This window comes from Rhipicephalus sanguineus, chromosome 8 (genome assembly GCF_013339695.2).
Source record: "Rhipicephalus sanguineus isolate Rsan-2018 chromosome 8, BIME_Rsan_1.4, whole genome shotgun sequence".
In the NCBI taxonomy this organism is placed as follows: Eukaryota; Metazoa; Arthropoda; class Arachnida; order Ixodida; family Ixodidae; genus Rhipicephalus; species Rhipicephalus sanguineus.
Genome location: NC_051183.1, coordinates 144822175 through 144966353, shown reverse-complemented (window position 1 = coordinate 144966353; position 144179 = coordinate 144822175). Strand labels below are relative to the sequence as shown.

The 144179-nt window shown below is 46.8% G+C and overlaps 1 protein-coding gene and 3 long non-coding RNA genes across 8 annotated transcripts in view; 3 read left to right on the top strand and 1 right to left on the bottom strand.

Annotated features, from left to right (window-relative positions):
* Nucleotides 1-3861, top strand: part of LOC125759409 (uncharacterized) — a 9044-nt gene extending 5183 nt beyond the window's left edge. Inside the window, exon 2 of the long non-coding RNA XR_007417075.1 lies at nucleotides 3519-3861. This is a non-coding gene — a long non-coding RNA (uncharacterized LOC125759409). The remainder of the gene's footprint in view (nucleotides 1-3518) is intronic.
* Nucleotides 3862-28419: 24558 nt separating this feature from the next.
* LOC119402377 (arginine and glutamate-rich protein 1-B) lies at nucleotides 28420-143799 on the top strand. 4 transcript variants are annotated; one of them, XM_037669511.2, is made up of 8 exons: nucleotides 28420-29261; nucleotides 101314-101392; nucleotides 102811-102846; nucleotides 103574-103609; nucleotides 107378-107413; nucleotides 117663-117701; nucleotides 130091-130222; nucleotides 143092-143799. In XM_037669511.2, the coding sequence occupies exons 1-7, from the start codon at nucleotides 28495-28497 to the stop codon at nucleotides 130172-130174; spliced, it is 1077 nt and encodes a 358-aa protein (XP_037525439.1). In that variant the 5' UTR covers nucleotides 28420-28494; the 3' UTR covers nucleotides 130175-130222; nucleotides 143092-143799. The 4 variants fall into 4 exon arrangements, 3 of the variants coding, with proteins under 3 accessions (XP_037525439.1, XP_037525440.1, XP_037525437.1); XM_037669512.2 differs by lacking the exon at nucleotides 28420-29261 and adding an exon at nucleotides 83556-84419; XR_005185777.2 differs by lacking the exon at nucleotides 28420-29261 and adding an exon at nucleotides 95286-96246 and having other exon boundaries at nucleotides 130091-130226.
* Nucleotides 51472-83248, bottom strand: LOC119402378 (uncharacterized). 2 transcript variants are annotated; one of them, XR_007417242.1, is made up of 3 exons: nucleotides 83198-83248; nucleotides 75074-75333; nucleotides 51472-51627 (listed from the first exon to the last, which is right to left on the bottom strand). It is a non-coding gene; the product is annotated as an uncharacterized LOC119402378 (long non-coding RNA). The 2 variants fall into 2 exon arrangements; XR_005185778.2 differs by lacking the exon at nucleotides 51472-51627 and adding an exon at nucleotides 72533-73176.
* Nucleotides 122537-126362, top strand: LOC125759612 (uncharacterized). The gene is made up of 3 exons (XR_007417243.1): nucleotides 122537-122810; nucleotides 122895-122978; nucleotides 123516-126362. It is a non-coding gene; the product is annotated as an uncharacterized LOC125759612 (long non-coding RNA).
* Nucleotides 143800-144179: the final 380 nt, after the last annotated feature.

The following is a 144179-nucleotide window of genomic DNA, read 5'->3' as shown; positions in this document are numbered from 1 at the left end:
GTGTCGCAGCTTCGCCATCTGCACACGGGTCGCCGTTCTGGTGCTCGTCGGGTCCAGCAGGTGCCTGAGGATCTTCCAGGTCCGTCCTGCGCTCATGTTCCCGTCCATCGTATCGCACAGCTCCTGCCATTCCTGTTCGCACAGCCGAGCGCAGTGCGGTTAATCTCGGCGATCTTCTTGCGTATCTTTCGGTTGAGTTTCTGCTTACTCGATCTCCGTTGCATGGATTTCTTGGCCGCTACGAGATGTGCCAGCCGGCTGTCCACTCTGGTTGGTTCGGGAACGCCATCGTCGACGCCTCCGCGGGACCTGTCTCCGCCTTCTCTGGAAGGTCGTTGTCGCCAGTCTGTCAATTCGATTTCTTCTGTAGCTCTCTCTACGTCCGCGAGTAGTCTTCTGCACCATTCTCCGATATCCTCGATAGGACCATCCTGCTTCTCTCGTTCTCTGGTCTCTCGGAACTTGTCCCAGTCCACGACTCTGGCCTTTCGGCAGACGTCCACCTCGCTTTCGTCCTCTCCCACAGTCACGCACAGTACCCTGTGGTCGCTCCCCAGGTCCTCGAAGGAGTTCGACCAGGCGATCGCGCCCGCGTCCGACCAGATGGAGAGGTCGGGGGACGTGTCGCGGCACGCGCCCTGTCCGATCCTTGTGTGCGACGCCGGTTCATTGCGTAAAATCAGGCCGAGCTCGTCCATCAATCCGGCTAGCCTCTTCCCTTTCGGCGAGTCGGCTCCATATACCCATTGCGTGTGCGGCGCGTTGAAGTCTCCGCAGATTAGAAGGGGACTGGAGGCGGCCTTGGCCATCGCTTTGCGAAAGAGGGCGCCGAAGTTGTGCTTGAGGCCTCTTTTTGAGGGGGTGCTGTATACGTTAAGCACGAATAGGCCGGTCTTCATTGCCCCTTTGCAGGGCACGACTTCGATAAGGACGTGGTCTATGTCCGACTCTTCGCTGATATCAAGTGCATGTTCGATGAAGGCCGTCCCTCTCTTAACCAGGGTACACACCCTAATGTCCTTCCCCGTGCATTCGCAAGGGGGACCGCACGTGACATAGCCCGGTAGCTGAGCCCGGTCGAAAGGTTCTTGCAAAGCAATCACATCGGGAAGTTTGTTTTTCGAGAGCGCTTTCATGTATTGCATCATCGTTGCTTTTTTGTTTTTGAAGCCCCTACAGTTCCACTGCCAGACTATGCGTCTGCCGTCGGACTTGCGGGACGCAGCCATGGTGGTTATTCAAAGGTGTTAGGGGGGGAGGCGACTATCCGTGCGTCCCTCCTGTCATTGTGGGTGGCGTTAGCGTTGTGACCTCTGTTGAGAATGGTCGGAACGTTGACTACTTGTGATAACGGTAACCCGGCTCCTGCGGGCTCGTGGCGTTCTTGTTGCTGTTGCTGCAGCTGCACGGTCCCGCGTTCCAGATCTTCAATTCGTTTATTCACGGCCGCGAGTTGGGTGTTGACCGCGGCATATTGCGCGTTCCGTTCCGCGTTGGATTCGTTCAGCCTCGTCAGGAGCGTCTCAAACATTCGCTCCGTATTGTTCGTCAGTTTGTTCACCATCTCTTCCATCGCGTCTATCTTTCGGCCTCCGGGTCTGGGTCGCTTAGGCTCTTGTGCGTGATTATCCGCGTCTTTCGAAGGCTGGACATCGCTCGGGCTCTTGCGTTTGGATCCCACCGCCGCCGGTGCTTCATCTTCGCCGCCGCAGCACATGTCCTTCTCTCCTTCTCCTGTGGCAGTCGCATCGCCTCGCTCGGCAGCCCCGCGGGGAGCGGAAGTGCAGGAGGATGGAATTCCTCCGGAGGATTCTCCCATGCACCTAAGCAGTTCGTTCAGCGTCTGTTGTAGCTCTTCGATTTTCCTCAGTGATTTTTCGTTCTGCTTTCTTGCCCTGGTCAGCTCTTCTCTAAGTTCTTTATTCTCTTTCTCCATGTTCTCCATCCTCGCCGCCAGGTCGCGGTCGGGCGCTGCCCTCGGGCTGCCAGAGAGAGGGGGGCTCTGGACAGAGTCACCGTCTCTTTTCGCGACTATGTCAGACCAGGTGAGCCTACGTGGCCCTCTCTGTTTCCCGCCAGGTGTGGACCGCACTCCGTCTTGTGAGGGGTAGTTCCGTTTCTGGCTGTGGCTTCTGCTCCGACTCCGGCTTCGACTTCTGCTCTTACTTCGACTACGACTTCGGCTTTGGCTTTTTTGGCTTCTTACCGGCGTGGGGGATCCGGACCTGGGTGGACCGCCAATGCCCCGTCGGGAGTGGGATCTCGATCTCGAGCGACTTCGGCGTTTTCCTTCCGCCGCACTATCACTGCACCCTGATGGTGATGGGGTACGCTCTTGTAAGCTTCTGCACCTTGCCCGCCACCTTCTCTGCTTCACTATGTGCGGCACCTTGTATTTGGCTTTGCACGTTCGGTCGGCCGTAGGGTGGGCTTCACCACAGATTTGGCACTTGGGTGTACACTCGTATTCGCTGCTGGGGTTCTTTGATCCGCAGATCGGGCATAGTTTGATCTCTGGTCTTGGGCACACGTCAGGTCGGTGGCCGAGCCTGCCGCATTCTGAGCTAGCTATTTTTAGGTCAAGCATTGCTAGTTAAAGCCATTACAATATGGACACTTGCAATGTCTTGTTCTGCAACAGCACGCATTTCCTCATCTTCATAACTGTGACTTGGACCCTGTAGATAATCACATGCACTTTTAGATGCGAAGTATCTTAAGGCGGAGCTCAATCCGGTGGTGGTGGTGGTGGTGGTGGTGGTGGTGGTGGTGGTGGTGTGCGTTCTGACCACCCTTACTGCGCATGCGCATACCCTCTCCACACACCTCCTCTCCCCTCCCCTCTCCACACCTCCTCTTCCCCTCCCCTCTCCACTTTCCCTCTCCCCTTCTCCTCTCCACTTCCCCTTCTCCCCTCCCCCTTTCCACTCTTCCTCTGAAACGCGGGCTAGACATGCCGAAATTCTCTCCTGCTCAACGCCGCGATGAGCTCGAGCGCATGCGCGTCCCCTCCCCTTCTCTCTCCTCTCCTACGCTGCCCCCCTCTCGCCCGCCTGTAGGCCGCGTTCCCCGCTCGCCCTGTGAGAATTAACGGCCAGGCTAGATGGAAGATACGACGCGCGTAGCGTCCCTCTTCGCGTTCCACGACGCGAGGTCGGTAGCATGCCCAACGAACGCCAACGGAACGCGATCGTGCAAGTGCTCCGGCTTCGCATCGCCTCATGGTCCCCTTTAGCGGGAGATGGTGTAATTTTTTCTTGTATCACTGGGCCTCAGCTATTGCGGGATAATACTGTTAAGATTCACCCCTTCTGCAAGCATAACAAAGTGAGGCAATAGCTGTACGTGAAGGATTTACCCAACCTTTGCCCCATTGTGCTCATGTGGTGTCACAAAATGAAAGGACTTCAAGTTGCTTATGACTCATCACTGTCTGAAATGCTGTGAAGCGTAGTATAATGAAACGTTGCGAAGCGTGGTAGTCTAAAGTTGATGTCGGTGTCTCCCTATGTATGCAGAGGTCCACAGAGTTCAAGGAAGAACCAGTTTTTTGGTCGTTGACAGGCTGTTATTCCTTGGATTTTGCAACAAAAAAAAGATGCACAGCTGCTCCAGCCAGGCGGCATGCTGTGCACTACCCCTGCCACACAGTGAGCTGGCTCTGCAGAGGACAGAAAATCTATCGCGTGACTACTGCGGCTAATCAGAAATTACTGGATGCCTTTCTCTTGTTAATAGTTTGAAGCCAACTCTTTTTGTACTGTTGAGCCATCTTAAGCGACAGCAGTGTACATCTGCGAGATCTACAATCCTCTTCTCACTTTTTCTTTAAAAGATGTCAAATAAAGCATGTGTGACCACCTTTTGTTTCGTTTCTGCTTAATCACCTTGGTCGTCCGCTACTCATGGTGCGCCAAGCCCGGCCAGGTACTGCTGCTTATCATCAGATGGCTAGCTGAAGACATGGAAGGGAAGTGTTGGAATGCGATTCAGTGGTCGATTTTGAGGTTTAGAAATTTATTATATGCCAGACAAGGGAAAGGGAATACACGAGGTGCCAGAAACAGCATGTTGTCTTGAGACCTTTTGCTTGCCTGTGCAGGTAAGGCTCCCGTTTGGCTGTATTAGGTTTTGTTGTATGCTACGTCATCTTGAGAAATAAGGTGAAAGCCTTAGATCCATCATCAAATGCGAAAAGTGACTGTCGGCATCCGGCGGCGTCAACACGAGTGATGCATAAATACTCGTGATGACGTGACCCCATAATGTCATAATGGCACATGTTGCCAAAATTTGTGCCATCACTATGATGTTATATGATGACATCATCACACAACATTGTTGTTTGTTCAAAGGTGTGCTGATCCCACAGGCAATGCGTGTCAATGCAAGGTGGAGATACAATCCCGGATTCGGTGCTAAACCACGTCAGCTGCTTTCAAGAAGGGGGGGGGAGGGTACAATAGAATGGAAGGAGAAGAACTAGAAGTAGATGGATTTTGCCTTTGAGTTGTCTTAGGCAAATGAATAAGGAACCCCGAGACTTTTTATCATTATAGATATCCTAGAACTACTCGGATGTGTTCTAGCCATGGGCGAATAAATTTTTTAGCACAGTGCCTCATTTTGCTTGCTTAGCAGCCTTATATAAACAAAACACTGTAAAGGCTTTGCTGCGTCCATTATTCATGCTAAAGTATATCGGCTCCTGCGCATTAACCTGTGCTGGCCATTATATCCTCCTCTTTATGCGTTCTGCACTGCACTGGGGAAGTGTAAAATGGCACAAGGTTTTCAATGTACAAAAAGATGGACACAGGACCAGGCACAACTCGAAGTTTCGAGTTAGCACATGATTAGGAACCTTCCTACTAGAATGAGAACAAGCAGCCAAGCACTGTGCATATGTTATGCTATGCAATGTGGGCACTTCGTACCTCTCGCACTGGCATGTATACGAATGAGTGCAACAGATTCAGAGTTCTGACGGCAGCCCTCTAAGGATGTTCTGCCACACACTACAGAATCTGAAAATATTCATAATCTATTGCATAACATAACTCCATTTCACAAATAACCATAAACGTTGGCATCATGAGGGAATGTGGTGGCTCATCCTTGAATCCCTGGCGGAGGGAGATCAGCTGGTGCTTTAAGTTTCACTGCTTTGCAAGCAGCACATGTAGCCTAACATATCTCACTTGAAATTATGGCGAAATCAAGGTCGCAGCTTCACTTCCCTGTTATGGCAGCCTCATTCTGATGGGAGCGGAATGCAATAGCACTAGTATACTTGGATTTAGATGCACATTAGATAAACCCAAGTAGTCAAGAATAATTCAAAATCCCACACTAAGGCTTGTCTGACAACTGTATCCTGTATTCGGCATGTAAAACCCCAGAAATCATTCCAGTTGAACCTTTTAAATGTAAACATATTTGACAGAGATCTGTCTGGCTGGGTGAAAATTCATACGAAAAATAATAAACTCTCCAGCCACTTATAGTCCAAAGTTGCTAAAGTTAAACTTTAAAAACTATAAACTGACCAGTTGAACCTTGTTATAACAAACACTGATATAAAAGAATTGTTGGTTACAGCGAAGTAAATACAAACATTGGTTGGGCATGCTTTATTTCAGTGGCATTTATTCCTTTTACAGCGAAAAAAAAATGCAAGAGCCATCGTGGTATCGGATATAATGGAGAAATATATGTGCTTCGCGCGATGCTTGAAAATCGAAAGCCAGCAAGAAAAGATTATTGCAAGACAATTCACAATCACATTATTTTACTGATTCTGGTTGTGAATTGCTGATGAAAGTCACCAGATGGATCACATCTCTCTTGAGTAAATGTGAACTCAGGCTTGTTTTGTTAAACAGAATTACTGCACCTTCTCATGTTCCGGTTCATTTAGTTCAAACTGCCTCCTAGAGACTGCCAAGAATTACCTTGTTTATACTAGGTTTGAAGCCTAGAATAAAGCATTTTGCATGCAGGTTTATTGCGCAAGGCAGACTGCCGGTATATTAGAGCCAATTTTGTTACAACGAATATCGGATACAAAGAACGAATGCATAGTCCCGATGCTACTTCGGTATAATGAGGGTCGACTGTATTATTAACAGTGAGCTGTTCTAGGTCGGCGTAATATGTCTGTGGTGACCCAAAATTATCACCGTCATAAACCGGCCCGCGCTCTCTTCGTCCTCTTCTGCTTCGCTCCCAGAACACGTGCGCCGATTTGTCCAGCGTATTGGGGCGAGAGAAAGAAAGAAAGAAAGAAAAAGAGAAAATCTTGGCGAAAATCAATTCCTGACAAGGTGGTGGCATTTGAACCCACATACCCACGATTCGTAAGCAAGTGTCTTAAAAACCGCTCGACTATCCAGCCACAGAACAAAGCATGGCATTGTATAGTATCACATAGCAAGGGGGTAGGAAAGGGAAGTTAGGGCGAGGAGGAGAGATGAGGCGGTGAGGAGGAGGGAAAGGAGGAGGGGAGAGAGTAAAGCATAGCATATGAGGAATGAGAATGAGAGAAATAGAAAGAAAGAAATTGAGAAAGAGAACGAGGGAAAATCAAAGAAAGAGAAAGAAAGAAATAGAGAGTGAGGAAAAAAAGATAGAAAGAGGAAGCAAGCGAGAAATAGAGAGAATGTGACAAAGGAAGGAAAGAAAAAGAGAAATAAATAAAAAGAGACAAGAAAGACAGAAAAAACAGATAGAGAAAGAAAGAGAGGGAGAAAGAAAAAGAAAACCGAAGAGAAACAAAGAAGGCTGCCCAGTTCCGCACTTCTTTCAGGCTTGGCACCACTATATAGTACGAAGCTGCCCATCATGCAACTCCGCAGAAATTTAGCCTTGCGCCTCCATGCAAGTTACGCTATTTTTTTTATTAAAAGTACGGTTAAGAGCGCTGAAATACTCGAACAAAATTCGCTGATGACATTGCAGAATGCACGTGATGATAGATTTTCGTGAAACTGTTTCATTTGAGTCGTGCGGGTCGTGCGCCTTGCGACTGCAATTCATCTTTATTGCATTGCAACTGCAGTTAAATATGTAATTCAAAATAGATATTGCGTGGCAATGCGTACCTCGAACCGTGTCGACAATTATTAAATGAAAGAGCGTTTTCATGTGAATAAAATGTGCGTGCATAGCTTCAGTCGATTTTATCCCAATGCGCAAGTTTTGCGCATTTCGCGTCGTCTGCTTTGCGCGTCGTCTGCTTCTTTCGGGAACTGCCTTTAAACATGCTTTAAACCATGCAGACGCGCATTACGGTACACAGCAAAGCGTGTGCCGGAGTCACCCCCCCCCCTTTTTTTTTTCCGGGCTTGTGCGCGGCGGCATAGCGATAATGTGATAACCGTACCGAACTATGCTAGCTTCAAGGCAGAACTTGCGCGCGCCGCCGCGTTCGAGGCGTGCCCGCTAGGTGGCCAGCACGGAGGCGCGAAATTTAGCAGACGAAATCGACAGACGAACGGGCACAGCTGAGACGTACAGGTGTAAGCAATGCCGTGAAGAAGTGCGTCTACTCTGTCTATGCCATGAAGTGCTGCGTATTAGGGTGCAGGAACCGTACCGACACGGCTGCTTCATCTGTTTCGTTTCATCGGTAAGTAACTTGTCGGTTCATTAAACGCGCGTGTTGTATGGGCGACAAGCAGACTTTTTTGTTTGTTTGTTTTGGCAGTGCCCGTTGATACTTGGTATTGTGAAATAAAACAGCACAAGTAAAGCAAGCAAATAAATTGAAAGATGCCTTCTTCGTATCTCACTGCATTATTTCTGCTTCGACTGCATTATTTCTGCTTTCTGCAGTGTACTCGGTGGGCTGCAAGTTTCCGAAACATTGTATTGTTTTCTCTTTCCACTTTTAGATTTCCGAAAAGTGCTCGCCTGAGAGAAATTTGGATTAAGGCATTAGGTCGTCAAAAGGGCTGGTGTCCGTCCAAATGGAGTGTCATCTGCTGTCGACACTTCAGTCCTGAAGAAGTCAGGCGAACGAAAGCAGGGATACGCAAGCTCGGCAAATTTGCACTCCCAAGACTGTCTGACAGCGAGGTAGGTTCACTGCGTGTGTGTGTTTGTTATGCTCTTGCCAAAAACAGTAACTGCCCTTAATTTGTAATTGTCAATCTATAAAACTGTAAAGAAGGTAACGCGCAATTAATGTACGTACCTTATATATGTGTGTACTTGTGCGCGCGCGTGCATGCATAAACGTACGTTGAATGCAAGGCTAACATGAAAAATATGAAGCATTTTCTGACAATTAAAGGGGTCATGAACCACTTTTCCAAGTAATGATCTAATGGCCTCAGTATCGGAGTGTACTGCCTCCCGAATCGATTGCCGCAAAAATTTCTCGAATCCGTCAAGAATCAGCGGAGTTACGGGGGTTTGGCGCACGCTCCCAGCGCTTTCTCTCTTTTCTCGTGCCGACGAGCGCGCTGGAAGCTAGACAGGGAGGGATGGCATGAGGGAAAGAAGTTACGCCCAAGGAGGTTTAAAAAAAAAAAATCACAGCATATCCACGGAGTGAATGATGATGAGTGGGCGAAGCTGCGGAGGTTCATCGGTAAACCGTGAATCTTCCGTGAATTCTGCCCAGTACATCATCACCGACGTGAGATCGGGCGCGTTTATACTAAAGGTTCGATGAGTTATGACGACTTGCAGCTCACTTTAATTTTACATGTACGCTGTGAATTTTCATTGTTTAGAAAACCATTGCTTTAGAAAACACCTTGCGTCTTTCGTTAAGCAGCTGGCGTCTTTTTCGTTTTGCTTTAGAAACATCTGGCGTTCTTTCGTTTTGTTTTTACAAAACATCTGGCGTCTTTCGTTGGTTTATTTCATCAATCAACGGCGTTTTGAACAAAATTTTTATTGTTTAATCACGCACAGGAGAAATCTCACCAGGCACTACCTTGGAGGTAAACAATGGCTGCTAATGGGAATGAGAGACAGAAGAAGTCGGCTTTTAGCTAACACTTACACTTCTACAGAGACAGAAGAATTCGGCTTTTAGTTAACGCGCACGCTGCGAATTTTTTATTGTTCAACAACGCACAGGAGAAATCTCCCACCGGCACCACCTTGGAGGTCAAAGGGTAAGACTTGTTACTCACTACTACGAGCACGACGAGGGACGAACGGGTGCCGCCTTAAGGAGCTTCGCCCCTAAAACTTCTGGAGTGGAGCCGGCGCGCCGCCGCTGAAGCCGACGACCGCCATATTGCTCCGGGCAGAAAACGTGTGGGTGGTCGCTTGGGCCCGCGCGGAAGTTCCACAGATGGCGAATTTCTCCTCTTCTCTGGCGACAAGCGAGTGTTGCAGATGTTTAGACCCATGTCAAACGCTCCTGGACGCGATGGTGAGCTCATGCGCTGCCTTCGGCTGCACGAATCGTGTGAAGAAAAAGCCAGGAATCACTTTTCATGTGTAAGTATGCATCAAAGATCCTTCAGTTTCTCGTCTGCTGCAGCGCACTCTCACTCGACCAGTGCGTTTCCAACCTAAAGGTCTCATTAATTACCTATTTAGCTGGCGAATATGGGTTGAAGCAAGTTTTTTTTCCATGTGTCACAGTTTCCCTAAAGACAAGACGCTGCGTGACGCATGGCAGCGCGCTGTTCGCCGAGACGGCTGGACGCCTAAGGATGCGGACGTTCTTTGCTCGGAGCATTTTGAAGCTGGTTGCTTTGATAGGACGGGCCAAACTACAAGGCTTCGACAGGGCAGCATTCCCACAGTTTTTCCAGCGTTTCCCGTGCATCTGCAGAAACCAGTGAGTACCACAAGAAATGTTTGAACGTTTGTATTATCGTTGCCACTCTAAACAGCTCATGAAGTTACGCATGCGTGGAGGCAGTTTCTCACTTCTTTCATATCTTTCCGTTTGAAATAGCGAACGTGTCACTTGCTTGTCAGACGTTAACCGACTCTTCATATGCGTGCATATAAATGGCCACTCGAAATTTGCACACCAAAACCACAAAAACAATTCCTTAAACTGACCTGTACTCTTTCTTCCCAGTCACATATCGCATGGGCAACAACTTTCTGTTCCTGTGTAGCCAATGTTATGTGAACTCAGCGTAATTTAATTAAGGTGTAATCATGACTGACCTTTTCATGTCACGCTGTCGTTGCTGTTCCTTGCTGCCTAAAATTCCATACGCGTCAAACGTTCATGCAATTAATTCTGTGCTATGATTGGGATCATAGTCTGTACGTGAGGGGATACATATCTTAAGCATGGGACATTAAACACTTTCTTTAAAACACCTGCAATTTTATTTATCTGTCGGGTTTTTTTTGTTTTTTTTTTGGTGCAGTCAAAAAGAAAGCGAGACGCTCCTAAGTGCCGAAGTGCGCTGTCACCTGCCGTCAGTGCTGAACCAGTTGTTGAAATGCCCTCTGAGCCTTCTTCGCCAACGAAAGAGTGGTACCGACTAAAGGTAGAAAAGTCAGCAGAAGAGGTACTCCAACTGAAGAAAAAAGTTAAGACCCTGCAGCAGTCCAAAAGAAGACTAAGCAAGCGGTGTGATGCGTCAGAAAATTTGATGAAGGAGCTGAAGGAGAAAAATCTGCTGTCAGAAAAGGGCCTTGAGGTTTTTGAAGCTTCCTTTTCTCCTGAAATTCAGCAGCTTCTTACCCGAGCTCATGAAAAAACGAACAAGATGTACCCCCCAGAGTTACGTGCATTCGCACTCACACTGCACTACTACTCCACTGCAGCGTACGAGTATGTACGGTTTAAATTTAATAATGCTTTGCCTTCGCAACGTACGTTGCGCGAATGGTACAAATCTGTGAACGGTGATCCGGGTTTTACCTCTGAGGCCATTGATTTTCTTAGGAATATAGCCAGAAGCCAGGACAAGCCCTTGATTGCAGCAGTCATGATGGATGACATGGCGATCAAAAAACATGTTCAGCTTGTTGGTAAGAAAGTAGTCGGCTATATCGATCTTGGTACAGAAATGTCTGCTGATAGCCTGCCCGAAGCGACTAATGTCTGCGTTTTTATGCTGGTCGGCATGAATATGAGGCTAAAGATACCTCTAGGGTATTTCTTTATTAACTCTCTTTCTGGGGCTGAAAGAGCGGCATTAACGCAAGAATGCCTGTCGAAACTCACATCAATAGGTGTTGAAGTAGCATCGCTGACATTTGATGGTGCCGCCTCGAACTTTACAATGGCTAAGTGTCTCGGTGCTGATCTTAAGTATACATCACCTACGTTTAGCACTAGCTTGAACTTCACAACTGACGAAACAGAATGTTCAAACAAGGTATTCGTCATTCTTGATGCATGTCATATGATAAAGCTTATCCGGAACTGCTTAGGATCTGTCGGCCACCTAGTCGACGTGAATGGATCAGAAGTCAGGTGGTCCTTTATTGAAGCATAGAGACGTTGCAGCGGGATGAGGGACTGCACCTCGGGAACAGGATGACAAGGGCTCATATCCAGTGGGCAAAGCAAAAGATGAAAGTTCGTTTTGCTGTCCAGACACTCAGCTCGTCTGTGGCAGACGCACTCGACTTCTGCGAATTCACTTTAAAGCTTCCGCAATTTAAAGGTGCACATGCCACAGCTGAATTCATAAGGATTTTTGACCGCCTTTTTGATGTCTTGAATTCAAGAAATCCCTTTGGCAGATCGTATAAAGCGCCCATGAGAAAGGCGAATGAAGCCTCAATGAGGCCTCTTTTTGAAAAGGTTAAATTGTATGTAACTGGGCTGAAGGATGCGAATGGAAGACCACTGATTGAGGGCCTCAAGAAAACCGGCTTTGTGGGGCTCCTTATCTGCATGCACAGTGTCACAGCAATTTTTGATAGACTTGTGGCAACAGGAAAGATGCAGTATTTGCTCACCCACAAAATGTCTCAAGACCACCTGGAAACATTTTTTGGTTGCGTAAGAGGAAAGGGGGGGGTATAACAACAACCCTACTGCATGCCAGTTTACAGAAGCGCCTTCTTATTAGGACAGAAGTTGCATCGTCAGAGGCTGGAAACTGCTCTCGCGATATTGTGACTGTTCTCTGCCCCTCAAGTGATGTAAACCTCGTTGAGTCACCAACATCTTTCGCTTCATTAAGAAGATCGTCTTTGCTGCAGCCATTGGATGACGATACCGATCACACCCATCGGTTGGATTGCCCGAAAAGCCTTTCATCTGTTGTCGGCGCAGTAGTGCCATATATAGCAGGTTTTGTGGCACGAAAAGTGTATGCTTGCACATCCTGCGATGAATGCTGCGCTGCGCTGCTGTCCGATGAGCTGCCAGCACTCACAGCTGTAAAAACCAACGGCGGCCTTGTGGCGCCGTCGAGGGATGTGCTGAAGATTTGTCACATTGTAGAGAAAGAGCTTCGTGCTCTACAGATTCAATGTAAGGACTTAAAATCGTTGCATGCAAACAGTGAGCGCATAATGGTAGATGTATTGACAGTGGTTTTTGAACAAGCCTTATTTGCTCAGCTCGAGCCTCATTTGTTGGACTGCGATCCACTCGACAACCACATTTATAATTTGTCGAAGAAGATTGCCAACCTATACATAAAAATCAGGTTACACCACATCTCAAAAGAAATCAACCGGAAGAACTCCCAGAGTGGAGTACGAACACGGCTGACAAGGACTGTTATTTTTAAAAATCTGTAAACGAGCGTAAACAAGATCTGCAGCAAGCTGGCCAACTAGTCTACTTTTGTATCGTTTCTTTTGCTGTGTTTTGTTTATAAGGGCGCGCATTTCGTATGTTTAGTTTCGTGATTTTCTGCATTATTCGTAAACAAGAGCGGCAGCAAGCTGGTCAACTAGTCTGCTTTTGTATCTTTTTTCTTTTGCTGTGTTTTGTTTTTAAGGGCGCGTATTTCATATGTTTAGTTTTGTGCTTTTCTGAATTATGCGTAAACAAGAGCAGCAGCCAGCTGGTCAACTAGTCTGCCTTTGTGTGTTTTTAAATTTTTAAGGGAGGCGTATTTCATATGTTTAGTTCTGTGATTGTCTTCATTATGATGCGTTTTGAAGTTCTTGTGAGATTGGTTGCTTTTCCGATTCATGTTTTAACCACATGTGTATATGTTTCTTTTTTTTTCTTTTGAAATTGTGTAAATGCCGAGGCTGAATAAAATATTATGTACCACTTATCGGCTCCACCATGCGCTTCATTTCGCGAATGCTGCAAGCGTATTGTGCGCGTTATCAGGCACGCTTCAGCCCTGTATTATGGCATAAGAAACTGCTTTCTTCAATCTTGCAGGAAAAAAAAGCTAAGTAACACTAACCGTCCCGTACTCATGCTGGAACGCCCCCGCGGAAGCTCACAATTACGCTGGCCACGCTCGAGCTGCGCTCTCTCTTGCCCGGAGCAAAATGGCCGCCAACCGGTTTCCCAGGCTTCACCCGCTTATTCGCCGCGAGGTCGGGCTACAGGTGGCAGCACCGTCCCGCGCTAGTGTGGATAGGCGGTTCTCGGCGCGTATACAAACGCACACAACAGCGCTTCGTTGTGAGCGATTTGACACGATTTCCGGCAAACAAAATGCCTTCACTGCAGCTTTCTGGTAATTGTGCGCTCTTCATTTCCGAATTATTGCACGAAGCGCTCCGAACCTCACTATTACATCTGAGAAAAGCGCATTCTGCCAACGAACGGTTGCTCGCCTTCGGCAACAGTCGGCGTTTTCGCAATGGATGACATTTTCTTGTTGTTTTATTTGTACATGTTTAGCTTGTGTTCCACATACTACGCACTGCTGTAGAGCGACTGAATTAAGCATTTACTTCTTGTTCATCTGGATAATCCCCAACAAAAAGAAAGCCCGTATTCCTGCACGATGAGTTCAAATAGCACTATGTGCACTGCATGCTCAAATATTTATCTGAATTTCTTATTCAGTTCTCCATGAAATGTAGGACAGTTGATTGGTTTTCTGAGGAAAGCTACGTGGCTGACAGCGCTTCAGCGCTACTGAGACGTTTAACACGCACACGCTTGTTTTTATTCCAGCAACAGTACGCAAAGGTAACTGTACAGCACGGAACTTTCTTCGATTGATTACTTGCACGACAGTGATGGTACAAAGGCCCGGTTATTTCACGGGACCGAAGTACGTTTTTTCATGCGAATAATGTCCGCTGCCTTCCGTCATTCTACTATAACAACGCAACACAAACGCTAAGATAATGCAAAGAAAAAAAAAGATGTGGTTTCGCGTGAAATTACTACGACTTAATTGTAAAGTCCGCCGTTTGGGTTAATTTTGACCATCAGGACTCTTTAACGCGTACCATGATCTAAGTACACGGGTGTCTTTGTATACATTCCGCCACAAGTTATATTTGCGCAAGGAAACCCAGTTTTGCGATTTCCGTGTCATTCCATTTTCTGTTTTGTTTAGGGGACAATTTAAGTACCGAATTGTCAGACGTGACTTGACAGAAATATTTCTCTGTACTAAGACCAGGACCGTACACAACTAAAGCTTGTCACATAACCTATAAACGACAGTCCCGAAGTTACACACCTAACCACAACGGGCAAGTGCATGAGAGCTTTTTTTTTTACCACCGAGCCTCTAAAAGGCTATATTCACATGAGATTTAATACTTCTCATCCTTAGGACAACGCCAAGTGCACTTTGCAATGCGCTTGAGCCACAGAGCGGCACCTACGCTGATATGACTCTCGTGGACAGAGGGTACAACCACACACAGCACTCTCGACAAGTGCACTCACTGATCTTACAACAGTACATATACAGCCGATCAAGGCCAAATGCCTTTTACATCGTGTTAGGCATACGTACGAGCGGTTAAAGTTGCACTAACGCAACGGAAGAAACCGCCTTTTGAAGGCCTGCATGACGTACGCGCACATGCAAACACAACGTGGCTAGCAGACGACGCATGGAGCAATCCACACTAGGCGCGGTTCAGCCAGAAGCCGCCAGGCGGCGACTCCGCTCGATCTCGCGGCCAATGGGAGACCAGCGCTGGATAGGTGGCGCGCCGAAAAAATGCGCCTGGCGGGAAGTCGCGGCATAAGTCCGCCGCTCGATCCGACGACATTGGTTGCAGCTCGCATATGTTTCGGCTGTGCGCGTCGTTTCGCTTCGGTTCAAGCTTCTGAGAGAGAGAAAATAAAAGATTAACAAAGTTCTGCGAATGCTCATTCAGCTAGCGCCATCAAGCGAAAGAATACTGAAGAAAATTTCCAAAGCTTTATATGTTTTTCGCAGTGTGCCGCGGCGAGCGCGCCTGCGTAAACCCGCTAGCGTGGTTCCCGGGTTCGCGGTCCCGTGCTTGTTTAAGTTGTCGACAGCTATGGCGCCAGTTGTGCTCCGCTATGGTTTTAGTAAAATAACATGGCCTGAGGACCACTTCTGCAGAAAGGCACTTGAAAACGGGGCGAAGCTGTGCAAGGCGAAATACGTGTACGATGTGGAAGAGACGGTGTCGTGCCGTGACAGCGATTTTCAAGTTGCAGCGAAATGCCACTCGCAAGTACACCAAGCCAGCTACGATGTCACACTTCATGTAAGCGAGCATTTGATGCTAGCTCGGTTATTACCGCGTGTTCCTGTCCTGTTTCTTTACGGCGCGTGTAGTTGTGTAAAATAAGCGCGAAGCTGTACGCAGTAAATCGCACAGTTGGTTTAATCGTACAGCGAGTTGACTTCCGTGCGTGATCGCAACGCTGGCACTACATGTTTTCATTTCGAACGAAAACTTGTGCACGTTTACTTAATGCAGTTTTTATGAGTTCGCCTCTCGTCTCAGCGCCTGATAAGTGGGGCCACCTGTTCCTGCAAGGCCGGCAGCGACGGCGCCTGCAAGCACGTCGCAGCGGTAGCACTCGAGCTCAATAACTTAGCCGATGCAACGTCGTCAACTGACGTGCCTCAAGTGCTCCCATAGCTGGCCGTCTTCACTGTTGTATAAAACAATGAAACACGCGAAATTCGCTTTAGACCCCAGCTCGACGCCGCCAGAGAGGACCGAACTTACCCCGCTCGCCTGACAGCTTGTATCTAACGTTGCCTCCATTCTTGCTCGTATGGTTTCGCAGGAAAGACGTAGAAAGATATATCACCTCTCATTCCTACGTAGTTATGACACTTATATACGCTGCAGTAACCGTCGGCCTCCTTTTTTTTGTTCGGCGTTCAGTGCCCGCACCGCCTTCGCTAGTAGCCATCCTTGTGCGTGTCGTCCGCGGGAGCGGCTGAGAAGTGCGCGCTTTGACCGCCAGGGCGGCACAGAAACTCCAGCGCTGGTTCCCTATAGGGGACCTCCACTCCAGAAGTTTTTTTTAAACCTCCTTGGCGCAAATGAATATTGTGGCGCCATCTAGCCAAGCGGTCTGCAAACTCACCTTGCCATACCACGGCCGGGCTAGACCGCACGCGCGCGCTCGCTTCTTACGGCCTTCGCATCGGGTGTAGTACATGCCTCTCGCCGCTGCTTTGAGGGGGGCGCTGCGACCCTGACCCTCCTCCGCCGCTCCGTGCAGCGCGCGCAACGCCGGAACATGAGTTCGGGCGCGCTTCTTCACTCACCGCGCGTTGAAAAACAAGTTGCCTAATCGTTGAAGACGCACAAATGGTTTATTTTGACTTCTTATATGCGCAACGTGCATCGAGCTTAAGCTTATCGAAAAACGTATAAATGCAAGAGCCGGGAGTACAGCTCTCCGCCATCAAACGTGTAGACATTCTGAGGTTTAGAAATAAATATTTATTGCTCGTAAGCACTCGCAAATAGTTGAACCCTTTCAAGTGAAAACTTTGCCGGACTTCACAAATGTCTCGTTCACAACCTAAAATGCTTCCTAGTCGGCTTGTGTGCGTAGGTGGAAGGTTTGTCGTTTGCGTCAGTCAGTTGGTTTAAGTGATTGACGAGGAAAAATCTTAGGAATTTTTCGGCTATGAGATCTGCGGATCGTCGGGAGTGGCTGTCGTCAACGCCTTCAGGGCAGCATAAGATGGGAGCGCGTTGCAAGTAGGGCTGGACTGCTGTTTCCAAAACTTCTAGCACATTCCTGCGTGGCAGGCGTTCAGAGGCCTTATCGAAAAAAGACCACTATCTTGACCAAAAGAGCTAGAAACTCAGGCCTCGGGTTGTGTAGTTCGTTCCTGTCTTGTGCTCGCAGCTTGTACAGCTGATGCTGCCTGTTGTTGGTCGTCAGTAGCGCAGCGCAAGAGTCACATCCGAGGTCTGTAATAATAATAAGCGACGAGGAGAGTCTGAAAAGTGCGAGCGATTTGAGCGGTTGTGCGTTTGAGCGGTGCGATTAGAGCGGTTGTGCGTTGTACGTTAGTAGTGCGATTTGAGCGAATATGCGTATGCGACTTTGTGTTATGAGTTTTGCGTTGTAACCAAGTTGTTGAGAATTAAATGTAAACTTCTTTTTCCCTTTTAACTGTGCGTCGTGCGTTGCGTTTTCTATTGTGTCTTATTTCACGGCCCAGCCACCCTGACGCTAACAAAAGGAACGCGAAAGAGCTCGGGGTCCCAGGAATTAATGTTTCCAGGTGGTGTTAACACCTTGACAATGCACACCACCACTCTCGGGGCGTGCCGTCCGAAGGGGTTACTCAGCAGCAAGAGTCCTCTCTTGTTTTTTTTTACTTTCTTTCTCCCTATACGCAGTTATTTTCAACCATTAGATATACAAGAGCTGTCAAGCTGCAGACCGCAGCTTTTAGCCCTGAAAACCACTCCAAATATATTTGGAAAAATAAAGAAATAGAAAATAGCTAGCAAGGGGAAGGCGTGCTCGTCATTTATGTAAGCGACCTCTCTTAATTGCGGCCTCGTTGTCCAACGAGACCAAGCGCCAAAGGTATTTGGTGCTCTCTGCTTGCAGAACAGGTGCAGCGTTGTTTATCTCTCTCTCTGATCGTTGCCAGTGCTTCATGCCTCCTGCGTTATGCCTCATGATGGTTATAGCGCAAACGCAACACGGACGTAAAGAAGAAAAATCGACGACACAAGCGCTATCTAACAACTGAATGTTTATTGGAAAAATCATAAATATATATGTCTAAGAAAGAGAACTGCGTGAGCTGCCCTTCTATCGCTTTGATTGATGAGGAAGTGTCTTTCCTAGAAAAGGCGTAGTTTTGTTAGCATACACGTTTTTATCTGTCAATTATCTTTGGCGCATGTGCGGGTTTGTTGTTTTTTCTCTTTCTTTTACATATATATTTGTGATTTTTCCAATAAACATTCAGTTGTTAGATAGCGCTTGTGTCGTCGTTTTTTCTTCTTTTCGTCCGTGTTGCGTTTGCGCTAAACATCATGAGCAATTTCCAACTCGCCCAATTCGCTACCCTCCTGCATTATGCCTCGTTAGCCGATTCTTCCACAGTTTTACTGAGTTTAAGCCCACGGGCACATGCATACCTACATTATGCGGCGAGCCATTAGTTTTTTTTTTTTTTTTTTTTTAAGAGACGATCCTCCCTCTACCCCCGACTTCCTGAATAATCCCCCTCTCCCCTCTCCGTCGAGAACCCCCATTCCGCGGTTTCACATCGAGCAACGCTCTTGTGCCGTGTGCGCGGCGCAGGAGATGCACGGTCTAGGGTGCCTTGATGCCCGCGCGCTCCGCTGAGGGTGAGGACAGGCGCGTCGTCTGCTACGACGGCCGCCATTGCGAATCCCGCCGCAGTTCGGCAGCATGCGAAACGCGCTACACAAAGCGCTTGCGGTGCGCGGATACGTCCGGAAATAAGTGCACGCTAGTCAGCTTTCTCTTTTTCTTTCCTTTTTTGAAGCTTGGGCAGCTTTTATTGCGGTTGTTGTCTAAATGTTTATTAAGAAAGCATGTAATTCATGTAAGCTGAGGGCCTGTGCATGTGTTATGCGCTAGAGGTAGACGTAGACTCTGTTATGTTGAAAACGGATCCTCTTCCTTACGCCGGAAACGACAAAGTCTAAAGCCTTACTTAATTTTCTCGTAAGCTCTGCATTCCAAATACACAAATAATCGTTTAAAGTATTTGTATACATGTCAGCAGCAGCATGCAGTATATGTATCTGAACTAGTGATGCGGAACTATCGGTACATTGACTATCGATAGTATCGATAGTTTCTTTGAAACTATCGATAGTGCTACTATCGACAAACTATCGATAGTGCAATCGGTAGTACCATCGTTAATATTACTATAGCAATATTACTGCCACGCGTGTTCATTGCTTTGTTTTGACGTATTCGGGTGTCACCCACAAAGACTGTTAGCAACGTTTGACGCAGACCGCGCCGTAATCTTTGAGAAGCTTCACAATTGCTTGAGATCATTCTTTGAAGATTACGCGCCGGACGCGAATAGTTAAGTTTATTGGAGAGCTTACGCGAGCACCAGCGATAGCGCTGAAAGGTTTGATGACTGATGTGTAAAGAACAACGCGTTCCATCGATGATCAGATTACTCAACGGCTGACGACTGCTCCCGCCGCTATCAGTGCGCAGCATGTATCGCTTGTATTTTGAGTTTTGATTTTCTGGGCACAAGTTCGCCCAAATAAAGATTTCCTTACTTCCCAGTCTTGCTGCAGCATTTTTAACCGTCACAATCACGTGACAATACTTTCGATAGTGGTGTGAATAATGATGCGGTTGCTGGCCGGCTATATTGCCAAAATAGTTGCCATAGCCTACTAGCAGCTTCGCTTAATTTATGAGCATTTTTTGGCAGAGAAATTAATTAGTTTCGCAGTGAAATTGGCGGAAAATATCCATCAATAAATTCGTATCCGAAAGCAACCAGTTACACCTTACAATTAACTTCTTGATATTTTTCTTATATTGAAATCCTAAAATGCAATATCAATTTGAAGCCGCGCAGTCCCACCAAATGTAACGTCTTCCTATCCGCTACAGCTGAGCAGTTTTACTTTATGATCATGTGTCCGCAAAGCACTCTGGTGAAGAACACAAGCATGTCAACTTTCTTACTCTTCAGCCTGCTCCTCCGGCTCCACTGTGTACCACGCACGCGGGGAACCAAGTTCATTCTGCAGTGAGTCCGCGCTGTTGATTTTATACTATCGATAGTACCATCGAATTTTTTACTATCGATAGCGCTATCGATAGTATCTTTTACCATCGATAGTTCGATAGTGAGTCAGCAATCGATAGTATCGATAGTACCATCGATAGTTCTGCATCGCTAATCTGAACACACAATTTAGTGTTGAGAAGCTACCTAAGCGCGATTAAGGTGGCTCATTTTGCTAAATTTGCAAACAATTTACTCGTTTATTATAAATGGCATCATACATATTGTACACAGAATAAAGGGCCGAGGGGCAGTATGGTGCGAATATCCTGCTAAAATGAAACGAAAGCTTCTTTATCATTATTATTGCTGACATTTCTTGCTTACAATCTGTAGCCGCTATTGTATCGGCACTGGAGTTGCACCTCGAGTCCTTATCAAAACGAGAATACGTTGTTGAGTAGTATGCCGTAAAACTTTGCATGCGCGCTGTATCAGTGCGTTTTTCCTTCTTCTTTTTGTATCTGCAGTTTCTTTATCTGTATCTGCAAGTTTTCCCGCATGCCCAATTGCATGCGCATTTTATTGAGTGTTTCCAATACTGTTTTACACTTTGTGCGGCAGATGCAGGGCGTCGTTTATTTGTCTCTTTTATTAATAATAATATCTGGGGTTTTACTTGCCAGAACCATGATATGATTATGAGGCACGCCGTAGTGGAGGGCTCCATGAATTTTGACCATCTGGTGTTCTTTAACCTGCACTGAAATCGCACAGTACACGGGCCTCTAGCATTTCGCCTCCTCCTAAATGCGACCGCCGCGGCCGGGACCGAAGCCGTGACTTTCGGGTCAGCAGCCGAGCTCTGTCACCACTATACCACCGTGGCGGACGTATTTTTTTAGGCGAAAGCCATAAATGCCTCATCAAACGCGAAATTTGACCGTCGGCGTCCCGCGTCTACGGCGTCAGCGTACCGCGACGTTGGGGACGAGGGATGCAAAAAATCGTCAAGCGATGACGTCACCATATGACGTCATCATGGCTTCACAAATTTTGACGTGTCGTCATATGATGCCGTTATCACATGACATCGCAGCTTGATCAAAAGTGGGCAGATCACGGAGGCAGTGCAAAACCAAGTGAGGTGCCTCCGATCTTGGAGGCAATGCAAAACCGCGCTTTGTGCGCAAAAAACTGAGAAGAAGAAGATGGCTTTCGCTTTTGAGCCGTAAGCGAACGCATAAGGGAGCCTGTGAGTTTTTATTTCATTAACTGGTTTCCATGACGTATTCATTGTACAACTTGACTTTGTTTCTTGTATTTTTTTACTTACATACCGTGTCTACTGTACACAATGCTTCCCCGTCTTGTTGTTTTCATGCGTCTTCTTTGTATAGACGCTTCGCGAGGACTGTTTGTATGCGCCTTCCTGTATGAACCTTCAGGGCTTACATTATTAATAAATAAATTATGCTTGCTCAAATAAATGAAATACTGAATGTGTGTGTGTGTGTGTGTGTGTGTGTGTGTGTGTGTGTGTGTGTGTGTGTGTGTGTGTGTGTGTGTGTGTGTGTGTGTGTGTGTGTGTGTGTGTGTGCGCGCGCGCGCGCGCGCGCGCGCGTTAATATCCAGTGTACAGGCCATTTATATGTGCGCATTAATGCTGCGCTGGCAGAAGCAATTGCACATATAAAACGCAAATTACACAATAAAACACAACTAGCCACTAGTCGATTCACAGTGATCGTAAATGATTAAAAAACAGGAACGGCGTAATTATTTAAGACAGGACGAAAATGTAACCTTGAAACACAGAAACAGGGAAGGATAAAAAACATTTACCTGCACACATACATGCACGGGCATCAGACCAGCACAGAAGGCGTACTTGAAACCTTGAAACACGGAAGCGAATATAAAAAACAAGAACCCGCCGTGGTTTTAGTTATGGTGCTTGACTGGTGACCCGAAGGTTGCGGGATCGAATCCCTGACGCAGCGGCCCCATTTCGATGGAGGTGAAATGACAGAGGCCCGCGTACTTAGATTTAGGTGTACGTTAAAGATCAACAGATGGTCAAAATTTCGGGAGCCTTCCACTATATACGGCGCCTCTCATAATCATATCGGGGTTCTTGGGGCGTAAATTCTGACAAATAATTATTATTAGGAAAAAAGAAGGATCTGCAGACAAACACGCATAATATATTCCATGATACATTTCAAATCACAAAAATAGCGAAAGCAAAAATCAACGGCAGATACAGGACCAACCAAGTGCAGTAAAGAATGTTTGCGAAGAAAAATGCAGGATTCATGCACACGTGAACCAAAGCATTTTAAGCCTGTAGCTGATATCAGTGTGTCCATTTATTACGCGAGGTTAACACGGGCAGAAGTTATCATTGCATGTGCATTCGAAATACTGGCCGGAAACTTATGGTGCAACTGCATAATGTGTTCTTCGGATGCCGCTTGTCACGTTTAATTTTTACTGTCCAAAGAAACCTCGTATCTTCTAAAACGATACAGCTCCCAGCGTTTCTGGAATGATTGGTGCACTGCGGCACGCAACACCCGGCCATGGTGACGGTAGCGACCGCATAAAAGTGGAGGGAAACGAGCACCGATATAAAAACAGCACGCGCGCCACGCACAAGTGACCGGGCGGGGGATTCAAAATGGCGACCACGCTGCCGGCAAGGCCGAGGAGGCGGCACCTGCCCTTTCAAGAGCTGACACCACTCTAAGCGGGGGCGCGCGCATCGAGGCACTCTAGCACGGTCTAGAGTTACTGTATATGCTACCTTTAGGTAGCATATACAGTTACTGTATATGCTACCTTTAGGTAGCAGAGTTGCGCATAGGTCCGCCATCTTGCCCGCCGTGGCATCCACGCTAAGCAGGAAAGCCGCCTCTCTGGAATGTAGGAGCCGACGCGGCTGCTGTTGTTGCTGCTGTCCTCTCGGCCCAGCGGCTCCGTGCACCTTCTCGTTCGTTCATAACGCGCCGCTGGCGCAATGACTTTCGATTCGAAGAAAAAAAAAAGAATGGAAAGCTCAAAGAAACAATAATTTGAGATGGAACAGGTGGAGATGGAACACTATCGTAATATTTTTGTTTTAAATGGCAGTTAGAGAAAGTGCGACGGTCACGATTCTGGACCAATTAAATTCAGCCTAATTATTCGTTTCACGTAGTTTTTGATGCAGCACTTCAAAAGATTAAGTGAATAGCTCGAGAAAACAAATAGCGCAAGCTAACGAGAATTTCGCGTACGTCTACGTAGATGTGGCATATAATAAACAATAAGCATATAATAAACTTTTATGCCGCACAGCGGTCGGAATGAATCATGCTGTTTTGATAGATCAGTAAGGTTCATATTCACACACATCGCCTCGTTCACACAGTCACTCGCGCATATTTTTACCGTTTTGTCCCGTTTTGTCCTGTTCGATTTTTAGTCAACCTTTGACCAGTGAGAGAGAAGCGATATATATCCTCTTCGTTATCGCCGGCTTCTGACGTCTCATGCGCGGCAGCCACTTGAGAAGGCGACGGACGACGGAGACAGACTTGCCACATGAAATCGAGAAGAAGGCCTTTCCGTGCTCTTGTCGGTTCGTGCAGTGGGGAGCGCAGCATCCTCTCATTGTCGCAACTTCGCAACACTGAGTCAGGGCGCTGCGCCGCGCAGACGTTCGCAAAAACGGACAGCAGAAGACACAACCACAACAACGACAAACAATCCGAACTCAGCTGGACCGTCTTGCGCTTCGCCGGACGGCTTGATTTGGCTTGATACAACGGTGGTGGCGCGGCGATCGCCAGCACCCGCGCGGCCATGAAGTTGGCTTTCCCTAAAACGGATGCTTTTTGCGCACGTGAGCGCGCTGGGCGAATGGTGGCGCGAGCGGCGAGTTCTATCAGAGGCGCAACTCTGCTACCTAAAGGTAGCATATACAGTAACTCTAGCACGGTCAGGGTCGCAGCGCCCCTACCGCCGACGGGCGGCGAAACACAACGTTACTAGAACAAACTCAGTTTCAAAGCTCCATATCTCCGCCAGCGGAGGAGGGTGGTCCGAACGGCGGTCGCGAGAACTAGCGGCGCTGCAGTTCCGTCTTGCGCCACTATCGGCGCGTCGTCTGCTGCCACGGCATAACGCTGCGGTCCGCCGCGCAGTTGCTCGCGGCAACTGCGCGGCAACTTTCTTATTGTACTGTTAGGTGGATACTTAGATGGATATGCATAAGGTCGTCTGTATGCATTGGCCCGCGTGCGTTCTTCATTGATTGGCTAAGAATCGATGTTCGGTCTATATTGCCACGGCCACTTCTTGTTTACTTTGATGTATTCGGGTTTGACCAGCAAGGACGGTTATCAATGCTCGACGCTGTCCGCGAAGCAGTGTTCGAGAAGCTTCGCGATTGTAGTAGATCGTTTTGGTAAGATTGCGCGCCGCACGCGAATGTTCCAGCTTTGTCGAGAGATAGCGCCGCCACCACGGATATCGCTGGAAAGTTCGATAGTGCCTGTATAAAAGCCAGGGGCGTAGCCAAGGGGGGGGGGTTGGGGGGGTTCAAACCCCCCCCCGAAATTTTTCCGTTTTGCTTGCGTATATATACACGCACACATACAAACGCACGCACGAACGAACATAAAGTATGGTTGAACCCCCCCCCCCCCCCGAAAAAAATTTCGCTACGCCCCTGATAAAAGCCGACGCACTTTATCGCTTGTCAGTTGATCGACGGTCGGCGCTTGTTCACCGCTATCAGTGTATTGCTGTAATTTGACTTTCAGTTTCCCGGCCACAAGTTCGGCCAAATAAAGAGTGTCATCTCGGACCTGCTGACTGCTGCGTTCGTCGACGTCACAAACCCGTGACATCTGATGAAAAAGCATCGGGACGATGCTTTTTCAGAGCGGGGCAATGCCACGCCCACTTCTTGTTTTATTTTGATGTATTCGGCTTTGACCAGCAAGGACGGTTATCAACGCTCGGCGCTGTCCGCGAAGCAGTGTTCGAGAAGCTGCGCGAATGTAGTAGATCGTTTTGGTAAGATCGCACGCCGCACGCGAATGTTCCAGCTTTGTCGAGAGATAACGCAGCCACCAGGGATATCGCTGGAAAGTTCGATAGCGCCTGTATAAAAGCCGACGCACTTGACCGCTTGTCAGTTGATCGACGGTCGACGCTTGTTCACCGCTATCAGTGTATTGCTGTAGTTTGACTTTCAGTTTCCCGGCCACTAGTTCGGCCAAATAAAGTTTCATCTCGGACCTGCTGACTGCTGCCTTCGTCGACGTCACGACCCTGTGACAATATTTGAGCTGTCTACATTGCGCTTAACTTCCAAGCATAGGAGTTTCTAAGCGAATGAGGGTTTTCAGCGCATTTTTATAACTACCACTACAATTTTAGCCGCTGCCGTCTTATCTAGACTAAGAACAACACAACACGCTTGTAAAAGCTTTAAAGTGTACAAAGAAGCGTACTTACTCGAGATACAAAAACGTTCTAGAAAAACTGTACTCATGTTGTCTACAATTTATTGAAAAACACTTTCTCGAAAAACATCGCCAATGCTTTACAATGTTTACAAGACACGTTTTCGCGATGGTTAAAGGGATACTGACCCAAGAGAGAGAGAGCAACTTTATTTTTAAAAAGAAAAAAAAAAGGTCCGGCGAGTTCTTCGGGGATTTGGGCTAATATCCACACCTAGGCGTCGGCCACGAGCCCTTGAGCTCTGGCGGCTGCCTCGGCCCGCTGGACGGCCCAGAGTTGGTCCTCGAGGGCGAAGCTGAGCAGTGCAGTCTCCCAGCGCGTTCGGTTCGAGGCTGCGTCTCCGTCTGGTACCCCACCTCTGTCACACTCCCATAACATGTGTTCCAGGGTAGCCCTGGCCTCGCAAAACTTGCATCTTGCCGAATAAAGCTCTGGGTAACAGAGATTCAAGATCGCTGGGTTCGGAAACGTTCTGGTCTGCAGCTGTCGCCACGTGACCGCCTGCTTCTTGTTCAGTTTTTGGTGTGGTGGCGGAAATTTGCACCTGGCCAATCTGTAATGTTGTGTAATTTCTCGAAAACTAGTGAGGCGATCCTCCCACTCCCACTCCCCGCCCGACGTCGCGGCCGAGGCGGCGGCGGTGTTGACGGTGGCGGCGCGGTCCGTAAGCCCTCGAGCCGCCCCGTGCGCCGCCTCATTGCCGGCGAGCGAAGTGGTGTGTGCGGGTGCCCATAAGATGTAAACGTCCCTATTCTCGGTTTTGCCCGCAAGCAGAATTCGTAACGCCTCGGGGGAGACGCGGCCGTTGGCAAAGTTGCGGACTGCGGTCTGGGAGTCGCTAATTACCACTTCGGCCGTGGTGGTGGCCACAGCGAGCGCGATAGCCACTTCCTCCGTTGTCTCCACGTGCTCAGTGCGTACCGTGACGCTTGTCTTGCAAGCGTTCTCATGATCTATTACTGCGGCCACGAAGCCGCGCCTGTGAAAATCGAAAAATTTTACGAGAAATCGGTAAATCAAATCTCAGTGTGCGATTACATCGAATAGATGTCGTCTCTGAGCAATTTTTTCAGCGGATAGTTGTATTTTCGGTGTCTCATCTTTCTACGTCGCATTCTTATACGGTGCCTTAAACAATTCGAAAATATCGGCCGTGATGTGAGCACCGAGCAGTTATTCGCGCGTACTTTGTCGCTAGAAGAGTCGTCAGTATTCAACATCAGTTTTTCAACTTCACCGAGCAGATGTTCCATGCCCGCAGCACTGTACGACAGCCGTTTACGTTTCGTGCTGTAGCCGTTCATTACGCCAACTGCTCGTCAACTACAATTATCTTTTGCACAAGTAAGTCCCCGTTCCCGAAGCAAAGTGTGGGATTGGGCTAGTTGGTATTCCATTATTAAACTCCTCAGCGCAAAAATTTGACACGGTACACATAGAAAAGACGAGGACCAGCGCTGGTCCTCATCTTTTCTATGTGTACCGTGTCAAATTTTTGCGCTGAGCAGCCCGTTCCCGAGCCGGCGAGTGTAAAATATTCCGCACATCTTGTTCGATACCTCGTCGTAAAACCTCTCGAAAATCCACTGCTTTGAAGGCATAGCGAGAGCTGACAACTGATCGAATGTCAGTGTGATGCAACTCTCAGTCTCGGTAGCGTATATAGGTAATCGCCTGCCTTTCGTTTTGCTGTTCTATTTCTGGCGGCTCCTCCAAACTGGGCACTGGGCTTTCGCGGGACGCCGTGCGGTTTGGGGGGGGGGGGGGGGGGGGGGATTTGCGCCTAAACCCCGAATATTTTGGCTTTGAAAAGTGGGGTGGAAGTGCTGGGAACAAGCGCGGCAGGGCAACGGGCGCGAGTTAACCACTTTCCACGTGGGATCAAAACTTCTTGTCCCGCAACGACACGACGATAGTGCTTTACGATGTCGTCACTCTCAAAATGAACGCCACAGACCTTGCATTTCGCAGTAACCTTCCTATCTTTGCGATGCAAAGCTTGAATGGCGTAGGGTCTTTTGGAGGTCCGAAGAAGTGTCGTGAAGCGGAGTCGTCGTTGCGGTAGCCGATCTTGCAGACCGGCGCAAAGCAAGTCGGCATACCGCACCGTGAATCTGTTCGCCCTCGTTACGCTTCGTACATCATGCACGTGTCTTTGTACCAGACGCTAAGCCTGGTCAAGAACAGTCGCAAAAATGACGAGCGAACAAAACGCAGACGTCGCTGTAACCCACGTGCGCGCGTACATCGGCGGCGCCGATCACAACAAGCGCCAGCCGCGGGAGCTAGACTAAAGTCCCTGGATAAGCTAGACCAGCTAGACGTGACTGCAGCGCCACTAGTTCTCACGACCGCCACGCGGACCGCCTCTCCGGCGGAGCTTTTAAACTGAGTTTGTTCTAGTAACGTTGGCGAAACATACTGAGAAACTCTCCCATTGCTTTCGCGGCGGGTGAGAAGGCCGTGAAAAAAGAAGCGCGCGTGCGGTCTAGCCCGGCCGTGGCCATACGCAATAAATTGTAGAAATAGCCATAATATAGCCGTCACAGTCTGCACGAAATTATTCAAAACAAATAAAAAAGCTCCCAGCATTTCGTACTTCTGTATATGTTTATGTAACGACAACAAGAGTAACATGGCGAGTAGTAGTAGTGATACGTGTGGTTATCTTTAGCAGTTACCAAAATAGGTATGCTAGAAACAATGATGCGTTGTTAAATGGCGACGTCCATGCTGTCAACGTCTGTTTTCGGCCAGCTTTCCGTCTAGATATAGTGCCTAGAATATAGTTGGCAAACTCCATCTCTCTATGGGGTAAAGCTCAGACAGTTCAAATTCCACGCCACCACGCCCGCGTTATCACAAAATCTCCAAAGCTGCAGAACTTGTCGCCCTGTTGTGGTCGCTGCACTTGCTGAGTCGTATGGACATGGGGCGGCGGCGTGTAGTGAGAACACCGTCGGAGGAGCGTGAGTTCCAGCTTAGACGCAAGGAAATGAGGCGGGCCCGCATACGTAACCAGACCGAGGAACAGCGTGCCATCGTGCGCTCTATGAACGCCGCAGCGCAACGCCGCAGGCGCCAAGACGCCGCTCTTCGGGAACGCGAGAAAGAGGCAAGACGGAGACTCCGAGCGGACCCCGAAATTCGGCAGCTCGAAGCGGCGAAACATCGTGAACGGCGTAGAGACTTACAAGTGCGCCTACGAGAGGCTCAGGCGAGATGGAGGCGCCGTCAGAACCCCGAAATTCGGCAGCTTGAGGCGGCGAAACATCGCGCCCGCCGCGAAGATTTGGCTGTGCGCCTACGAGAGGCAGAGGACAGACGGAGGCGCCATCAAAACCAGCGAGAGGTCATAGACGGTGTACACTGTGAAGAGGAGGCATCGCAGGCACAAGAGGCGGACTGGCAGTCGCGGCTGAGGCAACGAGCGCAACTTTCCAAAGAACAGAATGAGTGTTGTGACGTTTGCTTTTGTCCGGCCTTCGAAGAAGAACTTTCGCCCATTGACACCACTTACGTGTCTTTGCTTGCCGTCGAATTTCCGAACGAAGACGTCGACTCCTTCGTGCTGTGCTCCTTGTGTCACGCCGCAGTTAGAGCGGGTGCAACTCCTGCGCTTCTTGGGAGCAACATCTACGCACATCCCGCTAATACCACAGGCTTACGTGAGGATCACTTCCTATGCAGGTAAGAGGGAGCGCCACGATTGTTTCAAACGTTTTCACAGGTCTGACATGACCATCACGTAGACTGTTGCATGCGACAGCGCAACACTTGTCTGCTGAGTTGATCACATCGGGAACAAATGCGGACCAGTGCAGATATCATTTGCTAATCGGCTCATCACCTTTCGAGCTTTGCCAGCTGTCAATGATATCGTACTTCGTGTACTGTCTCAAATCTCAGGAGTCGCAACTTCTGTGAAGCAAGACTGTGTCCGTTCTCGCATCAGACGTGAGAGCTTCTGAAAAGAGTACTGACACAAAATTTTGAAGGAGGGGGGATAGATTTTGTGAGATAGATTTGTGTGGACACACACGCTACACGAATGTCAGTGGCTAGCATAGCCTAGAGCATATTTAAAATGATTTTGAAAGCACGTGTCACGTAACTGCACGTGAGATGCACCACCTCACTACATCGACACACAATTGTTTGGAATGTAAACAACCAACAATTACCCGCATCATTTCCTGGCCATGCTCCTTGTCAGCATTCTCTCCTAGCAGAGCTTTTCAACGGAGAGAGGGTGCAGCTTCTTTATGGACTTGCACGGGAGTACAAAGGCTCCGCAGTGCATTTTTGGGGGTTTCACACATATTTGCAACATCCAAGAGGGGATTATAACAGTTCCCAGGGAACCTGCATTGAAAAGAGTTGTCAGCACGATGCTGATGTGTACGCGTTTTTGTTATAATATGTGGGGTTTTATTTCCCGAAAGCACGATATGACTATGAGGGACGCCATAGAGTAGGGGCTCGGGAAATTTCTACCATCTGGCATTCTTTAACATGCACTGACATTGCACAGTACATGGGCCTGTACCATTTCGCCTCCACCGAAATGTGACCACCGCAGCCGGGATTGAAGCCGCGACCTTCGGGTCAGCAGCCGAGCACGGTAACCACGGATCCACCATGGCAGACCATGCAGTTTTGTGTACTCGCATAGTCAAGTATGTTGACATGGAAACTTCACCGGGTCCTGCCTCTCTCAACACTTTCTGAAACCGAAACTGCAACTGGGCGCTATTAATACATCTCCGAATAACTAACCATCGCGTGCTTGAGCAAACAAAGTTTCCAGCTGTGATGAGTGGGTCGTTAGCTACTTATTGCAACAGAAAAAACAGGATGAAAAATTTTTACATCAAGATTCCTTGAACCACGTTATTCCTGGAAGCCACCAACCGCTAGCCGCCAAAATTGATGTCGTGAACTGTTCTAGGTAGAATACGTTTTTACCATTTTCAAGGCACCTTTGAGAGCATCAACTTCAAGCTTTTCAAGGCAGTGAGCTTTGCCCCATTTAAATAGACATCTTGGTTGCTGCGTTGAAGGCTTTCTAAATCAGAGTAACACAACGTTGAGCTAGTTCCTTAAGATTCGTCGTGCAAGAATGTTAGGCATGCAAACATGGATAGAAGAGTAGAGAAGACTGCACAAACCCCGACTGTCGTCTGAACGGTCGCACTGCTGTGGAACTGAACGTACACTCAAGTTCTTATATGCACATGCGCATGTATGTTTGTGCCACCTGTTAAAAGGGGTCATGAACCACTTTTCTAAGTTGTCATCGAATGACCTCAGAATTGCAGTTTATTGCCTCACGAATCGATTGTCGCGAAAATTTGTCAAATCCGTCAAGAATGAGCAGACTTACAGGAGTTTCTTGCGCGCTTTGGGCGCTTTATCTCGTCTCGACGAGCACGCTGGCAGCTACATAGGGAAGGATGGCTGAGGCAAAGATGTTATATCAGTGTGCGTCATCTCCTTGAGTGTGCATGATGAAACACAATCGCTTTCTCCCGTTGTGATTCCTGCATGCGATTCATGGGCCAAGCGTGGCTCTCTGTGTAATGTTGGACTATGAGCACAGCGCCAGCAGGTAGCAAGAAGCGCATCTGATGAAATACCGCTATTCATTTATGCCAGCTATTGGCTAATAGCATGCTATCCGCTGGTCGACATCAAACAGCGGGTGCCGGCAGCTCCAAAGTGAGTGAGGACGGACCTCTGTAAGAAAAAGGGGCGCCAGAGAAAATGGCAACTTCGCGCTCTGCTTGTAAGCTCTCCTTTGCAGACAGATTCAGTTGAGATGTTCATAGCAGTATCTGCTATCCGCAAGATATGTTTTCTCACCAAGCCCGAGGGGTGGTTCATCATCATCATCAGCCTGTCTGCGCCCACTGCAGGGCAAAGGCCTCTCCCATGTTCCGCCAATCAACCCGGTCCTGTGCTTTCTGCTGCCACGTTGTACCTACAAACTTCTTAATCTCATCTACCTGCCTAATTTTCTGTCTCCCCCTCACGCGTTTGCCATCTCTTGGAATCCAGTCAGTTACCCTTATGACCACCGGTTATCCTGCCGACGTGCTACGTGCCCGGCCCATATCCATTTCTTCTTGATTTCAGCTGTGATATCCCTGACCCACTCTGCTCTCTTCCTGTTTCTTAAGGTTACACCTATCATTTTCCTTTCCATCGCTCGCTGCGTCGTCCTCAATTTAAGTAGAACCCTCTTTGTAAATCTCCAGGTTTCTGCTCTGTAGGTAAGTACCGGTAAGATGCAGCTGTTATATACCTTCCTCTTGAGGGATAGTGGTAGACTACCATTCATGATTTGATAATGCTTGCTGAATGAGCCCCATGCCATCCTTATTCTTCTAGTTATTTCACTCTCATGGTTCGGCTCTGCAGTTACTACCTGTCCTAAGTAGACGTACTCCTTTACAACTTCCAGTGTCTTGCCACCTATCGCAAAGCGCTGTTCTCTGCCAAGATTGTTCTACATTACTTTAGTTTTATGCACATTAATTTTCAGACCTACTCTTCTACTTTCCGTATCCAGTTCAGTAATCATGAGCTGTAATTCGTCTCCCGCGTTACTCATCAATGCAATGTCATCAGCGAATCGCAGGTTACTGAGATACTCTCCATTAACTCTTATTCCTAATTTTTCCCAATCTAGGGCCCTGAAAACCTCCTATAAACACGCGGTGAATAGCATTGAAGAGATCGTGTCTCCCTGCCATACGCCCTTCTTTATTGGGATTCTGTCACTTTCTTTATGGAGGACTATAGTGGCTGTGGATCCGCTGTAGATTTCTTCCATTATGTTTGTATAGGCTTCGTCGATGCCCTGATTCCGCAGTGCCTGCATGACTGCTGACGTCTCCACTGAATCAAATGCCTTCTCGTAATCTATGAAGGCTATGTATAGGGGTTGGTTGTATTCCACGCATCTCTCTATCACCTGATTGATAGTATGAATATGGTCTATTGTTGAGAATCCTGTACGAAATCCTGCCTGGTCCTTTGGTTGATTGAACTCTAATGTCGTATTAATTCTGTTAGCAATTACTTTTGTAAATAGCTTGCAGACAACGGACAGTAAGCTGATGGGCCTGTAATTTTTCAGGTCCTTGACGTCCCATTATGGATCGAGATGATGTTGGCATTCTTCCAAGATGGGGGTGGTTCATGACCCCTTTAATCATGCACACGTGGAGGTCTACCCAAGAGATAACTGCGCAGGCATTTTATTTCTGTGTAAATTAATCGAAGGCTGCCTCACACATGTGATTCCGCTATCACTATGCCATGTCCGAACCATTAGATGCATTTCTTCACTCTTCTGTCTGCGTGACGGTGCACATTCATCTAATGTTGGTGTGAATTTACAACACTCTTGACAACGTAAAGAAAGATGGCGAGCCTCCGGTTAACAACCCCTTATGCTCTGTCAGCCTCTGATTAACATGTTGCCCACCTTCCCTACGTGGAAGCGGCCGCAGATAGAAGGGAACTCGGTATAGCACACCAGTACAGCAACCTGTATGTTTGTTGGTGTGTTCTACGAAACAAATGTGTGCCTGCCTTTCGTTGCTGCCTATTGCTTCATTCTCTGCACGGCAGTGCATGTGTTGCCTAGCTTATTGGTAATCATAAAAATGCTAACGCTGCATCTGCTTCCCACTTTCTTCAGGCTGTGCCATAAGGAATGGATGCATGAAATACCTATGACACGCTTCTTGTTACTGTTATTTTCTGCAACCATAGTGCAGAACTGGACAACCTAATCTCAAAGTGTGCGTAAATTCAGTTTTGTGACTCAAAAAGTCATTCCATGGTGAACACAGCAGTCTTGCATCTGGTAGTACCCGAGAGCTTCATATGTTTAGCTTGGTTGCTTCTCAACATGCTATTTAGCTACCTCTATGGCTCTACTATATCTTTTGCACACTTGCACAAAAGCTTGCAGCACTAAACTTTGCCACAGGTAGCTGATGGTAGACTCGGCATGACCAGTGGGAGAGAAGAGACCACTGATGTCACTGTGCTAACACATGCTGGGTTTTATGTGGTGCTGTCAGTGCAGTTGGGTCTGTACGAACGTCAACCGTCATTTCTTAGTCCTTGCGGTGATGTGGCTTGACAAAGTCTGGCATTGTACTGTCATGCTTTGTTCCCTCTAAGTGGCAAGCATCACCATTTGTTCCTTGTCACACGCTGAATTGTTGCAGCACCATTTGAGAAGTCCAGCTCATCCCCATGGTTTGTGTCCTGTATTGGTGTGGAACGACAGACAAGCCAAGTCCAACATAGTGCTATCGGCGGGGTTTGGGAAAGTGACTGTCCATGTCTGGCTCACATGGAATCGATGAACTACTTAGTGAACTCAGCGCCTTCAGAGTGGATACTGCTGGCCAAATGTGCAGCTTGCAGCACGTGAAGAATCGTAAGCTACCTGGCTGCATCTGTGTCTGCTGGCTCATAGGTAGCTGGTGAAGTCATGGTGAGAAATGAGTGTTTTGGCATAAGGAAATATGCTAATTTCTACATAATAATAATCAACATCAGCCTTTCTTATGTTCATGACCTGCCTAGGCCCATTTTTCTCCTTCTAATACCTGCTAGGGTGTTGGCTACCCCTGTTTTTTCTCTGATCCACTCCGCTGTTTTTCTGTCGCACCTGTCATTTTTCGTTCCATTACGCACTGGTTGGTCCTAAGCTTCGTCTCGAGTTTCTTTTGTTATTCTTCAGCTTTCTGCTCTATATGTTGGAACTGGATAAATCCAATGGCTGCAGACATTCCACTTTAATGATAGTGGTAAGTTAGCAGTCACGAGTTCAGAATGTCTGCTGTGTGCACACCACCCCATCCTTATTCCTTTATTTGGCTGAAATAGACACACTCCTTTACCGATTCAAGGGTCCAGTTGTCTATCGCAACCGCTCGCTCTGTCACTGGACCACCTAGCATTATCTTTGTTTTCTGCATATTCATCTTTAACTCTACTTTGACACTTTCTCAATTTAATTCTTCAGTCATTCTTTTTTTTTGCATTTCATCACTGTCATTGCCAAAGTGTATGATGATGTCTGCTAACCGTAAATTCCTAATATATTCTAATTATCAATCTTTGTTCTTACTTTTTCCCAGTCTAGTCGTTGAAATACTACTCATAGACAAGCAGTCAATAACCATGTAGACAGTGAATCTCATTGATGGACCCCTTATCTGAACGGGATTTTTCTGATTTTCTTGAGGAGAGGAGCAGAGTAGCTGTGGAACTGCTATATATATTGTCTCCTGTCTCCTTAAAACTTCTCTATAAAGCACTAGCCAGGTCTAAACTCAAGTACACCTCTTCAATCTGGGATCCTCGCTCTTGTACACTTATTAACGCACTGGAATCCATACAACACCGTTCAGCTCGTTTTATTGTTGCTAATTGCTCCTGTACTGCCAGCATCACGTCATGCAAAACCTCTCTAGGCCTCCCTAACCTTTCTAATAGAAGGAAGCAAGTCCGCCTGTGCCTCTCTCATAAATTCTACTTTACGAATCCTGCACTAAAACGCTCATTGTTCTCGCCACCTTCTTACGTTTCATCTCGCATGGACCATAACTTCAAAGTCCAAGTACCGTTCTGCCAGTCCAACACATACTTCCACTCCTACTTGCCGAAAACTTCATTTGAATGGAATCACCTCCCTGCCTCCATCGCCAGCAACCCTGATCGTGCATCACTCAAGACTGCCATTTTGAATTTGGACACCACTCCTCTCTGTAATGCCGCAATGGCATTGAGAGCATTTAAATAAATTAACAAGAATAAATAAATCAATAAATTGGCGATAGTATTCACATATGTTTCAAGTGTTCCTTGTCAAAGCAATCCGTCCAGAACTGCTGGTATCTGTACAGAGTTGAATGCCCTTTTGTAATCATTGAAGGGCCATGTAAAGGGGTTACGTATATTCAGCAAATTTTTCGATTACTTGAATAATTGCATAAAGGTGATCCATGGTAGAGTGCCCTTTCCCCGGGTGAAAATGCTTAAGGCCAGTGTGCTTAAATTTAGGTGCACGTTAACCCCTTAAGTGCTTTATTTTTTTGAAAATTTCCCAAGCAAAAGTGCCTATTTTTTTTATTGCTGATTTCGAATCTGATTGTACTAAAAAGTACCTAGTCGATGTTGAAATAATACTTGTACCACATACTTCGTCAAATCAAAACACGGAATAACGCAGGGGGGCCTGCTGCAGCTCTTGCACCAATAGCGAGTTTCATTTCTCAACTTTTTCTCGTTTTCTCCTCGCTTCCGAGAGCAAACGAAGCACATTTGAAGAAACTGCTGAATATATTCCATAAGGCCATCTTGCGATGACAAGTTGAAAGTCTTGCCTGGAACGGACAAGAATGGAAAGCGAGGAGGCTTCACAGGAGGATTGTCCGTATCAAGCAGGATCCACTGGCGAGCACTCGCGATGTTCACTTCCGAGCTGTTTTCATCATCACCGGAGAAAATGCTCAATTCACCGCCATCGCCGTCTTCACTTCCGGACAGAAGATAGATCTGTATCCAAACCATCATCACTCGAACAAGATGACGAAAATGAAAAGCCTCTCTTTCGTGTTGACGAGCCAGCTATGCATGGGTGGGCGCCACCGCAAGCCATCTTTTCATGCAAAAACCGCGCTCTTTCCGCAGGAGAAAAATAAACTGCCAAGTAAATGCTGCCATCTGGTGGATTACACGCAATCTAAGCTGTAGAAGAGCGCCTCTTGTCCTGAACGCTAGAGGGGAGTACCTATTCCGCTAGGACGAGCTCTGCTCGTCCAAAGCAGTTTGGGGATAGTTTGGGCAGGACGAGCTGTGCTCGTCCAAAGCAGTTAAGGGGTTAATAAACCCCAGGTGGTTGAAATTTCCGGAGGCCTCCACTACGGCATCTCACATAACCCCCCTGCATTTCTGCCACGTGCGTTTCTTTATCACTTTTGCTGCATTTGCCCACAAAGACTGTCGACAACGCCCAGCACAAACCGCACCTCATTGTTTGAGAAGCTTCGCGATTATTGTAGACCGTTTTGTTAAGATTGCGCGTAAGACGCAAACACTCGAGCTTATTCTAATATTCGACGACACATGTATAAATGCAGACGCGCTTCACAGCTTGTCAGTTAATCGACGGCCGACGCCCTGTTCGCCTCTATCAGTGTACAGCGTGTATGCTGTAGTTTGAGTTTTCATTTCCCGGCCACAATTTCGGCCAAATAAACAGTTTCATCTTGAACACACCAGCTGCTGTCTTCATCGACGTCAAGACCACGTGACAATATTGCGGTTTCGGGATATTAAATCCCACCAATTATTATTATTACCCTTTCCTGGAGCCAGCTTGTTCTCTCTGTTTATGAAAGACAAGTGTGGCTCTTCTTCAAAATCATCTTCATGAATATTTTGTAAAATGCTGAAAGAAGGCTCCTCCAGGTCTCTTTCTTGGTGTTTTAGTAAAATGCTGGATTTTTCCAAGTCATAATTGCATGATTCCTCTTGAAGTGGGATAGAAAGGAGGGAGAGGAGTGCACGGTAACTTTCTATTCGATGAGGGAAGGGGGGGTGAAATTAAGAACTCGCAAAAGGAGAAGCCACTGTCTTCTGATAAGCAACTTTGGGGTTGGGAAAGAATCTTATTTCTGCTATACAGTAAGCACGTCGCAGAATTCTGGGTGTGGAGTGTTGGATAAATTTTAGAAGAGAGCAGAAAGCAGAGACCACCTTTTCAACATGCATAAGCATCGTACGTCGGCAAAAAAATTAGGGCTCAATTAGACTCGCTCAAGAAGCATATCTTGCTCTTAGGACTCACTCGGACTCAGACTGACCAATATTTTCTTCAACCGGACTCACTCGGACCGAGACTCACTAAACTTTTTCTCAGCCAGACTCACTCAGACTCAAACTCGCCAAGATATTGCTACATGTAGGCTGCCGGAATTCATATGGTCGACGCGCGTGTGCGCCCGACGAAGAGGACGAAGGTCGCTAGCTGCTCGAGCTCGGAGCCGGTCTGGTCAGCGCTGCAGCCGCTCTTGCAAATATATCGTGTGAATAACGACTTGTAAAAGCGACTCGTCACTCACGTAACATATTTGGTGGAGGTGGAACGTTCCCCGTCCTCACCACGCAGCTCCGCAGTGGCCGCGTCATTCAGCGTCTCGCCATGGCTTCCAATGACAACCCGTCCCCATCTCCATCTGCGGCTCCTACGACAACCTTTGTCGCGGTCCCCACCCCCCGCGACCCCGGGACATTCTCCGCGCAACCTGGCCTCGACGTTGACTACTGGCTTCGCCTGTATGAACGGGTCAGTCAAACTCATCGGTGGGACCCTACCATGATGCTCGCTAATGTTCTCTTCTACTTGGACGGAACCCCGCGCATCTGGTACGAAACACATGAGACCGAGCTCACCAGCTGGGACACATTCAAGGAGAAGCTACGTGACATCTTTGGGAACCCGACCGGTCGCCACGCAGCTGCACGACAAGAGCTCGCTACCCGTGTCCAGTCGCCTACTGAGTCGTATGTCTCCTACATACAAGAAGTGCTTGCTCTTTGCCGGAAAGTGGACGAGGCAATGCCCGAAGCTGACAAAGTGGGTCACGTTTTGAAAGGCATCGCGGACGACGCTTTTCATTTGCTGGTCTACACCAACGTCTCGACTATCGACCGCATCATTCAAGAATGCCGCCGTTTCGAAACGGCCAAAAGCCGTCGTGTGCACCCTCAATTTTCTCGGTTGCCAAACACGGCTGCCACGTCCACCTGCTCCGATTCCGCCGCTACACCGCCCTTTGAGCGGTGTGTAACGCGTATAGTTCGACGGGAACTTGAAGCGGCAAGTCCAGCGTCGTTCCAGCCCTCTCCTTTCGACCATGCCACTATACAACCAACCCCCGCGGTCTCCGTTATTCAGGCGGTCGTACGACAAGAATTCGCCAACCTCGGGTTCCCTGTCGCCTGCCCGGTCTCTCGCCCCTCGTCCCGACCAATGCCCATGAATGCATCTCGAAGTGACCCATTCGTTCCTCCACGATCTCGCAACCCAGCGGAATGGCGAACTCCCGACGACAGACCAATCTGCTTCCGGTGCCACCGCGTTGGTCATGTCTCCCGCTACTGCCGCGCCACTTGGACGCCGCCCTATAGGACCCCACTTTTCTCGCCTTCCCGCCCATATGAAGATCTTCGCCGGTATCCTCCCAGCCGTACGGACCCTACTTGTGACACACCTAACAGCCGCCCTCCTGCTCGTTCACCGTCCCCTCAACGCCGTCGTTCCCCGTCGCCCCAACCACGCCGCCACCCCTCGCCGCCCAACTTTGCATCGTACCCAACGGAAAACTAGATCGTGCAGCTCCTGGAGGTAGTGCTGCATCATCTCCTTCTGAACCAAATCCTCCGTTGACGCTTCCTACGAACAAGAACCTCATCGATGTGCATGTGGACGGTATTTCTTTGACGGCTCTAGTCGATACTGGAGCTCACGTGTCCATAATCAGTGCTCGCCTTTGTCGCCGACTGAAGAAAGTCCTCACGCCTGCTACTACAAAAGCTGTACGCGTCGCCGATGGCGGAACTGTTCCTGTCACTGGAATGTGTACAGCTCGCATAAGCATCGCCGACCGTTACGTTCCTGTCCTATTCACGGTGCTCCATAATTGTCCTCATGACCTCATCCTAGGGATGGACTTCCTATCGACCCATTCTGCCCTGATAGACTGTTCCGCTGGTACTCTTTGCTTGGACCTTCCTCTTCAGCCAGATATTCACCCCGACCTTCCACACAGCCTCTGCACCACGGATTTCATCCGCCTACCGCCTAAAGCCCTAACATTCGCCAAATTCACAACGACTTCATCCGTGTTGGATGGGCACTACGTCGTCACGCCGATTACTGATGTACTCCTGGCACGTGACATCACTGTGCCTCACTGCGTCATTACTGTAGCCGCTAACCGGGTACATCTCCCCGTCATAAATTTCGGCTTCACGAAGCAAGTCCTCCCTCAAGGCATCTTAATCGCCACGTTGCGGTCCTTAGCCGATGACTACGTCACCTCTTTTGCAGCAGACGTATGCTCCAATCTTCCTTGTCGCCCACCCGATGCCACAAGCCTCGACATGGCATTACGCCCCATGATTGCCCCAGACCTCCCCCCAGCGCAATCAGCTGCCCTCATCCGCCTTTTGGCTTCTTACCGCGAGATCTTCGACCTTGACAATCGACCACTCGGCCAAACTTCTCTTGTGCAGCACCGTATCAACACAGGTGATGCTGTTCCCATTCACCGTCGACCGTATCGGGTGTCCGTATCGGAGCGCCAGATTATTCAAGAAGAAGTAAACAAGATGTTAGCTAAAGGCATTATTGAGCCCTCATCAAGCCCTTGGGCGTCACCCGTCGTCCTGGTTAAAAAGAAAGACAACACGTGGCGTTTCTGCATCGATTACCGGCATCTAAATCGAATTACGAAAAAGGACGTGTATCCTTTGCACGTCCGAAAAAGGACGAAAAAGGACGTGTAACTTTCATCCAGACGGACCATTTCTGCTGCTTGTTGTACCCAAACACCTCCGCTCGGCTGTACTCCACGAACTTCACGACGTTCCAACTGCCGGTCACCTTGGTGTGTCCCTCACATACGACCGAATCCGCCGTCGCTTCTATTGGCCAGGTCTCGCACGCTCCGTCAGACGATACGTCGCGGCGTGTGAGAAATGCCAACGCCGCAAAACACCGTCGACGCTTCCGGCTGGGTGCCTTCAACCCCTCGACATTTCGTCTGAACCCTTCTTTCGCGTCGGCTTGGACCTACTCGGCCCTTTTCCCCTGTCTTCTGCTGGCAACAGGTGGATAGCTGTGGCCACAGACTACGCCACACGCTACGCCATCACACGAGCTCTTCCAACAAGCTGCGCCACAGATGTCGCCGATTTCCTTCTGCGCGACGTGATCTTGCAACACGGTGCTCCACGCCAGCTGCTCACGGACCGTGGCCGCACATTTCTATCGAGAGTCATAGCGGACATCCTGCGTTCATGTGAAACACGGCACAAGCTCACTACGTCGTACCATCCGCAAACGAATGGCCTCACGGAGCGTCTGAATCGAACCCTAACCGACATGCTTTCAAAGTATGTCTCCTCAGACCACTCCGACTGGGACCTTGCTCTACCGTACGTGACATTTGCCTACAATTCCTCGTGCCATGACACGGCTGGTTACTCCCCATTTTTCCTGCTGTTCGGCCGCAAACCCACATTGTCCCTCGATACAGTCATTCCGTTGCCAGCAGCTCCGACCACTGAATACGCCCTGGACGCCATCAGCCGGGCCGCTCATGCACGCGAAGCCGCTCGTACTCGCCTTCTGACCTCCCAAGAGAACCAACGCCGTCGGTATGATCAACGACACCGCGACGTACACTTTTCGCCCGGTTCTTTGGTTCTGCTGTGGTCTCCGACCCGGCACGTTGGCCTGTCCGACAAACTGCTCTCTCGGTACACAGGGCCATACCGAGTGCTTCGTGCGGTGACTCCCGTCACCTATGAAATCGCTCCTGCTGCCTCGCCGTCTTCATCCACCCCGCATGCCAGCGACATCGTACACGTCGCACGCCTGAAGCAGTACCACTCGCCCAATGACGTTGACGTCTAGATGCGCCGAGACGGCGCCTTTGCCGCCGGGGGTTATGCTACATGTAGGCTGCCGGAATTCATATGGTCGACGCGCGTGTGCGCCTGACGAAGAGGACGAAGGTCGCTAGCTGCTCGAGCTCGGAGCCGGTCTGGTCAGCGCTGCAGCCGCTCTTGCAAATATATCGTGTGAATAACGACTTGTAAAAGCGACTCGTCACTCACGTAACAATATTACTCTCCCAGACTCACTGAGACTCGGAGTCACATCCCGATCTGAGTCTGAGTGAGTCGACTCATGAGTGCTTTAGCGTAAAATTAGCTTTTTTGATCATGCTGCCAATGCCATTTTACTCCAATATCTCCCGTAATCGGTGCTCAAAGTGACATCGTTTGAACTTGTACCTTCAAATACGAGTTATCAATGGTTGCAATCCAGCAAGGACATTTTTATGAAAGACTTGACTCACATGAGACATTTTTATTGGGAACTTCCCGTGAAATAAATATTGCGGTGGCGTATGAACGCTAGTGTGTCGAAATATGTGTGAATAAACTTCTGTATACATGAGTTGATATAAGGCTGAAGATGAATAGATAGGACCATAGGTCGACAAAAAAGTGTGGAGTTCACTCTGACCCATTCAAGAAATATATCTTGCGCTTAGAGCTCACTCGGACTCAGACTCACCAATATTTTCTTTAACCAGATGCACTCGCACTCACTCACTGAAATTTTTCTCAACCGGACTCACTGAGAGTCACGCTCACCAAGACATTACTGTCTCGGGCTCACTCTGACTCAGACTCATGGTCCTATGTGAGTCTGAGTGAGTTTGCCGACCTATGATAAGCATGTGCAGGATTCCTTACATTCTGCTTTGAAAAAGTCCTGCATACACAAATGTCAGGATAGCTTTCGGCAGCAAGTTGATCGACTAACTATTGCTGGGTTCCCTTCACATGTTCTTGTGTCAGCCTCGGAAAGACTAATCAAGAAGTGCAAATCCCGCCAAGTTGCAACCAGTGGACCAGATGATAAGCCCAGGAGATATGCTGTCATGCCTTACGTGCACCGGCTGTCTCATCGATTTAAGAAGATAGCAAAAAGTTTTGACGTCGATGTTCTCTTTTCGTCAAACCAAAAAGTTGGTAAAGCTTGTGCTGCGATTGAAAACAAGGCTAGAGGGACTTCGGGTGTGGGTTGCACGGTGAAGCATCGCAACCCCCCCGATTCATGCTCTGTTGGTGTGATCTGTAGGATCCCCCTCTCCCGCGCAAGGTGTATATAGGCCAGTCGGGTAAATGTGTGAACGAAAGGCTCCGCCAGCACCATAGCACCTTAAGGGGAACGCCGACGTCACACCTTTCGACACATTGTAGGGCGTGTGGACGTAAACCGTTCTTTGACAACACTGTCATCTTGCACAAACATAGAAATAAAAGGGCACGGGAACTCGCGGAAGCACTCTGCATTAAAGATGCCGGAGATGATTGCATATCTGAGCCGTCCGTTTGCCTTTTAGATTGTGAACTACGTAAGCTTAATGAGTTCTTTGACTACAGGTAACTTCTGCGCATGCGTTGTTGGGTTGTGTGGTACTTGAATTTTTTCAATAAACTTCAGTTGTTAGACAGTGCTCGTCTTGTGTCCTCTTCTTTGTGCTCCGTCCCGTTCGCGCTGAAAAGTTTTCAAAGTGCAGGATTCAACCTTAGAGAGAGCGCAGGGGGGGGGGGGCTCAAACTCTCACTGCAGTACCCCTTCCTCCCCCCCTCTTGTTGGTCGAGTCGAGTCCAAAAGCAAACAAGCCTGGCACTAGATGAGTAAAGGCAAATGAAGCAATGACACGCTTCTCATAATGGCCTGCCTTTGGTCCTCGGCTTTCCAGAGGGAAAGTAAGCAGTTTTTCTAATGCAACATCAAGGGTCCTTAGCCATGGCAGCGCCTCCTCTATTTTTCTGTGCCTGGGCGAAGGAGCGGAGCGCAATGGGATCCGTCCGTCGGCGTTAGTGCGGCGGTTAGCCGCCGGGCGCCGCCACCGTAGTAGACAAGCTGTCGCATCGTCGCTCGCGGAAACGAATGCCGTGGCTGCATTCGAAGCTGCTGTATGGTTCAGTTTTCGGCTGTATTCGCGTTGTTTAAAGTATAATGAAAACTTGTAAACTGGAATCAAGAAGCACTTGTCATTCTGGGCAGCCAGCCAATTTCGAAGGCATGTGTCTTTCGCGGTTATTTGATCGAGACGCTCGCGCGTCGTCTGCTAGCCCGATACCAGAAAGCGCATGCCAGTGATGCGCGGAAAATTTGTTTTTTCACCGTTACGTTCGCTTGACTGAGAGGCGGTTTTTGACTGTCTGAAAGTCGATTTTCGAAAGCAGCATTTGCCAAGAGCTAATACTGAAAGCTTGGGCGTTTAAAGTTCTCCGATGCGTGCTACCGTCTACTGGTGTAGCACACTACACGCAAGCTTGGAGTTCATGCGCTAAATAACATGAAATGTCACTAGACTGCTTCCAGAGATATACGTAATTGCCCGTTCCCTTCGTAAAGCTTTTGAGAATTACGTTTGTTGCCACGACAGGAGAAAGCAACAGCTGGTGCCAGAAAAAGAACTATGCCAACTGATTCCACCAATTCAGAGCTTGAACCAGTTAAATCGTGGTGGTGCGAAAAACAAACAAAAACCACTACATAAGCCGCGCGCTTCCTGCAACACTGACCGACGTGTGTGAACAGACGCTGTCGTTCGAGTATAATGTCGTAGTGCCGACTCTCAACTTGAGCCAATCTGAAAGGCGTGAAAAATGGCGCGGCCTGTTGTCAGTTGCTTGAGCTCGTCTTGGTATTTGTCGACGGATTGTTGTAGCCTCACTATCTGTCTCCTCAGCTCTCTTTCTTTTCTCTTCCATTTGGCCTTTTCGGTAGTGAGCAAAGTAGAGGCCGAATGGCTGTCGACCTGGACGCTTTTGTCGCATGGAGCAGCATGCTCAGCCTCGTGCACTCATTTATTGTGACACTGTGCATAATGATTGTCGGTTGTTTCGCCGGTAGCGTATGTGGTGTCCATGGGCTCCAATTCTTCAGCTCGAACCTAATGTCAGCGCTGCATGCACATGGCGGCGATCGCGAGGCAGTGTTGCTACTGGTCTACATGCATTCGTTGACTGTTTGGACGCAACACGGTCACGTTTAGGGATACTTGCCATGCTTGGTTCAGTTGTTACCTTGGGCTACAAATGTGAATGGTAGACTGCAAAGAGTGACACTACTGCATCCTTCTTAAGCCGCCACTTCTTATATTCTATGAAATCTTCGAGTCGTAAACGACGGCTGCATATTCTAGTGTAGTTTGAAGGTGTATTAGGAGACCAATTATCCCACCTAATTACTTCAAGCCACATCTCCTGAATACCAGCGACAGCTAGAATTTCATGGAACGACAGCCGCATAGTGTATTAAGGCAAAAGCCTTATAGATGCCTCATCAAACGCGAAAATTGGCCGTCGCCGGCGTGAACGCGAGTGATGCAAAAAATAATTACGTGATGACATCATATGACGTCACAGATAACAAAATTTTGTGATATCATCGTGACGTCACACAACGTGACGTCGTCATATTACATCTTCGCTTGGTCAAAATGGGCCGATCACGGAGGCAGCACATGCCTCCGCTGATGTGCAGAAAGCTTGCGCTGCCTCCGATCCTTGAGGCTGTAAGAAACCGTGTTAGGCGCAGAAATATCTCGGAGGGAGGCTGGGAATGTTCAATACATTGACTAGAAGAAAAAGGAGATGGCTTTCGCCTTTCAGTCGTCTTAGATGAATGCATAAGGGACTCTGTGGGATTTCTTTATCAATAAAGGGAAATAAAAAAAGGCAATCGTAATTTCTTTCAGTTCCATTTGCAGAGTGGAACACAACAATATGACATACTAAGGCAATGGGGCGGTTGCAATAGCCTGAAATAGAAAATAAAACGCGAATACTATCAAACTCGAGTGCAATTATCGAATCGGCAGCATGGCCTGACAGACTGCCTGCGGAATACGTACAGCAGGGATGGAAAGACACGCGAACATGCGGCATCTGCATTCTTTGCTGTTTCACATCTATTTTCAAGTGGTTATAGCCTGGCTGATTGATGAAAAGACGACGTCATCCATGACACAATAAAAGACCATCTAGCATCTTTTTATTGCCACGACGGTTACAGCGCGATGAAAACAGCGCGCCGCTATGTTCGCGTTTCTTTCCATCCCCTGTACCTGTGAAAGCCTGCAAGAAGCACAAATGGAATTAAATTCGGATGCGAACACGAATTCGTGAGCTTCGTGATACGTGCGGCCGTTCAGCGCCAGCTTCGTGTAGTCTACTTGCACAGCGCCACCACGCGGCAGTGGCGAGCAGACGCGGAGCGCGCGCACGACGACCCGAGGAGAGCGTTCGCCCAGGCACTGAAAAATAGAGGAGGCACTGGCCATGGTTATTGTCGAAAACCTGCCTGACTATAACCTTGCACTTAAAACAATGACGGGACATGTTTGACTGAGTCAAGGTATGGGACAGACATGGGTGTCCCCTCAGGTGATTAGGAGGGGCACCCTGCCCCTGTTCAGGCCTATGTCAGCGTGATTATTCACATTACTATGCACCAGGCTGGGATACCTGTGTCCACGTTGGAAATGACATTGAATGCGGTGCAGCACTGGGAGTTGAACCATTACATTCCACATTGGAAAAGGATGCTCTGCCGCTCCACCAAAACTGCAATCCATCCTAGTGATGTCATTTTACATAGCCCATGGGAGGCGGCTGCCGGGATAAATGTGGTATGAGACTCTCTCAGCTGCCGTGAAAATTCTGCCATTTTATAGCGGCTCAATTGAGTTGAATGCATTTACTTTATTATAAGGCATGAATTTCCTCTTCGTTTCCAGTCATGTGTGCACGCAGCACACACTACATTCGACAAGTTTTGTCAGAAGGTTGGTACACGCCTGCTTTCATCGTTGCATTGTAGAGGGCTTCACACTCTGTGTTAGATGTGGCATGAAAACTCACCGTTGACGCGTCCATGAAATAGCTTCAAGCCCTGTACAATGCGGTGATGAACGAATGCAGCCGTGTATGAACAAAGAACGCTTGCAAGCGTTTGAGTGGCGGCATGAGAAAAAACAACCTGGCAGATTTCACCAGAAACGAAATGCTAAGGCGGCCTACAACTTAACATTTTATCGATTCAGGCAATAATGAAAGAATTGGCTAAGCAAAGTTGATTAATTAATACTTAGTAATGAAAAAATACAGGTTGTAATAATACACACAACTGCCACCAAAATACAGCAGGTACATCTTTCCTAGGGCGCATGGTTTTTTTCAACAGCGGAGCTGTTTAAGCTCAAAGTAAGGCCGGTGTTGAAGAAAATTCGGCGGGTATGTGCCAAGCAGCTCCTAGCATGGCCGTGCATAGTATAGTATAGCAAAGGGATGGGAAAGGGAAACGAGGGTGACCAGGAATGAAAGGAGGGGAAAAGGTAAAGCATAGCATAGCCTTGTACAGTGTATTTTGACAATTATATGGGGAGGGGAAGGAGGACTGATGTAAGGGTGAGGAAGATGGAAAGGAGGAGGTGAGAGGGTAGCCATATGTACAGTATAGCATAGCGAGGGGTGGGAAAGAGAAGGGAAAGGAGGAGAGAGGCAGAAGAAGACAAAGAAGTAGAAAGAGGTAACGTCCCAAAATTACGATGTGATTACGAGGGACGCCGTAGGGGAGGGCTCCGGAAATTTAGACCGCCTGGTGTTCTTTAATGAGTACATTAATCTAAGTACTCGGACCTCTAGCATTTTGCCTCCATCGAAATGCGGCGGCGGCGGCCAAGACTCGATTGCGCGACCTTCGGGTCAGCAGTCGAGCGCCATAACCACTTGATCACTGTGGCAGGTAAAGGAAGAAAGAACTCAATCAGCATTCGCCAGGTGGTGGTGCTGGCTTACCAGCTCTGCCACCTAGCAAAAAAAAGAAAAAGGAAGGCGCGTGTTGCAATTAGTTACATAAACATGAAGGGTGGCAGAAAGAAGGCAAAACGGTTAGAGATTGAGGAGCAGTTGAGGGCGTGTATGTGGTTACAGAAACACACCTTAGAGACTTGGAAGAGCCACCATATATTGAATATTATGTTTGGGAAGGGTGTAACAGGATCATATCGGAAAGGAAAGGTGGCAATGTAGGAATGCTAATTCACCGTGGCACCACATGGGTTATAGTGAAACAGACGTGTTCAGAGCACCTCTGGGTTTCGGGCACAGTAGGTGGAAAGGAAACGAGGATTGGGGTAGCCTACTTCTGGATGGGGAATAACTGGGGAGAAAAGATTCAGGAGATAGTGGATTGGCATGAGTGCGGATATTAAGGAATTTGGTAATGGGTCCGAAATCATCCTTCTAGGGGACATGAATGCCCACATACACGACCTTGACGGATATTCAGACACCAATGGGAAGTTATTACTAGATCTCTGCGAGCAACATAGTCTGGAGATAACACGGGGCCTAAATGTGACGGCCAGATCACGTGGGAAGTCGAAAACAGCCAATCGAACATTGATTATTGTTTCATGACAGAAGGAAATTATGACAAACTGAGAGAAATGAGAATAGACGAGGAAGGGATTCAAAGCTATGGTAGTGATCATAAACGAATAACATTACAAATGGGATACGAAACTGAAAATAAGAGCGTGGAATCAATGTCTCGCAGCTCGTACTTAATGGCAAACAAATAATAGCTAAGCCGCAAGAGTCGAGAAAGAAGTAGGCAAAAATACCAGGCAAGGACTGAGAGCATAGTGAGCTGTTACATCTAATGATGAAAGAGATAGGGAAAGAGAAGAAAAATATTTGCTGGATAGGAAAGAGGAAGCCAAGAAGTTGTTGAAACAAGGAAATCCGGGAAGCGATCAAGAAGCGAAGCGAAGCATCACGGGGGCATAGAAGGGCGAAAAGGAGAAGCGGCCGCAGGGCGTAGTCAAGAAAATATGGGAAATATATTTAGAGAAAAAATCTGTTGTACAGAATTGGTCGAGGCAAAAATTAAAGGCGAAAGTGAACGCTGGATGACAAGAGGTACACGAAAAAAAGGAGGCCGTGCCTAGGATATTTTGGAGCCACATAAAGGCAACAGCTGGTTCATCAGCTGGTTATTAAATAGTACCCCAATGGTGTTCATGTCTACTGATTATGGCACAGTAAAAGTATTTAATTGTCTAAAGCATGCGGCCAGTAAGCACAAAACTATTTCTACGGCGCTTCAAGCAAGTTATGTGCACTTGGTAAAAGCTGAGAGCACCTGATGACAGCATTAAAGGGAGCCTGTCACTATGTGCAGATTTTGTACTTGCATAAGTCTCTGTGCTTGCAGGCCTATGTACAGCGGAGCAGAGCAGTAGGGGCTTAACAGTTGATGACCATTAAGAGCATAATAAAGAATTCGACGTACCTGTCTCGCAGCCATACATTGCAACTTCACAATATGTACACCTCCAACAAATCAGAAGCTTCTCTGGTTACAATTAGTAGAGGAAGTCAAACTATTGTTATCCTTAGATGCTTTCACATCCTCGAGGAGGCTTTGATGGCTAAGTAGAAAATCAAGGCAAGGCTTTTCTTGGCTGTGATTAAAAAAGTGCTTTGCTAATCTTTGGCAATAAGTTCAAACAGCCTTCTACAACATACACAAAGTGCACTGCTTTCCTAGGTCTTGAACATTGTCACTGGCCTCAAGCCCATGTTATCCACTGTACTGCGGTGGTGTAAAGGTCGCAGTTTCAATCCTGGCCGTGGCGGTTGCATTTCGATGAAGGTGAAATGCTAGAGGCCCGTGTACTGTGCAATGTCAGTGCACGTTAGAGAACACCAGATGGTCAATATTTCCGGAGCCCTGATTACGGCATGCCTCATAATCATATTGTGGTTTTGGCCCCATATAACCCCATATATTAGTATTACTAATCCATTTATAACAAACTGCTAAAACCTGAACGTTATATGTCCAGAAATTCAAATGCTTTTGAAGTCAAGATTGTTGCAAGATGTTCAGATCCCCTTTGGTATGTCATAATGGCATCGTAACATATTGAACTTCACTATAATGAATGGAATACTGGCCCTCCACTTGAACAGTTCCTGTTTCAATCACCATGCATTTGGACAGATTATAAAACACATTGCAAATGATGTAATTACAAATGCCTCAAATAAGCAATCACGACAATCATTTCATTCAAATGTGTAGATGTTCTCTAGCACCTCATGAAGGGGATAACATATCAGCTAGTAAAAGCACTGCTGGTGACCTCCGCAGTGATAGAACCCATTAATTGAAATATTAGTATGTAAGGTCCACTTCGTTGCATGTATACGTAGTAGCACCGTATTTATCCTGTTCGAGCCTGTGCATTTCATTAATGATGTTTGAACAACCTGAGAAGTCATATTAATAGTGCCTGTCTTAGTCGTATTTCACTCTGACCTCGTGTTGTGTCCTATGCTGCATGTCCACAACAAATTAACAGGTCACACCTACATTAACCACTAGGAGGTTTCTTTTTATACCGATGTTGAAGACAGTAAACATGAATTAGCATTCAGCATTGGAGCATCTGAGCGTATCTGGTTGTTCCTACAGGACGCTAAACCAATGGTCACAATTACGTGCTTTTCTGGTCTATACATGCGCACATTTTTAAAAACCTGCAGAGTCAGTGTGGCTGTATTTATTTAAATATGAAAGAAAGATGTGCAATTCTTCTCTATCCTGCCACATGAGCAGAGCCAATGGTTGTGCAGCTATCCACGAGGTCACAGGATTGATTCTCAACCAAAACAGCTGCATTATGATGGGTGTAAAATGTAATAAGTGCGCTAGTGCCAATGCATTTCAACAGATTATATAAAACACAGGGAGGTCAAATTAATTTGGGATTCACTTACAGCAGTGCACCTAATAATCAGATTACAGGTTTTGCAACATGGAACTGTAGAACTTAATAATTCTTCTCTAAACCAGCTTTCCTATGCATAGGAAGCACAGTGTTTATTCTACTGTGCACAAACCCTGCTCTTAGTTTTTTTCATGTGGATGTCTGGTTCAACACAGACACAGACTTGATGACATATTAGCAGTGTGGTTTATCTGGGCCTTCCTAATATTTTTTTCGAATTGTGAATCCACAAGACACCAGTGAACATTAACAGCCAAGTAGTGTTAAACTTCATGGGAGGATGTTTGAAAACAGTTGGTTATATGTTCAAGTTAGCCCATATCCATGCTTCTTGCAAATCAAGAATACAACTCCTTAATCTTCATTATGCAAACTAATTCTAAATAATTATGCAGCAGCCATGCAGCTATGCTGTCATCAAAGAAATACATTTTCAGGAAAAATAGAAATGCTTAATGACAGTTAGCTACAGAAGAATACAAAGTTTGCATTTCTTTGAAAAATGGTTGAGATTTACAATGCACCTTGTATACTCCTCAGGACGAATATAAATTGTCTGCAATTAGAGAGAAGTGCAAGTCCAGTGAAAGGGCATCATAAATCCAAACAAGGGAGCAGAATAAACGCAATGCCACTTAGCACCTTGTGGTGTCTACAGAGAGCTCCGCTCTCGGAACACACGGACACCAATTCACACACATTGAGCAAACCAACACTGTACATTTATTAACCTGTTTTTACATACGACGAGCTTGCCAGCCCAATCTAACACATAACTAGTACACGCTAAGCAACCTTCAAACCACCGAGAGACTCGCTGCTGTTTTCTGTATGCCGGTCTACCCTCGCCGACAGGGCGGCGCCTCTGCGCGATTCACAGCGTCGCCTCTCGTTCGGTGGCTGTTAACGCTAACTGTCGGCAAATTCGCGAGACGCACTGTGCGCCATTAGGCGCAAACTACTTTATAGGGGGTGATAGCACCCCGACAACTTTTAATAAATATCCTATTCAAGATCGCAAGAAAATGAGCACCTGCAGACACATGCAGTAGTGGTCGCAACGGAATGCTCAGCTTGAAGTTATGAATTCTAGCCATGGCAGCACATTTTTAATGATGCAGGAAGAATAAAGAACAATAAAAAAAAGGACCAGATGTTTGATAGATGAAGCCAAACAAAATGTTTTATTAGCAGTTTTTAAAATGCTCGATTTGTGGATATTTTCAGTTATGTTCATGGCTTTTAGCTCGTTGTACACCTGCTTGGAGCACAGATTCATTTCCACCATTGTCACCCTTCCTCCCTTTGACGTCCTTGGCGGCAAGTACCCCTACCTGTAACAGACATCTGTGTATTGGTGAATTACTCTACTTCAACACTTCTTTCTGGTACAATTCAAACAGCAGTCTATCTTCCCACTCCCAAAAAAGTGGAGGAGAGTAAGCTGTGCATGTATAAACTTCATTGCATGACTCAGGCTGCAATCCAAAGCTTAAGACTCTGATAAGAAACCGTGTAAATGTGTCCAATTTGTTCAGACTGCAGATTTGAGCAAATGTGTTGAACAAAAAATAGAAAACAAGTGTACTTTTTATTATTGTAAAATGCAGCACAGTAAGTGATTGTACGAAGAGAACACTCGCAAATGGAACAGTTCAATGGGTGGCAAGCGTTTGTTGGTTGAACGGGCAGTTATGCTCAATGGACCTCTTGTGCTGCCCTGTAGACGCTATGAAAAAGCTAATGCTAGTGTCTGCATCGCAGCTTCAGTCCTCAGTGGTAGTACAAAGTGGGAGGTAGTGCTCAGGCCAGTGTGGATTTCTCACTGCATTCCGAGTACTAAGAACCTGTAAAGCTTCCTCTACCCTTGTGTGCTACACAAGCAGAAGAAACTCAGCAAGGCCAATTACGTTTACACTGTTTCAAGTTTTAGTTCAACGTGGTGCAACTCGCATGTACAGATAACATCATTAAATGAGTTCTGGAAATGAGGGCAAGCTGAAGCCATGCGAAGTCTTCGAGTGCATGAGGCCACGCTCTCCCATGTTGCAGTCATATTCAGCATGACTGCACATTCTACATCATATCAAAGTAACAAAGTGCACGAGAGTTTAAATTGAGTTAGTAAATAATGTTAAGGGAGTACTGACACAAAACTTTGACATCTCATTTTTTCTGTTGCAATGAGTGACATAACGATCCAGTATCTTGGCTGCAACCTTATTACCCGAGTGCGTGACGGTTAATTGTTTGAGACGTTTTCATAGTGCCCAATCGCAGTTTCGATTTCAGAGAGCACTGAGGGAGGTGGGATCCAGAGGGGTTAATAAATGAAGCTGGCCATGTTAGCACACAAAACAGGGATGCATCTGGCAGTGTGTGGCATCACGTACACATGAGCACCGTGTTAACAACTCTACAAGAAAGCGTGCACAAGGAGCATAGCAGCCACACAAACCAGCTGATGTCATGATGTCAATATCATGAGATTAAAATTGATTTTAAGTATGTTCTAGGCCATATTTGTAAATGAGGTGTGTGTGCGTGTTGACACAAATTTATCTGCAGGTTAATCTCACCTTCAAAATTTTGCATCAGTACTGAAAAGGGGTCATTGGAGTCCCTCAGGACCACCAATAAAGTTCTTTGTCTGTCTGCCTATCGTCTGTCTGAGTACTCTAACAATCAGGTACTGTAACACTCACTTCGTTGGGGTACCTTGCCACTCCAGTTATATTCTTGCATCTGCGCTCACTTGTGCATTTATTCTTCTATGGATATATCTATGTGCCTTTAGTATGTTATGCTCCCTGTTCGCACTTTGTCATAATGAGCATAAGCCAATTTAACCAACTCGCCAAACTTGGCGTACATATGTTAATTCAGATAACACTGCAGTAATCGAATTAACATGTACGGGACTGTGAGGTTGTGTGTGAAACTACCCGCGCACATCATGACAGAGACATCTGCACCCAGTAATAAATCACTTGTAGACACAACGTGATGTTAACGTTCAACACCCAACGAAGCTGCATTTTCTCTGCTTGTATTATGTGCATATTGTGGCATATTGCCCCTTACAGCTAGCTGAGATGTCATGCGATATAAAAAGGAAAACGCTACGAAATCGCTGTCGAACAACTTCACTACATTCAGCTTCGCTATCACCGTTGTTAACAAGTGGAAAAGCACGAATATGTTTGAAAAAGGTACCTTTTGCCAGAGCCCTTTATCCCTTGCTGCACATCTCACAACAAAGTGAGTGACTGGGTAGATTTCCATTCAGGATATTGAACTTCTCATTGCGTGGAGACCAATGTGGTTGAACATTTGGATGCGACCAGTTTTTTGTGTGTTGATTTATGACACAACCAGTAGCATGAATTATCATGTTTTGTCGCAGAATGCTCCATTATTGCTGTGACGAATACCTGCAAAAATGCGAGTGGAGTAGACGACAGCGCAGCATCCCTCTGGAAGAGAACGGAAAACGAAGGCAGACTTGGAGTCTCGCACAGAGGATGCAAAAAAAAGGAGGGGGGGGGCGTTACGTAGAAAAGAGCTGGATGGAATGCCAGCAAGACTAGGCCAGAAAGCCCACTGCGAACCCACATTTAAGTGAGAGGTTCAAAAGGCCGGGCTCCTGTTTTCAAGCCACCAAGCTACTCAGGCTGTGGCGTGACCTGGCACAAAATGTGGGAGTCCTGCTGCCGTCTTGCAACGACCCGCCGCCGGTTGTCTCTGGGACATCGAGCGTGCTTGAGACCCCGGAGCAGCCGACTGCAACATCTAGCGAGCTGTGGCTGCCTACTGCTTGCACTTCCTTCTGCACTGGGACGTTGGCCTGCGCTCACAAGTGACGGTTGCACCGCAGAGGCGTAACGAACCTCACCTCACAAGGCACTACACTACTGCAGGCTTGTGAGAGTGCATATTTCCTATATTTTTTTTCAGCTGAACTCGCATCACAATGCTACTGCCTATATATTACAGCTTTCCTCCGGTCATGTTAAATTAGATCATCACACGGATGAGGGTTACATGTGATGAGATTTAACACTGTTTAGGATCTACGAACGAAACTGGCAGCAAACATTATTTTTATCACAAATTTTAATATAACTTGTGAAGTATCTAAATCATGCAAATTTCAAATAAGACAACAAAAGTTGGGTTAGCTCATGCTTGGCTAAAGTAGCTGAAGCATTTAACAAGCAGAAAAGATTACGCACAATGACTTAACAGAATATTGGGATTTTCTGGCATTCTTTTGAAATAAGACATGTATATTTACTATGATGCTGGTTGTAACTTTAAGTTTTCTGAAATATTTCTTGTTGAAATTTGCACTGAAGAGAAGCAGTCTATAATGCTAACCTAAATAAAGTTTTCATATTGTAAAATGGTCATTGTCATAATATCGTATGTGCACTGCAAGACGAAACCCTCACCCAATGATCTCCAACCCACCCTGTCCTACGTGAGCCTGTTACATTTCATGCCTTCCAACTTGTTAATTTCATCGCTTAAGCTAACCCTCTGCCATCCTCGACCCTGCTTCCCATTTCTCGGTATCCTTTCTGACACTTTATCAGACCTTCAGTTATCTGTCCTTCTCATGACATGACCTGGCCAGCTCCATCTTTTTCTCTCAATGATGTTTTTTTGCTAGAAAGCTGTGTAAAGCATGCTTGATTGCGGAAGAGGATAGACTGCAGTGCCAGTCCACTAGTGGACCATAATTATAAGTTACATGTGCAGGCCAGGTAGACGGTCACGTGAAGCTATGACAGGCTACCGATATGCGATAATGCAGAGAATTAATGCAGTGATTGTGCAAGCAGACCGAGCGAGAAAGATACCAGGAGATGATCAGTGCTGTCTGTCACATAAACCATGAAATAGCGAAAGCAACCGCCGCCGCCTCTGGCACGTAACAGCACTACGGACTGCCACATTCGTTTTTCTTGTGTGTATGGGTGCGGCATGCAGCCTCGTAAATGTGATAGCGTTAGAGCGCAAGCTCGAAGAAAAATTCGTCATAGTCAAAATTAGAAGGAAATCACCGCTTTTTTACTCTTTAAAACTTCTTTAAATTGGGTTTGGTGGCCAAATTAGTGTGTTGAATCGGAAAGAGGTCAACATTGAACCCTATAGGTACTTCGGCCGTTGCCTGGAAGATATTGTCACCCAGGTGATGGAAATTGCAGTAAAGGAAGAGCGCCCCCTCCTGTTTGCCTTCCTCGACATATCTCAGGCTTACGACAGCACTGAGCAGGCCAGACTGTGACAGATATTGCAGGTGCTTGATACGCCAGAGAGGAGTGGCGCAACCTGCTACAGTGCTTATGCCCGACAGTGAGTCAGTGGTTTCGAGGGGCAACTTGACCACTCGACGAATTAAGGTATCTGAGGGACTTGGGCAGGACTGGCCAATGTCACCGCTGCTCTTTATGCTGTATGTGGCCGGAATGGAGAGGAATCTGTCAAGAGTCTGGACTGGGGTTCAATTTGAGCTACCTTGAGGAGGGTATACAGAGGAGATAGAGGGAGCTGTGGAAGGGTGTTGCGGTCCCAGCTCCGACTTTCCCGGCAGGCACTCGAGGTTTCTCGGCAGGCACTCGAAGCAGGTCGGACAGCCCTGGCGGTGCACAGCTTCATTCCAAATGAGGCAGTGCAGGGCGACCTTGGGTGGTCAAAGATTAGGGAGGCAGTCACCCAAACTCGCGTACGAGAAGGTGCCTCAGCAGCCTGACAGATGGCGTTGGGCCCGGGAGGTGTACAAGTACGTACACCTCTTGTTGGCACGGATGAAATGGGTCGCCCGAACCTGTTGGCTGTCGGAGTGGTACAGGGTGGAAGCAATCTGGCTGACGGCCCCCCTCCAGTGCTACATAAGGAAAAAGGTGCAGGAGTCGGTTAGAGGGGTGGAGACCGGAGAGGTGGAGGGAGTCAGGCCAAATGAAGAGGGCCTAGCATTGTATCGAGAGGCAAAGAGCGATATGCCAAGGAGGTGTTTTAGGACAACTCCAGAGGCAGTGGACTGCTGGTGCGAAGCTCCAAGTGGTGTGTTTAGGATGTGGTCGCTGCGAGCCAGGTTCACTGTCAAGCTGGACAAAACATGCCCCTTGTGCCAGGATGCAGAAGAGACACTCCGGCACATCGTGCTAGAGTGTACTGGCCTGCACCCAGTGGTACCTCGTGCTCAGGACTCCCGACACCTAACCGCAAAACGCGCCTGGCATGACAAACACGACAACAGCGCGCTGTCAGGGGCTCTCGAATTTTGTGGAACAGCGAACCGCCCAGCTGGCAAGCTGTGTAGGTGCAGAAGTGGCAGCTCGAGCACTGGTGAAAAAGACAGGTCAAGCAAACACAAACGCCGCGGCGGTAACGACAGTTGTGATGCACCGAGGGTGCATTCGAAAGGACTCATATTTCTCTCTTTTCCCCTTTTTCCTTCCACTTTTTAAAAATTTCTTCTAAACTTAACCTTCCCTCCTTCCTTTCTTTTTCTTTCGCCTGATCTGGCTTAGCCCGTTGATCTCCCGCTTCTGAAGGAAGAGGCAGCAGACGTCATTATCATCATCATGCTGGGGAATGGAAATTGGGTCGTTAGATTGGAACTTCGTAAAAATCTAGTTTTGCAAGATCGAGTTTTAACAGTAATTGATTATTTGTAAAACATTGTGGGGGCCAGATGCCTAGTATGGAAAGTTTAAGGAATTTTGTTCAATGTTACGAGAGCTTTATCATAGTGACTATGTTAACAATGAGGTTGTTTATAATAGAAAGGAGCAGAGAAATGTAGCTGTGGGACTATTTAATATTTCAAACATGCACCAACATACACTGAAAACTTGGAACGTTTACTGATTGCTAAGCATGCCACACACGTGCCCATCTGACAGTGAACTAAACGTCGTGTCCTTTCGCTAAAAAAAAAAATGTACAGGAAAATCTCCAACTTCCTATACGCAAAACGACATTGCACTCCTTCAAGAACGAAAAGTCCTTGAATTTCCCTTGTGATACTTAATTTTGCATCAGGTTCTGTTTAGTGTCGCAGAAGTCTGTTGCCAGACTGAGAAGGGCGAAGCGGCTCGTGGTTACGTGCGCCCCAGTGACGCGGGGATACCACGGACTTCTGCGACACCAAACAGAACCCTGCCAATTTTGCAAAAGCAAACGTGTACATGTGCAAGTTTGCAGACGTCCAATTATTCTAGTGAGTTGCCTAGTAGGATGCACCTTTTCTGCATAATTTTGATACAATAAACTTTGTATATGTAGTAGACTGCTTTTTGCTGCATTGTCATGTACTGACGCAACCAGCAACAGGAACAAAAGAGGTAGAGGCCATAAGGCGCACAAAACTGATGGTTTGAGTTGATATCATCATTCGCGTATAATCATCGACCTAGAAGGGATATCGCAGTCACAATTGTTTTTTCCTCTATGTTACTTGGACTAACCGTGCGACTAGTGGAAACAACGCGACATTCATACCAGTGTCACACGGGCACTTTTGATCGCGATCAGGGCTGATACGGATCAGCTGCTGCTACACGGTCACATTAATTGCGATCAGGCCCAATCGGGATCAAGACGATCGCGACCTGCGCATTGCGATCTGGCTGACGTATTCGCCAAACTCGATCCGGATTATGCTGTACTGTGTGGCAGCGACAAATTTGTTGACCGTGATCAAGAAGTACGATCCAGATCGGCCCTCACAGCGATCAAAAGTGTTCGTGTGACACCGGTATTAATCGCTACTGCACGGTCTAAACTAATGCGGATCGAATACCGTGCAGCCGTCAGTCAAATTGTGACCAGACCGCAATCGGGCCTGATCGCAGGGGCGTAGCCAAGGGGGGTTGGGGGGTTCAACCCCCCCCCCCCAAAATTTTTCAGTTGTGCTTGCGTATATAGGCACGCACACATACAAACGCACGCACGAACATGCATAAAGTATGGTTGAACCCCCCCGAAAGAAATTTCTGGCTACGCCCCTGCCTGATCGCACTTAAAGGAGTACTGACACGAATTTTAAAAATTTTGGATTGTAGCTCTAAATAAAAATACTGGTGTCGAGAAACCTAAAACGAGTATTGTGGTGCCTGGGAATGCATCGTATATATTTTAATTACCGCTACCTTAAAAGACACTTTCAGTTTCGATATCAAGGGGGCGGCTTCTCAGTGATGTTTCATGTCAGTATGACGTCGCGGGATACAGAAACTCGCGACGAACTAGTGGCAAATCCATCATCTGCTCGTGGTGCACATAAACAACGATGAGTCAACTGTCGTCCAGTCTCTTTCTTGGTGTTTTAGTAAAATGCTGGATTTTTCCAAGTCATAATTGCATGATTCCTCTTGAAGTGGGATAGAAAGGAGGGAGAGGAGTGCACGGTAACTTTCTATTCGATGAGGAAGGGGGGGTGAAATTAAGAACTCGCAAAAGGAGAAGCCACTGTCTTCTGATAAGCAACTTTGGGGTTGGGAAAGAATCTTATTTCTGCTATACAGTAAGCACGTCGCAGAATTCTGGGTGTGGAGTGTTGGATAAATTTTAGAAGAGAGCAGAAAGCAGAGACCACCTTTTCAACATGCATAAGCATCGTACGTCGGCAAAAAATTAGGGCTCAATTAGACTCGCTCAAGAAGCATATCTTGCTCTTAGGACTCACTCGGACTCAGACTGACCAATATTTTCTTCAACCGGACTCACTCGGACCGAGACTCACTAAACTTTTTCTCAGCCAGACTCACTCAGACTCAAACTCGCCAAGATATTGCTACATGTAGGCTGCCGGAATTCATATGGTCGACGCGCGTGTGCGCCCGACGAAGAGGACGAAGGTCGCTAGCTGCTCGAGCTCGGAGCCGGTCTGGTCAGCGCTGCAGCCGCTCTTGCAAATATATCGTGTGAATAACGACTTGTAAAAGCGACTCGTCACTCACGTAACATATTTGGTGGAGGTGGAACGTTCCCCGTCCTCACCACGCAGCTCCGCAGTGGCCGCGTCATTCAGCGTCTCGCCATGGCTTCCAATGACAACCCGTCCCCATCTCCATCTGCGGCTCCTACGACAACCTTTGTCGCGGTCCCCACCCCCCGCGACCCCGGGACATTCTCCGCGCAACCTGGCCTCGACGTTGACTACTGGCTTCGCCTGTATGAACGGGTCAGTCAAACTCATCGGTGGGACCCTACCATGATGCTCGCTAATGTTCTCTTCTACTTGGACGGAACCCCGCCGCATCTGGTACGAAACACATGAGACCGAGCTCACCACTGGACACATTCAAGGAGAAGCTACGTGACATCTTTGGAACCCGACCGGTCGCCATGCAGCTGCACGACAAGAGCTCGGCTACACGCTGTCCAGTCGCCTACTGAGCGTATGTCTCCTACATACAAGAAGTGCTTGCTCTTTGCCGGAAGTGGACGAGGCAATGCCCGAAGCTGACAAAGTGGGTCACGTTTGAAAGCATCGCGGACGACGCTTTTCATTGCTGGTCTACACCAACGTCTCGACTATCGACCGCATCATTCAAGAATGCCGCCGTTTCGAAACGGCCAAAAAGCCGTCGTGTGCACCCTCAATTTTCTCGGTTGCCAAACACGGCTGCCACGTCCACCTGCTCCGATTCCGCCGCTTACACCGCCCTTGAGCGGTGTGTAACGCGTATAGTTCGACGGGAACTTGAAGCGGCAAGTCCGAGCGTCGTTCCAGCCCTCTCCTTTCGACCATGCCACTATACAACCAACCCCCGCGGTCTCCGTTATTCAGGCGGTCGTACGACAAGAATTCGCCAACCTCGGGTTCCTGTCGCCTGCCCGGTCTCTCGCCCCTCGTCCCGACCAATGCCCATGAATGCATCTCGAAGTGACCCATTCGTTCCTCCACGATCTCGCAACCCAGCGGAATGGCGAACTCCCGACGACAGACCAATCTGCTTCCGGTGCCACCGCGTTGGTCATGTCTCCCGCTACTGCCGCGCCACTTGGACGCCGCCCTATAGGACCCCAACTTTTCTCGCCTTCCCGCCCATATGAAGATCTTCGCCGGGTATCCTCCAAGCCGTACGGACCCTACTTGTGACACACCTAACAGCCGCCCTCCTGCTCGTTCACCGTCCCCTCAACGCCGTCGTTTCCCCGTCGCCCCAAACCACGCCGCCACCCCTCGCCGCCCAACTTTGCATCGTACCCACGGAAAACTAGATTGTGCAGCTCCTGGAGGTAGTGCTGCATCATCTCCTTCTGAACCAAATCCTCCGTTGACGCTTCCTACGAACAAGAACCTCATCGATGTGCATGTGGACGGTATTTCGTTTGACGGCTCTAGTCGATACTGGAGCTCACGTGTCCATAATCAGTGCTCGCCTTTGTCGCCGGACTGAAGAAAGTCCTCACGCCTGCTACTACAAAAGCTGTACGCGTCGCCGATGGCGGAACTGTTCCTGTCACTGGAATGTGTACAGCTCGCATAAGCATCGCCGACCGTTACGTTCCTGTCCTATTCACGGTGCTCCATAATTGTCCTCATGACCTCATCCTAGGGATGGACTTCCTATCGACCCATTCTGCCCTGATAGACTGTTCCGCTGGTACTTCTTGCTTGGACCTTCCTCTTCAGCCAGATATTCACCCCGACCTTCCACACAGCCTCTGCACCACGGATTTCATCCGCCCTACCGCCTAAAGCCCTAATCATTCGCCAAATTCACAACGACTTCATCCGTGTTGGATGGGCACTACGTCGTCACGCCGATTACTGGATGTACTCCTGGCACGGGACATCACGTGCTCACTGCGTCATTACTGTAGCCGCTAAACCGGGTACATCCCCGTCATAAATTTCGGCTTAACGAAGCAAGTCCCTCCCTCAAGGCATCTTAATCGCCACGTTGCGGTCCTTAGCCGATGACTACGTCACCTCTTTTGCAGCAGACGTATGCTCCAATCTTCCTTGTCGCCCACCCGATGCCACAAGCCTCGACATGGCATTACGCCCCATGATTGCCCCAGGACCTCCCCCCAGCGCAATCAGCTGCCCTCATCCGCCCTTTTGGCTTCTTACCGCGAGATCTTCGACCTTGACAATCGACCACTCGGCCAAACTTCTCTTGTGCAGCACCGTATCAACACAGGTGATGCTGTTCCCATTCACCGTCGACCGTATCGGGTGTCCGTATCGGAGCGCCAGATTATTCAAGAAGAAGTAAACAAGATGTTAGCTAAAGGCATTATTGAGCCCTCATCAAGCCCTTGGGCGTCACCCGTCGTCCTGGTTAAAAAGAAAGGACAACACGTGGCGGTTTCTGCATCGATTACCGGCATCTAAATCGAATTACGAAAAAGGACGTGTATCCTTTGCACGTCCGAAAAAGGACGAAAAAGGACGTGTAACTTTCATCCAGACGGACCATTTCTGCTGCTTGTTGTACCCAAACACCTCCGCTCGGCTGTACTCCACGAACTTCACGACGTTCCAACTGCCGGTCACCTTGGTGTGTCCCGCACATACGACCGGAATCCGCCGTCGATTCTATGGCCAGGTCTCGCACGCTCCGTCAGACGATACGTCGCGGCGTGTGGAGAAATGCCAACGCCGCAAAACACCGTCGACGCTTCCGGCTGGGTGCCTTCAACCCCTCGACATTTCGTCTGAACCCTTCTTTCGCGTCGGCTTGGACCTACTCGGCCCTTTTCCCCTGTCTTCTGCTGGCAACAGGTGGATAGCTGTGGCCACAGACTACGCCACAACGCTACGCCATCACACGAGCTCTTCCACAAGCTGCGCCACAGATGTCGCCGATTTCCTTCTTGCGCGACGTGATCTTGCAACACGGTGCTCCACGCCAGCTGCTCACGGACCGTGGCCGCACATTTCTATCGAGAGTCATAGCGGACATCCTGCGTTCATGTGAAACACGGCACAAGCTCACTACGTCGTACCATCCGCAAACGAATGGCCTCACGGAGCGTCTGAATCGAACCCTAACCGACATGCTTTCAAAGTATGTCTCCTCAGACCACTCCGACTGGGACCTTGCTCTACCGTACGTGACATTTGCCTACAATTCCTCGTGCCATGACACGGCTGGTTACTCCCCATTTTTCCTGCTGTTCGGCCGCAAAACCCACATTGCCCCTCGATACAGTCATTCCGTTGCCAGCAGCTCCGACCACTGAATACGCCCTGGACGCCATCAGCCGGGCCGCTCATGCACGCGAAGCCGCTCGTACTCGCCTTCTGACCTCCCAAGAGAACCAACGCCGTCGGTATGATCAACGACACCGCGACGTACACTTTTCGCCGGTTCTTTGGTTCTGCTGTGGTCTCCGACCCGGCACGTTGGCCTGTCCGACAAACTGCTCTCTCGGTACACAGGGCCATACCGAGTGCTTCGTGCGGTGACATCCCGTCACCTATGAAATCGCTCCTGCTGCCTCGCCGTCTTCATCCACCCCGCATGCCAGCGACATCGTACACGTCGCACGCCTGAAGCAGTACCACTCGCCCATGACGTTGACGTCTAGATGCGCCGAGACGGCGCCTTTGCCGCCGGGGGTTATGCTACATGTAGGCTGCCGGAATTCATATGGTCGACGCGCGTGTGCGCCTGACGAAGAGGACGAAGGTCGCTAGCTGCTCGAGCTCGGAGCCGGTCTGGTCAGCGCTGCAGCCGCTCTTGCAAATATATCGTGTGAATAACGACTGTAAAGCGACTCGTCACTCACGTAACAATATTACTCTCCCAGACTCACTGAGACTCGGAGTCACATCCCGATCTGAGTCTGAGTGAGTCGACTCATGAGTGCTTTAGCGTAAAATTAGCTTTTTTGATCATGCTGCCAATGCCATTTTACTCCAATATCTCCCGTAATCGGTGCTCAAAGTGACATCGTTTGAACTTGTACCTTCAAATACGAGTTATCAATGGTTGCAATCCAGCAAGGACATTTTTATGAAAGACTTGACTCACATGAGACATTTTATTGGGAACTTCCCGTGAAATAAATATTGCGGTGGCGTATGAACGCTAGTGTGTCGAAATATGTGTGAATAAACTTCTGTATACATGAGTTGATATAAGGCTGAAGATGAATAGATAGGACCATAGGTCGACAAAAAAGTGTGGAGTTCACTCTGACCCATTCAAGAAATATATCTTGCGCTTAGAGCTCACTCGGACTCAGACTCACCAATATTTTCTTTAACCAGATGCACTCGCACTCACTCACTGAAATTTTTCTCAACCGGACTCACTGAGAGTCACGCTCACCAAGACATTACTGTCTCGGGCTCACTCTGACTCAGACTCATGGTCCTATGTGAGTCTGAGTGAGTTTGCCGACCTATGATAAGCATGTGCAGGATTCCTTACATTCTGCTTTGAAAAAGTCCTGCATACACAAATGTCAGGATAGCTTTCGGCAGCAAGTTGATCGACTAACTATTGCTGGGTTCCCTTCACATGTTCTTGTGTCAGCCTCGGAAAGACTAATCAAGAAGTGCAAATCCGCCAAGTTGCAACCAGTGGACCAGATGATAAGCCCAGGAGATATGCTGTCATGCCTTACGTGCACCGGCTGTCTCATCGATTTAAGAAGATAGCAAAAAGTTTTGACGTCGATGTTCTCTTTTCGTCAAACCAAAAAGTTGGTAAAGCTTGTGCTGCGATTGAAAACAAGGCTAGAGGGACTTCGGGTGTGGGTTGCACGGTGAAGCATCGCAACCCCCCCGATTCATGCTCTGTTGGTGTGATCTGTAGGATCCCCCTCTCCCGCGCAAGGTGTATATAGGCCAGTCGGGTAAATGTGTGAACGAAAGGCTCCGCCAGCACCATAGCACCTTAAGGGGAACGCCGACGTCACACCTTTCGACACATTGTAGGGCGTGTGGACGTAAACCGTTCTTTGACAACACTGTCATCTTGCACAAACATAGAAATAAAAGGGCACGGGAACTCGCGGAAGCACTCTGCATTAAAGATGCCGGAGATGATTGCATATCTGAGCCGTCCGTTTGCCTTTTAGATTGTGAACTACGTAAGCTTAATGAGTTCTTTGACTACAGGTAACTTCTGCGCATGCGTTGTTGGGTTGTGTGGTACTTGAATTTTTTCAATAAACTTCAGTTGTTAGACAGTGCTCGTCTTGTGTCCTCTTCTTTGTGCTCCGTCCCGTTCGCGCTGAAAAGTTTTCAAAGTGCAGGATTCAACCTTAGAGAGAGCGCAGGGGGGGGGGGGGGGCCCAAACTCTCACTGCAGTACCCCTTCCTCCCCCCTCTTGTTGGTCGAGTCGAGTCCAAAAGCAAACAAGCCTGGCACTAGATGAGTAAAGGCAAATGAAGCAATGACACGCTTCTCATAATGGCCTGCCTTTGGTCCTCGGCTTTCCAGAGGGAAAGTAAGCAGTTTTTCTAATGCAACATCAAGGGTCCTTAGCCATGGCAGCGCCTCCTCTATTTTTCTGTGCCTGGGCGAAGGAGCGGAGCGCAATGGGATCCGTCCGTCGGCGTTAGTGCGGCGGTTAGCCGCCGGGCGCCGCCACCGTAGTAGACAAGCTGTCGCATCGTCGCTCGCGGAAACGAATGCCGTGGCTGCATTCGAAGCTGCTGTATGGTTCAGTTTTCGGCTGTATTCGCGTTGTTTAAAGTATAATGAAAACTTGTAAACTGGAATCAAGAAGCACTTGTCATTCTGGGCAGCCAGCCAATTTCGAAGGCATGTGTCTTTCGCGGTTATTTGATCGAGACGCTCGCGCGTCGTCTGCTAGCCCGATACCAGAAAGCGCATGCCAGTGATGCGCGGAAAATTTGTTTTTTCACCGTTACGTTCGCTTGACTGAGAGGCGGTTTTTGACTGTCTGAAAGTCGATTTTCGAAAGCAGCATTTGCCAAGAGCTAATACTGAAAGCTTGGGCGTTTAAAGTTCTCCGATGCGTGCTACCGTCTACTGGTGTAGCACACTACACGCAAGCTTGGAGTTCATGCGCTAAATAACATGAAATGTCACTAGACTGCTTCCAGAGATATACGTAATTGCCCGTTCCCTTCGTAAAGCTTTTGAGAATTACGTTTGTTGCCACGACAGGAGAAAGCAACAGCTGGTGCCAGAAAAAGAACTATGCCAACTGATTCCACCAATTCAGAGCTTGAACCAGTTAAATCGTGGTGGTGCGAAAAACAAACAAAAACCACTACATAAGCCGCGCGCTTCCTGCAACACTGACCGACGTGTGTGAACAGACGCTGTCGTTCGAGTATAATGTCGTAGTGCCGACTCTCAACTTGAGCCAATCTGAAAGGCGTGAAAAATGGCGCGGCCTGTTGTCAGTTGCTTGAGCTCGTCTTGGTATTTGTCGACGGATTGTTGTAGCCTCACTATCTGTCTCCTCAGCTCTCTTTCTTTTCTCTTCCATTTGGCCTTTTCGGTAGTGAGCAAAGTAGAGGCCGAATGGCTGTCGACCTGGACGCTTTTGTCGCATGGAGCAGCATGCTCAGCCTCGTGCACTCATTTATTGTGACACTGTGCATAATGATTGTCGGTTGTTTCGCCGGTAGCGTATGTGGTGTCCATGGGCTCCAATTCTTCAGCTCGAACCTAATGTCAGCGCTGCATGCACATGGCGGCGATCGCGAGGCAGTGTTGCTACTGGTCTACATGCATTCGTTGACTGTTTGGACGCAACACGGTCACGTTTAGGGATACTTGCCATGCTTGGTTCAGTTGTTACCTTGGGCTACAAATGTGAATGGTAGACTGCAAAGAGTGACACTACTGCATCCTTCTTAAGCCGCCACTTCTTATATTCTATGAAATCTTCGAGTCGTAAACGACGGCTGCATATTCTAGTGTAGTTTGAAGGTGTATTAGGAGACCAATTATCCCACCTAATTACTTCAAGCCACATCTCCTGAATACCAGCGACAGCTAGAATTTCATGGAACGACAGCCGCATAGTGTATTAAGGCAAAAGCCTTATAGATGCCTCATCAAACGCGAAAATTGGCCGTCGCCGGCGTGAACGCGAGTGATGCAAAAAATAATTACGTGATGACATCATATGACGTCACAGATAACAAAATTTTGTGATATCATCGTGACGTCACACAACGTGACGTCGTCATATTACATCTTCGCTTGGTCAAAATGGGCCGATCACGGAGGCAGCACATGCCTCCGCTGATGTGCAGAAAGCTTGCGCTGCCTCCGATCCTTGAGGCTGTAAGAAAACCGTGTTAGGCGCAGAAATATCTCGGAGGGAGGCTGGGAATGTTCAATACATTGACTAGAAGAAAAAGAAGATGGCTTTCGCCTTTCAGTCGTCTTAGATGAATGCATAAGGGACTCTGTGGGATTTCTTTATCAATAAAGGGAAATAAAAAAAGGCAATCGTAATTTCTTTCAGTTCCATTTGCAGAGTGGAACACAACAATATGACATACTAAGGCAATGGGGCGGTTGCAATAGCCTGAAATAGAAAATAAAACGCGAATACTATCAAACTCGAGTGCAAGTATTGAATCGGCAGCATGGCCTGACAGACTGCCTGCGGAATACGTACAGCAGGGATGGAAAGACACGCAAACATGCGGCATCTGCATTCTTTGCTGTTTCACATCTATTTTCAAGTGGTTATAGCCTGGCTGATTGATGAAAAGACGACGTCATCCATGACACAATAAAAGACCATCTAGCATCTTTTTATTGCCACGACGGTTACAGCGCGATGAAAACAGCGCGCCGCTATGTTCGCGTTTCTTTCCATCCCCCTGTACCTGTGAAAGCCTGCAAGAAGCACAAATGGAATTAAATTCGGATGCGAACACGAATTCGTGAGCTTCGTGATACGTGCGGCCGTTCAGCGCCAGCTTCGTGTAGTCTACTTGCACAGCGCCACCACGCGGCAGTGGCGAGCAGACGCGGAGCGCGCGCACGACGACCCGAGGAGAGCGTTCGCCCAGGCACTGAAAAATAGAGGAGGCACTGGCCATGGTTATTGTCGAAAACCTGCCTGACTATAACCTTGCACTTAAAACAATGACGGGACATGTTTGACTGAGTCAAGGTATGGGACAGACATGGGTGTCCCCTCAGGTGATTAGGAGGGGCACCCTGCCCCTGTTCAGGCCTATGTCAGCGTGATTATTCACATTACTATGCACCAGGCTGGGATACCTGTGTCCACGTTGGAAATGACATTGAATGCGGTGCAGCACTGGGAGTTGAACCATTACATTCCACATTGGAAAAGGATGCTCTGCCGCTCCACCAAAACTGCAATCCATCCTAGTGATGTCATTTTACATAGCCCATGGGAGGCGGCTGCCGGGATAAATGTGGTATGAGACTCTCTCAGCTGCCGTGAAAATTCTGCCATTTTATAGCGGCTCAATTGAGTTGAATGCATTTACTTTATTATAAGGCATGAATTTCCTCTTCGTTTCCAGTCATGTGTGCACGCAGCACACACTACATTGACAAGTTTTGTCAGAAGGTTGGTACACGCCTGCTTTCATCGTTGCATTGTAGAGGGCTTCACACTCTGTGTTAGATGTGGCATGAAAACTCACCGTTGACGCGTCCATGAAATAGCTTCAAGCCCTGTACAATGCGGTGATGAACGAATGCAGCCGTGTATGAACAAAGAACGCTTGCAAGCGTTTGAGTGGCGGCATGAGAAAAAACAACCTGGCAGATTTCACCAGAAACGAAATGCTAAGGCGGCCTACAACTTAACATTTTATCGATTCAGGCAATAATGAAAGAATTGGCTAATCAAAGTTGATTAATTAATACTTAGTAATGAAAAAATACAGGTTGTAATAATACACACACAACTGCCACCAAAATACAGCAGGTACATCTTTCCTAGGGCGCATGGTTTTTTTCAACAGCGGAGCTGTTTAAGCTCAAAGTAAGGCCGGTGTTGAAGAAAATTCGGCGGGTATGTGCCAAGCAGCTCCTAGCATGGCCGTGCATAGTATAGTATAGCAAAGGGATGGGAAAGGGAAACGAGGGTGACCAGGAATGAAAGGAGGGGAAAAGGTAAAGCATAGCATAGCCTTGTACAGTGTATTTTGACAATTATATGGGGAGGGGAAGGAGGACTGATGTAAGGGTGAGGAAGATGGAAAGGAGGAGGTGAGAGGGTAGCCATATGTACAGTATAGCATAGCGAGGGGTGGGAAAGAGAAGGGAAAGGAGGAGAGAGGCAGAAGAAGACAAAGAAGTAGAAAGAGGTAACGTCCCAAAATTACGATGTGATTACGAGGGACGCCGTAGGGGAGGGCTCCGGAAATTTAGACCGCCTGGTGTTCTTTAATGAGTACATTAATCTAAGTACTCGGACCTCTAGCATTTTGCCTCCATCGAAATGCGGCGGCGGCGGCCAAGACTCGATTGCGCGACCTTCGGGTCAGCAGTCGAGCGCCATAACCACTTGATCACTGTGGCAGGTAAAGGAAGAAAGAACTCAATCAGCATTCGCCAGGTGGTGGTGCTGGCTTACCAGCTCTGCCACCTAGCAAAAAAAAGAAAAAGGAAGGCGCGTGTTGCAATTAGTTACATAAACATGAAGGGTGGCAGAAAGAAGGCAAAACGGTTAGAGATTGAGGAGCAGTTGAGGGCGTGTATGTGGTTACAGAAACACACCTTAGAGACTTGGAAGAGCCACCATATATTGAATATTATGTTTGGGAAGGGTGTAACAGGATCATATCGGAAAGGAAAGGTGGCAATGTAGGAATGCTAATTCACCGTGGCACCACATGGGTTATAGTGAAACAGACGTGTTCAGAGCACCTCTGGGTTTCGGGCACAGTAGGTGGAAAGGAAACGAGGATTGGGGTAGCCTACTTCTGGATGGGGAATAACTGGGGAGAAAAGATTCAGGAGATAGTGGATTGGCATGAGTGCGGATATTAAGGAATTTGGTAATGGGTCCGAAATCATCCTTCTAGGGGACATGAATGCCCACATACACGACCTTGACGGATATTCAGACACCAATGGGAAGTTATTACTAGATCTCTGCGAGCAACATAGTCTGGAGATAACACGGGGCCTAAATGTGACGGCCAGATCACGTGGGAAGTCGAAAACAGCCAATCGAACATTGATTATTGTTTCATGACAGAAGGAAATTATGACAAACTGAGAGAAATGAGAATAGACGAGGAAGGGATTCAAAGCTATGGTAGTGATCATAAACGAATAACATTACAAATGGGATACGAAACTGAAAATAAGAGCGTGGAATCAATGTCTCGCAGCTCGTACTTAAATGGCAAACAAATAATAGCTAAGCCGCAAGAGTCGAGAAAGAAGTAGGCAAAATACCAGGCAAGGACTGAGAGCATAGTGAGCTGTTACATCTAATGATGAAAGAGATAGGGAAAGAGAAGAAAAATATTTGCTGGATAGGAAAGAGGAAGCCAAGAAGTTGTTGAAACAAGGAAATCCGGGAAGCGATCAAGAAGCGAAGCGAAGCATCACGGGGGCATAGAAGGGCGAAAAGGAGAAGCGGCCGCAGGGCGTAGTCAAGAAAATATGGGAAATATATTTAGAGAAAAAATCTGTTGTACAGAAATTGGTCGAGGCAAAAATTAAAGGCGAAAGTGAACGCTGGATGACAAGAGGTACACGAAAAAAAGGAGGCCGTGCCTAGGATATTTTGGAGCCACATAAAGGCAACAGCTGGTTCATCAGCTGGTTATTAAATAGTACCCCAATGGTGTTCATGTCTACTGATTATGGCACAGTAAAAGTATTTAATTGTCTAAAGCATGCGGCCAGTAAGCACAAAACTATTTCTACGGCGCTTCAAGCAAGTTATGTGCACTTGGTAAAAGCTGAGAGCACCTGATGACAGCATTAAAGGGAGCCTGTCACTATGTGCAGATTTTGTACTTGCATAAGTCTCTGTGCTTGCAGGCCTATGTACAGCGGAGCAGAGCAGTAGGGGCTTAACGTTGATGACCATTAAGAGCATAATAAAAGAATTCGACGTACCTGTCTCGCAGCCATACATTGCAACTTCACAATATGTACACCTCCAACAAATCAGAAGCTTCTCTGGTTACAATTAGTAGAGGAAGTCAAACTAATTGTTATCCTTAGATGCTTTCACATCCTCAGAGGAGGCTTTGATGGCTAAGTAGAAAATCAAGGCAAGGCTTTTCTTGGCTGTGATTAAAAAAGTGCTTTGCTAATCTTTGGCAATAAAGTTCAAACAGCCTTCTACAACATACACAAAAGTGCACTGCTTTCCTAGGTCTTGAACATTGTCACTGGCCTCAAGCCCATGTTATCCACTGTACTGCGGTGGTGTAAAGGTCGCAGTTTCAATCCTGGCCGTGGCGGTTGCATTTCGATGAAGGTGAAATGCTAGAGGCCCGTGTACTGTGCAATGTCAGTGCACGTTAGAGAACACCAGATGGTCAATATTTCCGGAGCCCTTGATTACGGCATGCCTCATAATCATATTGTGGTTTTGGCCCCATATAACCCCATATATTAGTATTACTAATCCATTTATAACAAACTGCTAAAACCTGAACGTTATATGTCCAGAAATTCAAATGCTTTTGAAGTCAAGATTGTTGCAAGATGTTCAGATCCCCTTTGGTATGTCATAATGGCATCGTAACATATTGAACTTCACTATAATGAATGGAATACTGGCCCTCCACTTGAACAGTTCCTGTTTCAATCACCATGCATTTGGACAGATTATAAAACACATTGCAAATGATGTAATTACAAATGCCTCAAATAAGCAATCACGACAATCATTTCATTCAAATGTGTAGATGTTCTCTAGCACCTCATGAAGGGGATAACATATCAGCTAGTAAAAGCACTGCTGGTGACCTCCGCAGTGATAGAACCCATTTAATTGAAATATTAGTATGTAAGGTCCACTTCGTTGCATGTATACGTAGTAGCACCGTATTTATCCTGTTCGAGCCTGTGCATTTCATTAATGATGTTTGAACAACCTGAGAAGTCATATTAATAGTGCCTGTCTTAGTCGTATTTCACTCTGACCTCGTGTTGTGTCCTATGCTGCATGCCACAACAAATTAACAGGTCACACCTACCATTAACCACTAGGAGGTTTCTTTTTATACCGATGTTGAAGACAGTAACATGAATTAGCATTCAGCATTGGAGCATCTGAGCGTATCTGGTTGTTCCTACAGGACGCTAAACCAATGGTCACAATTACGTGCTTTTCTGGTCTATACATGCGCACATTTTTAAAAACTTGCAGAGTCAGTGTGGCTGTATTTATTTAAATATGAAAAGAAAGATGTGCAATTCTTCTCTATCCTGCCACATGAGCAGAGCCAATGGTGTGCAGCTATCCACGAGGTCACAGGATTGATTCTCAACCAAAACAGCTGCATTATGATGGGTGTAAAATGTATAAGTGCGCTAGTGCCATGCATTTCAACAGATTATATAAAACACAGGGAGGTCAAATTAATTTGGGATTCACTTACAGCAGTGCACCTCATAATCAGATTACAGTTTTGCAACATGGAACTGTAGAACTTAATAATTCTTCTCTAAACCAGCTTTCCTATGCATAGGAGCACAGTGTTTATTCTTACTGTGCAAAACCCTGCTCTTAGTTTTTTTCATGTGGATGTCTGGTTCAACACAGACACAGACTTGATGACATTATTTAGCAGTGTGGTTTATCTGGGCCTTCCTAATATTTTTTTCGAATTTGTTGAATCCACAAGACACCAGTGAACATTAACAGCCAAGTAGTGTTAAACTTCATGGGAGGATGTTTGAAACAGTTGGTTATATGTTCAAGTTAGCCCATATCCATGCTTCTTGCAAATCAAGAATACAACTCCTTAATCTTCATTATGCAAACTAATTCTAAATAATTATGCAGCAGCCATGCAGCTATGCTGTCATCAAAGAAATACATTTTCAGGAAAAATAGAAATGCTTAATGACAGTTAGCTACAGAAGAATACAAAGTTTGCATTTCTTGAAAAATGGTTGAGATTTACAATGCACCTTGTATACTCCTCAAGGACGAATATAAATTGTCTGCAATTAGAGAGAAGTGCAAGTCCAGTGAAAGGTGCATCATAAATCCAAACAAGGGAGCAGATAAACAGCAATGCCACTTAGCACCTTGTGGTGTCTACAGAGAGCTCCGCTCTCGGAACACACGGACACAATTCACACCATTGAGCAAACCAACACATGTACATTTATTAACCTGTTTTTACATACGACGAGCTTGCCAGCCCAATCTAACACATAACTAGTACACGCTAAGCAACCTTCAAACCCCCGAGAGACTCGCTGCTGTTTTCTGTATGCCGGTCTACCCTCGCCGACAGGGCGGCGCCTCTGCGCGATCACAGCGTCGCCTCTCGTTCGGTGGCTGTTAACGCTAACTGCGGCAAATTCGCGAGACGCACGTGCGCCATTAGGCGCAAACTACTTTATAGGGGGTGATAGCACCCCGACAACTTTTAATAAATATCCTATTCAAGATCGTAAAAAAGTAAGCACCTGCAGACATATGCAGTAGTGATCGCAACGGAATGCTCAGCTTGAAGTTATGAATTCTAGCCATGGCAGCACATTTTTAATGATGCAGGAAGAATAAAGAAACAATAAAAAAAAGGACCAGATGTTTGATAGATGAAGCCAAAACAAAATGTTTTATTAGCAGTTTTTAAAATGCTCGATTTGTGGATATTTTCAGTTATGTTCATGGCTTTTAGCTCGTTGTACACCTGCTTGGAGCACAGATTCATTTCCACCATTGTCACCCTTCCTCCCTTTGACGTCCTTGGCGGCAAGTACCCCTACCTGTAACAGACATCTGTGTATTGGTGAATTACTCTACTTCAACACTTCTTTCTGGTACAATTCAAACAGCAGTCTATCTTCCCACTCCCAAATAAAAGTGGAGGAGAGTAAGCTGTGCATGTATAAACTTCATTGCATGACTCAGGCTGCAATCCAAAGCTTAAGACTCTGATAAGAAACCGTGTAAATGTGTCCAATTTGTTCAGACTGCAGATTTGAGCAAAATGTGTTGAAACACAAAATATGAAAACAAGTGTACTTTTTATTATTGTAAAATGCAGCACAGTAAAGTGATTGTACGAAGAGAACACTCGCAAATGGAACAGTTCAATGGGTGGCAAGCGTTTGTTGGTTGAACGGGCAGTTATGCTCAATGGACCTCTTGTGCTGCCCTGTAGACGCTATGAAAAAAGCTAATGCTAGTGTCTGCATCGCAGCTTCAGTCCTCAGTGGGTAGTACAAAGTGGGAGGTAGTGCTCAGGCCAGTGTGGATTTCTCACTGCATTCCGAGTACTAAGAACCTGTAAAGCTTCCTCTACCCTTGTGTGCTACACAAGCAGAAGAAACTCAGCAAGGCCAATTACGTTTACACTGTTTCAAGTTTTAGTTCAACGTGGTGCAACTCGCATGTACAGATAACATCATTAAATGAGTTCTGGAAATGAGGGCAAGCTGAAGCCATGCGAAGTCTTCGAGTGCATGAGGCCACGCTCTCCCATGTTGCAGTCATATTCAGCATGACTGCACATTCTACATCATATCAAAGTAACAAAGTGCACGAGAGTTTAAATTGAGTTAGTAAATAATGTTAAGGGAGTACTGACACAAAACTTTGACATCTCATTTTTTCTGTTGCAATGAGTGACATAACGATCCAGTTATCTTGGCTGCAAACCTTATTTACCCGAGTGCGTGACGGTTAATTGTTTGAAGACGTTTTCATAGTGCCCAATCGCAGTTTCGATTTCAGAGAGCACTGAGGGAGGTGGGATCCAGAGGGGTTCATAAATGAAGCTGGCCATGTTAGCACACAAAACAGGGATGCACTGGCAGTGTGTGGCATCACGTACACATGAGCACCGTGTTAACAACTCTACAAGAAAGCGTGCACAAGGAGCATAGCAGCCAACACAAACCAGCTGATGTCATGATGTCAATATCATGAGATTAAAATTGATTTTAAGTATGTTCTAGGCCATATTTGTAAATGAGGTGTGTGTGCGTGTTGACACAAATTTATCTTGCAGGTTATCTCACCTTCAAAATTTTGCATCAGTACTGAAAAGGGGGTCATTGGAGTCCCTCAGGACCACCAATAAAGTTCTTTGTCTGTCTGCCTATCTGTCTGTCTGAGTACTCTAACAATCAGGTACTGTTAACACTCACTTCGTTGGGTACCTTGCCACTCCAGTTATATTCTTGCATCTGCGCTCACTTGTGCATTTATTCTTCTTATGGATATATCTATGTGCCTTTAGTATGTTATGCTCCCTGTTCGCACTTTGTCATAATGAGCATAAGCCAATTTAACCAACTCGCCAAACTTGGCGTACATATGTTAATTCAGATAACACTGCAGTAATCGAATTAACATGTACGGGACTGTGAGGTTGTGTGTGAACTACCGCGCACATCATGACAGAGACATCTGCACCCAGTAATAAATCAATTGTAGACACAACGTGATGTTAACGTTCAACACCCAACGAAGCTGCATTTTCTCTGCTTGTATTTATGTGCATATTGTGGCATATTGCCCACTTACAGCTAGCTGAGATGTCATGCGATATAAAAAGGAAAACGCTACGAAATCGCTGTCGAACAACTTCACTACATTCAGCTTCGCTATCACCGTTGTTAACAAGTGGAAAAGCACGAATATGTTTGAAAAAGGTACCTTTTGCCAGAGCCCTTTATCCCTTGCTGCACATCTCACAACAAAGTGAATGACTGGGTAGATTTCCATTCAGGATATTGGACTTCTCATTGCGTGGAGACCAATGTGGTTGAACATTTGGATGCGACCAGTTTTTTGTGTGTTGATTTATGACACAACAGTAGCATGAATTATCATGTTTTGTCGCAGAATGCTCCATTATTGCTGTGACGAAATGCCTGCAAAAATGCGAGTGGAGTAGACGACAGCGCAGCATCCCTCTAGAAGAGAACGAAAACGAAGGTAGATTTGGAGTCTCGCACAGAGGATGCAAAAAAAAGGAGGGGGGGGGCGTTACGTAGAAAAGAGCTGGATGGAATGCCAGCAAGACTAGGCCAGAAAGCCCACTGCAAACCCACATTTAAGTGAGAGGTTCAAAAGGCCAGGCTCCTGTTTTCAAGCCACCAAGCTACTCGGGCTGTGGCGTGACCTAGCACAAAATGTGGGAGTCCTGCTGCCGTCTTGCAACGACCCGCCGCCGGTTGTCTCTGGGACATCGAGCGTGCTTGAGACCCCAGAGCAGCCGACTGCAACATCTAGCGAGCTGTGGCTGCCTACTGCTTGCACTTCCTTCTGCACTGGGACGTTGGCCTGCGCTCACAAGTGACGGTTGCACCGCAGAGGCGTAACGAACCTCACCTCACAAGGCACTAGACTACTGCAGGCTTGTGAGAGTGCATATTTCCTTTATTTTTTTCAGCTGAACTCGCATGACAATGCTACTGCCTATATATTAGTTGTACTACTGACCCATTCTCAACAGCTTTCCTCCGGTCATGTTAAACTAGATCATCACACGGATGAGGGTTACATGTGATGAGATTTAACAGTGTTTAGGATCTACGAACCAAACTGGCAGCAAACATTATTTTTATCACAAATTTTAATATAACTTGTGAAGTATCTAAATCATGCAAATTTCAAAATAAGACAACAAAAAGTTTGGGTTAGCTCATGCTTGGCTAAAGTAGCTGAAGCATTTAACAAGCAGAAAAGATTACGCACAATGACTTAATAGAATATTGGGATTTTCTGGCATTCTTTTGAAATAACACATGTATATTTACTATGATACTGGTTGTAACTTTAAGTTTTCTGAAATATTTCTTGTTGAAATTTGCACTGAAGAGAAGCAGTCTATAATGCTAACCTAAATAAAGAAAGTTTTCATATTGTAAAATGGTCATTGTCATAATATCGTATGTGCACTGCAAGACGAAACCCTCACGCAATGATCTCCAACCCACCCTGTCCTACACGAGCCTGTTACATTTCATGCCTTCCAACTTCTTAATTTCATCGCTTAAGCTAACCCTCTGCCATCCTCGACCCCGCTTCCCATTTCTTGGTATCTTTTCTGACACTTTATCAGACTTTCAGTTATCTGTCCTTCTCATGACATGACCTGGCCAGCTCCATCTTTTTCTCTCAATGATGTTTTTTTGCTAGAAAGCTGTGTAAAACATGCTTCATTGCGGAAGAGGATAGACCACAGTGCCAGGCCACTAGTGGACCATAATTATAAGTTACATGCGCAGGCCAGGTAGACGGTCACGTGAAGCTATGACAGGCTACCGATATGCGATAATGCAGAGAATTAATGCAGTGATTGTGCAAGCAGACCGAGCGAGAAAGATACCAGGAGATGATCAGCGCTGTCTGTCACATAAACCATGAAATAACGAAAGCAACCGCCGCCGCCTCTGGCACGTAACAGCATTACGGACTGCCACATTCGTTGTTCTTGTGTGTATGGGTGCGGCATGCAGCCTCGTAAATGTGATAGCGTTAGAGCGCAAGCTCGAAGAAAAATTCATCATAGTCAAAATTAGAAGGAAATCACCGCTTTTTTACTCTTTAAAACTTCTTTAAATTGGGTTTGGTGGCCAAATTAGTTTGTTAAATCGGGAAGAGGTCAACATTGAACCCTATGGGTACATCGGCCGTTGCCTGGAAGATATTGTCACCCAGGTGACGGAAATTGCAGTAGAGGAAGAGTGCCCCCTCCTGTTTGCCTTCCTCGACATATCTCAGGCTTACGACAGCATTGAGCAGGCCACACTGCGACAGATATTGCAGGCGCTTGATGTGTCAGAGAGGAGTGGCGCAACCTGCTGCAGTGCTTATGCGGACACTGAGGCAGTGGTTTCGAGGGGCAACTTGACCACTCGACGAATTAAGGTATCTGAGGGACTTGGGCAGGACTGGCCAATGTCACCGCTGCTCTTTATGCTGTATGTGGCCGGAATGGAGAGGAATCTGTCAAGAGTCTGGACTGGGGTTCAATTTGAGCTACCTTGAGGAGGGTATACAGAGGAGATAGAGGTAGCTGTGGAAGGGTGTTGCGGTCCCAGCTCCGACTTTCCCGGCAGGCACTCGAGGTTTCTCGGCAGGCACTCGAAGCAGGTCGGACAGCCCTGGCGGTGCACAGCTTCATTCCAAATGAGGCAGTGCAGGGCGACCTTGGGTGGTCAAAGATTAGGGAGGCAGTCACCCAGACTGGCGTACGAGAGGTGCCTCAGCAGCCTGACAGATGGCCGTTGGGCCCGGGAGGTGTACAAGTACGTACACCTCTTGTTGGCACGGATGAAATGGGTCGCCCGAACCTGTTGGCTGTCGGAGTGGTACAGGGTGGAAGCAATCTGGCTGACGGCCCCCCTCCAGTGCTACATAAGGAAAAAGGTGCAGGAGTCGGTTAGAGGGGTGGAGACCGAGAGATGGAGGGAGTCAGGCCATATGAAGAGGGCCCTAGCATTGTATCGAGAGGCAAAGAGCGATATTGCCAAGGAGGTGTTTTAGGACAACTCCAGAGGCAGTGGACTGCTGTGCGAAGCTCCAAGTGGTGTGTTTAGGATGTGGTCGCTGCGAGCCAGGTTCACTGTCAAGCTGGACAAAACATGCCCCTTGTGCCAGGATGCAGAAGAGACACTCCGGCACATCGTGCTAGAGTGTACTGGCCTGCACCCAGTGGTACCTCGTGCTCAGGACTCCCGACACCTAACAGCAAAACGCGCCTGGCATGACAAACACGACAACAGCGCGCTGTCAGGGGCTCTCGAATTTTGTGGAACAGCGAACCGCCCAGCTGGCAAGCTGTGTAGGTGCAGAAGTGGCAGCTCGAGCACTGGTGAAAAAGACAGGTCAAGCAAACACAAACGCCGCGGCGGTAACGACAGTTGTGATGCACCGAGGGTGCATTCGAAAGGACTCATATTTCTCTCTTTTCCCCTTTTTCCTTCCACTTTTAAAAATTTCTTCTAAACTTAACCTTCCCTCCTTCCTTTCTTTTTCTTTCGCCTGATCTGGCTTAGCCCGTTGATCTCCCGCTTCTGAAGGAAGAGGCAGCAGACGTCATTATCATCATCATGCTGGGGAATGGAAATTGGTTCGTTAGATTTGGAACTTCGTAAAATCTAGTTTTGCAAGATCGAGTTTTAACAGTAATTGATTATTTGTAAAACATTGTGGGGGCCAGATGCCTAGTATGGAAAGTTTTAAGGAATTTTGTTCAATGTTACGAGAGCTTTATCATAGTGACTATGTTAACAAATGAGGTTGTTTATAATAGAAAGGAGCAGAGAAATGTAGCTTGGGACTATTTAATATTTCAAACACTGCACCAACATACACTGAAAACTTGGAACGTTTACTGATTGCTAAGCATGCACACACGTGCCCATCTGACAGTGAACTAAACGTCGTGTCCTTTCGCTAAAAAAAAAATGTACAGGAAAATCTCCAACTTCCTATACGCAAAACGACATTGCACTCCTTCAAGAACGAAAAGTCCTTGAATTTCCCTTGTGATACTTAATTTTGCATCAAGGTTCTGTTTAGTGTCGCAGAAGTCTGTTGCCAGACTGAGAAGGGCGAAGCGGCTCGTGGGTTACGTGCGCCCCAGTGACGCGGGGATACCACGGACTTCTGCGACACCAAACAGAACCCTGCCAATTTTGCAAAAGCAAACGTGTACATGTGCAAGTTTGCAGACGTCCAATTATTCTAGTGAGTTGCCTAGTATGATGCACCTTTTCTGCATAATTTTGATACAATAACTTTGTATATGTAGTAGACTGCTTTTGCTGCATTGTCATGTACTGACGCAACCAGCAACAGGAACAAAAGAGGTAGAGGCCATAAGGCGCACAAAACTGAATGGTTTGAGTTGATATCATCATTCGCGTATAATCATCGACTAGAAGGGATATCGCAGTCACAATTGTTTTTTCCTCTATGTTACTTGGACTAACCGTGCGACTAGTGGAAACAACGCGACATTCATACCAGTGTCACACGGGCACTTTTGATCGCGATCAGGGCTGATACAGATCAGCTGCTGCTACACGGTCACATTAATTGCGATCAGGCCCAATCGGGATCAAGACGATCGCGACCTGCGCATTGCGATCTGGCTGACGTATTCGCCAAACTCGATCCGGATTATGCTGTACTGTGTGGCAGCGACAAATTTGTTGACCGTGATCAAGAAGTACGATCCAGATCGGCCCTCACAGCGATCAAAAGTGTTCGTGTGACACCGGTATTAATCGCTGCTGCACGGTCTAAACTAATGCGGATCGAATACCGTGCAGCCGTCAGTCAAATTGTGACCAGACCGCAATCGGGCCTGATCGCAGGGGCGTAGCCAAGGGGGGGGTTGGGGTGGTTCAAACCCCCCCCGAAATTTTTCAGTTTTGCTTGCGTATATAGGCACGCACACATACAAACGCACGCACGAACATGCATAAAGTATGGTTGAACCCCCCCCGAAAGAAATTTCTGGCTACGCCCCTGCCTGATCGCACTTAAAGGAGTACTGACACGAATTTTAAAAATTTTTGGATTGTAGCTCTAAATAAAAATACTGGTGTCGAGAAACCTAAAACGAGTATTGTGGTGCCTGGGAATGCATCGTATATATTTTAATTACCGCTACCTTAAAAAGACACTTTCAGTTTCGATATCAAGGGGGCGGCTTCTCAGTGATGTTTCATGTCAGTATGACGTCGCGGGATACAGAAACTCGCGACGAACTAGTGGCAAATCCATCATCTGCTCGTGGTGCACATAAACAACGATGAGTCAACTGTCGTCCAGTGACACTGACAGTGATTTCTAAGATTTAGGCTGCATGCAGGACACAGAACTCGCAAACTCGGGGGAACTCTCTTGGCTCGTCAGGATAATGTCCATTGCAGTGGGGCTACATTTAGGCTGCATGCAGGACACAGAACTCGCAAACTCGGGGGAACTGTCTTGGCTCGTCAGGATAATGTCCATTGCAGTGGGGCTGGCTTGTAGATGCTCAGCGACGAAAACTTCAAAGTCAAATTAAAATATTTTATACGTGTTCTCCGACACCGGTGTGTGGACAGCGTTGACACTGCATACCAAGGAAACGGAAAATGTCCCTTTTGCGATGTCTCAAAATCATGTCAGTACTCCTTTAAAAGTGACCACATAGCAGCAAGTGCCCGTGTGACAGCGGTGTTAGCTCTGTCACCAGTACAGCGCGTCAGTGACCACCATCTCATTGAGAACTAACGCCTGCACAAAACAGCCAGCACGCGTGCATGATCACATCGATGCGGGATGTTGGTCATTCAACACTACCGCTTGCACGAAACAGCTAACACTCGCGTATCATCACATTTGCAGGGATTATTGCAATCACACAAACCGCCGCACAACACACACAAAGCGGCCAGCACTTATGGATGATCACATTGATGCGGGATGTTGGTGATCCAACACTGACAACCAACACCCACGTTGCTCACGTATCATCACATTCGCAGGGAATATTCATGGGGACTAAAACGGGTAGGGACGTTCGCGCATTTTAGTCCCTGCAGGCCGCGCACAGGGACTCGTATTAGTTCGCACCGTGATTCGCCGCGGCGCTGCAGTCACCGGCTGCATGCACCCTAACGGATGAGGATAGACCAATTAGCCCAGTGGCTCCACTGGGACAACGAGAGTGGGAAAGGGCAGAGACGAGGGTTCCTCATAGCACATCAACAGGCCCTGACGGCATCCAAATTATGCTAATAAAGAAATTAGGTCCTAACTCAAGCAAACATCAAGAGAAGCAGCGAGCAAAGGAATAATAAATGGTGAAGCCCCCCATGGTTGGAAACTAAGCCGGATGAGCATGATCTATAAAGGAAAGGGGGACAAAGCTGATATAAACAACTACCGTCCTATAACAGTGACATCAGTAGTTTACAGGCTGGTGATGTAGATCGTAAAGGAAAGACTACAGACATGGGCGGAGAATGAGGGGGTGCTGGGGGAACCACAAAATGGGTTCCGTAAACAAAGAAGGTTGGAGGATAATCTGTTCTCATTGACGCAGTGTAGTGAAATAGTGGAAAAATAACACAGGCCCCTGTGGCTGGCATTTCTAGATATCAAGGGAGCTTACGATAGTGTGATTCAAGAAGACTTGTGGGGAATACCGGACACACTAGATGTGGAAGATGGAATAACTAATCTTTTAAAGGACATCTATAAAAGTAACAAGGTAGTTATAAAATGGGAAAAACAGGTATCCGAACCTATAGAGATACAACGCGGGCTTGTCCCTTGTCACCTCTGTTATTTATGCTGTATCTACAACGATTAGAAGCTAAATTTGAGGGGAGTAGACTCGGCTTCAGCCTCTCTTTTGCCAAGCAAGGGAAACACGTTGAACAGTCATTACCGGCATTGATGTATGCAGATGATATAGTATTAATGGCCGACAACAAGGAAGATCTGCAGGGATTGATAGACATCTGCGGTAATGAGGGAGATCTGTAGGGAAAAATCGGCGGTAATGACATCTGCGGTAATGAGGGAGATCAGTAGGGAAAAATCGGCAATCATGATTCTTAATGATAATGAAGGCAATGAGCATAAGATACAGGAAGTCACGCTGGAGATAGTGGATAAGTACAAATATCTGGGCGTATGGATAAACAACGGGGCTGAGTACCTAAGGAAGCATGAAAGATACGTAATGACTAAGGGCAACAGGAATGCAGCTGTAATCAAAAATAGGGCACTGTGGAACTACAATAGGTATGACGTGTGAGAGGGATTTGGAAAAGGGTAATGGTCCCAGGTTTGACGTTCGGCAGTGCGGTCTTGTGCATGAGATCAGAGGTTCAAGCAAGATTGGAAATTAAACAACGTGGCATTGATAGGCTTGCTTTGGGAGCACACGGGAATACCTCAAATCGGGGTAAAGGGTGACATGGTATGGACATCGTTCGAGGGCAAGGAAGCTAGCAGCAAGATAGAATTTGAGGAGCGATTGAGAAAAATGGGAGAGGAGCGTTGGGCTTGGAAAGTTTTAGCTACTTGTACATGAAGAATGTTGATACTAAATGGAGGAAGCGAACTCGAAAATTGTCAAGCAAGTATTTAGACAACAGCAGATTACCAAGCCAAAAGAAAACATCGGTTAAGAAGAAGGTGAAGGAAACAGAGAGGGACATGTGGAAAATAGGGATGCTTACGAAATCATCACTGCAGACCTACCGAACTTTTAAGCAGGAAATTGCAAAAGAAAAGATCTACGATAATTCTCGGGGTAGTTCTCTGCTGTTTGAGGCCAGGACGGGAGTATTGCAGACCAAGACGTACCGAGCCAAATACGAAGGCGCAGACACGTTATGTAGTGCGTGTGGAGAGGAGGAGAAAACAGCTGAACATTTGACAATGTTCTGTAAAGGGCTTCACCCTACAGTCCAAGATAATGGCGCGGAATTTTTCAAAGCATTCGGGTTTAGTGACAGTGAAGGCAAAATAGACTTTAAACGAGTAGAAATAACCAGGAGGAGCAGGGGCGTAGCCAGGGGGGGGGGGGGGGTTGGGGGTTCAACCCCCCCCCCCCCCCCCGAAATTTTTCAGTTTTGCTTGCCTGCATATACACGCGCACATACAAACACACGCACGAATATACATAAAGTATGGCTCAACCCCTCCCCCGAAAAAAAATTTCTGGCTACGCCCCTGAGGAGGAGGCTAACTAATTGGTGGCTACCATCAAGGCACGAGTGAAATGTAATCCTTCAATACATAGTGATAGTACTTAACTTTATGGCTAGGTGGCGTGAGCCGCCGCCCGATCTAAAAGGCACAGCCGAATACTTCCATCCATCCATCGAAAGGGTGAGGCCATAAATCCAAATCCAAATCCAACGTTTAGAGAGATTGTAAAGGCGCTGACGGCGCCTCTCATTTCTGCGATTTTACTGCGCTGACGGGTCCCGTCACTTTTGCGATATCACTATCACGACCGCTACATAAAAAAAAGCAGGTTTGTTTTATGTAGCGGCCGTGTCACTACGCTGACGGGCCCCGTCACCGTAGTCTCTGCTTTACAGTGACGGGGCCCGTCACTATAGTCGCCTTGCTATTATGACGGGCGCCGTCACTATTACGATTTACACTATGCTGACGGGCCTCGCCCACCACGCCCGCGGTATCACAAAATCTCCGAAACTGCAGAACTCGTCGCCCTATTGTGGTCGCTGCACTTTCTGCGTCGTGTGGACATGGGGCGGCGGCGTGTCGTGAGAACACCGTCGGAGGAGCGCGAGTTCCAGCTTAGACGCAAGGAAATGAGGCGGGCCCGCATACGTAACCTGACCGAGGAACAACGTGCCATCGTGCGTTCTATGAACGCCGCAGCGCAACGCCGCAGGCGCGAAGACGCCGCTCTTCGGGAACGCGAGAAAGAGGCAAGACGGAGACTCCGAGCGGACCCCGAAATTCGGCAGCTCGAAGCGGCGAAACATCGTGAACGGCGTAGGGACTTACAAGTGCGCCTACGAGAGGCTCAGGCGAGATGGAGGCGCAGTCAGAACCCAGAAATTCGGCAGCTTGAAGCGGCGAGACGTCGCGCCCGCCGTGAAGATTTGGCTGTGCGCCTACGAGAGGCAGAGGACAGACGGAGGCGCCGTCAAAACCAGCGAGAGGCCATGGGCGGTGTACACTGTGAAGAGGAGGCATCGCAGGCACAAGAGGCGGACTGGCAGTCGCGGCTGAGGCAACGAACGCAACTTTCCAAAGGACAGAATGAGTGTTGTGACGTTTGCTTTTGTCCGGCCTTCGAAGAAGAACTTTCGCCCATTGACACCGCTTACGTGTCTTTGCTTGCCGTCGAATTTCCGAACGAAGACGTCGACTCCTTCGTGCTGTGCTCCTTGTGTCACGCCGCAGTTAGAGCGGGTGCAACTCCTGCGCTTCTTGGGAGCAACATCTACGCACATCCCGCTAATACCACAGGCTTATGTGAAGCTCACATCCTATGCAGGTAAGAGGGAGCGCCACGATTGTTTCAAATGTTTTCACAGGTCTGACCTGACCATCATGTGAACAGGTGCTTTCGACAGCTCACGCTTGTCAGCTGAGTTGATCATATCGCTAACAAACCCGGAACAGTGCAGATATCGTTTGTTAATCGGCTCATTACCTTTCGAGCTGTGCCAGCTGTTAATTCACCAATGATATTGTACTTCGCGTACTCTCTCAAATCTCAGGAGTCGCAGCTTCTGCGAAACAAGGCATTGTCCGTTCTCGCAGCAGACGTGATAGCTTCTCAATATAGTACTGACACAAAATTTTGAAGGAGGGGGTTAGATTTGTGCAGACACACATATGCATCATAGTTGAAATCAAGAAGAAGAAATGGATATGGGCCGGGCACGTAGCACGTCGGCAGGATAACCGGTGGTCATTAAGGGTAACTGGCTGGATTCCAAATGATGGCAAACACGTGAGGGGGAGATAGAAAATTAGGTGTGTCGATGAGATTAAGAAGTTTGTAGTAGGTATAACGTGGCAGCAGAAAGCACAGGACCGGGTTGATTGGCGGAACATGGGAGAGGCCTTTGCCCTGCAGTGGGTGTAGACAGGCAGATGATGATGATGATGACATGCATCATCTACACAAATTTCAAAGGCTAACAAAGCCTAGAGCATATTTAAAATGAGTTTGGAAGCATGTGTCGCGCAACTGCACGTGAAATGCACCACCTCACTACATCGACACCAAATTGTTTGGAATGTAAACAACTACCCGCATCATGAGTTTCTGTTGGCTGCCATGCTCCTTGCCAGCATTCTCTCCTAGCAGAGCTTTTCAACGGAGAGAGGGTTCAGCTCCTTTATGGACTTGCACGGGAGTACAAAGGCTCTGCAGTGCATTTTTGGGGGGTTTCACACATATTTACAACATCCAAGAGGGGATTATAACAGTTCCCAGGGGACCTGCATTTAAAAGACTTGTCAGTACGATGCTGATGTGTACGCGTTTTTGTTATAATAATAGCTGGGGTTTTACGTCCCGAAACCACGATATGATTATGAGGGACGCCGTAGTGGAGGGCTCAGGAAATTTCTACCATCTGGCATTCTTTAACGTGCACTGACATTGCACAGTACATGGGCCTCTACCATTTCGCCTCCACCAAAATGTGACGACCGCAGCCGGGATCGAAGCCGCGACATTTGGGTCAGCAGCTGAGCACAGTAACCACTGATCCACTGTGGCGGACCATGCAGTTTTGTGTACTTGCGTAGTCACGTATGTTTACATGAAAACTTCACCGGGTCCTGCCTCTCTCAGCACTCCCTGAAACCGAAACTGCAACTGGGCGCTATTAATACGTCTTCGAATAACTAACCATCGCGTGCTCGAGCAAACAAGGTTTCCAGCTGTGATGAGTGGGTCGTTAGCTACTTATTGCAACAGAAAAAACAAGATGAAAGATTGTTGCATCAAGATTCCTTGAACCACATTATTCCTGGAAGCCACCAACCGTTGGCTGCCTAAATTGATGTCGTGAACTGTTGGTAGAATATGTTTTTACCATTCTCAAGGCACCTTTGAGAGCATCACCTTCAAGCTTTTCAAGGCAGTGAGCTTTGCCCTGTTGAAATAGACATCTTGGTTGCTGTGTTGAAGGCTTTATGGATGAGAGTAACACAACGTTCAGCTAGTCAGTAAAGATTCATTGTGCAAGAATGTTAGGCATGCAAACACGGATAGAAGAGTAGAGAAGACTGCACAAACCCCGACTGTCGGCTGAACGGTCGCACTGCTGTGGAATAGAAGGTAGACTCCAATTCTTATATGCACATGCGCATGTATGTTTGTGCTACCTGTTGAGAGGGCTCATGAACCACTTCTCTAAGTTGTCATCGAATGACCTCAGTACTGCAGTTTATTGCCTCACGAATTGATTGTCGTGAAAATTTCTCAAATTCGTCAAGAACGAGCGGACTTACAGGAGTTTCTTGCGCGCTTTAGACGCTTTATCTCGTCTCGACGAGCACGCTGGCAGCTACATAGGGAAGGTTGGCACGAGGGAAGTTATATATGTGTGTGTCATCTCCTTGAGTGTGCATGATGAAACACAATCGCTCTCTCCCGTTGTGATTCCTGCATGCGATTCATGGTGCAAGCATGGCTCTCTGTGTGATGTTGGACTATGGAGCACAGCGCCAGCAGGTAGCAAGAAGTGCATCTTATGAAATGCCGCTATTCATTTATGCCAGCCGTTGGCTAATAGCATGCTACCCGCTGTTCAACATCAAACAGCAGGTGCCGGCAGCTCCAAAGTGAGTGAGGACGGAACTCTGTAAGAAAAAGGGGCGCCAGAGAAAATGGCAACTTCGCGTTGTGCTTGTAAGCTCTCCTTTCCAGACACAACGGCAAGATTCAGCTGAAATGTTCATACCAGTATCTGCTATCCGCAAGATATGTTTTCTAACCAAGCCCGAGGGGTGGTTCATGACCCTTTTAATCATGCACACGTGGAGGTCTACACAAGGGATAACTGCTCAGGCATTTTATTTCTGTGTAAATTAATCGAAGGCTGGTTCGCGCATGTGATTCCGCTATCACTATGCCAGGTCTGAACCATTAGGTGCGTTTCTTCTCTTCTGTCTGCGTGACGGTGCACATTCATCTAATGTTGGTGTGCATTTACAACACTCTTGACAACGTAAAGAAAGATTAGATGGCGAGCCTCCGGTTAACAACTCCTTATGCTCTGTCAGCCTCTGATTAACATGGTGCCCACCTTCCTTATGTGGAAGCGGCCGCAGATAGAAGGGAACTCGGTATAGCACAGCAGTACAGCAACCTGTATGTTTGTTGGTGTGTTCTACGAAACAAATGTGTGCCTGACTTTCGTTGCTGCCTGTTGCTTCATTCTCTGCACGGCAGTGCATGTGTTGCCTAGCTTATTGGTAATCATAAAAATGCTAATGCTGCATCTGCTTCCCACTTTCTTCAGGCTGTGCCATCAGGAATGGATGCATGAAATGCCTACGACACACATTTTGTTACTGTTGCTTTCTGCAACCATAGTGCAGAACTGAACAAGCTCATCTCAAAGTGTGTGTAAATTCAGTTTTGTGACTCAAAAAGTCATTCCATGGTGAATTCAGCAGTCTTGCATCTGGTAGTACCTGAGAGCTTCTTATGTTTTGCTTGGTTGCTTCTCAACGTGCTATTTAGCTACCTCTATGGTTCTACTATATCTTTTGCACAGTTGCACAAAAGCTTGCAGCACTAAACTTTGCCACAGGTAGCTGATGGTAGACTCGGCATGGCCAGTGGGGGAGAAGAGACCACTGATGTATCTTTTGCACAGTTGAAGAAAAGTTTGCAGCACTAAACTTTTTCACAGGTAGCTGATGGTTTGCAGCACTAAACTTTTTCACAGGTAGCTGATGGTAGACTCGGCATTACCAGTGGGAGAGAAGAGACCACTGATGTCACTGTGCTAACAACACATGCTGGTTTTTATGCGGTGCTGTCAGTGCAGTTGGGCCTGTACAAACACCAACCGTCATTTCTTAGTCCTTGCGGTATGTGGCTTGACAAACAAAGCCTGGCATTGTACTGTCATGCTTTGTAAAATAAACCTAAAATAAACCTGGAAGCTTCTGCTCAATCATCACGCTGCCCTGATTGTGTGGCAGATTAAAACCAATGTTGCTACCTTCTAGCGCTTTTTCCATATTCACCATGTACAGCATGAATAACAGCGGGGACAAAAAACATCCGTCTCAGCCCCTTGCTAATCTCAACATTCTCTTTGCTACTCATTCCTTCCCATTCTATGCAAACTGTATTTTCTCAGTATATCTCCCTCAAAAGCTGTATGCAGTCCTCGCCTATGCCTACTTCTTTCAATATATCCCAAAAAATTTCCTGATTAACATTGTCATACGCCCCAGTGATGTCTAGAAAAGCCACGTTAGAGGCTTTTTTTCTATTTTAGATATTTCTGTGTACTGAGTAACAACAAATAAGGCTATCACCTAATTGCCTGCCGATTTGAAATCCATTCTGGAGTTCTCCCAAAATATAATGTTCTGCACACGATTCTATTTTTAATTTTGCTGCCTGCATCGCCAACCTGTATAGTACCGATTAATGGTTAGTGGTCTATACGAGCGAATGTTATCCTTTTCTCCCTTGCCTTTATAGATGAAGTTGATTCTACTTTTTCTCCGACTGTCCGGTATTTGCCTGTCCTGTAAGCATTGTTCCACGGCTTTCAACAGTGCATCTTTAGTGTTATGTCCGAGTTTGTTAATGAGGCTGACGGGAACCCCATCTAAACCCGGGGCAGTGCGCATTGAAGATTTTCCTTGAGCCTTCTTCCAGTTGAAATTCTCAAGCACTAGCTTTTCTTCAGTTGTGCTCTCATTCATACTTACCAGGGAAATCCCCTGGACGATCTTTTTAAGCGAATTAGCTGTTACCTTCCGGATGTAATGCAGTGCTTCATACCCTTCTCATTGATTTCCTCCGTTATCGACAATATATTGTTGCATTGTGACAGACTTCCTACCTATTTTTTAATCGGCAAACAGCACAATAAAAACGAAGACGAAGCATAGGAACAAACAACACATTACACGAAGCACTGTCTATCAATTGAAATTTATTCTGGTGAAAAACTTGTATAAATACTTACGTAGGAGCACCTCATCATAAACAAAGTACAAACAAACCAAGCAATAGTACACAGAAACAAAACATGGTAATGGGATGGTCATCATGACATGATGCTCCGTGTGCGTGGCGTAAGCGGATTCATCGTGACAGCTTAGCCGAGAGATGAAATTTCTTTGTCAGATAATAAAATTGATGGCGTACTGGCACATTTTTCTTTTAACATTGCAATATATGCGCCTCAATAATTTCTCTCGTCCTTTGATTACAGCTCTTTGCTAGCACGCCACATTTTTCAAATTCAGGACGACAGCCACACTGCTTGCAATGTACGCCTAGATGAGCACTAACGACTCTGGTTACGTTGTAGTTGTGCTCAGGAAGCCTGTCATTTAAACATTGGCCAGTCTGGCCTATGTAGCTGTTTTTGCATGACAAGGGTGATGCGGTAGACGACGTTCCCAACACAAGACATGAATGGCGACTTGTCTTGCTTGCTACATGCGAGACCTTCCTTGGGAGGGTTATTGACGCGGTCACACAGCTTGGACGGCTTATTTGGCGCACTCAAAGCAACTCTGACATTAACCCGCTGGCCAATCCACTTCAAATTATGTGACACTTTTTGTAAGTACGAAAGAAGGAAGGTAATTATTGAGGGCTCGCATCTTTGTTTGACACAACCTTAATGAAAACCAGCAGATAATGAAGCCAAGGAAAGTATACGGGACATTAATTGTACTGTTTTAAGTGTTTTGTAACAATTGTGATATAGATGCGACACATCTATGTGTTTACACCTATATTCACACATGTTCACATCTCTATTACAATTGTTACTACAGTGAACTCTCACTTGTACGAACGTCGGTTTAACAAATATTTCAGAGTAACGAACTTTTAGAAAATCCCCGGCGGTTTTCCTGTGCATTCTATGCAAAAATCTTTCGATTAAACGAATTTCAGAATAGTAAATATTTCAGTTGAACGAACTTGATCGGTGAGTCCGGGCTCATTTTTAAAATAAATGGAACGAAGTTTTGCGCTCTGCAGCACTGGCGTAGCCGATGCGCGCCGTCCCCAAATCGCCCATCCATCAGCGTCGGTGCAGCATTGCGTGTGCAGAGCTGCATCTCCCGTACGGGAGACGAAAACGCGCTACGTCAGTTCCTTTGTTTTTTTTCGTCTCATTGATATTGTCCGGCCATCTTTGTTTCGGGCAACAACAGCGCAGTTTGTACACCGTGTGCCCACTTTTGTATGAGTTCGACCAAACAGAAGCAGTTGTTTCTATAAGACAAGCTCAAAATCTTTCAGTGTCTGGACCAGGGGCGTAGCCAAGGTGGGGGGTTGAACCCCTAAATTTTTAATTTGGCTTGCGTATATATACATGCATACATACAAGCACACGCACGAACGTACATAAAGTGTGGTGGAACCCCCCCCCCCCTAAATTTTCAATTTGGCTGGCATATATATATATATATACATGCACACATACAAATGCATGCTCGGACATACATAAAGTATGGTTGACACCCTCCCCCCTCCCGAAAATGAATTTCTGGCTACGGTCTGGACATACTAGCTGTGCCAGAAGCAGTGCACAAAAACGTATGCTCCCTGAACAGCTGCCTCTTATTGCACTTTAAGGGCGCCAGTCCAAATGAACATTACAGAATTCTTTTCAAAATAAATATCATTTCACACTTCTGAGTCGATATCTGCTGTACCCAATGCTGTTCCATAATATAGTGAATACAGTACAATTAACGTCCCCTATAACTTCCTTGGCTTCATTATCTACTAGTTTTCATTAAGTTTTAACAAGACTCCTTGTTGGCCTAGTTGGTACTTGCTTAGTGACATATTTTAGCCGCGAAAGAGCACATACACAAAGCAAAAACACAAAACAACAGGACGGGCGGCACTTCCAACTGAATTAGACGGAGCTCAAAGCCAGAAATAAATATACAACATACAGACATGCGCAGTCTCAACACAACCTTAGGCTATCCAGCTATCAAACAATCTCTTTTCCGATCCATACAGCGTCACCGACGTATCACTGATACACCTTTCTCCTTTCTTTCTTATGTAATAGGCTTCCATCAACCCTCGTGCAGTTTGATACTTGCTTCTGCCTATAATCTTGATCTCTTTAAAACGTGGTTGACACTTGCAGGTTTCGCAATGCATAGGCAAATGTGCCACGCCGTCCTTCATTAAATTTAGTTCATGCTCCCTGGCTCGTTCATTAAAGGGGTCGTAAAATGTTTTCCGAAAATTGTCAACTACATGTACATTCGGAATCCTGGCCATCCATTCTATATTATACCACGACTCGTTTCATCGTCCGGGTTCATTTAATAGCTGTAAAAGCACAATTACGATTCCCGGTCCCCTCAACTATACAGCTGATGTCACTTTAAGTCAGCCAATGAAAAGTATCTGTCGTCGACAAAACATGGCGACGCAGCGATGTTTGCTGAGCCATAGTTGGCCAAGGTTCGTAGCATCATACTGTAGCATCATACGCAGTAAAGTCGTCACCATAACGCCTTTAAGATTTTAAGACGCGCACAGTTGGCATAGCGAGGACTAGGTCACCCAAAAGACGCTGTAAAACACAACTTAACGCAACCAGAAAGAAGAAACTGGGACGCTGCACCAAGCGAGTGAAGGCAAGAATACACATGCGACGGAGCCCTGATGTACTTGAAAGCGGAAGCAAGCAGATCACTTGCTGTATGTGCAGTGTGCACAGTATATAACTCAGAGCGCAGAAGTCGCTCTGTTATTTGCTTTTTTTTCTAGGTTTCTATAAATTTAATATTTTAGAGCAAATCAAAGCTAACGCAGTGTTTACAGCTTCCCTTACCGTGACGCCACGATAAGAGAAGTTAGTGCCTAAGGCGGCCGGTAGTTCCGCACAGTCATTTGGGAGCTCAATTAAACTGCAATTTCAAACGGGCGTCATTAATTACAGACAGTATATTGTGCCGAAATATTTCGGAATCGGCATGTCTAATCCTTGTTGAAGCAGACAAAATTACAACTGGGCAGCTTCATTTTCTTTTCACGACCCCTTTAATACAGCGCCCGGTCTGCCCGATGTAGGAGTCGTTTCATTAAGGTTTATGTAAGTATGGTAATACAGTGGATCTGTGAACTTGCCCTTGCCTAACGTTAGTGTTACATCCACATTCAGTGGACTTACAAAAGTTCATTTCTTTCAAAATCTTTTGTGCAACAGAAGCCAGCACGTGATATGGGTAACCAGCTCCTGTCAATCTAGTCGCCTGGGCTTGAACGCTATCACACTTACAGTGCACGCTCGATATTTTGAGCGCATTAGACATGCACAACTTGGCGATTCCTCTTTTTGTCAACTTTCAATGGGCACTCTGAAGTGACGAGATGGGTTTCTTGCTACTTGTTTCAGAACACCAACAGACGCCCTCAGAACTCCATTTCAAGCGTAGGTCCAGAAACCGAATTGAATTGTCAACTGGCATTTCGCAGGTTAAATTGAGGGGTTTTGCTCAAGATCTGAAAATATATACTACACTAGAAGCGGATTTCTCAATAGAGCCTATGTCACAATCTAGACACACAAGAAAATCGTCAACAAAATGGAACACTTTTGAAACAGGAATTGGCGATGCTTGAAGCTTTGTGCTCAACACCTAGCCAGGAAGATGTCGCTAAGTATTGGCGCTATACAACACCCTATACTAATTCCTTGCTTTTGTAGATAGGTACGCCCTTCTCAAGATACGAAAAATGTGACGTGTTAGCAAGGAGCTGCAATCAAATGACGAGAGAAATTATCGAGGCGCATAATGTTGCAATGTTAGAAGAAAAATGTGTCAGTACACCATCAAGTTTATTATCTGACAAAGAAATTTCATGTCTCTTGGCTAAGTTGTCATGAGTGATCTGCTTACACTGCACACGCAGCATCATGTGATGATGACCACCCTATTACCATTTTTGTTTCTCTGTACTTTTTCTTGGTTTGTTTGTATTCTGTTTGTGACGAGGTGCTCCTACGTATGTATTTATATACGTTTTTTCACCATCAGCACTTCGTGTAGTGTGTTCTTCGTTCCTATGCTTCGTCTTCATTTTTACCGCGCTGTTTCCTGATTCAAAAATGTTCACCAAACTAGCCAACAAGTTCACCTTATTAGACTTCCTACCTAGCACTTTGATGTCGCTCCAAAATGCTCTAGGTGCAGCTTTCTTTCTGTCTTGAGTCTCTGTCACCAACGTTCATTTCACCTTGAATTTTTGCTTCGAACAGTATCTGTACAGTGGATATTTTGTTGACTTTGTCCTACGGCAACTTCACCTTTTTTGCCCGTCTATGCTCCAGTGATGCTTCATGTCTCTTCTCGATCGCTTCCTGGATTTCCTTGTTCCACCATTTTGGCTTGCTCTTTCCTTATTTCTTTCGTCATTACATGTAACAGCTCGCTATATCCCCAGTCTCTGCCTTGCATTTGGTCTGCTTCTTCCTCGACTCTTGCGGCTATATTTATTTGTTTGTTATTTAAATACGAGCTGCCAAACTTTGATTTTATGCTCTCATTTCCAGTTTTATATCCCATTTGTAATGTTATGCGTTATGATCGCTACCCAAGCTGTTCATCTCTTCCTCGTCTATTCTCATTTCTCTCAGTTTGTCATAATTTCCTTCTGTCATGAAACAATAATCAATGTTCGATTGGCTGTTTTCGACTTCCCACGTGATCTGCTCATCACACTTAGGCCCCGTCAGGGGCGTAGCCAAGCATTAGTGTGCCTTCTCTTGCCCTACATGATAGTGAGGTTAGGTTTTTGGATAGCATGGTATCTTAACTTTTCTGGTGTTGGAGAGTACACGTGGTCTGCGTGAGGCTCTTTATTGTTCAAGATGTCAGCTGACCTGCCGTTTCATTGGTTTTGTGTGTCACATGGGTGTGAAGGTTGAAGTGTCCTTTTTTCGTTCATATCTTCTAATAAATATTCAGTTGCGAGTCAGCGCTGTGGTTTGTCTCCTCTTCTCTTGTGTCCACGTCGTCGTTGCGCTAAGTTAAACATGTTCAAGTAGCCAAGGGCGCATCATCACATGATGCTGCGTGTGCATGGCGTGTTGGGGGGGTTCAAACCCCTCCCGAAATTTTTCAATTTTGCTTGCGTATATATACACGCACACATACAAGCTCACGCACGAACATACATAAAGTATGGTTGAACCTACCCGGAAAAAAATTTCTAGCTACGCCCCTGGGCCCCGTGTTAACTATCTTAAGACGGTGGTGGCAGATTTCCCTCTAGATATCATTGTGAGAAACTCTACGGTTGATACACAGGTGTACAACAGCGTGTACTATACGAGTGCACGCTGTTTCAAATTGCTTTTCGTGGTACTTATCAAGTATGAGCATGCTTTTTAAATACTGCTACTTTTTTGACGATGAGAACGTTTATATGGCAGCTTAGCCACCATTTCATAGTCGGTTTACAAAAGAATCAACTGCCGCAACACTGGTGAAATATTTGGACCTTGGGTGATCACTATTTTTTTTTCCGTTTTGTCGATTACGGGAATGAAATATAATGAAACCGTGGGTGAACAAAGTGAAGAAACAATACTGAGCAAAAGTAAATGTACGCATTCATCTCGTTAGTTGTACAACACGTACGTATAATTTTATAGCGTATGTATCGACATTCTTGCATGTTCATGGTAAACAACTAATTAGGAAAAGCCTCGCCTTTACCAAAAGCGGCCTTCATGCCTTTCTTACGCACACGCGTCACCGGGAACCACTGTGCACTGTCATTGCTGCTTTTACTCTATCAGTGCCCTTTTGGCTAATTTTCCCTTTTTAAGAGTGCACGCCCGCGCCAACATCTCGACTGAATGGGAGCAGACGACCGCAGAGGTGCTGCGTGGTTGGGGTGACTAGTAGCGCCAAAGCCATGGCGGGAAGGCCCCTAGCGGCAGAAAGAAGAGCCAACATACGCGCGCTGGGCAGGTCAGGAGTATAGTAGGTCGTGGTTGTCACATGGCGGCGCCCCTGCTGTCACCGGTGTCACCGCCTGTTTTCTGCCAGCTCTCCATCTGGACTCTAGAGTTCGTTACTACTAAAGCCCCTCCATCGCGTCTACTGAGGGGCTTTAGTTACTACGTTACTCAACGGCCGCGTCCCCGCTACCCGCATTATCACAAAATCTCCGAAGTTGACGTTGTCGCGCTGTTGTGGTCGCTGCACTTGCTTCGTCGTGTGGACATGGTGCACCCGCGTATCGTGAGAACACCGTCGGAAGAGCGCCAGTACCGCAAGGAAGCGAGGCTGGTCCGCATACGCAAACAGACCGAGGAACAACGGGCCATCGCGCGTTCGAAGCACGCCGCATTGCAACGCCGCAGGCGCCAGGACGCCGCTCTTCGGGAACGCGAGAAAGAGGCGCGACGGCGACGCCGAGCGCGTACAGCCAACGTACAGCGCGCGCTCGGCCAGCGTACGTGTGGTTCGGGCTTAATTGCGCAGGTGGAAGCGGACAAACGTCGTGCTAGTCGTGCGAAGCGTGGAGACCGTGGAGACGAGGTGGTGCGTCAGCGAAAGGCCGAGGCGAAGCGGCGACGTCGACAGGACCCCGAAATTCGGCAGCTTGAAGCGGCCAAACGGCGTGCAAGGCGTCAAGACGAGGTGGTGCGTCAGCGAGAGGCCGAGGCGAAGCGACGACGTCGACAGAACCCCGAAATTCGGCAGCTTGAGGCGGCGAAACGTCGCGCCCGCCGCGAAGATTTGGCTGTGCGCCTACGAGAGGCAGAGGACGGACGGAGGCGCCGTCAAAACCAGCGAGAGGCCAAAGAGGAGGCATCGCAGGCACAAGAGGCGGACTGGCAGTCGCGGCTGAGGCAACGAACGCAACTTTCCAAAGGACAGAATGAGTGTTGTGACGCTTGCTTTTGTCCGGCCTTCGAAGAACAACTTTCGCCCATTGACACCACTTACGTGTCTTTGCTTGCCGTCGAATTTCCGAACGAAGACGTCGACTCCTTCGTGCTGTGCTCCTTGTGTCACGCCGCACTGAGAGCTCGTCTACGCAACATCTACGCACATCCCGTTAATGCCACAGGCTTATGTGTAGATCACTTTCTGTGCAGGTAAGAGGGAGCGCCACGGTTATTTCAAATGTTTTCACAGGCCTGACCTGACCATCACGTGGACTGATGCATGCGACAGCGCCACACTTGTCGGCATAGTAGCACTAACCAAGTTGATCACATCTGGAACAAACGGGCACCAGTTAAAATATCATTTGTTAATCGGCCCATTATCGTTCGAGCTTTGCCAGCTGTTAATTCACCAATGATATTGTATTTCGTGTACTGTCTCAAATCTCGGGAGTCACGATTACAGTGATGCAAGGCATCGTCTTTTCTCGCAGCGGACGTGAGAATTTCTAAAAGGAGTACCGACACAAAATTTTCACGGCGAGACAACCTGTGGGATAGATTTGCGTCACGCATCGTCTGCGGAATATCAACAGCTAAGATAACCTAGAACATATTACAATCAACTTTAAAGTATGCGTAGCACAACTGCTCGTAAAACAGACCACCTCTTGGCATCAGCACCAACTTGTTTTGAATGTAAACAACCAACTACCACTCACATCATGAGTTTGAGTTGGCTTTCATGCTCCTTGTGAGCGCTCTCTCCTAGCAGCCCTTTTCAAAGGAAAGATGGAGCGCCTCCTTTATGGACTTGCGTGGGAGTACAAAGGCTCGGCAGTGCATTTTTTGGGGGGTCACACATATTCTGCAGTATCCCAGAGGGGATTATAATAGCACCCAGGGAGCCTGCATTGGAAAGAGTCACCAATGCGGTGCTCATGTGCACACAGTTTTGTGTACTCACGTAGCCAGCGCTGTTTACATAAAAACTTCACCGGGTCCCGCCTCTCTCGGCACTCACTGAAACTGCAACTGGGCGCCATTAACATGTCTCCGAATAAATAACTATGGCATGCTCGAGCAAACGAGGTTTCCAGCTGTGATGAATGGGGCGTTAGCTACTCATTGCAACAGAAAAACAAGATGTACAATTTTTTTTTGTGTCATTAATCCTTAAAGCACATTTCTCCTGAAAGCCACCAGCCTTGGCTGCGTAAAGCAATGTCGCGAACTGCCAGTAGAGAATACGTTTCTACCATTTTCAAGGCAGCCTTAAAAGCACTAACCTCAAGCTTCTCACGGCAGTGAACTTTGCCCTGTTTAAATAGATGTCCTGGTTGCCACGCAGAATGCCTGATAGATGAGAGCGACAGAAAGTTGAGCTAGTTGGTAAAGATTCATTGTAAGAAACAGTAAAGCGTGCAAACACGGACACGAGAGTATAGAAGAAGTGTCCTATCGATACACTAGAGGGAACTCTGGCGCCAGTGTCTATGGGAGCTGCAACGCATGATGCTTCAGCCACCATGGGAATAATGGGTAGTACACGGATTTGTCTAAACTTCGTTCTTTCGGCTCCGTTTGGCTCCGCGTCCCCTGCATCCGCTTTGTCACAAGACAAAGTTCAGCAAAAGTCAGTAGTTCCACTTCACCACGTTAAGGCTCACCAATTCAGATCGGCTCACGAAGTTGACGACGACCTATTCTTTTATCCGAAACGAACGCCAAAACACGGCAATAAACAAAGTCGCAAGTGCATTCGAAGCCGTAAGCACAAAGATTAGGCAAGTCAGTGCACTACCCATCATTGCTATGGTGGCTGAACAATCATAGTGCCAGAGTTCCCTCTAGGTAATTGTAGGAAACTCTATGGAGAAGACTGCACAAACGATGACTGTCAACTGAAAGGGGGCACTATGGCTGTAAAGAAGGTAGACACAAAAGCTTGTATGTGCTCAAGCGCAGGTATGCTAGCATCACCTGCTAATCATGCACGGTACTTGGCGATTGAAACACGATGCTCTTCCGGAAGTATATACTTTCGGAGTACATGGCCGCTGGCTGGGAGGATGGCAGTGAGGGCCAGGGCGTTCATGACGCATGATAAGAGCTTGCGCTAAAGAGTCGTTCAATCTGTGGTTCTCAGTGGATCCTGTGGAGCGTGGCAATCCTTTGTAATGCATGCCTGCCCGCTCCAATTGCAATGTGAAGCACTGCACGTGAGTGCAGTGTTTTGAAGTCATGGCAAGCAGCGCTCCACCAGGACTACCAAGAACAACAGACTGAACAGTTGCCTACCAGATGTGACACATGATGAGTTAAGAGTGCTCTCACCGTTTTGCTCACAGCCGTGCTCTCGGAGTATCACGTTTCGATCGCCGAGCTGCATGTACATGAACGATGTACATGTGGAGTTCTCTGCAAGAGATTCAGGCATTTTAATTCTTCTTTATATAAGTTACTCGAAGGCAATTCTTCTTTATATAAGTTACTCGAAGGCAATTCTTCTTTACATAAGTTACTCGAAGGCTGTTTCATGTATACACTTCCACTACTATCAATATGTCAGGTATGCATTTCTTCATTCTTGTGCCTGCATAACACTGCACATTCATTGAATGTTGGCGTGCATTTAACTCATCTCGGCACTGTAAAAAATTGGCCACGTATCTGCATGTATCTGCTTGCTTCGCTGCAAAAGTCCTCGAAAGAGGATAGTCTTCTGCCGGCCACAGGAGTCCTCCTCCTCTATGTTGAACCGCCGCATCTGGCTCATTGTGTCGTATTTTCAGCGCAGCCTAATAAACATTAGGGTCTTTAGAATTACTTATCTATTTTCTACTAAAGGAACACGCCTCCTAATACTTACGTATTGATGTTGCACCTCAGATATGCGTAATATTTGCTTTTTAATTGACAATGTTCACAAGTATGAACGGCCGTACCAGTTCAAGATGGCTGGGCTTTGAGCAAGTGGTTAAACTTTGGCCGGGTGGCTGAATCGGGTGACAGACAGACCAAAATTTCTGCGTTTAAGTTCCCCAAGAAAGACTATCATCTTTAAAAAAAAATCCACGCATCTCCACGAAGCGGATCATGACGAGTGAGTGAAGCTTCCCGCGCCCTCAGCTCCGGATCCGCTTGGCGTTTTTGCCGTTTTGCCTCTACTTCCCGAGCCTTTATCTCCGGGGTAGCTTGTTGTCTGCGTAGACGGTGAGCCGCCGCATGCCACGTCTTAAGTTCGTTTCCATCCATGGCAGAAAGAGAATGTGTGGTCTGAAACGCGCTTATATATACATTTTCACCGCAGCGCCCTCTCACGTATTTTGAAGGCAGCGTGCATTGTGCTGTCACATGCTTTGATTGATGGGTGCTTAAATGTCGATGCAAATCTTCATGCTGTCAAGGTTCCTCCTCCTCCTCTTATTGATGCATCACGTCTATCAAATCAGTAATGACGTGATCGTTGTTACCTTGACTATATTCTCGTTGCTTGCCAGCAATCATATCTTTGTTTTCGTCGTAAAGCTGCTTGTACATGTTACACAGTGCTGTGCCGTGCGCACCGATGCCGTACAGACAAGCCTCGGCCTTGAGGTGCTTCGCCCCTAAAATCAGGTGGTAGTCCTCCAGTTATTGACCTCTCATGCTGTGTTAGTCTCCAGTTAAAGCAGTGGCCACCCTACATAGAAGGCACTGCATGTGAAAGGAACTCAGTATACCACACCAGTGTGGCAATCTCTACATTTGTTTGAGTGTTCTACGAAACGAATCTCTGTTGCCTGCTGCTTTTTCTGCACAGCAGCACATTTTACCTTGCTTATTGGTAACTGCAAAAATGTTAATGCCGTACCAACTTCCCGATTTCTTCTGCCTGTGCCATCAGGAATGGATGTATGAAATACCTATGACTCCCTTCCTGTTACTGTTGCTTTCTGCCACCATTTCTGGACTTGATGTGATTGACTTCTTCAAGTGTTCGGCAACGGTGGCAAGACTAGGATAATAACCTACTTGTAATGGACGCTAACCTGCGCGTTAAATCTGGCGCTCATTTAGTGCACACGATTAGGTCAAAGAGGACTTAAAGCATGATGTGGCAGTTTTGTTTTACACCCTCAGAATGCTTTGATGAGAAGCTTAACTGCAGTATTGAATATTTGGGGAAGTACTGTCAGTACATGCCGTCCTCCTGAACCACCAAAGAAACATCTAGAGAAAATTTGTTGGTAACCTTCAAACCTTCTTTATTTATTTTAAGTTCTTCACTCACCTGCAGTCTTGCAGACAAAAAGGAGTAAATGAATATTCAGGTAGAGGCATGTAGTTAAGATATACTCATTAGAGGAAGTGAGCTAATGAAGACTTTATTTGATAGTGTACATCTCAAAGGGGCAAGGGATGGTCCTGCTAGACGGCCAATACTTCTTGGGCTCTGGCAGCCTCTCGAGTGTGCTGGATGACGTAGACATATCAGTTGGAGCTGAAAGATGCATCCTCCAACAGCTCTGGGTTTAATACTTGGATCACCAAGAAGGCATCCTTGAGGCAAGCCCACAGCATTAGAAAAAGATCAGCTTTCTGGTAATGATGAACGCCTTACTAGAGGTAGAATTAAGCAGTGCAGGAGGAAGAACTGTTGAGAGTAGGAGACGGATTGGCCTGAATTTGTCTCTAAGTTACTTGTTTCTGAGAGAGGTATTTCTGATCCCGCAGGGGAGGGTGCAGTCTAGGCAGTGGTGTTGTTTCCTGGTAGGAAACCATAGAGTCCTTCACTGATCTGTGCTTGCTGACCCAGTGCCCGTTTGATGAATCCTTGAGCAGCATGGTGGGTAGCCACATTACTTGGAAGGAAAGAGTGCACCACGCCCAATGCTCATATGAGCTGTAAAAGGCGCTGGTTGGAGTGTTTTGTGGAGTACAATGGCTAGTTGAACAATGTTTTTCCGATTGCGAGTGCTCAAGAAGGGGGTTTGGTTGTCTTGTTGCTGAGAGATTACCTCCTGTGGTGGTTGTTCTAGTGAGTGCTTCGAGTGCTACTACTAAGTTTCCAAAATTTTCCGGGGGGAGAGATGGTGGACCACAAGCTTAATATCCTCCGGTGAAGCAGAGCTGGCCACTCTAGGTGCTGCATTCATGCTATCCAGGAACTGCAAAGCTGCATTCATGCTATCCAGAAACTACAAAGCTGCATTGCTAAACATGCAAAATTTGCACTGTGGAGCTAGCAGAGAAATTGGGCACTAAAGGAGTCCACATTTTTTGCTATTGCAGTAGCGATTATGAAGACACCCAGAGCCTTGTGCACAGCTGTACCCAAGAAAACTACCAACAACAGGCCGGGAAAGCCAAGGTAGGGTTCAGTCGTTCTTGCATGCATGTTTCACAGATGGAAAAAAAGAAAATTGAAGGTTCCTTCCCTTATCGGCAAAATGTGATCAAACGAAGCTTGGTGTGTGCGGGCCTGATGTACAACTTTTCGTTCTTTCATTCTATCGCATTGCGCCATGCTGTCTCCTAACTGTTTCCTCCTTCCATGCTGGCAATTGGACCTCCATCCACGTGCTTAGCAGTGCAACAGTTCACTTACTACAGGCAACAAGGACAGTCTGCATTCATATCTAGGCAACAAATGTGCCAATGCGAAACAGCAAGTCACCTCGATAAAAGATCAAATTGCCATATCAGAAACGGTTGCTCGCCCACAAGCCCAAGATTGAGAGAGCATCAGTTATTGGAAAACAGAGCATGTGGTGGGTGCCTTCAAGGGCCGCATTTCTGTGCTCTCGCCAGCACCGGGATTTTTGCATACGACACCACCACCAATTCTATGAGTTGCAAAAGCTTCGCCTAAAAAATTTTATTGCCTGTAAAAAAATGTTGGCGTGCAGGATCAAGGGAAGTTGTAGCTTACCAGTTGCCGTTTCCATACATGTCAAGAAAGAAGTCATGTTGGCACGTTACAATGTTTAGCTGTGTGCATGCATACATATTGAAAAATCTCTCCATAAAGGCATATTCACATGCGTGCATTATTTGACTGCTTTCAAGAACCTTTATGGGCAACAGAAACGCAATTTCCGTTACTGTACTTGATTTCCCCTTCTTAATACTGTAGAGTCAGGGGAGATTGTCTGTAAATAAAATAAAGGACGTACTGCATTTCGGCAAAAAATCCAGTAATGAAAAACAGGTGGCACTTGCGTTCAAGAGTTCCTGCACTGACTCACTGTGGCCTTGTTGGACAGTGTCTGCATTGGTTTTTCTTATTTTCTCTACAGAAGCGCATTGCACTATAGATAAAAAACTCTTTCAACTCTGAAAGGTTCACCTAGTAATTTAGCTATGCTAAAACAACTCGAACATGAGAGAAAACGTTTGGAAACCTCTGATGTCACACTGGTCTAGTGATGCTAAGTTCCTAATGTGAAATTATGTTTCAAGAGCAGTTTATTGTTTGTTTTCTCTGCTAGTTGCTAAGACATTTCTCATAGCCTGTGTCTTTTTGGGGTGTCGGACCCCGTAAACCAGCCAACTAGTTCCCTGTAAACCAGCCAACCCTTCTGCTGAATAATTCAACATGTTTTCCAAGAGCGTGCTACCTGTCTTTAGTGATTTTGTATTGCTTGGTACTCTCCCTTAAGTTACCTTTTTTCCTCAAATACTAAGAAGAGGGTGTTGCCTGAAAGCTCTACATTTTTTAAAAGTTGTCACCATTCTGATACTTCAGATAAACCACTAATCTCATCCGAAAAAATGTATTTGTTACAGGTGGACTGTTGCTTGCAGACAGATGGAACTGGAAAGGTAATTTTCTACAGCTTTTTTTTTTTTCCAGGAAAACTTCTAATTGTGTGACAGCACGTTTAATACAGAGTGTAAATGTAACACTCTGCGAGTTGCAACCCAAATTTTGCTTTAAAACATAGTCATCAATGACTATGAGAGTTACCTTGCACAAATATAATTTGATTGGGGGTAACTTACATGTTTAGTTGTATGTTTAGTTAACTACACTGGCTCCACATTCAAGGGTAGCGATGAGTTTCTACACCTGTGGCAACGCCTTGGTGCTTCAGCGTGGCCCGCTTCAGAGTCATCACTAAATACAGCCAGTCACGACAGTGCCGGAGGGCAGCTTCAAATGCAGTTGGAGTTCGATTGAGGCCGGGAGGAAAGCAAACAGCCATATTCCCCCCCCCCCCCCCCCAAAGGGTGTGACAGCCCAGTTATGCAATTTCGCGGTTTCTGTATCACTTGCTTGGATTGTCAGTGTATGTTAAGTTATTTTAATAGAATAAGTTGTTCTGGGAAAGGCAGGCACGAGAACGACTATATACAGACTATATGCAGCATTGGCGAAGATGAGCAGCTCATGCCACTTGCTCCCATCATTCTTGTCATCTTCTTAATTATGAACATAGTGTCTTCTATAACTGTGACTGTTACGTAGCAATACTTAGTTGTTACTTTTTGCTTATTTGAAGCATTTATAATTAAAAATCTTCTTTCTAACAAGGATGCCTTTTTCCAGATCCATTGCCTTGTGCAGACCGAGGACACTCTAAAGGTAGTGTAATATTCTATTTATTCAAGATACCTAAGAGGTCCCAGAACGAGACATTGCATGAGTGTTGGGCGCATAGAAAAAAAAAATGGCAGGTTAGGTTAGGTGGCATGACCTGTGAGCTGGTCTTGATGCCTTGATGTTGTGAGGCGGTCTTAGTATCTTCAAATGCCAGATGTTGGGGATGAGGGCACTATCAGAAGGAGGGGCATTCCATTCTTGGGCCATGTGTTGAAAGAAGGATTGTCAATATGTAGTTGAACGGGTGCGTGATAGGCACACAGCATTTGGATTCGTATGGTGGGGGAAATGATGTGCGGGAATGATTTGATTGCCTGTTGGCAGAGGATGAAATAGCCTAAAAAATAAAAGTAGTTGAGTACTTTTGTGGCAGCACATGTGAGGAGAGACACAACCGGCATTTTAGAACAGGTGCTCGTGTTATGGGAGCTGCCAGAAAGAATGTACCTGGCTGCTCGGTTATGGACTGATTCAAGAAAGTTAATCGTATTAACTTGATGGTTGTCATAAATAGTGCCGGCATATTCTAATTTAGAACGCATCAGGTACTGTATTTACACGATTCTAAGTCAGCTTGAACGTAGGTCGACCCACAGAAATCCCACATAAGAAAAGAAAAAAAAATGTGTGAGCACCTTTAAAAACTGAAATTTATTTACATATCCGCTAGACTTGAGCGCACATGCTCACTCGTCATCGCCGAGCCAGCCCTCTTCATGAACTTTGGTGCCCAGGCCCTGGAGTGTGCCCTCGGCATTCTCGTTTCCAAAGTGAATGAAGACACAGGCTTCTCGTGTGACCATTTTGTGCATTGCCAGCAGAGACCGATCACGTAGTTCGTTCACAGGGGCTTCAACCTCCGGAAGATGTCTCGACCTCAAGCCGCAAATACCCCTGCTCTTGGCGTCACATGTGAAAATTTTGGTACCCTAAAGTCGCTGCTCCTTCAGTGCCTGCTGAGAAATTCCGAACTTGCACCCCGCCATCCAATCATTAGTTTTTTCAGCATTGGCAGCCCTCTTGAACGCTGCTGTGAACAAGCGCCGAAAGTTTTTTGGCCCATGCCACTCATGACGAAGTACGACGGTTAAGCACAGCAATAGCACGCGGCCCGACAGGCCGACTGTGCCGGTGAAACAACGCAAAGCTGCCCTGTCGACACTCACTTCTGTACGGTAGATAACACAACTTTGGACTTTGGTAGGCGGCTCCTGTGAGTGCCAGCACCCAATGGACTTGCTGTGCGCGTGGAGACAGTCGCAGGCGAGAAAGGGGAGGGTGTTACAAGTTGGGGAGAGAGGTGCGGGCGCAGAAAAAGAAAAACATGGAAAATCCAGAGAAGGTCTTCTATCATTTACCGGTGACCCCCAAACACGTTAGTGCCAATCCACCGTTCGACATCAGCAGTGCTGCTGATGATTGGAACAGCGGATATTCCATCAACGATCGATGCTTCAAAAATGGCACACACGGCTTCTATGGGGTTGTCAATCGTTCATCGAAGATCTAGTGTTCCAATCAACAGCGGCACTTCTGATGGCGAATAGTGACTTGGGGAAAGTTAAAAATGGAAAAAAACAGTTTCTTTTTCTTTGGAACTAGTGCGCTAAATAATTATATTGGCACGTGTGCTTTTTTTGCTACTTTTATCTAAACGGTCCGTTACACGTATAAGCACAGACTTGCACAAACCACGCCCGAATGTCTGGGAACCTTCCAGATTATTTTAGCACCTTCTGATGGGCCTCAGCGCGCAAACACGAACAGTTGAGTTTAGTCTGGAACTCACGTGGCCACCAGCGCTAAGGCTCGAATGTTCGATGCCACATGTATAAATGTAGATTCGGCTTACCGCAGATCAGATTATTGACTGCCGACACTCTGTTTGCCGGTATCAGTGTACAGCGTGTACCACTTTTAGTTAACTTCTCGTTCACTGGGCACAGGTTCATCAAATAAAGAGTTGTAACTTTAATAGTCTGACTGCCGTCTTCTTCGTCGTCAGGACCACGTGACAATATGCTATAGGTAGAACAGGAAAGCAAACTTAATGGTATAACCATGCCACAGCATCCCTGATTTCCCGTCCTTCAGTGAGACAGCCCTACTCGCTTCGTGTGAGGGGCCTAGCTCAGGAAGCAGGTGTGCCACTTCTTGAACACTGTCTAATGGCTCCCGTTGCACAACTCCCGCCATGGCAGTGGCAGCGTGTAGATTGCGATATATCTTTCGTGGAAGTTACAAAACACGCGCCTATTGCACATATCCGTGCATACTTCCTCGAACTACAACATAAATACACTTGTCCAGAATTCTTTACAGACGCCTCAAAGTCCAATACTTCTGTGTCTTATGCAGCCGTTGGTCCATCCTTTTCCTACTCCGGTATTCTGCACCCTGATTCAAGTATCTTCACGGCAGAAGCTTACACGATACTTGTGGCCGTTAAACACATTAAACAATTAAAACTACATAAGGCAGTTATATACACCGATTCTCTAAGCGTGGTAACAGCCCTCAAAACTCAAAAAACACAAAAACCCAGTCCTTATCTCCCTCTACACACTCCTATGCGCGGTCTACGCTCTTAAACAGCGTGTCGTAGTGTGCTGGGTGTCAGGCCACCGCGAGATTCAAGGCAACGTGTTGGCGGACCAGCTAGCTGCATCCGCCCACGAAAGCAGTCCTAATACATCCATAGCCATCCCTGCACTAGACTTAAAAGCCTTCCTCAAAAGGAAGCTCAGGGCCTTTTGGCAGAGTACATGGGATAGGCATAAACAAAATAAGCTACACGTCATCAAGCCACGTCTTGGCATCTGGTCACCGGTATCAAAGTGGCGTCACACTGAAGTCACACTTTGCAGAATTAGAATAGGACATAGATATAGTACACACGCACACCTTTTGTCCGGTGGTGACCCACCCATGTGTGAAAAATGCGGTGCACCACTTACTGTCCTGCACATCCTGCTTCAACGCACGCATCTAGAAGATATCAGAGAAAAACATTTCCCATCATACCGTCAACATCTTCCACTTCACCCTTCAATGTTCATAGGCAGGGAACCTATTTTTAACCATGACTCACTCTTCCGTTATTTCAGAGACATACACAGTTTTAATGTTATTTACCCAGGGAACCGCAGCACGGCTTCTCCAGAGAGGCTGATACTGCGGTAGTTCTTTCAAAAAAACGCACTGGCCTCCATGCCTTTGGATACAAAGGAAGTGAGGAGGCACACGTGCTAGTCACCGCTTCTCACCTTCCGCAATTATGATTGCTCCTCACCCATTCAATAACCATAGACCATTCCATACTTCATCGCCATAATTTTATTGTATATATATCTTTTACGCTTGTACAGAGCGCGTCTTTTTAAGGCCCCTTTACAGCCATCCTACATCATGACAATGCAAATCACTGACAAGCCTAAATATCCCATCATTAGTAATGGCACTCTTTGGCCATCAGTGGCCCTTGCGCCATAAAACCCCATACATCATCATCATCCCTGATTTCTCATTAACCCCACACTTACTGGCGGTACTAGGTTCGGTTTTGATTGTTAGTGGACCCCCCCCCCCCTCCCCCAACTTTAGATTTCAAATTTCTACAAAATGAGTCGACCTACAATTGTGTAAATATGGTATGCATGTTCTTTGGTTCATGACAAACTTACTTTGAAATAACGCTGTGAGACGTTTTCACGAATACTAGTCGTGTTTCTTTTCTCTGATTATTTGCAGAGAACTGCTGAGCTGTCCACTGACAAATGCACAAGGGTAAGGATATGTTTAAGTACTTGTCGCAGTTATACTGGGCTTTTATAACCTGACCCTCCCTTCACCTCCTGCAAGTTTCAAAGAAATACAGTTGCCGACCGATAAATCGGACACCGATAATTTGGACATGCTCGGTAATTTGGACAGTCACGTGGCACCGCCGTTGATCCCATAGAAGTAATGTGTAAAGACGACAGATATTTCGGACAGCTGCGAGATCTACCTCGATAATCCGGACCCTGTCCGAGACTGTCGCGCACGCCGAATCGCCAGCCATTATCTCCTCCGGCACCCATACCATACAAAGTATGGCCTCAGAGATCAAAACGAAAGCTAATTGGTGATCTATGAGGCTCTATTTCGATCGCTACTTTATGCCTCAAATTTGTGATTTGAAATGCTGATCTTGGAGGCACTGGTCAACTGTGGGAAATCCTATCGACATCGCGAACATCCTACATTCCGGTTCCTGTATCCCCGCGCTGCGCTGCTGTCGCCGCCATTCTGTCGAATGCGTCTGCGGTAAAGCGTTCTGCGCACGCGTTCATTTTTATCTTGACGCTTGCTTTATTTTACGCTCTGCTGTCTCAAAAAGATCTGAGTTAAATGGCGCCAACGGTGCCCTCACAGCCAACGCCGTAGGCCGCGCCGACGACAACGAAACGCGGCAGATACAGTCAACTGCCGATTTTCCGGACATGCTCGAAAATTCGGACGTTTTCGCGGCACCGTCACCAGCCCCATAGACGTCAATGGTCAAGAACGTTGGAAATTTCGGATGCTAAAACTCTTCAGCGTCTGATTTTTCGGACTTTCTGCCCAAATTGCAGGTCCGAAGGGCAATAATTGAAGCCCCCACCTCTGCCGCGTCTATCATCTCGTAGGTTGGAACCAGCGCTTTCGCGAGTCGACCTGTTTGCAACAGTAGCAGAGTCCGAAAGTCAGCTTTGTTGCGATGCCGACGTGTTATGGGGTGAAGCGGACCGGAAATTCAAAGGGGCCGCTATCACGGCGCCGTGCGGTGATGTCTTACGGATAAGCAGTGGAAATGCACGGAGGCGTGATGGCGGCAGGTGGCAAACGCGCCAGTACGGCTCAATTGCTGACAAGCCTTACAATAAGCGACTTCAGTCAACTGCTCGATAGTGCATGTGGCCTGGTGCAGTTGCATGCGTAGTGCACGCATTTAATAGGCAAGAACCCAAACGCGCCGCCATTCATGCTGCCTCTTTGTGGGACCGCTAAGTGCGCCGCACAGACGCGTTGCCTTCACGAACGAAACCAGCTCGTCATCGTACAGCGATCACATCACACTGGCGGAGATACAGGCGGACTTGGTTGCACGTAAGCGGAAGTGCGCGCAGCAACGCATTGACAACTTTTTTCGGCCACCGGGACCCTGAAGTGTAAATAAAAGTATTTTTTTATGGCGCATTCGTTTTTTCGGACATTTGATAATTTCGACTTATTTACGTTCCCCGTGGAGTCCAAATTATCGGTCGTCGACTGTATATAAGAAGCAGCTCAGTCAACATAACGAAACAATGCATTCTTGTAAACTTGTTGTGACACACTGTACTTGCCCATTACCATTTCAGGGCACTAAGTGTAACGAACAAACTTTCGAGACGCACGAATTCTGGCAGTAAAAAATGTTCAGTCGGCACTGCTCATAGTTGCACTAAACCAACATTTATTCCAATTCACTTATTCCTATCAGAGGCCCCGTTCTTCGGTGCACTGTCAAAAATTTCGACCTCTTCAGTTGGCAGCATCAGTTGGTCACTGTTGTCAGTGTGTGAACAACATTTGTATGACCTTGTAGCTGCATTGCTGGAATTGCCTCTGGAGGAGTGCTTTTTAGCTGAGCATGCGTGAGAGCAGTTGAACATCATCGCACCTTGTATTGACAAGCACATCAAGTGCAGCCGTCATTGTAAAAACACAGAGACAAGAGGCTCTTCCAAGTGAAGAATAAAAACAAAATTTGTCTGAGTGTTCATAGCAGTGTTTGTTATTCGTAGGGCGTGTTTTTTAGCAAGCCCAAGGAGTGGTTCAGGACCCCTTTAAGCCACCCAGAGGAGGTAGGCTGCAAGGAAGTGGTCATAAACGCTAAAGAAAGCGCTGAAAATGCCACTTCAAGGTTTTTATGCAGTGAAGAGACGCACGTCGGAGTCCTCTCTAACCTATAGTCTCTAAAAGGAATACCTGGCTGCATGCGATATCTAGATTCCTCCAAAAGCACCCGGTGCTTCTAAGTGTTGAAGATTCATTCAGAATCCTGGATTTGCTAATGTTCGTATAGTTCTACTGAGAAATTAACCGTGGATGTTGCGCAACCTCCATTGACATTGAAGATGTTTGGTTCTCTGCCACATCAAGACATACTTTGAAGTGTCAGAGGATTTTAACGATGAGGCAAAGTTTTTAAGAAAAAGCATTGCATTGGTGCAAACGTTCCTGGAACTTCTGTCTATTTGTTTGCACTCCACCACAATTCACCGTTTCCCCGCACCTAGAGATACAGGGAACCGGTGAACCTGTGTACTGACTTCATGAAGTATTGCACAATTCTTGATGCCCAGCATGATAACTCACACATGGCTCAACTGTCTGACTGTTCCATGAATACCCACAACGATGGCGAAGATCACTCGCTCGGTGAAAGCTGTATAGACATCTTGCAGGAAAATGTCCCTCTGGGTGCTTTCATACCATGTTGAGCTCAGTGGGAAATGCACCATGCCAACAGATCAGTGGCAGCAATACCTGTCCTCCATGCTTGTCTGCAAAACACGACGACACGTAGGTTTTTTTCGTGGCAACTTAGTATAGAAAAAAGTAAAAGGCCTGCATTCGTTAAGAAAGAGTGAGTGCTTTATTCACCATAGGAGCAAGTATTTGCTTTAAGAAGTTGATAGGGTATATCAGGTGCCCTAAGTGTAAGGGAAATTGCGTACAGTTGAAACCCGCAATAACGAAATCGGCGGAGAAAGCACAAAATTTCGCTCTTGAGGGAATTTCGTTGGCACGAGAATGCGGCAGAAAAGACATGGAATTTACAAAAAACACATTTTATTTCCAAAAGTCGGTAAGTTTGCTTTGGCGGGCCTTACCATGCAGCAGTTTTATGCCTCTCGACTCGCACTGTCAGAAATGGTCCACCGCCACGTCGTCGTGCTCGCCAAAAAACGAGCGAATTGTGTCGAAGGCATACAGCACATCCTGCTGGCTTGTTGTTTTCTCTGGCTGCTCCGGTCGTTGCTCGTCGGGATCGCCCACCTTGCACACGCTACTGACGATGGCTTCGTCAGTCACTTCCTCGCGCACGACGACGCCTGCGTCCGCACAAACGAACTCACGGACGCTGAGGCCATCGGGAATCTCGTTTGCCATGGCACAAAGTTTGCCCCATGCACTGGTCAGTGACGGCGGCACTGCGCTGTCACCAGTATCGTCATCAAGTGCGCTCACGTTGCACCAAGCGACCAAGCAAACACACCACAAATGGCTCCACACACGCGACCATGTGCACGCAAAGCTGACAAAGCCAAGCACAGCAAAGCTGTGCTTGGCTTTGTCGCTATCGCTGTAGCGATAGCTATCGGCTACAGCGATGGCTATTGGCTTTGAAGCTATCGCTGTAGCGATATTTTTGCACAGTTTAAGTGTAGCATGAATGCATTTCAGCAGTTTTTGAATGTAGTTAATGTTGCGAGAGTAGATCATTAGCGCACTCGTGTTTAAAAGATTTCATTAATGAGGGACTGCGGTATAAATATCTTTCGTAGTCACAAGTTACGAAATGCATTAACTCCTATACAGTAAAATCTCGGTAATTTGTACTCGGTTAATTGGGAATCCCGGATAATTTGTATTATTTGCGCGGTCCCACATTTTTACATGTAAATTTAACCGGATAATTGGTGCGGCCAGTCTGCGACTTCCCGGTTAATTGGCACACTTGGCCGCGACTTCCAAGATATGCAAAGGGTGTTGCGAATCTCGGAGGCTGTAACTAAAACATGCATTTTTTTTTTTTTCTGATGTACGGATCTCAAAGGCCATGTTTTTTTTTACCGGAAATACGTCGTAGACGCCATGTTTTAGCAATTGCCAGGCGGCGATGCGTGCGGTTGCGATCATGATCATCATCATCTCAACAGCGATGTTAGCCACTCTAGCTAGAGTGTACTAGATAGGGGTAGTGGGACGAGGGCGAGCTCTCTGGTGAGGCCATTTGCATCGACGACGGAAGATGGCGCCACTGCAACTTTCACCTGGGCGCCGCGAGTGCGCTGGGCTGGCCGCCTACGAACCTATTCGTGCACCCTCGCTCTTAACCAGTTTTTAAAGTAAATCCGCGTACTTTATCAACAAATCAGTCTGCCAAAACTGTTTATTGCATTTGAAAACAAGCAGGAACATTTTATTCACAACAGGATACATCGGCAGCAAACGTGCGTGAGCGAGTTGAAGGCTCATGAATTTGCGCACACTTTTTATCTAAGTAGTCCTGATGAGTTTAATGCGCTTGGCCCTCTGACGCTTAATGCTGTTAGCACTGTTGAGGCTTAACCAAAAGGTGCAGGCGCGTAAGAACATTAAAAAAAAAAAATGGGCGAAGCTTGCACTAAGCCACGCAAGGCTGGAAACAGCGAAACTGGGCGCCCGTCCTGTGTACTTCCCTTCGTCAGTGTTTTTTCACGCAGCCCTGCTATGTGTTCAAGAATGCTACATGTGTTCAAGTAGTGGGATTTACCCAATTTCTGTGGCACATACGTGTTTATGATTTGTTGGGCTAGCTGTTGCCTTCGTAATTTTTAGACCAGTGGTGAGTATAGTGGGATTTACCCAATTTCTGTGGCACATACCCATTTTTTGTTATGATAGATTTTCTGGCAGGCCGAACACACAAATTACGGCTAGCTTAAACAGCTTCGCTGTTAAAAGAAACAACTTTGAGACTATCCTCACTGTGAAATGTACAGCCCACGATGTTGCAAGGAAGAAAGTTCTTGCTTACAAGGGCCACAACATCAGATATGCTGTTTCTTTGAAGCCTGTTGACGCTAACATTCTGTGAATAGGTCCTCAACTGTAGAGATGGAAGTGTGAAGCTCCTTTGATGGATATAGAAAACGGCCGCGGTCACACTGCTCTGTGAACCCTGACGGGAGCCGATTCTCCGCTGCCTCACTTGGATTTAGATGAAGATCCCTGCATGATGAACAGATCACACTTCAAAACAAATTTCGTGGCTATACATAACCCGCCATGTAGCAGACCAGCCGTGAGTCACTCTTTTCCACAACTAAATACAAGTGGTGACTGCAAGGAGCTGGGCTTAAAACCAAACATTTCTGTGCTTCATCCAACTTGCCTTGCATGAGCAGCTCATCGATTTTCTTGGGTGACGCCTAAGAATATACTTTGCTTCAGACTTTGTACTTTGTCCCTCAATATATACTTTGCTTCAAAATGAAGTTCGCAGACAGCGTCAGTCACTTTTGCCTGCACAGCGGAGATTCCACTCCCTCACTCGACAACGCTCGATGTCTTCGGGCACACCAAACAGACAGTTTAGGGACATTTTTCACACCACCGTATCCTGTCTTGCAACCAGATGGAAAACAGTAATTTCTGTGACGTGGTTTGCTCATCTTGCGAGACTTTCACTCAAAAACAGCACGCAAGGGCAATAATGCCTAAAAGTTCTGTAGAACATGTCGAGGCGCGCCAAACATTCCAACTGAGCGCGCCCGGCATGCGCGCCGCCAGTGCCAGGTGAAAGGCACAGCAACGCCACCACGCGGCTGGTTAGAATTTCCGTACTTTCAGGCTCACTGCGCGCCATTGCCGCCGGCTCTCCCTCGACCCACTACCCCTATCTAGTACACTCTACTCTAGCGAAGTGAATGTTTTGTGGAGTCTTTGTGCCATTTGGATGTCGGCTGGCGAGCATTGTGCGATTCGGTGCGACTGCTCCATTCGTCTCCTGTCTCCGCTTGAGTGTCTTCCCTGTGAATTAGTTGATTGAGGTGTGCTTGGAAGGAAGATGCCGAAGTACAAGAGCTTGTCCCTGCACGAAAAGGTGTGCTTAATTGAAGAGGCCAGCAAGTCGACGGCGTCGAAAATGGCTCTCGCCGAAAAGCACCACGTGCCTCTGTCAACGCTGTGCAACATCATCAAGAATAAGGAGAAAATTCTCGATGCTTACAGCAAGACGCACTCGTCAAAGCGTACACGAGTACGCCCACCTACGTACGCCGACGTTGAAGCAGCTCTGATCGACTGGCTGCAGAAAGCCAACGCAGCACACCTTCCTGTGAATGGGACCATATTGCGTGAGAAGGCCAACCAGCTGGCGCTGCAACTTGGACATTCTGAGTTTAAATGCAGCAATGGATGGTTTTGCCGATTTAAGGAGCGCAACAACCCGACATTCGTGACTGTTTGTGGCGAGAGTGGCAGCGCGGATCAGTCTGTTGTCGACGGCTGGAAGCAGCACACCTTGGCTCCACTACTCGCCAAGTACGAAGCAGCAGATGTTTACAACCTTGATGAAGCTGCTCTGTTCTACAAAATGTTGCCTACGAAGACGTTCGCTTTGAAGGAGGCAGACATTAAGGGGCGGAAACAGAACAAAGATAGAATCACTGTTTTGTTTGGTGCAAGCATGTGCGGTGAGCACAAGCTGCCACTGCTTGTTATTGGGAAGACAGAAAAGCCTCGTTGTTTCAAAAATGCACGACTGCCATCCAAGGATGACCTGATCTATAAAAACAACAAGAAAGCTTGGATGACGGCTGCACTCTTTGAAGAATACGTGCGGCACCTTGACCGCAAGTTTGCGGCCGCAGGGCGCAGCGTTTTGTTCGTCGTCGATAATTGCCCAGCTCACGGCGACATTCAGAACCTGCAGGCAATCAGGCTGGTCTTTCTACCCCTGAACACGACGTCGCTATCGCAGCCGATGGACCAGGGCGTCATACACCATACCAGGAAAATATATCGCTACAATCTGTTGAAGCGAATGCTCCTTTGCTATGACAACGGAAAGGAGTATAACATTGACCTCCTCGGTGGTATTTGCCTCATTGTTCACGCATGGAGGCAGGTGGAGGCCACCGTTATTCGACGGTGTTTTGAGCACGCCGGTTTTGTGAAAGAAGAGGCAACCTCCGCTGAGTTTGCTGTCACCGCTGTCACTTGCCCGTTTGATGAAGAAGGGGAGACTCTCTGCGCTCGATATGAGGCTTTGCACGCGGACGAGGAGTGCACTCCAATCTGATTCTCCGAGTACGCAAATGTCGAGTGCACAGTGCAGACGTGTTACGCCGACATCGACAGCGAGATAGCTGCAAGATCGACCGATTCGGCCTCTAATGTTGACAGCGATGACGAGCCCTCCCGAGCACCCCCTTTGGCGGATGTCATCGATGCCTTGAGTGTTGTGCGCAGCTTCGTCGAGTGCAACGGCGGCGAGGCTGAGATGCTGCGCCTCATTGACAGGCTGGAAAATATGACTTTCAGTGCTGGGAACTACCGAACGCGTCAGTCACGCATGGAGGAATTTTTCTCCAAGTAGGCTGACTTGCCACAATAAAGGTGTGACTTCCGTACATCACGTTTTCTGGCTGATTTCTTTGATTTCGCGTTGTTTCGGATAATTGGGAATCCCGCTTAATTGGGATATTTTTCTCGGTCCCGAGGCCTTCGAATTAACGAGGTTTTACTGTATATGGGCGTTCGTTGGTGCTCCGAAAATATTTCGTTGCGGTGAGAATTTCGCTCTCTCGGGGTTCTGTTATCGCGGGTTTCGACTGTATAGGGAAAAGTGGGACATGCATTAACATGGGATTAAGGGAACACGAGCGATCTCTTCCTAAGGCCGTGGGTTCAGATTCACTGGCACACTGCTGATGGTGCAGTCCAAACTGGATTTCTAGAATACCACAGTTCTAACCAAGGTTTGAAATGCGAGCGCTTAATGTAGACAAGGACGTAAAGAAATAACACATGGACACTGTGTACTGGCTTCATGAAATATTGCACAATTCGCCGTCACTGAAAACTGCTGTCCGTGTGTTATTTCTTTACGTCCTTGTCTACGTTAAGCGCTCGCATTTCAAGCAAGCAGAATGAATCACCAACTAGCCCAGTCAGCCATTTTGACAAGTTATCTAACCAAGGAGAGCAGATTCGTAGACCGTATGATAATAGAGGCCTTCCATGTCCGGAGAAAAGGGTAGGGGTGCATCAGCCACCTACAAATTAATCTGTCTGACTAGGAATATATGTGTCTATGCTTCACGTGCTACATAAAAGGTTGAGTCACACCTGTTTTCGCATGTATTTCTTTTCCACTCTGATAAGCCAACGCAACAGCTCTTACCCCCGTATTCAGAAACGCTCCTTCACTTGAACTTGACTTGCAACCGCCTTCAACGCGTTTCGAACGCGCTTTTAGGCTGTGCCAAGGCAGCACAAACGCGTTCCAAACGCGCTGCCCAAGGCGGTGGCAAGTCAAGTTCAAGGCGAGGAGCGTTTCTGAATACGGGGGTTAGCAACAAACACAAACCTCAGAGACCTTACTTTTACTAAATACGGCATCATAGGCACCATCTTGGAATACAGATCTCGGAGGCCATGCTTTTGCTCGCGGGACCCTGAAAATCGTCGTGTGTGTCTTGCGCTAAGTGCAATCATTATGCGGACAAAAAGATCAGATTCTGACGACAAATTTCAGTTGCAGGCACTTTGAGATATGGCTACTTAGCAGGACTAGATGGGATTCATGCAGGCCAGTGTTTAATGGGCGCGGCGCATAACCGGGGTGCGGAGAGGGAGGAGAGGGTGTGCTTTCTCGGAACTGTGTGAAAATTTGAGATAACAGTGAAATTAGAGGGGGCACTTGCTTGAGTGGGGGTGTTTGCTCAGAATTTTACGGAAAGGGGACATGTCACCTTGGCTGGCCACAATTTGAAGGCCAACTACATGTTTTCAGTAAACCGAGTTTAAGCCTGTGCTTGTCTCTCTCACTTCTTATTTTGTGTCCCAGCCCACTGTGCAGTTTGATAGAAGATGTACCAACACCAATCTGTCCAGCTTCGCCGCCACCATCGCGTGCTCTACGTAGAGCTCGTAACGTTTTCCCTGCTTGCTCAATGTCAGCAGTCGCATCTCTCACATGCTGTATGAGTAGAGCACACACCTCCACCTTCTCTGTGCATTCCAGCTGTGGTTGGGAACATAGCTGTGCAGCTCAGCACACATGCTTTGGCGGGTGCAAAGGGCAAGCTGAGGATATTGGTCGTATTCTGTGCATCTGTTGTTTGTGGTCACAAAATCTAAAGTTCTGGAGACACACTGAAGCGAGATAGATAAAGGACTTTATTGAGGTCCAGAAGGAATCCACCCCCGTTTTATAAGGGGAAGATCGCAGACCGCCCTGATGTAGGGATGGGGAGGCCTCACCGAGATGAGGCATGAAAACGCGCGGCCGTTGCCAACTCATAACAATTGTTACAGCGCGAAATCGGGACAAAGACAAAAGGTTCGCGCTATAACAATTGTCATGACCTACCAACTAGCCCAAGCCGCCACCCTTCTACATTGCCAACTCTCCTACAGACACCAGCGTTGGGACAGTGTGTTCATGCAGTCATTGAGCAATATCATGCTTGCCTGCATGCATGACATCGTACTTGTTAATTTAATTGGTAAATCAATGTTTACTGCAACTTAGGAGACCTGTGTATGGTACATCTGTGAGCAGTACATAATTGTCTAACACATTGCCATCAGATCAGTGCTTTGGGTTTAGGATAAAGCTGTCATTTGCGTGGACTCTGTTTCTTTTTCCTATTCATTTATAGCCAGCGCTTTCCACCTCAACCCATTAGAGGTGCAGTCAGGAACAGCTAAAGATAATTGCATTAATAGTTCCTCGTTCTTTCCATGATGACACCATAGGCATCGACATGATTTCTTATGTTTGACTTACATTGTGAAACGCGAGCACCTTCATTCAGCCTTCTCTCATAGCCTGGAGAAAGGAGAAGTAGTGCTCATAATTAGTGACTGTTCTTTCTTTATTGAATGGTGTTATGGGAAAGTAGGCCAGATGTGACATGTGGTTGAGAGGTTTTTCTTTCATTGAATGGTTACTTACATTTGTCATTTGCTTTGTTGAAAAGGTACTCAGACGTGTTTACATGTTGCATGTGTATGACGGCTTTTGCAGGTTATTGCTGTGCAGACCGAAGAATGGCCATGGCTACAGGTAAACTAGTTGCCTATTTATTGGTTACTTAAGGTGCTGATAAATGGATAGCAGACTCGCCCAAACCCTCCATATGCTTGTTATAGTGCACAATAAAGAAATTTAGCATTAGAGTAGACTTAACATTAGAGTAGCATTAGAGTAAATGGAAATCTGTTAATGACATTGCTGCTCAAATAGAACAACTGCCTCTAATACGATTGGTTTCTTCCTTGCATTCTGCATGCCTGTTCATCTTAGTAAATATAACTCTGGTTGAATGGGACATATTTTCCTGGTCCCCTTAAGTTCCATTTAATGAGAGTCTACTTTAACTAGATTGTTCACTAATTAGCTTCATCACGAAACTCTTCGCCGACTACATTGAATATTGAGAGGCGATGCTTCTGCGATTACGAGGCAGTGACATCACTGAGTGTTATGGTGGGGCAGCATTGCAGTGGGCTGCCTCAATACTGAAGCTAAGCGTTAAGAAGTCTAAAACAATGATGAGCTACAAATGAAGTACAGAAGATGAATGCACAAAGGGCAGTTCCACAGCAATTTGTGTGCTTACAGTTCGAAAATCTGGGGATGCAGCTGTTGGGCTGGGTTTTATCTTGAGAACCAAGGTTTGATGATCTTTTTCTAGCAAATGGGTATCGATAGTGGCAGCTTCGCTTGTTTTTTTTGCATACATTCAGAACTGCAGTTTTGTGTGATTATGAACGTGATGCGATTTCTCTGTACTTCGATCTCTGTTGGTATTCTCCTTGTCTGCTTCATTGTTTGGCTGTATTTCAAAGAGGGGGGAAAGTTTAAAGGTTGTGTGCACATGACTGGGCCCACATTGTAAAAAAATTTTACTGGTGACTATATGTTTTTACTGCTGACAACTTGATTATGACTTCAATCCTTGATGAGGTGATCACATTCTGAAATGGCAACTATTTCATTTCACTTGGTTACTTTAGGCACCTAACAAAAAAACTTTGTGGACACCTAAGCTCTGCCTTTGAGAAAGTAATGCGTTAGTGCGATGAAGCACTATTCGGATCGCCTTCTCATTCGCTTACCACACTTCACTTCTTGGTAGACACCTCAACCGTACTGTTAGGGAAGGAATGTCTATGTGCGTGACATAGGCCATTGTAAATTCTCCTACGACATTTTCGGCAAATACAGTTGCGAAGCACCCACAGTGCTATAATCCATCATCATTTTGGAAAATACTAGAGAAGTATCTACCATGCGCTTGAGGCATTATGCGCAGCTGTTTAGCTGCACATTTTGTTTATGCTGTGACTGAGGATGATTATGAATTATGGCTGAGCCTTTTGTAATGGATAAGCAGCTTTAATCCACCCACTCGTTGCGCAGTTCACATGGTGGGAAGCCTGACGTTACTAATTAACATGATAGCTGTTAACATGACTCCTCGCCAAATGTGACGCATGTACAGGGTCTTTTTCCATAGCACTTTTAAGCACTGTGGTAGAATAACTTGACCGTCACACGGAATGCCTGGGTTAAGTTTGGGCTCGAAACCTGACTTTTATCCTTTGCATCCATCAGGATTGTTTTGCTCACAGACAACACCACTGCCGACACCCGTCACGGTGGTCTAATGGTTATGGCGCTCGACTGCTGACCCAAAGGTCGCAGGATCGAATCCTGGCCGCGGCGGCCACATTTTCGGTGGAGGCGAAAGTGCTTGAGGCCCGTGTACTTAGATTTAGGTGCACGTCGAAGAACCTCGGGCAGTTTGAATTTCCAGAGCCCTCCGCTACGGCATCCCTCATAATCATATCGTGGTTTTGGAATGTTAAACCCCAACAGTTATTACCACTGCCGGCACAGGATATTCTGCAGCACGGGCTCTGTAGCGCTCTCGCATTAAATAGGGAATTACAGATGTTGCGGTGGCTTAGGGATTGTCATGACTGGCTGCTGACTTTAAAGACATGGCCTTGATCTCAGCTGCAGCAATCACATTCTGATGGAGGTGAAATGCTGGTGGCCCGTGTACTGTGCAATGTCGGTGCACATTGAAAAAATCCTGGGTGGTCGAAATTATCCGGAGCCCTCCACTGTGGTCTCTCTCATAGCCCAACTTACTTTGGCACTTTACAGGGGCCCTGCAACACTTTTTCAGCATGGTAAGAAAACGCTGCCTATCGGTAGTCGAGACTTCTGAGAGCATGCAAGCCAAACATTATCGCACAACACTCAGCCTGGAATTTACAATTAATTTTCAGTCACTTCGAAATTGTTCTCTCTTCATTCTGCACATGATGCAGTATACCCAAACGACTGCACCATATGCCAAAATTCACGGCCATTGGCTGATTTGAGCATTGTGAGCTGCATAGTTACAGAGGCCGCCACGTGCCCGCGTGCGCACTTGTGATCACATTGAAGGTAGGCTACACGTTCCAAGAAAAAAACAAAAACGCTTAAGTTCACAACACGTGCGTGGCGTAACTTCTTTCCCCCGTGCCATCCCTCCCTGCTTAGCTTCCAGCGCACTCGTCGTAGGGAGAGAAGAGAGAAAGCAGTTACAGCATGCAACAAATCTCTAACTCCGCTCGTACTTGGCGGATTCTAAACAGTTTTGGTGCTGTCGATTTGTGAGGCAATAAACTCGTTTAATGAAGCCATTCGATGGTTACTTGGAAAAGTGCTGCAGGGCCCCTTTAAACCAACTAACCTAAAAGGGGTATTCATAACAAGTGGGTACATATAATATATAGATATATTAATTGTGCATAATTACACTGAGTAGTTTGAAAGAGAAGTGTGCAATATTTACGAATGATTTCATATAAACAGGAAAGGTTCCTTCAGTTGTGTTTCATATGTCACATCGAACTTTAACTTCTGATATCAGTTGGCCCTTAACTTAAAACGAGGGTTCTGGAAGGTGTTGATATACGTCTCTGTCGAGCGGAACTACTGCGTTGAACGTTGCTTTGTTATGTAGATGTGTAAATCAAGTGAAAGAAACGTACACCATTCCGAACTTTCACAAATAACTGAAAAATAATTATGTTGATTGTAAGTTACAGCCAGTTCTTCCAAACATGTGTGGCCATTTTTGAAGTTCCGAGTGGTAACCCTCAATTTACCTGCCACATATGTTGTGTTGCCTTGAGCTGACCAAGACCACGAATTTTTAAGGGGGGACGCGCCCTTTGAAAATAAAAAAATCGCGAAAAACTCGGTTCTTGAAAAACCGTATATTTGGGCTGTACGTATTACAAACGACCTTTCCTGTAATTATGAACGCCTATAACATCGTAAAAGTACGTCAAATCGGGTAATAACGAGCGGCGGCAGCTGCTGCGCCGGCCAAAGAAGCGCCGAAACAAGCCTAACTTCGAGCGAGCACCGTTCCCGCGCCGTTCAACCGATCGGCGCCATCTTGGTTTTGTTTTGTTCGTGAATTCCCGCGCATTTCTTTACCGCCCGCGGCGGTAGGGGTGGTGGCGCGGCCGAAGCATGATTCGCTTATGATTGGGGAAGCTCGCAGGGGTTTGAGTTTCCCGCGTCGAGACGCGCAGCTACCAGTTGGACTAAGCGCGCGCTCCTCGAGAGAGTGGGGGAACGCGCGGCTGCTATTGGCTGCCGCGCGCGATGACGCGGTGGCCTTCTCCGCGGCTTGCTCCGTGCGTCGTCGGTTGCGACTAGTGATAGCGCCAGGCCCCGGAAAGTCTCAAGTTCTCGCGATCGCCACAGAGGGCGAAAAAATCGACCGCGGCGAGTTTCATCGATATGCGCGCAGAGTGGAGCTACTAACTCCTCTTTTAGCGGTCGGCTATCTTAGTTTGCATTTTCCCTGCTCGGGGCGCTAAACCACCCAAATTTTACACTTTAAGAAATTGTTTTGCGCAAGCCAATGAATCATTCAAATATGCTATTTTGCTTTGGATAGCTACAGAGTTACTTATGTTTAGACTTAATATGTATAGCTGCTTTTTAATTGAAGTGTCAACGTTTTAGGACTTCAGTCGCTTCAGTGATGACTAACTGGACCAAAATCCAATTTGTATCCATCTTTTCCGTGGCCGTTGGCGTTCAAATTGTTCGGCGGCAACGAAAGTGCGGAAGCACCTTTCGCTTCAGTTCGCAGACGCCCTTTTATCTTTACAGCAATAGTAGCTGACTCAGTTTACCGGCGAATTTAGGAATGCCGCAGCGATCGAGATCGAGGGGTACGTTTCACGCTTTCATGGAGTCGATCTGTTGATTCCGCACCGTAAACAGGTAAGCCGGAGCGTCAGTTATGCTCTTGTTCAATGGTCCGTCGTCGTTTCTTTGACATTTGTTACATCAACTAATATATTGCTATAATGACGAATACATAAACCACATATTGTTCAGTGTCAGCTTGGCATTGCCGTGTAACTTGCACACGCGACACGTCTGGTTTGTGATTTCGGTGGGATTGCGCGTGATTTTTCAATAGGACCCCTAGGCAATTTGAAGTGGCTATGCGTGCAGCGTTTCTAATAATCGAGCACAAGTTTTTTAGAAGAGATTTTATATCCGCGAGGGGCGCGAACAGCGGTGATTATTGAACGTAATGGTAATCGCATTAGGTGAAAGAGAACGTTCTTTGGGGTTCTTCATGAATGATTAGATTGTGTTAAACATTTAGATTATTATCAGCAGTCCTTAAAGTCAAGGGGGCTTAAAGTTAATGCGGTCTCTGGGGGTCTCATACCCCTCCACCGATATTGAGATCTAACACTTATCTCGCCAGAATGTAGGGGTGTGTGTGTGTTGGGACCGTCGAGATTGTTCGGAAACTCTCATCATTCCTTGGTTTCACGATTACTATAAAATCTAAATTTTGTAACGAATTTTGCCTGATGAGTATTTTGTACCTTCCACCCTGTAACGGCAGTGGTTTCGCGAATAATATTTCTTATGTCACAAGTGTCGAAGCTTCGTTTCGCTGCTTCCATAGATGGTAAATTTCATTGTTTACTTGATTGAAAGTGTGTATTTCATCTGATGTGTTTTTTTCTAAAGCGGATATAGAATTAATGTAATGATGTGTACTTTCAGAATACCAAGATTTCCCCGACTTCTCTCCAGAGCTCTCAGCATCAAGGCGTGAGACCAGTAAGTGGGAGCTTTCCAAAAATAAAGCACAATGCCATTGCTCCTGCTTAAATTTATATAGTGATATACAGCATTCTTTTCCAGTGCCCCTCAATATCTCTCCACCAATACAAGAGCCAGCATCCCAGGGGGCACAGGAGCCATTGCCAACAGCACCAACTACACAGAGTAGGTATTCTTCCTCTTATTAAAGCAAGATTAATGCAAGATTACATAGTAATTCCAGTAAGTGTGTCTTCATTCTACAAAACAAAAAGGAATTATTCCCACATGCATCCCCAATATATAAATATTGGCACTAGAACTGGTTAATGATACAGCTCATTACATTAAATAGATGCTTTCATTAAATAAACGCCCTTTTGTTTTAATGTTTTACTATCTGCCACTGGGTGTGTGCCTACTTTTGGCCAGTCATATATGTGGCTGTGTGACAAAAAATACATTTTGCCTGTGTTTATTTTGTTCTCATAACATGCAAAAATACCAAATTAGCCTTTTACACTAGCCTGACCTGGTATTTCAATTTGGGCACAGCTTGCAAATTTTGTAAGGGATGCACACAAAATTTCAGGTAATAATACGTTGCATTAAAATACAAATGTATGTGTTTCTAGTGTACCAAACTTAGCAAACCATTTAACCAAAGTGTAAGTTTTAAAGCCTTAGACTTAACATTAGTGATGTGGCTTTTTGATTTTCCAGGAACCCCAAGAGCCAGGACCAGGACCCGGAAAGTGCTCACTCCATGTTATATGAAGAGGCTTCAGCACTACTGCGACGAGAACTCCCACCTCCATCAAATTGTTGCAAGACTTAAAAAGTCCAAGAAACCAATTGCATCTCATGCGCAGCTTCTTCTTGAAGCAGGCAGGTACCTAAAGAAGGATTTTTTTGAAATTCTAAGAGAGCAAATGCATCTGCAACCACTGAAAAAACATGGGAGACGATGGCCGATGCAACTTAGACAGTTTGCCCTCAGTCTTTACTTTACAAGCCCTGAGGCATATAAATATCTATCAAAGGTACCAAGTAGGGGTGTGCGAATAGTGAAATTTCATCTCGAATCGAATAGTGCCGCATAGTGGCCGAAAATATCGAATAGTATCGAAGCGTGCACTGTCAGTAACGGCAAGAGAAAGGAAAAATCAAGAAAGCTACGGCGTGGTGACAGGTTTGTTACGTGCTTGTTCGGGAGTATTTTTTTTTTTTTCAGGTTTTATGGGCGCGCAACCATGTTGATAGAAGAGCTGCCATTCCAGTTAACCGTGCCACTCTTAACCTCTTGGGCAACAGAAGGTGGTGGTACGGTAGCTAGTTTTTTTTTTTTTGTATAATTGTACAATATGGCTCATCTGACAACGGTCACGTTATTGTGCTCCATGGCCATGCTCTGGGCCCAAAAATCTTCAGGCGCCCGTTCACAGCAGCGTTTTGTTTGAGCACCGGAACGATGGGAGTTTCTGAACGAGTGGTGCAGTACGGCAGTGGCGAATGTGCAGCGTGATCAAATTTTCACATGTGAAGCCAATCCTGAAGGGTTTCGCACGCCAAATTCGGGACGTTCTACAGCACTTGTGGCATACGCGACCGAACTATTCAAAAGTCTGTACCTTCGTTTCGGAAGTGAAGTTGAGAAGGGCTTGCCACTTTTCTTGTCTTTCTCTTTTTTTTTTTTTCGTGCTGAAATAACATAACCTCCTCTAAGGTAAACACGTGATCATTTTCGAACCAGGAAATTGGTGAAAGTTTTAACGAAGGCCTATTGTAACGACGTTAGCGTTAGTTTTAGCCACCCTACCTTCACCAAGTTGCACCATTGGCCTTTGTCGCGTTTTAGATATTCGTACTGTCGAATTATTCGAAAGTTTGAATACTAGCTATTCGAAAGTCGAATTGAATTATTCGATTAGTTAGTATTCGATTCGAATTCGAAACTCGAATATTCGCACACCCCTAGTACTGAGCCTTCCCACAGTGAAGTCCCGAAGGACGTGGTTGTCGGCCGTAAATATAAAGACAGGAGTTTTGCCTCAGATTCTCGAGTTATTCAAAGAAAAGGCAAGAAAAAATATTGGGAAATTCAAGACAGAGCTTGCTGCCTAATTTTTGACAAAATTTCATTAAGAAAAAATCTGCAGTATGACCCTAAGGAAGACATCATACATGGATATGTTGATAATGCCAGAGAAACAATGCCAGAGAACAAATGGCACAGCGCACACTGCAGCACTTGTGGTCTCTGGGACAGCGAAGAAATGGATACAGCCAGTAGCCTTTTTGAGAAGAGAGGGGACAGTTCGCGCAGGGCCCCTTTTAATGTCATTGAAAAAGCTAATCATTGAGCTAAAGGCATGTGGCCTCTTCGTCAAAGCATTGGTTTGTGACCAGGGTAGCAGCAATTGCGTTATTGCAAGGACACTGGGTGTGAGCCCTGACAGGCCTTTCTTTATTGCTGATAAATAGAAGATTTCCTTCATTTTTGACGTCCCCCACCTGTTGAAATGTATGAGGAATAATCTGAGGAAGCATGATATTCCTATTGGAGATAAGGTTGCTTCCTGGGGGCATATTAAGATTTGTATGAATCAACATAATCACCTGAAACTAAAATGCCTACCTAAACTCACTGAGGGCACATCTATGAAAGTGCATTTGGTAACATGAAAGTAAAGTGGGTGCTCAGCAACAGTGTCTATCTAGCAATAGAAGCATTCGTAGCATTTAATGTTCTCCACCAGAAGCCACAAGCACAGCTGAGTTTGTTGTGAAAATAGATCAGTTTGATTCATTAAACAGTTCTTGTGTAAAGATAGCCGAGAGAAAAATGAGGTATACAATTGATACTTCTACAGGGTACATTGAATTCTTGCATTCTTGGATTGCATGGATTAAATCTTGGATATTCAAAGAACCTAGGCAACCAAGAACCATTTAGGGCTGGCAGGTGACAATTAAAGCGGTTTGTATGCTGTGGGCAGATCTGCAGGAATCCTATAACTTCAAGTTTTTGCCCGCTCGTCGTCTGAATCAGGATCCCTTGGAGAACTTGTTTGGGATCATTCGGCAGCAGCACAGCTGTAACGAGACTGCAAACACATTTCAGTTCACTGCCGGTCTCAGGCATATCATTGTCGGGAAGCTCTTCAAGCTTTCAGATGGCAGCAACTGCCAAGCAGATAAGGCTGTTCTTCTAACTGAGCTAAAGAAATTAAGACTCGATCAAGAAAGTCCTACTGTGTCCGACACCTTCAGCTCAAACCTTTCAGACACCGTAAAACCAGCAGATGTACTTGAATCAAACATAGTTTGTTACGTGTCAGGATACCTAGTACAAGCATTTCTGAAAAAAGCACCGTGCTTACAGTGCAAGGATCTCTTGAAAGACAAAAGCCAAGATTTGTCTTCACCAAACCAAATCTCCATGATGTTCAAAGCAGTGGAGATGCAGGACAAGACTCTAGGTAATTTAACAGTGCCCACAGAAGCAGCTTTCAATTTTGTCAGAAAATTGGAAGAAGCATTCTCTGTCAAATAGGTGCTGTAGCACACTTGTCAGAGAAACTGCTTCGTATTATGATGGAGGTTACTCATGGCCCATTTTGCACTGCTCACTGTCGCAAATTGTTTCTGCAAATGTTTGTACTAGGGGTGTACGAATTGTGAAATTTCACCTCAAATCGAATCGAATAGTGGCCAAAAATATCGAATAGTATACTTGCACAAAATGTGTACCGCCAGTTACGGCAAGACAAAGGACAAATCAGGGACGCTACGGCGTGCCGACAGTTTCATTACGCACTTGTTTGAGAGTGGCTTTTGTTTCAGTTTCTATGGGCGCGCAAGCATGTTGATAGAAGAGCCGCCATTCCAGTCAGCAGCGCCACTCCAAACCTCCTAAAGACTAACAGAGGGGGGTACAGTGGCTAGTTTTTTCCCCATGGTCACGCAATACGGCTCATCTGACAACGGTAATGTTGTGCTTCATCGCCATGGGTGCTCCGTGCCCAAAAATCTTCGGGCGCCCGTTCACAGCAGCGTTTCAACTGCGTGCCGCGACGATGGAAGTTTCTGAACGAGTGGTTCGGTGTGGCAGTGGCGACTGCCCAGCGTGAACAAACTTTTACAAGCAAAGCCAATGACCGAGGGTTTCGCAGGTCAAAGTCGGTACGTTTTACGGCACTTGCAGCATACGCGACCGAACTGCGCAAGAAATCCGTGCCTTCGTTTTGGGAACGAAGTTGTGAAGGGCTTGACAGTATTCTCATGTATTTTCCTACGTGCGGAAATGACAATCTCTTTTAAGATGAGCGTGCGCTCGCTTTTGAACCAGGATGTCGGTGAAAGTTTTAACGGAAGGCCTAGTGTAACGACGTTAGCGTTAGTTCTTGCCACCCCACCCTAACCAAGTTGCACCATCGGCCTTTGTCGCGCTTTAGATATTTGTCCTGTCGAATTATTCGAAATTTCGAATACTAGCTATTCGAAAGTCGAATCAAATTATTCGATTAGGTACTATTCGATTCGAATTCGACACTCGAATATTCGCACACCCCTAGTTTGTACATATTAGGATTCTCTGGTATTTGGAATTCAAAAACAGAGAATTAAGCCAGGCAAAGACTTGGAAGTCTGGTGCAAAAATTGACTTAGCAGTTCAAGACTATTGTTTTTGTGCTCATACACTGCTGTGTTATAATTGTTCTAAGCAAAAAGGATAAGCAATCCAAGGAGCTCATGACTTGGTTGTACAATTTTACTTGTTGTCCATGTGTTTACAAGCAATGTATTGATATTTCCTACAGTATTGTTGTGACCATAAAGTGTTTATGTATCTGTGTTGTGAATTAAGCTGGTTACTTATAGTGTGGGAACGCACAGAATGATTAAACCATACCTATTAATTTCTGGGCACTTGCCGTGCTGTCAAGTGGGCTCGTTACCAAGAAAGGTTGTAATTTTCCCAGCCCACTTGTCTGCGGTCAGCTGCAAGCTGAAACAAATTTTGTGCTACTCCGAGCCATTACTTGCCTCTTTGGACACAACTTAGCCGATTGCCTCTGCAGAGAGAAACTAGACGTTAGGATAATTTTTCATCCAGGGCGAATTTATTATAGGTTCGCTCCACCAGTTAAAATAGTTTTGAATCCATAGAAATTTAATATATGAATTGTTTTTGAAGAATTACGTGCTGAAACCACGATGCGATTATGACGCGCATCATAGCGGGCACTCCGCATCAGTTTTGACCACCTGGGGCTCTTTAATGTGCACCTTAATGTAAGTACACGTGTTTTCGGTTTTCGCACCCCACCGAAATGCCCGTCACGGCGGCCGCATCCATTTTGTCGCCTAGTTTGCCGCCTGCTATGCTAAACTTGTCAAGAAACAAGCCAGTAGTAAGGAAAATACGGATTCGGTTGGTTTCAGAATGTGAAGTCAAAAGGTCGAGAGAAGTGAGTTTTGCCAGCCACTGAGTTTTGCGCTGCAAGCTATCGTATTCTCTCCGCAAGGCTACCGGCCAGGTGATGTCCCAAAGAGGCTGCATAAAATTGGCACGAGGAAATAGGGAAATAATTATAGTGTACGTACACGAGCGTATACATACGTTTCGTAGCTCTTCTTGCTCGTGCGTTCGCGCTTTATGAGCCACTACTTCACGATGTAACCGCGTTGTTTGCTTGTGTGAACGCTCAGTGGTGTACTTTGTCTTGTAATGATTTATGAATATGTAATAAAACATTATCAGGCTTACACATCGCCGGTGTTGTGTGCGTTAATGCCAGTTGAGGCATTGGCGTCTCCTGGCACCTTCATACCATTTCACACAGTTGGGGCACGGAATACACACGAAAGACAGTTCAGAAGATTCATTACGACACTCGCAGGGCTCGGTAAGTGAACAAAACGTGGCATATACATTTATTTCTTTTGTACGAGCACGGGCGACCGGAGCGCACTGCACAGTAACCAAAAACGAGCGACGGCAGCCATATTACATAAAGGTCATTTCCGTTTCCTGTTGCACAACGGCATCTCTTGGTCGGCTACTTTAGTTCACAACGCCACCGCTACCCTTATTTCCGTTGCACTGTCAAAGGTACAGTTTCCCTTCTCTAAGTGTATGGGTGTTCTCTGATAGCGCTTGCTTCGTTCTTTGCTGCCGTCGTCACCGTCGTGCAGCCAGCCTTTGTTATCGCAGCTTCGCATTTCGTTATCGCTCGCGGCACTTTCTGAACTCTACACCGTGTTTACGATATCGCATCCTGCCCGCCGACTAAGAAGTGTCATGTGCCTGCGATCGTTGTGCTATCGGACACGCCGCTGGTCACGGTACACGCGTTCGGTGGATTGGTGCGCTGAATCGTTATATAAACTGTGTTACCGTGGTCAAGCGCACCTCCAACAACGATTATGACGGCCCTTTTCACAGCGAAGCAACCTCTGTATCGGTAAAGACGATTGCATCGGCGGTGTCAGCCCTCGTATCTCCAGTGTGCGCCAGCGGCACGTGAATGCATAGTTGAAATGAGCTTGGCGTCTCGAATCAACCTCGGCGATCGCAACCCCGACTCGTATGAAAAATAGAAAAAAGCCAGTAAAGGTGGCAAAGAACAGAAATCAATAAGAACGCATTTTCTTTAATCTACAGGGTCATTTCAGACCAAGATATGTGATCGAAACTTTCGAAGCCCAATATCTCGAAATGACTTTTTTGGCTGGTGATACTGCTTAGTCGAGACATATCTCTGGAACCATTCATCCGATTTCCGACAGGTTTTTTTTATTATGCACCTGAATAAATTGCCCAAACAAAGACAAAGCCGCTTTTTAAATTTATTGTGTCTGTAATTTGTGATAATTAATTAAAATTTCATTGATAAAAGCCAAATGGCAAACACTAAATCCAGTGCCCTGCTAAAAATTTTCAGCAAGGAAATTGTAAAAATGAGCTTTGTCTTAGTGTAGAGCACCCATCCAGGAATCATCATAGTGAATTTCACAGTGCTAGCACATTTACCAAATTCACCAGAGCCTGACTAAGAAACCCATGTGGACTATCCTGATAAATGGCTGTAACTTGGGAACCAGTGAGCATAAATGCATGAAATTTTGGGGTTATTCAAATGGCTTTGCTATTAGCCTACCCTGAAAATTTCAATAGGATATCTCAACAAACAAAAAAGTTGCCCTTCCAAGGTAGCCTCCCCCCTTAAATGCCTAATCTCCTTATCTCTGATGTCTTTTTTTTTTTTTTTTTTCATGCAACGACACTTCAGTTCTGCGAGTCTACTTGTGGCGATACTGAGGACGAAAGTGAATATCCAGTCACTGATGGGATAAAAACTGAAGATTGGCTCTGAGAACAAGAAAGGCCAAAATAAGTTGATGACAAGGAAGGCCTTTTTCCAGTAAGTATGCTTGTTTCTTAGCTTACAATGCATCATTTCCAGTGGCTATACTCTATTTCATACAAAGTATGGAACACTACCAAGGCTATGAGAACACTTGGCTACTACTCCTGATGAGAAAGGTACCACACATCACTGCTGAAAGCAATGAAATTGAAAATACTGGGAACACAAATGCCATAATGATTAGGGTTGTTCTACAGATTTGTTATTAGATATTAGACAGTTATTGCAGCTTTGAAGCCCTAGTTTTGAAATGCAAGGTGCATGTTGCAGAATCTCAGGTGGCAAAATCCTGAGCTCCCAATTATGGCATGCCTCATAATCATGTTGTGGTTTTCGCACGTAAGCATGCTTGAATAGAAATAAAATGAGTCGTCGAAAAATATTCAAAAACCTCTTATCTTTAAAATCTCTTAATTTTTGTGAATTTCCGCATCATCCAATAGCTGATGCTAGTGAAATGAGACTCCCACTTCAGCCAGAAGTGCATTGCCTCCTCAGGCAATCTTGTGTAAACATTCTGCAAAGTTTTTAAGGCAATGCAAACAATTTTCTGTCAATGCTTACGCAGTGGCAAGGGCATGGTGCCCAGAAATGGAAGTTCTCGAAATTTATTTATACAATCGAACCCGTTTACATCGAATTATCCTGTATGTCGAACAACTTCTGAGCACGCTATAGTTACAGTGAGAATATATAGCGCAAATTACGGTTACATCGAACAAGAATAACAGCGACTCCCTATATGTCGAACGTCAAGCGGAGCAGAGGTGCCCCCTGAAGTTGGCTTTTCCTCGTAGTGGCGGGGAAACTGGCGCTTTTCCCCACCGCTCACTCCAAAAGTGGTTTACCCGGCAACGCATGACCCACTCTCCCTACCGTGATTGCGCCGCGTCAGTCCAGCTGCTGTCACCCCCCTGCAAAAAATGATCCTGACCTGCCCGCAGCGCTTGCTGAGACAGCCAATGTACTCTCATCGTGCGAGCACGCGGGTCGTGCGAGTTATGTCCCTGCATTTCTCGTTCGTTGTGCTTCGCACCGTGCGCCTGTGCCGTGATGGCTAGCGTGAAGCGGCAGAATTTGCCTTTCGCCGTGAAGCTCGAAATTATAAATCGAGTCAAACGTGGTGAGAAGAAGTCGGACGTCGCGGCAGCGTGCAAGATTCCGAGGAGTACTCTCAGCACGATCTTAAAGAATAAGGCAGAGATTAGGGATAAAGCGGACAAAAGACCCGGTGCCCGTAGCGCCTGAAGCGTACGCACGGACGTGTATGAGGACGTCGAGACAGCCGTGTACAAGTGGTTCGTCGGCGTTCAGTCACGCAACCTCCCCGTGTCCGGCACCATGATCGAACAAAAAGCAAAGGACATGGTTTTTCTCCTTGGCAGGGAGGATTTTCAAGGCGGCTCCGATTGGCTACAGCGGTTCAAAGAAAGGCACGAGATTGTCGGCAGACCATGTTGAGAAATGTGTGCTGTCGCAGGCAGCGAAGTTGCTGAAACAGAAAAAATGGAACACATTTCAAACGCAACTAAGCTAGCTTTGTCAATAAAATGCTTTTATGAATGGTATGTGAATTTATGACGTCCAATTTTTTAGCAGTCTTATATCGAATTATGCCCTATATCGAACTGACAGGCGTTTTTTTTTTTTTTTTTTTTTTTCCAAATTTGATATATCCAGCTTTGACTGTATTTGCAAAGTCTGCAGATTCCTGGCCAGATGCTGCTGACCAGGAATCTGCACATGATCCAAAGGCGGGCGTCTTAACCACTCGGCTATCCAGGCACGCTGACCAAACATATAGCATAGCTCTGTACAGTATCTGCACGCTGTCTGTAAAGTTGAGCGTGGTGCCAGGCAAACTTCATTGCTTATCGTGTTCCGCGACACCGCAATTGCGAAGTCGAAGTCAGGCACGGTCTAACCGCCTGTATTAGATTGGCGAGATCGAGGCATGCGCGCACCCGCAGCGCCATTTTTTTTATCTGGCTTGGTTTGGTTTCTATTGGCCAGAAGCCATAAGCTGATGGCCACAGTGAGGCTACAGCCATAGAGTTTCCTAAAATTAACTAGAGGGGACTCTGGCGCTGCGATCGTTCAGCTACCATGGGAATGATGGGTAGTACACAAATTTGCCTAGTCTTCGTGCTTGCGGCTTCAAACGTACTTGTGGCTTTGTTTATTGCTATGTTTTAGTTTTCTTTCGGATAAAAGAATGGATCGTTGTGAACTTCGTGACCAGATTTGAAGCGCTGAGCCTAAAGAAGTTAAAGTGGCGAAGTGAAACTGCTGACTTTTGCTGAACTTCGTTTTGCGACAAAGCGGATGCAGCCGACGCGGAGCCAAACGGAGCCGAAAGTACGAAGTTTAGACAAATTTGTGTACTACCCATCATTCCCATGCTGGCTGAAGCGTCATGCGTTGCAGCTCCCATAGACACTAGCGCCAGAGTTCCCTCTAGTAAGTATTGTAGGAAACTCTATGGCTACAGCATCTTGAGCTCTCTGGAAAAACAGAAAAGTTGCACGAATGCGCTTGTTTCAGTAGACTTGACTAGTGTTTGAAATGTTTTCTTTCTGGCTTCGGTTTTAGTGGTATCCCTCAGCAACCCGGTAAAAAAAATACAGCACACTCTCACTAGCCTCAGCCACCTCAGCAGCATCTGTTGGCCACATTTTGTGCTGTGTAGCTTGTCAGTGCTTGCTCGTTCTCCGGTGGTGTTTTGTTTTGCACGTGTTGGTTGCGGCGCACGTTGAATTTCCCAGGATCGTGCATGCAGGTGGCATAATTTGGAGTCATGCCTGGGAAATGTAACTTCCAGAGCGCTTGGCTCAGCAACGATGATTATAAGCGTTGGATTGCGCCGGATACATCTGACCCCCACCGTGCAAAATGCACATTGTGCAAGAAAACCTTCGAGATCGCTTCTATGGGCGAATCTGCTCTCAAGAGCCACGCAAAAAGTAGAAAGCACTGTAGAATTATGAAAATGGCAGCTGGAAAGTCGATGCAGACCTACCTGACAGCAAGCACAAGTGAGCGGCCCACTAGGTCGGCTGCATCCCAAGCGACCGATCTAAGCAGCGCCTGCAAGTTGCACGAGGTGGTTACCGAAGCGCAAATTCTGCGGACAATGAAAGTGATTACATCCCACTACTCGTACAGATCGTTGGCACAAACCGGGGACTTGTTCAAGCAGATGTTTCCTGACAGCGAGGTGGCCAAATCATTTTCTTGCGGCAAGAAAAAATGTGCGTATGTTGCATGCCATACACTTAGGCCATTTTTCTTTTCGTGCTTGCAAGAAGAGGTACAGAAGTCCGAATATTACGTTGTGCTTTTTGACGAGTCAATGAACGACTTCCTGCAAGAAAAACAAATGGACGTGCATGTGCGGTATTGGGACTCCTCACACAAGGTGGTCACCAGGTACTACACGTCCGCTTTCATGGGGCACTCCACGGCAGACGATATGCAGGAGATACTTCTGAAGGCTTTGGAACCTTTGCCTCTTGGCAAGATTCTTCACATTTCTATAGACGGGCCGAATGTGAACCTAAAGTTTTTCAGGAACATGCAAGCTCATTTTCAGTAAAACCATCAAGTCCGACAAACCCATGATCTTCTTTCTTGGGAGAGACCTTGAAAGTACTGTGCAGAAGCTCCTTTCAAAATTCATGAAAGCCTCTGTGTTGTCGTCATTGGGAGGAGTTGGTGGTCTGCTGAGGGTGGAGGTTGATGACCCCATTAACCACGCTCCACTTGAAAAAGTGGATATTGGTCCCAAGTGTGAACAAGCACTGAAATACAGTAAAACCTCGGTAATTTGTACTCGGTTAATTGGGAATCCCGGATAATTTGTATTATTTGCGCGGTCCCAAATTTTTACATGTAAATTTAACCGGATAATTGGTGCGGCCAGTCTGCGACTTCCCGGTTAATTGGCACACTTGGCCGCGACTTCCAAGATATGCAAAGGGTGTTGCGAATCTCGGAGGCTGTAACTAAAACATGCATTTTTTTTTTTTTTTTGATGTACGGATCTCGAAGGCCATGTTTTTTTTTTACCGGAAATACGTCGTAGGCGCCATGTTTTAGCAATTGCCAGGCGGCGATGCGTGCGGTTGCGATCATGATCATCATCATCTCAACAGCGATGTTAGCCACTCTAGCGAAGTGAATGTTTTGTGGAGTCTTTGTGCCATTTGGATGTCGGCTGGCGAGCATTGTGCGATTCGGTGCGACTGCTCCATTTGTCTCCTGTCTCCGCTTGAGTGTCTTCCCTGTGAATTAGTTGATTGAGGTGTGCTTGGAAGGAAGATGCCGAAGTACAAGAGCTTGTCCCTGCACGAAAAGGTGTGCTTAATTGAAGAGGCCAGCAAGTCGACGGCGTCGAAAACGGCTCTCGCCGAAAAGCACCACGTGCCTCTGTCAACGCTGTGCAACATCATCAAGAATAAGGAGAAAATTCTCGATGCTTACAGCAAGACACACTCGTCAAAGCGTACACGAGTACGCCCGCCTACGTACGCCGACGTTGATGCAGCTCTGATCGACTGGCTGCAGAAAGCCAACGCAGCACACCTTCCTGTGAATGGGACCATATTGCGTGAGAAGGCCAACCAGCTGGCGCTGCAACTTGGACATTCTGAGTTTAAATGCAGCAATGGATGGTTTTGCCGATTTAAGGAGCGCAACAACCTGACATTCGTGACTGTTTGTGGCGAGAGTGGCAGCGCGGATCAGTCTGTTGTCGACGGCTGGAAGCAGCACACCTTGGCTCCACTACTCCATTTCAATTCAGAATGGAATGCAAACAATTTTTGGCAGCTGTGACCAAGAAAATAGTGGAACGAAGTCCCCTGAAGTCATCTTTGGTTAGAAACCTGTCCTCTTTAGACCCACGGCTCATGTGCTCAAAGCCGGATCAGTGCCTGGTGGGCCTAAGGAAGGTGCTAGACACCTTGACCATGGCAGGAAGACTGAGTGACAGCCGGCGGGAAGGTGTGCTTGCAGAGTACACCAAAATGCTGGAAGAGTTCAAGCATGAGCTTCGCCTCTTTGAGAGGAGCGTTAGCAGGCTGGATGAGTTCTTTCGTGAACTCTTGAGCTTCCATCCCTCCTACAAAGAGCTATGGAAAACAGTCAAGCTCCTTCTTGTTCTTAGCCATGGACAAGCAAATGTTGAATGGGGGTTTTTTGTCAACTGCCAAATCTCTCTAGAGAACTTGAAGGGCTTGTGGTATATCAAATCCCGCTACAACGAAATTGACGGGACGCGCGAAAAAGTTCGTTGTCGCGGAATTTCGTTGCAGCGAAATTTCATCTATAGACCACAAAAGTTAGGAAGATCTGATGATCATGACTCGTCCTTTGGTCCCGGCAAGCGCATGCATTGTCCTTTGCATTTAACTGTCGCTAACTCGGACGCACTTGGCCGCACACCGTGTGAATGTATTTTCTCGTGTATAATACGCACAAAATATACAGAAAATTTAGTGCTAAACTCGGGGTGCGGGTTATACGCAAATTTCGTTGCGCAAGTTGGCTTCACGGCAATGCAATGAAGGCGGCTTTGCGTCAATAGGCGAGTTATACACGTGGGCTATACACGAGCAAATACTATATGCAGGCTACCCTCGAAGCCTGCCGAGCGCGTAGCGCCGCGAAGGAGCGTGCCAAAGTTCGGTAGAGGCTAAGTGAAAACGAAGTGCCGAAGCTCCGCACTACCACAGTCATAAGCGAGAGAAAGGAAAGTCGAAACGCATCGTGCCGTTTTACGACTTTGTTGCCTTTAATCTTTCTTCCGGTGTGTTAGCTGCGTACTTCAGCATATTCGCTATCGATAATTGCGACGATAGCGACCGCGGTCTCAGCCGTGGTTTTCTGCGCAGCGCTTCCGGCAAACGGTAGCGACGGTAGTTCCGTTTTCAGTCTGTGCGCCCTGGACGTGCGTGTGCCTTCAGAACTGCTTCGTTGCTATCTGTGATCGCGTCTACCGTGGTTTTGGCCGCAGCATTGCATTGAGTCAGTGCGCGTACGTTCGATGGATGCGCGCATACTTTCGTGGTCGCCCGTGATCGCGTCAACACGACCGCATTTGTATTCACAGCGGTTGCGGCAGAATGCAGTTACGCTTGGACTAGGTGTGCGCTGGCGGCGCGTGTGCCTTCAAAACGCCATGGATATCATTCACGATCGCAGGGCTTGTGACGACGAGCAGTAGTTTTGTTTTGAGTGCTACGTCAAAACAATGGCGGGAGTTCATCAACGATTCTTCCGCGGCCCCCACGCGCATCAAACCCACCGGCAGCATCATGGCGGATGGACGATCTGTCGCCGAGCATCTCAGTGGTGAAAAATTTACCGGGATGTGCGTGAGGTGGCAGAAAGCATGTCTCCGATGAAGACACGGGTCTTGCGATGCGGCCGCACAGCTCTGGCAACGAGAAATGGTCGAGTTTCTAGAAGAATTTCGCGGCAATTCTAGGCAAGCTCCTTTTCCTTATGTGGTGGCACTTGCGAAAACTTCGTTCAAGCGGAAATACCCAGAAAAAGTATTCGTTGTGACGAGACATTTTTCGCATTGTTTTCAATGGGCGGCTGACGGGGAATCGAAAATTATTCGTTGTGGCGGAAATTTCGTTGTAGCGGTATTCGTTATAGCGGGATTCGACTGTATTTCACAGCATGTCGTATGTGACTCATTGGAGAGGGCAGGTGGCATTTTAAATGTCGCCATAACAAGAGAGCTCAGATTGGCTGTGTCCGCAGCGAGGCAGCACCATGGTGCACACTTAGAATCGGAAAAGAAAAAGGGCCAAGAAAATGCTAATCAAACAAAAAGACGCTTGATTATGGAGGAACTTGAATGTATGCAGCTGAAGAGGAAGAAACTGGAAGCAGTTGTTGCTGATTTGATAACCTTTGCTGATGGATTTGCCAAAAAGGCAGAAGCGACCGGGGACATCAGACATGTAGTGAAATCCAACAGCCTGCGAAAGACTGCAAAAGTTAAGACCGATGAACTTGACAGCATTAAGACACAAAAAGCAGTGATTCCACTCCTGCGCCAAAGTGCGCCAAATTGTATTTTCTGCGCCATCCTGATAATATCGACAAAAATTGCGCCAAACTGCGCCAAAGTCTCGGGTTTGGTGGCATCTATCACCGGCAATCGCACCACTGGCGCATCAGAACATGTGCAGCTTGATCTTGGGGCTGCCAAAGTCGCAACCATGGACCAAGAATTATTCCGCTGAATAAATAGCGCTCGCGCGTGCGCCCCGAGTAAGCCACGATGCCATGTACAGTGCCGACGCAGCTTCTGTTCTGCAAGTCGGCTCGACAGCAAAACGCGCTCTCCACAGAGGCTCGTGACGTCTAGGCCTATCGGTAGTGAGAAAGTGCGATGGCAATTCATCGGCGAACGTCGTCTGTTCCAGAAATGCTGCTGATAGCTCGTTTCAAGCGTCGTACGGCACCGCTTGAAAGCAATGTTCAGTAATAACTACATGCGTGCCGCCAAAATGTCTGTCACTTCTGTTTCTGGACATCGCGGAATAAAATCTGAGATCGCTAGCAGTAGATATGGAACAATATCGAATTTTCCTTGCTTCGCGTTTTTGGAAGAGCACGGTGGGAACGCGTTGACACTTTTCCTCAGATATACTTTATCCATGGATCTTCATCCAGAAGACCTTTTTCGTAATTCCCTCCACCAGCACATCCGAGTTTGTAATCACTCTGCGCTAAATACCCCTTAAAAGGCCCTGCCCTTTCGAGCTCACTAGCTAGGGTTCCAATTCGAATTTTTCGCTTGCTTTTATAAAAATGTCATCTCGTTAATAACAGCATATCTCCTGGTCGGAGCAGCCGCAAATGCGCAGCTGTCAGTAGCGGGCCCGTCGCTGACGGCCCACACTGAAGGGTCTACGCCATGTTACACGTCCGCCCCTCGCTTTCGAGGGTCAACAGCTGACGGTTAAAAAAACTCAGTTTTGCTTAAGGGCGAAGCAATGAAGGCGATACCAACGAATTGTATTGTTAAACGAAGTAAGGCTAGCAGCTAACTCTTTTAGATCCGATCTCGCGTAACTCAACAAAACGCTGGTTTAACGAAATAGTATGGCCGCTCCAGGAACCGAAGCGTTGGCGTGCTCTTAGTTCTCTAAACGCAAAGTAAGCGTTGAGAGCACAGCAAATTTACGAGCCGTCTCCTGATGTCTCGAGATAGAGCGCGCGCAAGCGACTGCGCCCTTCGAACGATGCAGTGCCCCCCCCCCCCCCCCTCCGCTTCCCTGGCGTCCCTTCATGCTCCTTACGAAAGACGGGCGGGGCGTTTCCTCTCTGTTTCATGAGCAATCGACGGCAGGCCCGCATGCGGGAAGATGTTATCTCATGCGCTCTCCGTGCGACGGAGACAGACGGCCGGCTAGTTTAATCTCCGCTTCAGCCGCGTTCATCGCCAGCGCTCGCGAGCTTTTACCCGCGGCTAGAATGAGCATGGTGATGTTATTAATTTGGACTTTATACGGAAAATTACGGCAACAGTGACGGCAAAAATCCGCAGAGAGTGTTCATATAACTGCTATCACAATAAAACTTTTTTTAAAAATTGAGGAGCTGTGAAGTGAATGGTAAGCGAAGTTGCTTCGCGCATGGCACAGAGGTGACGTGGAGGACAGTTTGGTATGTAAAACCAGGTTGTTAACGGCCAGGATGTTAACGTTCAATCCGCAATATTAATGCGAAAGCCTTAGATGCTTTATCAAACACAAAAATTGACCGTCGGCGACGTTCGATTGATGCAAAAAGCAATCATCATGTGATGTCATCATCATGTCATAGATCGTCAAAACTTGTGATGGCATCATGGCGCCATATATCGTGATGTCACGTGACGATGTCATGACATGACATCGCCGCTTTACACTGGTTCCGTGATCGGTGCACCGATCATTGAGCTAGCGCAAAAGCAGGTGAGGTGCAGAAAGCTTGCAGAGAGGGAGGGGGAGGATCAACACATCGATCGAGAAAAAGTACCTGGCTTTCGCCTTTGAATCGTCTTAGGGGAATGCATTAGGGACAGTGCGACTCTTTGGCATTGAGGCACTGTTGTACGTCACGGCATTTGTCTACCACGTCTGCTGATAACCACGTAGATGTGTTAGAGTGCTATTTCATAAATTGCAATTTTATTGATCCGGTAGTTTGTTTATTTGCTAGTGTCGAAAATAATCGCCGAAGATGTTAATTCAGAACACTCAACTGCATGAGCCCTCATATTTTCATTAGCGAGTGAAGTATGGAGTTCTCATGAGATGATTTTTTCCATCAGATTTGCAATGAATCGAAATATTTCTAGCCTTCATAAGAGCCCCATAATAATATTCAGGTGCTTGAATATTAATGCAATATGCTTCTGTAGTACACTCCAGGATGTAAAATTTCCTGCTCCAGAGTGCTCCCAGATGCATAATTATCTGCTCCAAAGTGCTCCAAGATGAAAATTTTCGCTGCTCCAAAGCGCTCCAAAACGTAAATTTTGCTGCTCCAAAAATTGCTCCAAATCAGAAGTCCTCGGTAGCATCACTGAAATAGAAAAAAAACTGAAAGACCTGCCCTGAGCCTCAGAGCTTCTAATGTAGTGAAACTGTGCAATAAGTGAAGTAAACATCATTTGTGTTGTGTACTAAAATTTACCGTTAACTACAATCGTGTTCCTTAAAAGTTTTGGAAGGTCCTTGAAAAGTGCTTGAATTTTTCTCTTGGAAACCTGTACAAACCCTGCCAAATAATTAAAATGAAAGCTCGTTATTTTGCATTGCACGAGACCAGAAGAAATGTATGAATGTTGAATTATCGAACATATCAAGAAAACAATGAAAAAATGTCTATTACATCAATGCACTTTCATTTTCTTGATGTGTACATAAATCCACAACTTAATTTGCATAAGAGCAATGGCAGTGAAAAGCCGCAATTCTCGTCATTCGCAACTTTTGTTCGTATTGTGAATGTGGCTCAAGTCCCCCATGCCTAAACCCAAAATGTGCTCTGCATAACTGTTTGCGCAGCGCAAAGATTTGACACAGGACGAGAGGAGATGAAGATGAGCGCTCTTCTTCGTCCCTTCTCGTCCAGTGTCAAATTTTGCGCTACGTGATCAGTTATCCATCACCAACAAGCCCAACTTCACACTCTGCAGCCTTCCCTTCTCACGCACCACCACCACAACTGCGACCAAGCGCACCTGACTATACTTTTTTTCGCTGGAAAATTGGCTGGCATCTGAAAGTTCAGCAAATACGATGCAGTAAGCGAGTTTTACAACAGCATGCAGACCGCTGCTGAAGCTCTTCATCTTAAACAGTTTCCACTATGTTCGAGTTTTGTCGCAGTGCGCACGAATGCCCGAAGTCACAATGAAGCTACTAACCGCACCGGTGCACTGTGGATAAAACCGCGGTCGTAACACCACCATCATAGCGTCCATGCAACTCGAAGGCACACGCGTGCCCTATGCTCAGAGTTGAAATGAAACTGTTGAGCACCGCATCTGGTGCGGAAGAAAGGTGGCTCGCTAGTGCAGTCATGGATGGCGATTATGCAGTTCTGAAGGCACGCAGCGAAGACGAAACAACTGCTTGTCGCAGCTTTGAACCCAGTCGCTATCAACACTATCATAGATAAAGCCCATGCAGTTCGCGCACGCCGAGTAAAAACGAAAATGAAACAAGTTTGCCCTAGTCGCTGAAGCCTTAATTGGTCACCAACAACATCACTGTGAATGGTGACCATGCCTTTCGGAAGTTCCATGGTCGTTTCGGTTGTCCGCAAATGCCGTTTTCACTCCTTTGCCCACACTTATGTAGTGCTTCGCACTCGGCGCGCACCGAGGATCGTTCGAATTAACCGGGTTGCTGCCAAACATGACCGAATTGACAAGCGTTTGATGCTATTAAGCAGTGCATATGCTTGCCACAACAAGAGAGCGCGTCCACATCGTCTGATTTTCTCAATTTACGAGGGTTGAATTAGCGAGCTTTTACTGCATTTCTTATTTCATTGTGGCGTGTCTGATGAACAATCCCCTCTTCGTCTGACATGTGCCAGTGTTGAAGCCCTACCAAGAGCCTCTGCTTCCAACCTCTTAGGTCACCAGCGTGGCTTTTCTTCTGCAGGGGCAATTGTGAAGATGTGCCACAATGTAGCATCATCCCCAGTGCTTGGCTTGCGCAGCTCGCGTTGCTAGCCGCTGCTGCTTTTAAGCGAAGCTTCTACGAGTTACAGATCTTGGTGGCGGCGGCATCATACGCAAAAAACCCAGCAAGTGACCAGAATTGCGAGTGTACAGTAATGCGGGCCTCGAAGGTGCGCCGTTCACATCTCTATTTGTATGTGCCGTTTTCCAGTGATGCTCTTTCAATTGTGAGCTTGTTAGCGATCAGTCGTTTCTGATATGCAAATCTGACCTTTTATCGGGGTCACTTGTGATTTCACGTTGCCATGTTTCATTGTTTCACCCACGACCGTCATTCTTGCTTGCGGCAATGGAACTGTTGCTCTGCTAAGCACGTGGGCGAAGGTCAAATTGCATGGAGAAAGGAAGAAGTCAGGAGGGAGCATTGCACAATGCGATAAAAAAAGAAAAGCACGAAGCTTCACCTGCCCCCATTTTCGCAGTATGGGAAGGGCTCCTAATTTTTAATCGGTACATCACCAACTTCAAGCAGCCTTGTCAGAACAGCATCGCCGTATAAAAACACTTATCAAAGAGAATAAATGAGCTAGCTTCACGGAGTGTAAATTTAGTTACGTTTAATGCGGACAATCAGCAGTCTATGACCATTTTATTGCGGTCTGTAAAGCATGTGTCCTTTGCCGATATAGATGCTGCCATGTCCCACCTTAGGGGTCAGGCACATGCATGCCAGCTTTAAAATCGGAATAATGAAACTTTGGGACCATAAAAAGTGTTAGCCAGCACTTTCAGTCCACATTGACTGGGCGTCGAATCAACAGGAATCTACTATACTATGGTTAGCCTCATCTTTGGATGTCATGCTTTGTCACTTACTGCTATTCGCAGTTGACAGTGGTGCTTCTGTTCAGCTCCCCTTCAATTTTGTGTACCTTTTCTTAGCACTGAGTATTTGCTAGACCAACTGGCCTAGCCAAGGGTTAAACAAGAAACTGTGTGCAAAAAAATAATGTTTTTCAGAATTGATAACACAAGCTGTGCTTAGTACATTCACTTGTTTCTTATTATTTTACACAATGTCCCCAACATCACGTTTCCCTTGCACTATGAACTGCACTTGCAGCCTTTTAAATTTTTCTGTAGTGATGGCTTAGCACTGAGGTGTTCCACTCGAGGATGTGGGTTCGATTTCAAGGACAGTGGGCCCATTTCAGTGGGGCAAATTGCAGAAACAACCGTGTACTGAAATTCCAGAACATTGACAAATTCCAGGCGGTTATAATTACATAATCTAGTGGCCTCACAGCAGGAACTCGGATGTATTGAGTCTGTAGGTGACCGCAAAAATGTTTTATTTATAGGTAATTCGATTCATAAAGTATCATATTCTATTTATGCATTCAAGGGGACTTTCAAATCACTGTTTCGGTATACACAATAATTTATTACACGAGAGTTTGGCTGTATATTCATGTAATGATTCTAACATGTAAGACAGCAGAATTTAATTCTACATTTCGTGCTGTTACAATTGTTTCTTCCTGCTCGGTGGCAGTGTTTGTACTGCTGCACTTTTGCGCTCCTTTTGTTTTCCTTTCGAGCGATTCTCAGTTCATGCTGCTGTAATATTCTTTTTCTTTTACTTCCACTCATCCAGCTACTCCAGTCAAGAGGAGATCGGACACTTGCAAGTGACAACTTTTGCGCTTGAAATCTGCCAGAAGGACTTTTCTACGAATGAAGAAACTTTCAGGGCACACCCAGAGGTCCTACAAGAAGAAAGGCCTCACAAGTGTAGACTGGGGTACACGCTCTGCTGCAGCATTCCGCGTAGCACATTATGCTAGCTGTGGCGAGTGCAGGTCTGCTGGGCAGCAAGAAGAGCTTCACCATCAAAACCAGCCTCAACTAGCATGTGCTAGCCATCCCAGATGAGAGACGTCTTTCCGCCATGGTGTGCATCCGTGGCAATGCAGGAGCAGCATCTTTTGTGAGAGTGTGTGGGGGTTGCTTGCATCATTGTGTGGCAGTGCGTAAAGGAGAACGTGCCATGCAGCAGCTGAAGGTTCGGCCAACGAGCATTCGTATTGCTTCAAGGATGCTGCAAAAATAGCACAGTGTTTGATGCTTCGTAAGCAGCCTGTGAAAACTCGGGGAGGAGACTGCTGCGAACCACTGCCGGAAGTGTGTGTGTGCGTTGTGTGATTTCCACTGGGTCTATTGTTAAGCTCGAATAGTACTATCATGAGCAGTATGAGCGGGAACATGCGAGTGCGTGGCAAATAGCTTCAAACCTGATGCAGGGCAATTTGTGTCCCACTAAATGACGGCACGCCCTCCTTGCTATTGCTCATCAAGACTGCATTTAATCGTCTGCCAAGCAGAGCCCGGCAGTGTGCTGTCTATAGCTCCATGCAAAATGCCGCTTTTCCATTCGCTTGTGTGTACGTGCCTGCAACACACAAAATCAATATGTAGAAAAATATGATTTTAGGAAAGGGTACTGCTCTTTGCTGTGCGTTAGTGCTACAACAGTTGCTACCATATCAAGCTGTTATTCGTGTCATATATCGTGCATGGCGGGAGTGACAGCAGTTTGCCAAAAAGCTCGACCCTTTCCACTTTGTGTAGCGTTAGCTACACTGGCCTAGCCGGAGCCGATTTCGCGTGGATCGTCATGAGCTGTGCTGCGCATGCGTGAGGATCAGTGATGCCACGCAGCTGGCTCACCGGAGTCGGCATCTC

Bases quoted from the DNA above. Each gene is read 5' to 3' on its own strand.
- LOC119402377 (XM_037669509.2), top strand. From the start codon at position 95,366: ATGGTGCACCCGCGTATCGTGAGAACACCGTCGGAAGAGCGCCAGTAC. The intron at 96,247-101,313 runs GTAAGAGGGAGC...TTGCTATTGCAG, and splicing joins GTAGATCACTTTCTGTGCAG to TAGCGATTATGAAGACACCC. The intron at 102,847-103,573 runs GTAATTTTCTAC...GCCTTTTTCCAG, and splicing joins AGACAGATGGAACTGGAAAG to ATCCATTGCCTTGTGCAGAC.